The sequence below is a fragment of the Equus asinus genome, chromosome 10 (assembly GCF_041296235.1).
Source record: "Equus asinus isolate D_3611 breed Donkey chromosome 10, EquAss-T2T_v2, whole genome shotgun sequence".
NCBI lineage: Eukaryota > Metazoa > Chordata > Mammalia > Perissodactyla > Equidae > Equus > Equus asinus.
This window is the reverse complement of record NC_091799.1, coordinates 24,591,492-24,698,322: the sequence shown is the minus strand read 5'-3', so window position 1 is coordinate 24,698,322 and position 106,831 is coordinate 24,591,492. Positions and strand designations below refer to the sequence as shown.

The window sequence follows — 106,831 nt, the reverse complement described above, 5'->3', positions numbered from 1 at the left end:
AAACCAGAAAAATTCCTGACCGCCTGGGGCTTACATCCTAGTGGGGAAGGCAGACAGATAAACAAACAAATAACTGAGCAAGGTTGATGCAAGCCTTAGCAAATGCTAAAGAGAAAAATACAGCAAAGTGAGAGTTTTGGTGAGCGAAAGAAGGGAGTCAGGTGATCTAGATTTGAATCCAAGCTCTTGCCCTCTGGCTGCGCCAACGGTTACTTAACCTCTCTGGCTTTATTTTCCTCATCTGCATAGCACTTTCAGTACGCTCCTCATCTCATCTTTCTGAGTACTGAAGGAGATGAAACAGAAACCTGTTAGCGTCAGGGACTAAAACTGTGCTTCCTATGTGCCAGGCACTCTTGTAATCACTTTGTGTTGTGGCACTCAGTTCCCACAGTAACTCTACACAGGTGTTACTATTATTAGCTCCATTTTTAGAGATGAGGAAACCGAAGTCAAAAGAGGTTTAAGCCTCTTGACGAAGGTCGTAGTAACTGGCTATCACAGGATTTCAACTCAGGCTCCCATTAGAGCATGTTACCGTTGTGTTTCTGTAAGGGCTTGTAAACTACATGCACATATACTCACAGGCATCTTGTACCACCACTGTCCAATAGGACTTTCAGCAATGATGTTCTCTATCTATGCAGTCCAATACGGCAGCCATTAGCCTCTTGTGGTTATTGAACACTTGAAAAGTGTTCAATATGTGACCTAATGTGACTGAGGAAGTAAAACATTCATTTTATTTAATTTTAACTAATTTAAATTTAAATAGCCACATATGGCTAATGGCTACCGTATTGGACAGCCCTGCCCAATGATATAGACAGAACACATAATATAGACAATAAGACAGTCGCATATCCATTTAGTTGTAGAACACAGCCAAGCCTCCAAGCGTCCTGAGTACATCTAGGATACTTGAAACACGTGAAATAATAAGTTTCCTCTTTATGATGGAAGCCAAGTATGGTGAACTGAAAGGTCTCAAGAGAGCGAATTTGATTTGGTAGGCAATAGGAAGCCTCTGTAGACTTCTAAGCCAGAGAGTGACTGATGACAACATTATGAGAAAATTCGGGAAGATATGGATACACAGATCAGAAAACCTCTATGAAAGAGAAGACAGTACTAAGGTAATCAAGAAAACCAAGCCCCGCTATTTGTTGCAAACAGTCTCAACCCTAGAATGGTAGAAGTTTGATGAATCAAACTGAAAATTCCAGATGGAATTGCCCCAGAGAAAATATTATCTGAACCTCTGATGGGCAACGAAAGTAAATTGTCTAAGTTTAAGCTCAGAGGAGATCTAGGAGCAAAATTTATAGCTATAAAAAATGAAAAGAAAATTGCAAAATAGAATTTGTGTTTAATTAAATACAAGACCTGTTAAATAATTGTTAAATTTAATATATGTAAAAATTCCTTTTCATTTGAATTTTTTTTAGGTTAGATTTGCCACTTTGTAAAAATCTCCAAGATTGCGTGATGATTGTTGAGAAACAGCCAACTTTAAACGTAATGAGTTATTCCTAGCCAAATAATTACAAAAATTGCTTTGAGTAGCAGGTAGAAAGATCAACATACGAAAAGAAAAATATAAAATATAGCCTGGCATGAGATCAGAGTGTTCAGTACAACTGCTTACGTGACAGGAACGTGAAAATATCCTGGATGTTCTTTCTTTTCTTAAAATAAACTTGCTGGTATAAACGATGTTTGGGACAATTCCTATACATACATGCACTAGGAAAATGGCAAACATCAAATGCTTAGATTCTTCAATTCAGGCTAAAATGGACTACATGTTATTTTCTATTTTGAGATAAAGTTGCCTGGGAGAGGTAGTTTAGACAACATATAATTGATTTAGTAAAGTTCTTGGAATAGCTTATATGAGGAATTCAAAATCCTTCCCAATGGCACATACACCAAATCTCACCATATGATGTTTCCTTGGGTAGAAAAAATGCCCCCACTAGGATGACAAGTATTCCTTGATATTTAGTACCTTTCTTGCATGTGCAGGTACCCGGGAGCAGGAAATACTCCAATGATTTGGTTCTTGAGATGCACTCCTTATGTGATGATGCTGTGGAGAGGTCATGTGGGTGAACTGTTCTTTCAACTCCCAAGCATGCTTCACCAGGAACTCAACATAAAGTCAAGGGGTCAGTTTCAAGAAGCACACAAGGTAAGAAGCATTTAAAGAGGTTTGCTTTTTCTATTCTTCGTTCTGGATTCACTCTAGCTGTAACATGATCAGCCCTTGCTCTCCTATGGAGCCAGCAGGTATTCTGGGACAAAAGCTCAGGTTGACTGGCAAGAAACCTTATGCTTAAAGTCTCAGGCACAAAGTACTTTACTTCAAGCGCCGTTAGACTGAGTGATACTGAAATACATTTGGACATCATTTGGCATCTGGACTCAATAATTTCCAAAGCCCTGAAATTGTTCACAGACAACATGCCGGTAAGTTTCTTATAATCTTTGAAGCATTTGCTATCTATTAAAATAGGCTTTGAGGAGGCTGAAGTTTCTTCTGTGTGCAAATCATTGGCACTGAGAAAATAGAAAGAAGTTCAGATTATAATTGTAGGCGTTTGTTTTGCTCTTTGTTTTTTTCCTATTCAATAGATGTGGAAAAGTAAAAGATGGGAGTCAGGATTCTATACTGATTAAGAGTGAGCTTTGGAATCTAACAGACTTGAGTTCAAATCATGGCCTTACCCCACTCCCTTACCCACTGAATGATCTTCGGCAAATTACTCAACCTTTTGAATGCTCAGCTTAATTTTGAAGATTACCTGTCTGAAAGGGATAGTACCAGGGCTAAATGGGTTAAGGCATGAAAAGTGCTTAGCACAGCACCTGGCCCGTGGCAAATGCTCAACAAGAGGTAACTATTATTATGGAAGGCTTTGTTGATTGAAGCTCCAGTGAATAAAGATTTAATTCCTTTAATGTCCCCTGGCTCTGTTACATTACAATACTGCATATGCTCTTCCAGATGGAAAGTTTCCATATCCTTTGATGAGATGGAGTAAGCTTGGCACAGGTCCCTCCTAGATCTCTGAAGGGGTGCTATGCAGATAGCAGGAATCTGCCCATATTGACAGATGTGTCAGATGGATTAGGGGACATTGTTGAAACAGACAATGTTAGAATTCAGTATTAGATTAAATTGAAAAGTCATACTAGAAGAATGTAAATGTTTGATAGTGGCCATTGTGCAGTGTCCAACGAAAACAACCACGTCATTGAAAAATAGCCTTTGACCTTTGTAATCAGAGAAGAAACTGATCCAAGTGCTTCAGTTCCAGAAAGAACATCATATATTTTCCTGTAGGCTTTTAGCACGATGCTACTGCTTGTTACTTTATATCCATGTGTCTGTGTCTGGTTCTTCTTTGCTTCCTCAGTGTCTAACACCGGCCTTGTTTATAGTAAATAGGCTTTTATCCAAACAAGACAGAAAACAACCAACTAACATTTTATTTAGTTTCTACTTTGTGCGGAGTGCTGGACAGCAGCACTGGAGAAGAGAAAGGCAGGAGGCCATGATCTAGTGGGAGAGACAGGTAACAAAAGTAATAATGAGGGGCTGGCCCTGTGGCCAAGTGGTTAAGTTCGTGTGCTCTGCTTCAGTGGCCTGGGCTTGGCCGGTTGGGATCCTGGGCGTGGACTTACACACTGCTCATCAAGCCATGCTGTGGCAGCATCCCACATAGAAGAACTAGAAGGACCTACAACTAGGATATGTGCTGAGGCTCTGGGGAGAAAATAATAATAGTAATAATAATAAACACTTAAAATGATGTACCACTAAGTGCTATAAGAGGTACATGTAGTGTTTGGTAGGGGCAAAAACAGAAATGGAGATGAAGCTTGAATGAACATGTATTCTTTTCCCATTTAGGTGATGTTCTGCAGACTTCGGACTCACCAGTGGTGTTTCATTCTGTTTAATGTCATCCTATTTCATGCCTTGCTTTTTGGGGCTGATTTTGTGGAAGAATATTTTCTGCATGCTTTGCCTTATGTAGATATGAAGGTTCTTGAAATTAAGGATAAGGCAAGGAAATTGAACATGGATCCTGTAAGAAGTAATCTTTCCAAATATTATATCCTGAGCCCATCGGAGGTGTGTAAAGGGAAGAACATATTTTTGCTCTCTCTTATCTTCAGTAGCTCAGGAAATGGAACAAGGCGGGACCTCATCAGGAGAACCTGGGGTAACGTGACCAGCGTTGGAGGGCACCCCATTCTCACTCTTTTTGCTTTGGGAATGCCTGTTTTGGTAACTACTCAGCAAGAGATAGACAAAGAGTCCCATAAGAATAATGATATCATTGAAGGACTCTTCTTGGACAGTGCTGAGAATGAAACCCTGAAGATCATCACAATGACGCAGTGGGCTGTGACTTTCTGTCCTAATGCCCTGTTCATTCTGAAGGTTGATGAGGAGATGTTTGTTAATTTACCAAGCTTGGTAGACTATCTTCTCAACCTGAAAGAACACCTTGAAGATGTCTATGTAGGAAGAGTTATCCATCAGGATTCACCCAACAGAGACCCTAACAGTCAAGAATTTGTCCCTCTTAGTGAGTACCCAGAAAAGTATTACCCAGATTACTGCAGTGGTGAGGCCTTTATTATGTCCCAAGATGTGGCTCGGATGATATATGTGGTTTTCAAAGAAGTAACCATGATGGTGCCTGCTGATGTGTTTGTAGGAATTTGTGCCAAGTCCATTGGCCTTATACCTATCCACAGTTCAAGGTTTTCTGGGAAAAGGCACATCAGATACAACAGATGTTGCTATAAATTCATTTTCACATCCTCAGAAACTACAGATGCTGAAATGCCCTTGGCATGGAAGGAAATTAACAATGGGAAAGAATGTACACTGTTTGAGACTTACTATGGGCTCATTTCCTGCAAACTTCTAACATATCTTGACAGCTTTAAACGTTTTCACATGGGTACCATAAAAAACAATGCCATGTATTTTGGTGATTAGGATTTGTTTTTCTTATAAGTGTGTTTTTAAATTACCTCCTACGTCGTTATAGAAAGCATCCCTCCTTCCTTTACGTAGTTTCTCTGAATCTTTAATTGTATTCAGCAGGTTGCAAAGTGTTCTTAGTGCTCTGATGTATTACACCGTGTTGAGATCTCATTTTAAGAAATTTAACTTGGGGGCTGGCCCCGTGGCCGAGTGGTTAAGTTCGCGCGCTCCGCTGCAGGCGGCCCAGTGTTTCGTTGGTTCGAATCCTGGGCGCGGACATGGCACTGCTCATCAAACCACGCTGAGGCAGCGTCCCACATACCACAACTAGAAGAATCCACAACGAAGAATATACAACTATGTACCGGGGGTGTTGGGGAGAAAAAGGAAATAATAAAATCTTTAAAAAAAAAAAAAGAAATTTAACTTGGTGTAGCATGATTTTTGTCAAAATAAAGCCTCTCATTCAGAAAAGAGAGAATATTGAATTTAATTCTAACCAAAAGGTTTGTTTGTCCTTACAATGAGTGAATTTTAAAAGTCACATTCTATGGAACTGTCATGACTCAGTGATAGCAGCAGTGACTGATTTGATAATGCCCGGAATTAAAGGAAAATGATAAATAAGGAATTTAACAAAATGTTCATCTTGTCTGCAGCAGGAAACATTTTGGTCATCTGGGTGGTGGAATTACATTTAATTTAAAAGTATTAGCTACCTAGTACATATTAACTTAAACCTCACTCGTATTGGGCTTGGATCTCTCACTTTTGTGAAACATTTTTCATCAGGTCCTAACTGGGTAGTGCTTTACAGATGGGATGGCACAAATTCACGTTTCATGTGACGTATACACTCTGTATTAGTATCCCAGGGATGCCATAACAAAGTACCACAGACTGGGCGACTTGAAAACAACAGAAACTTATTTGCTGGAAGTTCTAGAGACTAAAAGTCTGAAAGCAAGGTGTTGGCAGGGCCCTGCTCTTTCTGAAGCCCCTAGGGGAGAATCCTTCTTTGTCTCTTCTTGCTCCTGGTGGTTGCCAGCAATCCTTGGCATGCTTTGACTTACACACGCATCACTTTGTCTCTGCCTCCATCTTCACACGGCCTTCTCCTGTGTTTGTGACTTCACATCATCTTTCCCCTGTGCTGTGTCTGGGTGTCCAAATGTCCCTCTTCTTCTAAGAACACCAGGCATTGAATTAGGGCCCACCCTAATGACCTCATCTTCACTTGATTACATCAGCAATCAAACAAATCAATGGCCTATTTCAAAATAAGGTCACATTCACAGGTACAGGGTTAGGATTTCAATATATCTTTTTAGGGGATGTAATTCAACCCACACCACCTACTTTCTGATTTCTCTTGTACGACGACTAGGCAATAGATTGTAGTTCCCATCCTGGGCTTCTTGGGATTTTAGGTTTCCCCAAAGTAATACACTTTGAAAATCTCTGCCATGACACCTATTATGATCATATTTTTAGATATGTTACTGAACTGTATTGAACCTCAGTTTAGGTACAAAATCAACCTTGTAGGGATTATGGACTAAATAAGTCAAGTATTTAGCATTGGATTTGGTCCATAGTAAGTGTGCATCAAGAAGAAAAGGCAGCATTGAAGGACGTATGTTCTGAGTTAAACAGCTTAGGTTCAAATCTTGGCTCCACTTACTTGCTGTCTGACCTTGCGCAAGTTCCTTAACTTTGCTGTCTCTCGTCTCATGTGTAAACGGTGTAATCACAGTACCTAACTCCTGGGAATGAGAGGATAGCAACATATGTTAATATATGAAAAGCTTTTAGAACAATGCCTGACACACAGTAACTGTTTGCTATTATCTCCAAAATATAACCAAGTAACAAAAGAGGAACACATCTGACTAACCATCAGAAAGCTAGGTTAATATTTTGGCTCTGGGCTGTGCCACCTGTACAGGGTACTTCATTTCTCAGGCTTAGTATCTTTGTCTGCAAAATGATACTTAACTCGTACAGCTGTTATGAGGATAAAATGAGAATATGCATACCAAGGGCCTAACATAAAGTAAATGCTAAGAAATGGCAGCTATTATTAATAATAAAGAACTTTGCGATTTTCCCCTTTAAATTCTAGGCTTTGGTCACTGAATTACTTGTAGTTCCCTACATGTGTTCTTGTTTTCCTAGCTGTACTCCTGCTTGCTCTGCTACTTCCCACTATCCTTCACTCGACTATCTCCCATGAGTTCTTCAAGATGCGAGGGAAAAATCTTCCCTCAGGTCTAGGGTAGGTGTTTTCTGTTTTCCTCTATTTTTGTATTTACTATATACTAATTTTCTATTGATCTGTTTTCCTCCACTATTAGCCACTTGCTACCTGTGTGATTTTGGAATAAGCTACTTAACTTCTCTGAGCCTCAGTTTCTTCATCTATGAAATAGAGATCTAAAAATTAAATGAGGTAAACTTAGGACTTAGGACAATGTCTAATTCTTTTCCCAAAGCCAGGCACATGAGCAGTCAAGAAGAGTTTATTAAATGCAAAATAAAATAATAGTTTGCAAATTGTATTTAATCTTAAAAAAAGTCACAGGTGCAAAATCAGAATCAGCATGTAGGCCATACCTAGGAGAGAGGGCAATCCTTTGAACTCTGTTGTTAAATGACTAACATCAGCATCACGAATGAGATTAAACAAAAGTCACCTTAAAGAGAGAGAATGTTCCTCAGTCCAGGGAAGTCCTGGCTGTAGACTAATTAGTGGTATTAGCAGTAGGGAAATGGTTGATATGGAAAAAGGAGACTCAGGGATACCAGAGATGGCAGAAGAGAGATGATCAATCTGGAGACAAGCGAATTCTAGTCACTTGAGAACCATTTTGTTACAAAGCAGGGATGGTTTATCAACGTCACCATGGACTAAAAGAGACCTATCTCTAGATTCTGAAGTGTCACACTCTGATAACACACTCACGCACAAACCTCTGGATTGGCGATGGGTATGCAGAGTGCTTTGGTGTTTAGAGAGCAGGGCACTGGAAAACAGGTGGGAACATTTTTTGGTCAATGAAAAAGTGCATCCCTTGCTAATCAATGAGATGGCATCCTAGTTTATACATAGCGTCCCTTTCGTTCTAACTCAGGTTATTAGGAGTCAGTTTCCTTCTCTCTGATCAACTCAATATTGACTTGACAACTCTGAAAAATTAAAAGCAAAACCCTCAACAATGACGACCCACCAGTAAATAAAAAGACAGTTTGGGGACGTTTCCAGTTTAGTATATTATTACTCCTCCTCCTCCAAAACCACTATAGAGTAAAATTCATAGATAAACAGCAAAAAAGCATCAAAGAACACCAGAAACATTTTTAAAAGGTTTATTTACTATTTTTCAAAGGAATAATAGTAACAAAAAAATCAGAAGAGACCTTATTAAAAGTATTTATTCTTAGTATGAAGAACATAATTTTAAGATTCCATATTACTTGTTTTTCAAATAATATTTATATCCAAGACTTTGAAAGTGGCATCAGAAGGGGGAAAAGGACCAAAAAAGAACAAAAAAAGGGTGGTGAAGAGAATTCAGAAACAACCTGGTTCTATTTCAGTTGAAGTAGATTTTAAAATAAGACAGTAAGTTCATGGAAATGTTCTGGGAGGAGAACAAAACTTCCATCTTCTTGCAAAGATTAAGGCAGTCAAAGGAATCTGAAAAGCATTTGGTTCAATTCTGACCAAGTTTGCCTCCTTTCCTGGTTTCAGATTGTACTTCAACGTAGAAACACAACAAATGTTGGTGATAAAATTACATTAGATGCTCCATGATAATTCTTGGGGGAGGGAAGTCTCTGTTTTGTAAATTACAGATGGAGTCAAATGGCTTAGGAGAAGGTTTGGTAAAAAAAAATGGTCTAGACTCCAGAAGCAATCATTCAGCTCCTTCCACTGCTGTTGTGGAAATAGGTTTCACATAGTATGGACCTTCGCTCAGGTAAGTTCTGAGCCTCAAATAATTTGGGTTCCCAAAGATTTCCGCAATTGTCTTGGAATTGGCAAGTGCTTTCACCAGTTCATATTTGGCATCCTTTGAAGCTTTGTCACGCTCCACGGACCGGTCCATCACATATTCTACAAAACCTGGACTATTAAACATAAGTTTCTGAGCCCAGGGTTGGTCTGCAATGGCCTAAAACGAAGATAGAAAGAACTCAATTTCTCTGAGCCTTAAAAAGTTAAGTTTGCTAGTGGGATGGCACAGTCCCTAGAAAGAAATTTAGCAACATGAACCTTAAAAATGTTAGTTTCCTGGGAATCTAACTTAATAATCTAAATATTAAAAAAATCTTTGTATACAAAGATGTTCAATATAGTATGAAAGTCACAATACAAATGTCTAACAGTGAGGGGATGGGTAAGTAAATTATGGTATATAGCCATAAAAAATTAAATAAAAATTAAGAATAACATTTATAAAGGATAAGTAAATCTGTATATGAAAAAAGTAGATCCAAATTATATTACAACAGTGGAAAAATAAAACAAAAACTAGAAAATAAAAGACTACCCTAAAGAAATTCTCATACATGTGCACAAGATGATATTTTTGAGAATGTTCGTTATAGCATCCTTTGTAATAGAAATTATCTAAATCTTCATTTATAGAAGAATGATATACTGTGGCTATACAATGAGATACTAGTGACTTTCTAATTGCTTCTCTCAGTATAAATCTTAAAAACATAATGTTGAAGAGAAAAAGAAAGTTGTAGAATGACGTGAATGGCATAATACCATTTACAAAGTTTAAGAATACGTAAAAGACTGTAATTTGTTTTAAGGATATATACATATGTAGTAAAAGTATTAAATCATTTGTGGGGTTGTAAACCCTGAATTCCTAACAGTGATTATATCCAGAGAGGGAAGGAGGGGAATGGGATTGGGCAGAGGAAGCAAGGTATGACTATATGTTTGAGATAGTTCACCAATAAATAAATAAATTAATAAATACTAACACTAATATTAAAAGGAAATACACCAAACAGGTATGACTTTATGTGATTTTAAAACTTCTACTTCTCAATCTTTCTCCAATTTTAAAATGGTGAATAAACCACTTTTATAATATTTTTAAAAACCTCACCACTACATTTTATGAACAAGGAACAATCATGTTTAGAGCCTAGGCTCTTCCTCTCCACATGTGTTCGGCAGACCAGCAGTATCAGCGTCACCTGGGAGCTTGTGAGAAATTCAGGATCTCAGCTCCACTGCAGAACCACTGACTCAGAATCTACATTTTAACAAGATCTTAAAGTTCCAGAAACACCAGCTTAGTTACCAAGCTGAGGATGAAGGGTGGGCTGAAATAAAAATAGCCATCCCAACCAGTAAATCAAAAATTATCTCTACAGCTGTGGCCAACTAAGTGGAGCAGAAGGTAGAAGAGTGGAAAAAAAATAAAGTAACAACGGGAATAGCAATGCAGGAGCCAAAAGGACTACCACAGTGACTACTGACAAGGGTAAAGCAGTGTAGAAACATTTTTGAAGTTGATGGGAATCCTGTATCCTTCAAGACCCAGTTCAGGTATCACATCCTGCAGGATGCCTCCCGTCTCTTGTCGCCTCCATTCTCCTTGTTCCCTCCCTCTCTAGGCCAAGCATGCTGCCTGAAATCCCATTATTACGATTACTAAAGTCATTACTATATTTCCATGAGCCCAGGCACCAGGTAAGTGTGGGAGCTACCAAGATAAATCAGATATGGTTCCTATTCTTAAGAAACTGTTTAACAGGTCAAGAAATAAACATTTTCAACATAATGTAATAAATAGAACACAGAGGTATTATTCTCACCACAACTGTAATTATATAATTAACTCTACAATTATATTTATTGCCTGAAGGTAGAGGGCACACAGGGGTCCAGAGATATAAAGCAAGCGGGTTGGTATCACTAGAACATTAAGTGCCAGAAGGGGAATGGCAGGAAAAGGAAATAAGGCTCAGGAAGATGACCAGGGCTGGTCAATAAGGGCTTGCCCGATGGCAGAGAAGGAATCTGGAATTAATTCTGTGATCCCATAGCATCCTGTTCAACCTGCTGCCACAGCAGCTAATACCTTTTACTAATACAGTTTATAATACCTAATACCATGTACACATCTGTCTCCCTCATTAGTCTATACTAATAGCAGCACTTGTGTATCCCCGGGGCATGGCAGAGGTACTGGCTCATTGTAAGTACTCACATGTTGAACTGGCAGAGTCCCAGAAGGACCTGTGGAAAAGAAGAGGATGCCTACCGTGAACACTTTTAAGGCAGCACAGCGTAGATCAGGGAAGGGTTGATTACTGATGCCACGGAAGAGCTCCAGCGGGTCCCGAGACAAAGAAGAAAACCAGGATTCTGTCATCCTCAGGAGGTCATCAGTCTGCTGCTCAGGCTACAGGACAGAAAAGGAAACCTCAAGACATCTAGAAGTCAGGAAACCTGGGTTCTGCTGGCACTCTGTCATTAACTCACTGTGTGATCTCTGCCAAGTCAGGAGCAATCGTCCCCAAACCCAGCCTATACTTTCCCAATTTTTTTTTCACGGAGTTAATTAAGCAATCTCTAGGATCCTCTCCAGTTCTAATACTCTATGATTCCACTTTAACTTTGAAAAATGTCACTAGTCATATAGAATGATGGTTATCTTCTTTTACTAAGAGTGAGAAAGATGGCATTTGGTCAACATGTATGTTAACTAGTGATATACTGATTCACACAGATTTATTCTCCCAAACGTATCCCTCTGTCCTTCATTAATTTCCCAATCTACTTACTGGTAAATAAAGAAGTGATGAAAGTGCATCCAAACACCTAATTTTGAGTTCTGTTGAGGCATTTTTCGCTTGATATCCTATTTTCACGAGCAAGCGTTCAAAGCGAGTTCCTTTGAAGGATAATGAGAGATTTTTTATTGTGGTAAAATACACATAACATAAAATCGACCATTTTAACCATTTTTAAGCATGCAGTTGAGTGGTACTAAGTACATTCATATTGTGCAACCATCCCCACCATCTATCTCCAGAACTCTCCATTCCCCCATCTCCACCTGCTGGTGACTACTCTTCTACTTTCTGTCTCTGTGTATTTGACTATTCTAGGTATCTCAGATAGTTGGAATCATACAATATTTGTCCTTTTCCATCTGGATTATTTCACTTAACATAATGTCTTTAAGATTACTCCATGTTGCAGCATGTACGAGAATTTCATTTGTTTTTAATGCTGAATAATATTCCATTGTATGTATACGCCACGTTTTGCTCATCCATTCATCCATTCAATGAACACTTGGGTTGTTTCTACCCTTTTTGGCTATTGTGAATGAACACAGGTGTACAAATATCTGTTTGAGTCCCTGCTTTCAATTATTTTGGGGATATACCTAGAAGTGGTCTTGCTGGATCATATGGCAATTCTACGTTTAATTTTTTGAGAAACCATCATAACTGTTTTCCACAGTGGCTACACCATTTTACATTCCTATCAGATATGCACAAGGGTTCCAATTTCTCACATGCTTGTCAATACTTGCTATTTTCTGTTTTATAAAAAAATGATACCCGTCCTAAGTGAACAATGAGATTTTTTTTTTAAAAGATTTTATTTTTTTCCTTTTTCTCCCCAAAGCCCCCCAGTACATAGTTGTATATTCTTCGTTGTGGGTCCTTCTAATTGTGGCATGTGGGACGCTGCCTCAGCGTGGTTTGATGAGCAGTGCCATGTCCGCGCCCAGGATTCGAACCAACTAAACACTGGGCCGCCTGCTGCGGAGCGCGCGAACTTAACCACTCGGCCACGGGGCCAGCCCCAACAACGAGATTTTTTAAAGTATGCTTTTGTATACTATGACCCCTATCAACCTAAACCAACATAAAAATAAATATGTAGTTAGAGACCAAGTGACAGTCCTAAAACACAGAGTCACACGCAACACAGCATATATAAGTCAAAGTGCAGAGGATTTGGAATCAAAGGACCTGGGTTTGAGTGGCAGCTGCCCAAAGTCTGCATGATCTTAGAAAATTTTCTTAACTTCTCTGAGTTGCAGCTACCTTATCTGTAAAATGAGAACGACAATAGTGTGTTCTTGGCAGGATCATAGGAGGAAATGTCATAGGCAAAAGCAGTTAGAAAAGAACGTGTGATGAGGATACAAGTTGTGATACACAACAGCATGTTCACTTTCAGCATATACCTCACAGGGTTTCAACAGTGCTGCATTTATTATTTTTCGTGTAGAATTCACAGTGCTTTCAAGATACTCATGGATGTGCCACAAAAGTATCACTCTTAACATAAAATCTTATAACAAATTTTCATTTCTTTTCCTTTCTTGATATTACAAATATGAAACAAATGTGTCTTTTCATTAAATATTTACAGCAACCCTGAGTAGTCATTAGACTCTTTTTATAAATGAGGAAAATGAGGCCTAGAGTAGTGAAGTGAGTAAATGAAGTTCAAAAAGCTAGGTGAGTGTTAGAACTGGGACATGAATCCAGGTCTTTCTGACTCCAGCCCTTGGTCTTTGTACCATGAATACTACATAAGGCAGATGGAGAAGAGAAAGAGTGTGTGGGCCAGTCAAGTCAAAAAACAAAATTTCAGTAATAATCATGAGACTTTTAGGGAGGAGTCTAAGATTATGGTAAAAAGACTGCCACTTGTAAAAACCAGTTTTTATGATACAGTTAATGTACTAGCTAATGATCTTAAATCCTTGTCAAAAATGAAGATATCCCTAAAGAAAGCCAAAACAAATCACACCAACCTGTCTTCTGTAACACCTGTTTTCCTTCAACATTGGATCCCAGGATTCCAATTGTGTCCACTGCTACACCAACCATGGTGGGGTCCTGACTTTCTGTCATTTCAAAGACTTTTTCCACAAAGACAGGATAACGCTCACAGACCTGTTGAGGACTATCCATGATAGCCAGGTTTCCAAAAAACTTCACAAATCCTAAAAATATTAAAATACATTAAAAATAGATTATTTTAAATTTTAATATATTAAAAATATAGAGGAGGAAGACAGCATAAATTGTGGGCCCTATGTTTTCATAGGGACAATAGTAAACTACAGGCTAGAAAGAGGAAAAAGGTTATGGCACTGTATTCCCTGGAAATCAGACAGACTTAATAAGAAGGACCTGTGATGTTTGGTCCTGAGAGAACAGAAAACCCAAGGTGTTAATGAAGCTGGGTCCAAATGCTGAAGCACTGTCATATGCAAGAGGGAGAACAAAGAAATCACAGGAAGGCAAGTTTGGAGTTATTATTAGGAAGAAATTTTTAGACAGAGATGTTCATCAATGAAATAAGCTAAGCTACCTAAGGAAGGAATAAATCTCCAAATTCTGGAAGTGCTCAAGAAAAACGAATCAACCATGTCCTAGAAGAGAACGGCTGGAGTAGATCTTATATTAATAAAGATTCCAACTCAGAAGTTTGATGAATCTGTGAAATGTACTGTAAATGTTGTGACTAGTACTTTTATTTTTCTTTTGGCCGAGGTTGAAAGGAAACCATCCTAATGCTCTAAGTAGCAATACTTCCAGAAAATGACAATCAACAGTTCATAGCTTCCAGGGCAATAGAGTCTACCTCATTAAGGGGCTATGGGTATTATCTCAAGGGAAGCAGCTCTCAAGAAAACAATCCCTGGCCACCCCTGTCAGAGATAACTCAGAAACAAAACATGCACCATCATTTCCACAGGCATCAATATTTCTTACCTGGCAAATAGAAGCTAGAGAAAGGGTCTGAATCTGCCCCAACAATTATATTAGAAATCTGATCAATTACTCCTTCCTGAGCAAGGTACTGTCGTCCATGATGAGTACTTGCCAGCGATGTCACCGTCTCTATACAGGTTGCTCTGAGATGCCAAGATTTTGCATAGGATTAGCATACTTTATAAACTGCTTTCACATAGGTTATCCTATTTAATTCTTTCCATCAAATCTGAACGGTCAGTGATCCTGGCTCTACTTTTCAGATGAGGACAGAAGGATGAGAAAATTGCAGTGTCTTGTCCAGAATCACGTTGTTATTAAAAGGCAGAGTTTAGACCTAAATCTTGCCCTTCTGACTTGAGGCTCATTATTATTTCCATTATAACATAGTTACTTCCTAGGAAATCTTTTTAAGCTTTTGTTTTATTTTGAAATGTCAAACATATACAAGAGTAAAAAGGACAGTACAGTAAACCCCAATGTACCCATAATCCTGATTGTATAGCTATCAAGATTTTGCTTTAATCTTTTTTCTCCATTTTTTTCTGAATTGTTTTAAAGCAAATTCTAGTCATCTTGTAATTTACCCCTGCATACGTCAGCATGCATCTCTAAAAAACACGAAGTTTTTCTCACATAATTATAATGCCTTTTCTACATATTAAAAAATTAATAATAATTCTTTGGTATCATCTAATACCTAACCATGATCAAATTTCCCCAATTAACTAAAAAAAGTATTTTTATAGTTGGTCCTAAGGTATTTTAACTGACTATTTGCAAGCTTTTTTTTCTATGTCACAAAATCTGATACAAAGCTAAAAAAAATTAACAAAATTAATTCCCTTATTAGGACTGCTTTGAAACAGTGTAACTGGTGACTGATTTGTGCATCTGAGATTAACAAATTCAGTCACATTCAATGAACATAGGACGATCAGAAAATCATTTAAGACAGGGATAACAAAACCTATGTACACAAAGATGGTAACTATGGTGCTATTATAAGAGCAAAATACTTGAAGCAAACTAAGTGTTCAACAGTGAGGATGTATTAGTAAATTGTAGAATATCAATAAAGAAACTTTTGGCAGATAGTAAAGGGGACTTAGTGAGTAGGGGGCTGGGAGGGAGGAGACTGGAATTAACATTTCTTTGAGGACCTATGTCAACCATTGTCTTGGTCTCTACGGGGTCAATCATGTAATCCTCATATTATCTTCTTTACAGCTGTCATTGTCCCATTTAGGAGAGAGGAAACTTAAGTGCAGAAAGGTTACAATAATTTGTCCAAGGTCAAATAGCTAATAAGTAGCAGAGAGGAACTCAAGTCCAAGTCTTGCTCATTTTCAAAAGTCACGTTTCAGAGGAAGATGGGCATGGATGTTAGCTCAGGGCCAGTCTTCCTCAGCAAAAAGAGGAGGATTGGCAGTAGTTAGCTCAGGGCTAATCTTCCTCAAAAAAAAAAAAAAAGTCACTTTTTTTCCATCATGCCATAGTGCTATTATTTAACAACAAACCAACACCAAACAATGTGTACATTAACACAGTAAGTAACACAAAATGGCATCACCATGTGATTGTAACTTTTTAAGACCACACATGCCTAAGGACAGGGAACCAGTTATTCAAAAGCAGCTGGATTGTCATGCGGGGTTTTGCTAAGTTCTAGTATGCTGTCACAATATAAGCTTCTTCAGGACATACATGAGTCATGAGATTGCAACCTGGGCATAGGCTCTAGCAGGGAAGATCACACTGAGTCCCAAGGTTGTTTCCTGGCCCTTCAAAAGAGGACTTTTTGCTTTAAGAACTCTCTCAGAAAACATACCTGACTAGCACATCCTCACCAGTCAGCTCTCTGAGGAGCTGGGTTACCAGTCCACTGGTGGTACAGTAGTTTAAAGATTCTGGTGACACAGAAGAAATTTCCACAATTAGCTGAAAGAAAAGAACAGAAAAAGCAGAAAGGTCAAAACAGCCCCAAACTTGTCAGATCTCATTTTAAGTTAAATGTTGGAGTTTACATAATTGCATTTTAAAAAATCCATTGTTTGTCTCCACAAGTAGGAAAACTTTATCGAACACATAAGAAATTACTTTGACACAGAAACACTCCATTATATCTAGGTGTATCTGCACTTAAAAAAAAAAATCATCAATTAGAGTGCAAAAGCCTGAATCAGCAATAACAGACAGATTGTAAAAATCATTCATTCATTCATTCATGCATACATTCTATCAGTCAATCATTCACAGGCACGTCCTGAGGGCTTACTGAAAGATATAGGACACTGAAGGATTTTAAGCACAGGTATGACGGAATCAGATTTAGATTTTTAAAAGATCATTCGGACTGCATGTGAAGACAGACTAGTGGTGACAAAATAAGGACACCAGTTTGGATGCAAATACAGCAGTCCACGTGAGAGATACTGGTAGCTTAGACTAGGATGTTGGTGGCTATACCAAGGAAGAGAAATGCATGGGTTTAAGTAAAACCAACATGACATGATGACTGAATAGATAAGTGGTAGGGAGAACAAAGCCCCACAGAGAATGAGCTTAAGTCTAATATCCAACCATGAGGACTGTGGGACAGGGCCACTTTGTTGCTGCTGTTTTTTATTAGGGGCAGGAAGCAGGTAGAAAAGATCAGGAGTTTGGTTTTAATGAGTGTGAGGGGCCCAGAATATGTCCAAGGGGGAGAGAGTGAATAAGCAGTTGGACCCGAGGCTCTGAGCTCAGAAGAGAGATCTGGGACGGAGTTTATGTTTGAGAGTCATCACCATTACAGGTGGGAAGTGAAATCAGAGGATGAACGATACTGCCTAGGAACGAATACAGAGTACAGTGAGAACAGGGCTCAGGACTTCACCTTCACAAACTCCAACCATTACAAGTTCCATAGAGGATAATGAGCCAGGAGACTGGGAAGAAACAGCTAGAGGCAGAAGGAGAACCAGAACAGTGTGGTATCAAGACATGAAAAGTACGAGTGTTTTGAAGCGAGAATTAGACTGTAGAGGGTTCCATTTTGAATACGTAGCCTATCAACTGTGTGGCCTTGGGTCAACTACTCCATCAATAGTGAGGTTAATGATAATGATGTATAGGGTTTACTGTGAAAACTGAAGATGACATCTGTGAGGATTTAGCACAGCGCTCAGTACAAAGCTCGTGCGAATGAGAGCCATTTCTTCTTACAACTAATTTTTTCAAAGTCCAGTTCCAATGGTATCTCCTCTGTTATAGCACTTACAGTGCAGTGTAAACATTTCTTATCTGTCTCACACTAGGCTGGGAGTTCATCACTATATCTCCAGCATGTGGTATAGGGCCTAACACAGACTATGTACTCAATAAATGCATGTTAAACAAGCCATCTTCCTTCCAATGCAAGCTTGACTGCATCCTGAATTGTAGGCATCAGAAACGGTGCTTTTAGTCTTACCTCATACACCCTGTATCGAACAATGTCATTTGTTTTCATTACATTTTTCAAATCATCCAGCAGATTGCTTTCAAATAAAGCCTCCAGTCCAGCTTGGGTCAGTGATATTCTTGACAGGGATTTAATGGCCTTATGAGGAAAGAAAAGATCTCTAAGTCATAAAAATATAGAGTATTAATATCTACTTCATAAGACTGATGTGAAAATTAGTGCATGGAATGCCCCTTGCCCAATGAGCATTCATTACATTTTAGCTATTATTATTTATAATTGGAAAAGATACATATTATTCTCAACAGAAAGCAGATTATGTAAGTTTTGTTTCCTATCAAGCAACCCATTGTAAGCCCTATGATGGATAATTCAGATATGTGTCTTCTAGAAAACAGAAGGGTTTTATTAGTATTTATGTGACATCATTTATTTATCTGATACCATATATCTGTAGTAGGAAATTCAATTACACAGATCATCCATTTAAACGTTTACCTCTCAATCCAGAAGGCCCTTCCTTGCCTTTTAGGACACTAATATCTCTGCGCGTTTAAGCTGATGGCTCTAGCTGACTTACCGCTTTAGCTACAGATAGATTCTCGCCACCAATACAATAAACGACTTGTTTTAGTAATTCAGCATTATTTAGAATCTCAGTAACAGCATCAGAATTTTCAACAATTCTTCCAACCTGAAAGAAAGAAAAAATCAGAAATACTCTTCCAAGGTAGGGCAACACATGAACACACAATGGTCAAATTTCCTTAGCATGCAGTTATTTTAGGAGTTACTGATTACAGCTTTAAGACAAGTCATTAGAAATTCCAAATGACCCAAATTCATTAAAGCTAAACACACATATCGTCTAGTAACATCTTTGAAAGGAAAGAAAAAAAAAAAGGTGGGTAAAGAGTTGAGACACTTCAGTGAGTGAAAACAATATAAATCCTAGTTCTGTCAATTTTTAGCTACATTGACCTTGGGCAAATTAAATAACTTCTTTGAGCCTAATATTTGTCAATAAAATGGGATTATAATACTTAACTGCAAGATAGTAATGAAGATTAAATGAGACTAAACAGGTAAAGCACCTACTACACCATCTGGCACATAAATGATCAATGAATAAATTGATAGTTTCGCCTTTTTGTTGAATAAACAATTTAGAGGAGAAAAGGAAAAACAGTAGTTGAATATGTACTGGATAACTAACTGCTCAGCTCCTAACATTTCAAAAAGATTAATCCTCAGCAGCAGCTCTTCACCCAAATCTTAGTAGGATATTCTGGTTACCAGGGTGATAAGAGTTACTGTCTTAATTGGTTGGTTTAGTGACCTTCACAATAGTACTTTGTTCATGCCGCTATAAGACTTAACATGGCAATCTTTTTCTCTAGACTTGGGGTTCCTTGAAGGAAAGACATACACTTTATTTATCTTGGTGGCACTAACAGTATATGATACAATGCCTGGCATGTAAAAGGAACTCAGTCAGTATTTGATGAATGAATGACTCAGACGGTACTTAGTGGAATTCTTACTTTAGCTTGTATCCCCTCAGGTAGAGTTAGCTATGAACATTAGAATAGCCTTGACACTCCCTAGAGACAGAGAGATCATATTTTCCTTATCGCTCTTTCTTTGGCATGCAGCATAGAGCCTGGTCCAGAGCAAGCAGTCACTAAATGTCAGTTCCTTTATTACGTGCTGGTAAAATGTCATACCTGGGACAGAGTGAGGATTTTTACAGAATCACTGGGGTGGGTGAGCCCCCTCTGCAGGTCACCCTTGAGGTTCCGGGCCACGTGAACTGGCTCCACAGCTTGGAGCAATCTCTCCAGAATGGATACACACAAAGCAGTCTGTTCCCTAAAGGAGGCACCATAGCTCTCATTAGTTCATGTCTTGCCAGGTAGAAAGTAACAAGCTAAGAATATCTGCCACTTAGCTCAGTGAGGATCTCTTCCACACAGACTTCCCTTTGAAACACTAGCTTCTACTAATTTATTAAATAATTTACTAAGTACCTATTAGTGCCGTGACTGTGCTGAGGCTACAAAGAAGGATAAGATATATTCTCTAGCCTCAAAGAGCTCAGTCTAATGGAAGATATGGAAAAACAGAAAGGCAACTATAATCCAGGTAGATAAATGCTATAGGTTCGGGCTGGAAGCTGTGGCAGCTCAAATAAGAAGACGGTACAGAGAAGGTCTCTCAGAGGGGTAACACCTGAGATAAACTTTAAGAAAAGGTGAGAGTTATCTCAGAGAAGACAGTACCTGTTCTAGGAAGAGGGGGTAGCAGCACACGAAACGGCAGAGAGGAATGAGATAGTGTTATGCATTCAAGGAACCACAAGTAGCTTGGTATGACTAGGTCAGAAGGGGAGAGAGGTGGGGAGGAGGTAAAAGGCGGGAGATGAACAGCAAGACATAAAACAGGAAAGACGCCCAGAAGCCAGATTTTGATAGGTCTTTTATGTCCCGCAATGGAACTTAGCCTTTTTCCAGAAGGCAATGACAAGCCATGAAGCAGTTTTAGAGCACAGAAGTAACATGATGAGATCTGACTTATAGAAATCACTCTGCATCAGTGTTAGAGAAAGAATTTTCAGTTAGAAGGCATCATTGAGGGGCCGGACCCGTGGCCAAGTGGTTAAGTTTGCACGCTCCGCTTAGGTGGCCCAGGGTTTTGTCAGTTCGGATCCTGGGTGTGGACACAGCACCGCTTATCAAGCCATGCTGAGGCAGCGTCCCACATAGCACAACCAGAAGGACCTACAACTAGAATATATAGCTATGTACTAGGGGGCTTTGGGGAGAAGAAGGAAAAAAACAAAGATTGGCAACAGATGTTAGCTCAGGGGGTCAACCTTTAAACAAAAAAAAAGAAGACATTGTTGACAATGAGAAGTGATGAAGGAATAAAACAGGCGAGTAGCAGTGGGGATGGAGAAGAGGGAAAAGATTCAACAGCTATTAAAGAACTACATTAATCAGAACTTGATGACTACCAGATGTAGATACAGAAGGTGTTTCAAGAGTAACTTCCTCGTCTCTTAATAGGCAGTACAAGTAAATGGGCACTCACATACCGCTAATAAGAGTATGCAATTAAATTGGTACACATTTCTAAAAGGTGATTAAGCAATACACAGCAAAAGCCTTAAAAAGGAACATATCCTTTTAACTTAAGGATTGTACTTTGCATAACTGAGCCTAAAGGAGTAATTAAGAATGTTCTTATACCCAAGACAATTGAAAACATATGTCCACACAAAAATTTGTACACAAATGTTCATAGCAGTGGAAACGACCCAAATGTCCATCAATTAATAAATGCAAAATGTGGCATATCCATACAATGGAATATTATTCAATCATAAAAAGGAATGAAGTACTGATACATGCTACAACATGGATGAACCTTGAAAATATGTGAAGTGAAAGAACCCAGAGACAAAAGTGTTCCTTTTGATGATGATTCCATTTATATGAAATGTCCAGAATAGACAAATCCATAAAGACAGAAAGCAGATTCCTGGTTGCGAGGGGCTGGAGGAGGGGATAAGAGGGGGAATGGAGAGTTACTGTTAATGGGTACACGTTTCCTTTCCTCTTTTAAAAAACTGCAATTGTACATATCATAAAATTTACCATTTTAACCATTTGTAAGCAAACAGCTCAGTGGCATTAAGTGCATTCACACAGTTGTGCAACCATCACCACCATCCATCTCCAACAACCTTTTTCATTTTCCCAAACTGAAACTCTGTATCCATTAAAAACTAACTCCTCATTCTCCCCTTCCCTCAGCGGGTAGCAACCACCATTCTACTTTCTATCTATAGGAATTTGTCTACTCTATGCACCTCATACAAGTGGAATCATACAGCATTTGTCCTTTTGTGCCTGGCTTATTTCACTTAGTATAATGTCTTCAAAGTTCATCCATGTTGTAGCACACGTCAGAATTCCCTTCCCTTTTAAGGCTGAATAATATTCCGTTATATGTATATAACACATTTTGTTTATCCATTCATCCACTGATGAACGCTTGAGTTGCTTTGGTGATTTTAGTTTGTTTTAGCCATTCTAATAGGTATATAGTAGAATCTCAATGTGATTGTAATTTGCATTTCCCTAATGACTAATGATGTTGAGTATCTTTTCACATGCTTATTTGTCAGCCATATATCTTCTTTTTCAAATATTTTGCCCATTTTTAAGTTGGGTTCCTTTCTTGTTATTGAGTTTTGAGAGTTCTTTATGTATTCTGAATACCAGTCCTTTATCAGAAATATTCTTTGCAAAGATTTTTCTCCATTTGTGACTTGCCTTTTCATTCTCTTAACTGTGACCCTGGAAAAGCAGAATGTTTAATTTTGATGAAGTCCACTTTATCCATTTGTTCTTCTATGCATCATGCATTTGGTGTCACATCAAAGAAATCTTTGTTTAACCCAAGGTCACAAAAACTTTTTCTAAAGTTTTCTTCTAGAAGTTTTATAATTTTAGGTTTTATATTTACGTTTATAATCCACTCTCATACACTGCTGGTGGGAATGTACAATGGTAGAATCACTTTGGAAAACAGTTTGGCAGTTTCTTAAAAGTTAAACATACACCTACCATATGATCCAGCCATTCCACTCCTAGGTATTTACTCAAAGAGAAAAGAAAGAATATGTCTACGTAAAGACTTGTACATAAATGTTCATAGCAGTGTTATCTGTAATATACCCAAACTGGAGACAATGCAAATGTTCATCAACAGGTGAATTGGTAAACAAATTGTGGTACATCCATACAATGGATGACTACTCAGCAATAAAAAGGAATGAAGTATTCATTCACACCACATGGATAATACTTAAAATTATGCTGAGTGAAAGAAACCAAAAAAAAGAGTGTATATTGTATGATTCTACTTATATAAAACTCTAAAAAATAAAGGCAAACTCATCGATAGCGATAGAAAGCAGATCACTGGTTGCCTGGCTGAGGCAGGGAGGGATCACTAAGAGGCATGAGGAAACTTCTGGGGGTGAGAGATATCTTTGCTATGTTGATTGTGGTGATGGTTTCATGGGTATATATGTGTCAAAACTCGTTAAATTGTACATTTTATTATGCACAATTTATTTTATGTAAATTATATCTCAATAAAGCTGTTTTAAGAAAAAGCAACGGTAGGTTAAACTGTGTAGTGCACAAATTTCAAGTCACATGTGGCCCTTTGGTACCAAGAAGCCAAAGAGTTAATAACTTACAATCAGTCTTGTTTGACTTCCGTGTTGTAAAGCAGTAATCTTAGGACATACTTTCCCTCACAGAAACTCCTGTCGAGACTGTAGATTCACATCTATTAGACCAGACCTTGAACTAATATATAGCAACCTGAGTGCTTTAACCAGGATAACAGCAATGTATCTGGAGACTGCCAATCTACTATCCAGAGAAGAATTATTCCCACAAACTGCAGTTTGTATCTACTATGTAGTCAGTTCTGAAGTACCCTGCCTTTAAATTTTCATTATGATTCTTTGCTAGAGCCCTGCTCCTTCATTCAGCAAACGATCTCCCCCACAGAACTTATTCTTAAGACTCCTCTTCGTTTCAGTTCCTACTGCATCCCTGGTGTTAACTTATGATATGAGCCTTGAAAGTCTCTTCATCTATAAGATAAAGTGGTTGGACTAGGCCTCTCCAAAATTTATGAGTCTAATCTTTTATTTAGCTTATATTGTATTATGTGTTGCACCCTAGGAGGGTTGCAGAGATGAACAAAATACGGCCCCTGCCTTCAAAGAATTTACAAACTGGAAATAAATACATTTGAAGCTATAATATATGGCAATAGTGTAAAGCATCATTAACCGAAGTTATGATAATGTCCCTCAGAAGATCTGAGGACCAGTCACTTAAGTGACTAAGAAAGACTATATGCAGTGGATGGCCCCTCACCTGGGCCTTAAAGGATGGTCAGATTTGGAGAGAGGGGAGGGCATTTCAGTTAGAAGGACTGGCATGAATAAAGTTAGGAAAGTGCCAAGTCATGCTCAAGAGAAAGTGAATGGTGCCACCTGGTATCTGGAGGAGATGAAACACATGAATAGGAGTGGAGGGAAAAGTTGAGGCTGGAAAAGTAGGGTGGAAATATGCTGTAAAGGTCCAAATACCAGACTAAGAAGTCATGATTTTACACTGTAGGCAATGGGAAACCATGGAAAAGATGTGAGCCAAGTGACCTGAGAAGTTCACTGTGGTTGTGGCATAGCAAGGACACGCTAGAAAGGAAGCTTTGAGGTAATAAGAAGTCAGACAATGCAATAGACCCAGCAAGAGGGAGAAAATGAAGGACTCAATGAAAGTGAACAAATAAGGGATATTTCATAGACAGACCTCAATAATGTTACCTGATGGATTTAATGACGGGAGAACAAGTATGAAAAAGGGAGGAATCTTAGGCTAGAGCCAAGAGAGCCTTCCGAAATCATCCAGTGTTGATTCAATGACTCATCCTTTTCAAGCAGAAAGGTCACTTTTAAATTTCTGGATCACAAACATTTTAAACCCTTTTACATTATCAGATGATCAAATACAAAGTGTTTCTTAACCAAATATCACAAATGTGCATAAAATGAAAAGTAAAAGTTGCCATCCTACCATTCTAAGTCCCACTTCCATATTAATAGTTCCTGCTGTACCTTTCAGATATTCCCAATGTTATACTAGCCACTGTGAGTTTGAGGGGAAGAGTGTAATCCTTTTTAAAAATTACACGTAATGGGATCATAAACTCACACGATTTTTTTTCATTCAACAACATATATTAGAGATCTTGCCATGGCCACATATATAGATCTATCTCAGTTTTTCTAATCGCTGCACAGAGTTACATACTAATGTGTCATAATTTATTTAAAATCCTCTTTTAATGGATATTTAGGTTGTTTCTAGTTTCTTGCTTTCACCTTCTGCTACGGATATCCCTGCATAGGCGGTGCATTTGTGTGGGAGTACACCTGCACGTTAAGATTCTACAAGAATTACTGGATCAAAAGGCAAGTGAATGAAAAATGTTGACGGATCTTGCCAGACTGCCAGGATAGTACCCCTTCATAAGAGGGGGAGAAAAGCTAAAGGCGTGTACACAGGATTGTGGCGTCCTCCCTGTAGATGGGCAACCCTGCTTCCTCCTCCAATTCCTATTTCAAGGATGAGGTCAGTGAGGCCAGGGGCACACCGCAGAACCTGGACTTGAACCCTGTCTCTAGCCTCTCAGCCCAGGGACCTTCCCTCTCTGAATTTCAGCTATACGCTACCCTCACTGCGACTGGGCAAAAGCCTTCCCCGTCACCCCAGCCACCCGGGTGTCCATGCTCGGGGATGTCACTCTCCCCCATTCAAGCCGCGGGGTCCTCTCACCTGTGGTTCTCGTGGAGCAGCGAGAAAAGCGGGCCAAGGTGCAGTTCCGCCGCTTGCTCGCGGAGCTCGCTCAGCGGCACTGACTGCAGCACCGACTGAAGCGCGCGCAGCTCCTCCAGCGGCGCTTCCAGCCGCGACACCTCCCTCAGCAGCGCCAGCGCCTGGGCCGCCATCATGCCCCTCCCGCAGGGGCTCGCGGGTTGTCGGTTCGGCCCTCTTCCCGGCGAGCTTCCCTGAGTCTCGCGAGATCTGCCCAGCGCAGCCTCCTTTTTCCGAGTTTCGGCTGTGGCTGCGAGCTGCTGGGGCCGCACCAATAGCAATGCGGGGCTGGCGGGCTGCGCGTGCTCGCGGGCTGTCAAGCCTCGCGAGACAGCGGCCGTTAGGGTCGAACCGATGGTCGCTAGAGGGTGAGGGGTCGCGCTCGCGCGTCGTCGCGGGCTCCGCTCAGTTGGTCGCGCCGGCCGACTCTCCGGTTGGGTTGCGTGTTTCGCAGAGAGAGCGAAGGTTCGTCCTCTGCCCGGCTAGCGGAGTGGTGAGAATGAGGACCTCCCCCAGGTTGAACGGCTTCGCGGGTGGCCTCCTGCTCTCCAGCCGGACCCTGGGCTGCGGCGAGAGCGGCGGTGCTGGAGGCCGCTGAGGCTCGGGCAGCCCTGAGGCCACCTCGGGCGGGGCGGAGGCGATGGGCATGCCGCTCCCCGGCCGGTCACGTACCAAGAGGAGGCGAAGTGGCATGCCTCTGGAAGACACGATGAAAATTCTCGAGAAGCTGGAAGACGGCGTGAGTAAACCGACGTGGGGCGCCTTTCTGGCGTCAATGAGTCAACCGGGCGAACCATGAAGCAAAACACCAGGGTCATTAGGGCCAGCCTGGAGAGTATTTCGCCCGTCTGCTCCGGGGTGCTGTGCATTCTCCGTGACGTAGACGTGTCAACAATGGAGACTGAGTTAACCTGAGTCGAGGACCAGACCAGAGCGGGGCGGCCTGTGATGCTGAGGGCCGTCTGCAGCCAGGCCAAACGCATTTACAAGCAACTGGTGGAAGCCACTGGGAAGGGCAACCCAGATCAGTGTCCTGCGAGCAAGGGATGGTTTGAGAAGTTTAGAAATCGCTACAGTCTGCGAAATTCGAGCCTGATGGGGGAGGAAGAACCGTTAAATGCCCAGTCAGCACCCAAGTATTCCAAGCAACTCCACAGACTGATCAGAGCTAGAGGCCAAGTGCCTCAACAGATCTTCCTCGCCGAGGAGATGAGCTTGTTTGGGAAGTGCATGCCTTCTCGTACTTTAGGGAAAGACGAAAATCCGGAAAGCTGAGAGGAAACGACAGGATTTCCCTCATTTTTTAGTGCCAGTGCACAGGTGACAAAATGATGAAACCATTGCTCCTTTATAAAAACCCTAATCCCACTTGTCTTCTGGAAAAAGATAAAAAACGCCTTCCTGTTTTCTGCTGATCACACCCCAAAGTGACATTAGCCGCTGTCCTCTTTTTGGATTGGTTTCATAATTGTTTTATCCAAGCGCAGACTTATTTAGCAGAAAGAAATCTTGAATCAGAGTGTTGCTAGTTTTGGACAAAGGTCCCAATCACCCAGACTCATTATTCTTGGTGCATATAATGATAATACTGTGTTTCTCCCTCTGGAAGGCACTAGCCGTCTTCAGCCCTTGGATCAGGGTATAATTGAAGCATTCAGAAGGTGTTACACCAAGTATGTATTTGACCAGTTTGCTGACTGTATTGCACAAAACGCTTGCCTTGCTTTGAAAGAAGCGTGGGAAGTACAGCAGTGCTTTGGTAGTGATAAAAGAGGTGATGGATGAAAACCAGCCGCTCTTAAAGCCTGGTGGAAACTTTGAGAGGATGTTGTGAGTGATTGTGCATGTTTCCCTAAAGCCAATGAAGAAGTTAAAAAAATCATAAAGTCTGCAAAACAGATGGGCTTTAAATTCATCAAAATCAGTGAAAGTGAAATTAACGAGCTATTCAAGTTTCAAGCTTTAGCAATAACTGAGAGAGAGTCTCCATCCATAGATGAAGAAGAAGGCAAGTCCCTGGAACCAGAGGTAAAGATGAATCTAGGAACATTGGATGCTGTCTTAGACCAGGCCTCAGACCTCACTGATGCTGCAATTGATATGGATCCTTTCCTGGATTGAAGTTTGGCCTTTAAAAAAGATTTCAGTGAAGTGTTCTATACCTATAAAGAGGTGCAAAACAACCTTCAAAATAAAGCCAATGAGTTGAATGAGAAAGAAGACACAAACAATAAAGAGGAATTAATGTGGGTGAAGGAGATGGATACAGAATCTGAGTCTGAAGGGGAGTCTGAATCTGATTCTGAATCTGATAAGGAGGAGGAGAAGGTAGAGAGAAAGAGGATAAGAAACCTCCAGAAGAGCCTGAACCCTCAGGCAGTGGCCCTAAGAATCTTACTATATCTGAAGAATCTGCCAAAGCCATAAATGCAGACCTGGACTTTTGGAATCTAACTTTGGAATTGAATCTGGAGAGAGTAGAGATACCTGAGTTGAAGGAAGAAAAAACTCCAGAGGCAGTTTCTTCCAAATAACAGTTCATCTCTTGCCATCCTTCCCCTCTTGTCCTAACATCATCTTCATCGTGACCATCCTTATAATCATCAGCCACACATCCATCTCATTTAGTCATTCAACAGACATTTATTGAGCATAAACTCTGCGGGGTCCTGTGCTAAACTTGGAGACACCATCTCAGGAACTCATCTCAGGATCTAAGGTAAATAGTTGTTGACAGTGGCCTTTCTTATTGTAATAGGTATAAAAGATCACAGTCTTGACTTCTTTTTGTAGACTTTGAATATAATGGTTTTCTTAGGACCACTCAGCCTCATTTTCTCTAACTTTATTTTTTCTACAGATACTAAAATCTTTAATCACAAGTGGAGCTTTTCTGAGTTAACCTTGGTAGTTGGCATGAGACTAGTAGCTCTTGAAATGCTGACATAGTCTTACATTTTATAAGGCAGTCTGATATTCATCTTCTCTGTTAATCCTCACTTTAGGCCTATGAAGGAGGTGTTAGCCCTTCTTTTACCAAAAAACCCTCCAAAGCTCAGAGTGGTTAAGTAACTTTCCTGAGTCTGCACAGCCAACGGTGTAAATGATAGGACTAGGGCTATAATTGATTTACTAACTTTGTCAGACACTTTGCTAGGAAATGGATCAGGCCTTTAAGAATTTATAGTCCTAAGGAATGAGACAGACAGGTAAACAGGTAACTAAAATAAACACAGAGGCTGTGAACTGGAAGCCTGCGGCTAGATTTGGCTGACGGATGTGTCTTCTTTGGTCTGCCCAGTTAACGGAGTTTTGAATTGGTTTCTAGCTTCCCCCCTCCCTTTGTTTAAGGTACTATTTACATACAATACACTTCACCAGTTTCAGTCTGCAGTTTGTTGGTTTTTTTGACACTTGTGTAACCACTACCACAATCAAGATATAGAACAGTTCATTTAACTTAAAAACGTTTGCTTGTGCCCTTGTGCACTCAATCCCTTCCCCCACCTCAGAAATATCATATTTTAAAAACTAAGATATTTCGCATTAAAGAGCTGGATTAAGAAATTGGAAACCCTGGCAACAGTGGACTCTGCATTCCTGAAGGGCAGCTTGCTGCTTTTCTTGTTTGTTTCAGCTCCCTATGGTGCTCTTAAATGTGGCAACAGAAGTGTGTGCAAAGTGCCTTTGGGGACACTGAGAACTGTGAGCTTAACTCTGGGAAAGGCTGCAGCGAGCAGCTGCCCTGGAAAGGTGAATGCATTCACAGGGAGAGCAGTCAGAGCCGGAGCCTTCTAAGCCGAGGAGGATTAGAAGGGAGATCTGGGAGGAGGGGGTCATGTGGGGTCGGGGAGGCAGCTGAGTGTGCTTCACTCACTTGTTTTTGTTGGCAGGACGGGCCTGTATAAAGTGGGAGAGTTTTGCATATGTGTGTTATTGTTTGTGCGCTGTGGTTTCTGAAGGTTTTATGTATCTAAGAAACTTAGATCTTTTTATCTGTACATCTCTGGGGAGTTCAGAGGTTTTTTTTTTTTAGTTGTTAGAGTGGGGAGGGAAAATTAGGATTTTTATTTTTGTAGGAGTTGTAGATCTGCATGTGGTGCTTGGGTTTTGTGTTTCTAGAGAGTTGCCCAGTGAAAATTACTCCCTCTTGCCCCACCCCGTGCACTGCCTCCTTCCGGCTAGCCTGTCTGGGGCCTGGTGGGGTGAGGGCCCAGCAGCAGGTGGTGAGGGGAGAGGGCAGTTGAGGCCCTCAGTGCCCGCCCACCAGTCGGCAGCTCAGCCTGGGGCTGTAGATCCCCAGGGCTGTGCTGCTCAATTACCAGCGACGCCATGGACAAGCTGGGCTCACGGTGCCCTCTGCCAGGCTACCCGCGGCCCTCTGTCTTTATATGCCTCCTGGTGAGTGCCCCACGCTCCGACGCTACGAACCCCCTCAGCCCAAACCTCTAGTCTGAGGACTGAGGGAAGAAGGCGAGTTTCTCTTTAGTGCTCCTGGGATTTTGAGCTGGGGGCAGGCAGGTAGAGGGTGGATGGTAAAGTCCCTGGCGACACCACCGGTGTCTTGGAGATTGTGGCGTGGTTCTGAAGGTTACCTTGTGAGGAGGAGTGACTGGGCTGTGTTTCGTTGCCAGGGTGGTCGGAGAGGGGAAGGGGTGTCTGCTAGTGAGTTCTCGTCTAGATTCCTTTTCTCTTTGTATTGCAGTTACGGTCTTGTTTTTCTGTATTTTTCTGGGGGCTTTTTTTTTTGCATTTCTGAAATATCTTACAATGTTAAAGTTGGAAATGACTACAGAGTGTCTCCAGTGGTGGTACCCAGGGGTCTAGCCCAGCTCTGCTGCTCACTTTTTGGGTAATTTTGTTCCCTTATTTTCCTCATCTGTAAAAATGGGCACAAATGAGTGGCCCTTAACCTTTTTGGGATTGTAATTTTTCTTGAATTTTTTGGGAGAAAGTTCTGAATTTGCACCCAAGGAAAATGTATAGATAAACACGAAAGTTGCATTCACTTTCAGAGTATTCACGGATTCTTTAAAACTAGGATGGCAAGTATAGAACCACTAGGTGGTTTCTGAGGCCCCTTCTCCCTAACAGACTGTAAAGTCAACCATAACCTCCTAAAGGCTCTGCAAATACTCCAGGACAAAAAAAGGAAAGAGGCAAAACGAAACATGAAATAATCCAAAGATACATAAAATGTTTGAAAAGAACATAAAATTAGAAAAATACAGTAAAAGACATAATTATGAAAATGTTATAAAAACTTAAAAAAATTATAGTAGATCTTTTCCCATTATAATGTCTCTCCTAGGGAATATTGTGATGTGTGTATTTTCCATCAATTTTGCATTCATATAATGTTGCTTTCTCACATATTGTGGTCCACTCTTGGTTCCAAACTGAACTTTCATGCTGATACTTTGTTGATATGGTCCACAAATGTTTCTCAAGTCCATACTCCATGTCAGGGGTTGTAAAGTGCTGGGAATACAGAAGTAAATGAGACTGAAGAGCACATGTCCAATGCGGGAGCCATGTGTAAACAACTGTCTGTATTTCAGTTTGATCAATGGTACAACAGAGGGATGTTTAGCAGCAGTACTGGCCTCTCCCCGCTAAATGCCAATGGCATCTCCTCCCCAGTCATGACAGTGAAAATTCTCTCCAGATATTGCCACATGTCCCCTGGGGGGCAAAATTGCCCTGAGTTGAGAACCACTGGATTAAGTGAAGCTGAAATGACCCTACTAGATCAATTCCTAGTCAATTTTCCTTGCAGTTCAGGGAGCCTAGAATGGGAGGCAGGAGTCTTGGATTCAAGTCTTGGTTCTGACACAGAGTTTCTGTATGTTCTGCTTCAGTTACCTTATCTGTTAAATTAAGGGTTGTCTTAGATACTACCTGAGGGCCCATTTGCCTCTTAGTATTTTGACTATGAGTTCATATAAGAGTTTCAGTACATTTTAGGTGAGTTTATATTTAATCCTGTTAGCTCTGTTTTCCACTGATACCTGCTGTCTGAAATGCCCCAGATCTTCCCTAGGAATGGTCTTTTTGGTTGGGGGACAGGCCATTGCTCCTTTTGTGTAGAGTCTTTGCTGGAAGCCACCTTGCGTGTAGTTGACACCTTACAGTGTTCCAATATGTCCAGTTCTCTACTAAAAGCACTGTTAACAGTGGGTGACCCAAAAAGCCCTACTTACTTCCCTACTTACTGAGACCTACTTAGTCTCAGTAATAAGTGTCTTGCTTGTGGATTAATTCACTAGTCTACAAGTATTTATTGAGAAACTGCTGTGTGCCGTGTTACAGTGGGGATACAGTGATGAGCAAGGGACCGTCCCTTCCCTTATTGAATTAGTGATTACAAATTGTTTTTCCTATCTTGTTTGAACCCATGGCAACTCTGAGGTAGGCAGCACAAGTGTCGTGATCTCCAATTTCTAGATAACATTTACAGAAGGGAGAAGCAACTTGTCGAAGGCCACAGGCAGTTAGCAGTACTGGCACTAGGATTTAAATCCTACTCTCTTGTGCTTTTGTTTTTTTCCTAGAGTCTGATTGAGTTGTCATTAAAAAATATGCACAATAAAAGCTTCATTGGTTTAGTTCAGAGAACTAGTGTGTTGAATTGTAGGTGTTGGTGGAGGTAGTGGGAGGGAATGAGAAACCCAACCCAGACAGGCCTCTAGTCAAACTGAAGCTAAAGACATAAAAACGCTACTCAGGCCCTGCCAAGAAGTAGGAGCCAGGGCCCAGGCGATAATGTCATAGAAGTGGGAGGACAGAGGTTTATTTGAGCAAGACATGAGTCCTGGGCTGGGAGGCAGGAGAAGCACACTCTTGTTCAGTCTTGCCTGAGTCACAGTGGGACTCCTTGCTACTTGCCTCCCTCCCTATTAATGGCTCCATTATATCCTCCAAGCAGAGAACCCTGGAATGGAAGATGTTCTCCAGTTCTTTTCACTTCCTCTTATTTTAAATGTTTATCATTAAAATAGTAAGACAAATTATATGTTGAATGTCTTTTCCTCTCACATTGTCACTGCCATTTTCTTAGCTCAGGATCTTAATGTCTTTTTCCTGGATCATTGTAAGGGCCTTTGAAGTAGACTGTCTTCTGGTCACTCCCCATCCTCCCTCCCATTACTCTGCTCAGCTTGACCATATTATTATTCTCCTACTTAAAAACCTCCAAAAGTACCCTGTTGCTTGAGTGTAAACCTCAGACTCCTTAGCCTGACCCTTTTCTTTACAATTCCAGCCAGCCTCGTTTCCTCCTGATTAACCCACAGATTAAGACCCATGCAGACTAGATATCTCATCTGTCCTTAAGTATCTCTTGAGTTTGTATGCATTGTTTGCTTAGAGTGCCTCCCTCTCCTTTTGTAATCCTGTTTACTATTTCAGATCCAACTGAGGGGGTACCTGCTCTTTGAAGCCTTTTCTTACTCCCTCAAGTAGAGCCTTCCTCTTAGTCCCCCCCAGCTCTCAGTTACAGTAGCACAGGTCACATTGCTTTAGAATTAGGCTACCTTTTCCACTAGGCTATCCACAGCACTTGGCACATCTACAAATGAGTGAAGGTGAAACTAACTCCCTGAAATATCAGTAGATGTCCGAGTTTATCATTCATAATAATCTCCATAGGTTGATGGCAGTTCAGTGGATGCCAGTTGGTGTTACGTCTATCCAGCAATTTTGTACAATAAGAATGAATTTCAAGACATCCAGACTTGAGTCCTTCTCCTGGCTTCACCAATTAAGAGCTATGTGATTTTGAGAAAGTTTCTAGATTTCTGAGCCTCTGTTTTTTTATCATCTGCAAAATGCAGAGGCATGAAATATCTAGGCATGAAAACTTTGTTTAAGCACTAAAGCTCAGTACACATCCCAGGAATTATTTTGTGGATGGGGAATAGGGATGAAAAAATGATGCCCAGCCTTGGTTCCAGTCGGCTTGAACTGGCAGATAGTGAATTGGCCATGTCACTGCTGACCTGTGCTTTTCTTTTCCCATCATGTAGATCCTGATAGCTTCTTTCCTCACATACCCTATGCTCAAGACCCTTAGCCTGCAGCTCCATTCAGCTGTCACCGGCAGCTATGTCTCCGGCACTTACTCCATCGTCTTTGTCAACTGTCCCAACGAACAAATTGCCAGAGATATTGCCAGGTATGGTGAAGGGGCTTATGTGCTGCCTCACGAGGCTTGGGGGGGCTCTCAGGATGCTCCAGAGGGGTCACTTTTGGGCCCTTCTTTTGCTCCTGACAACCCTGTCTGTCCAGTGATGAACTACACAGCTGTCTGCTTGGGGTGATGTAAGGAGCATGGCTGAATGATCCCCCAGAAGATCGTGAAAATGCTGAGTGGCGCATGGGGGCATGTAAGGGATGTGAGGCCCAGGGAGATAGGTAGCTCGCCCTACATGTTAAGGTAAGAGAACAGTGGAACCCTGCAGGCTGAGGGTTTAAGTCTGATTCCTGGCCCAGCTCTCTTTCTCCTTGGAGGTAACCTCTTTGCCCAATCTTGGAGGCACTCACTGTGACAAGTGAGGAGGAGGAGGCCGTTCCAAGTATTTGGCAAATTTCTGAAAGCAGCTGTGGTGTGGCAGAAAGAGCACTGGACTTGTAATCAAGTTTTAATCTTGGCCCTGCCACTTTCTAACCATGTGACCTTGGGCAAATTGCTTCCCTTTTGTAAGCATTGGTTTTAATGCTTAATTAGTTTAAGAATTAAGCTTAATTAATTTAATGCTTAATTAAACTAATTTAGTTTTAAAATTATAAAATGGGATAATGCCACCTACCTCACAGGATTGTTGTGAGATTAAATGATATGAAATACGTACAGTCCTTACCCCAGTAACTTGAATGTAGTAGATGCTCAGTAAATGTGTGTTGTATCTGAATTTCCCCCTTCCCTCCTCTTTAGAGCTGTAGCTTTGAAGAGGGTTAGTGGGGCTGGAGGGTATTGGATATGGCTCCTTGCCCCCTTTCGTCTTGCTCCTCAACTCAGCATTCTTGAAGTTTGATGATAGACAAAGTTAAAGTGTTTTAAAATGTTGAATCTGATCTTTGTGGGCATACAGCCTCCAAATCGTTGGTCACAGGTTAACTTTCATTTAATTCTGTCTTTTCTGCTCCCAAGCAGAGTGTCTATTTTTCCCTCATTAATATATTACCTTTGGAGAATAGCTCTTATCTAAAAGAACCTATGATTACTTCAGAAATATGACTATAGTATTTAGCAGCTAGGAATTGAAATCCCTTCTGATGCTTCTGGTATATCCAGGGTCCCTGCTGAATTGTCTGGACCCCTGGATTAGCCACTCTGGGTCCTGTCAGAGAACAACTTCAACTGACATCTGTGAGGCTGGGTATTGGGAGGAAACGCCTGTATTCTAACCAGTTGAAAGGCCGGTACAGGTAAATGGATCAGCATGAGCTTGGAGAGAGGTCTCTGTTGTCTTCTTGCATCCATGATTGCTGATGAGAAGCCTGGTGTTTATTGGGGTCTCACTCCTTTATAGGTAATGCTTTTTCTCTCTGATAGTTTTTAGGATTTTCTCTGTCTCAATGTTCAACTATTAATTTGTTAAATATTCTCTCTATTCTTTCTGTGTCCTTTTCCTCGAACTCCTTTTAGGTTGATGTTGAATTTGTTCTTATGACTGAACTTTATTTTTCTGTTCCCTTATTCTGCATACTGGGAGAATTTCTGTGCCCAGTCTTCTCTCTTATTTGTTTTTCAGCTGTGTCTATTTTGCTATTCAGCCCTTATATTGAGTTTTTTGTTTAAATGATTGTAGTTTTCCTTTTTAAGATTTCTAATTGTTTTTTTAACAACCAAATGCTTTTGTTTCATAATTATCTGATCTTATTTTGTGGATGCAATTACCTTGCATTATCTTTCTGTGGATATTAATTATTTTAATTTTATTTTTTTCCAGCTTTATTGAAGTATAGTTGACATATAACATTGTGTAAGTTTAAGGTGTGCAACACGATGATTTTATATACATACATATTGTGAAATCATTACCCAAATAGGATTAGTTAACACATCCATCACCTCAGTTACCTTTTTTTGTCATGAGAACTTTTAAGATCTACTCTTCTAGCAACTTTCAAGTATAGGTAATTATACTTATTTTAAAATCTTGGTTTTGAGTGTTTTATTAACTGTTTTTCATCTTATCTAAATTCTTTTGTTTGTTGAGTTTTTGTCTCTCTTGGTATTGACTTTCCTCAAATACTTGGTGATTCTTAATTGTAACCTCTCTCATCTTTTTAGTTATGCTTGTGGGGAGCTACAGGAACAGCTGCAAGGAATTGGTGTCAGGCAGCACTGTTTTCAGTGTGAGGGTGGGTTGTGGGGACAGTCTACTGGCTGGGGTAGCCTAGTAACTGGTCTTCTGGGCGTGAATTCTCCCTTTTGTCCTTGGCTGTCACCAGCCACTAGGACACTGTTTTGCCTTTTCACCCAGAGTTCCCACTCTCACAGCTTCTGCCTAGAGACAAACACCCCATTACTGTTGCCTCGGCCATGACAGATTTAGGGGGTCCTCCTGCTCCAGCTGTGGCATTCCACCTATTTACTTTGATGGTTGCCTCCCATTTCTTGCCTGCTCTGGTGCCCACCCCCTCCGGATACAGACTGTTGCTCACATCTTCTGTGGTGGTCCCCTTGCACGCGCCCATGCCTGTCTCAGGGCTGCCTTTTATTCTTTGGGGCTTCCTCATAGTTGCTGATATATAAAGCTTTCTCCTTACTGTGTTCTGGCATGGTTAATTAATAAATATTTTCTGTCGTTTCTAGGGTTTGGTGTAAAAGGAGAGACTGTAGTGTGTGTTCAGTCCACCAAGCTGAACTGGAAATCTAAAGTGGAGTCTTTAGTGGTGTGGCTGTGGAGCTCTCACCTCAGCCTGTTCTGTCCAGTATTTTTTATTAATGATTCCAATAGAAGAGAGGCAAACAGGTTTAGTTCCCAGGATTTGTAGGAGAGTAACTGGCTACGTGGTGAGGAAGGCCTCACAGATGTTAGCTGGCAGGCACCCCAGCTTTAGCTACAGAACTGGTGCTGGGACCAGGTCTTTCAGCTCCAGTTTAGTGTTCTTTAGAGTTTCGTCTGCTGCTTCTCCATTCTGGTTCAGTTCAGTTCTGGTTCCTGACCATGTTCTTAGCTCTCTTCGTTGACAGACACATTCTAAATTAGAAAAATCTTTTGGGGCCAGGCTGAAAATCCTGAATCTTGAATCATGAGACCTGGATTCTAGTGTTCTCTTGGATGCCAACACCACATATGACCTTAGACAAGTCTTTTTTCTCTGGGCTTCAATCTTATATGTGTAGAGGGGGAATGGGATTAGGCCAGAGTCACAAACACAAATAGCTATAGGCAGGTAACTTAAATGAGTCAAGTGGGCTGGGGTGTAATGGTGAAGGCTGGTGGTAGATAGCAACCCTTATTCTTTCTAGGTGTTGAGAGGAAAGAGCAATGGAAACTGTGTTGACCTGAGAAGCATGTGTCATGCCTATAGCACTGCTCAGCTCTAGCTAAATGTGGCCTTGTAGGACTGCAGGTCCCATGTTATAAGACTTATTTTTTGGTGAGAGACTAGATAATCTGTATTTTTTGAATGATAATTTGTATTTACTGGATAGTAAGTATTGGTAACAAAGTCAAGATTTTTTTAAATGCCTTGCGAGCCAAACCATGTACCTGGTCTGTGAGCCCCTAGTCTGTGAACCTTGCGATTTCTAGAGGCCCTAGCAGCACTACACATCTATCCTCTGCTTTCCTCAGAGGAGCATGAGGGCCTGAGCTGCTGGCCTTGAGTGTGTGTGTCTTTTATCTGTCAGCTTGTGTGTTCTCTCTTGCTCTTGCTCCCTGTCTCCCTGTCTCTCTCTTTTTCTTTGGCCATAGGGGCTTTTTGAATAACACAGTCCACCACAGTTCTACAGTCTTCTGCCCAAGGACAGGTTGCCATGACCAGTTTACACTCGCAAAGAGATTGCAAAGGGCCTGGGAGGCAATGGGTTATTTTTTCTAGAGGTTGAACTCGCTGTCTGTGTTTGCATGCCACCTTCAGAACCAATAAAATGTAATTCCTCAGCGGATGATTGAGTGATCAAGACTTGCAGCAGTTGCTTAACAGATTTGTGCCATGTGCCTCTCCTTATGGCCAGGGATTTATTTAGCTCCTGGAACTTTCCAAGGGAATGAGGGTGGTGGTAATGCCACATTAATGTGGAGCCTTAAATAGAGCATTGTGCAGCCTGGAACTCAAGGGAAGAGAAAGTAGGTCAGTTCTCTTGGCAGCAGCTGAGGAAAGGAGGGATCAGTGAGCAGGGCTCAGATGCGTTTATTTGGCAGGGTGCAAGCACTTCAGAGAACGGAGACCGGGTTCCCTTGGCTGCCTAAGACCTGAGAAAGCTTTGTCAGAGTCTGCCTGATTCTGAGGGCTTGAGGTTTTGATGCTTGGAAACATTTCTTTGCATCAATGACTTGGTGATGCTCCTGGTTCTGTGACACCTGTACTAGTTTAAGCACATTTTATTGTGTTCACCAGGGCTTTGCATAGGGATCAGAGACTATCAGATCAGGAATTCCAACTTGTAGTCTGTCAAAAAAACAACTTAGAGATCTGCAAAGCTGATGATTGTGCTCTTAGGGCTATGCTAGAAAGCTTTACAAAAATAAAAGGTGAAAAGAGCCTATATTTGCCAAAGACCAACACAGGATATAATGCTTTTTTTGCTTTTACTTGTAGTTGTATCAGTTCTGTGTGGTCACACAGGTATCTACAGATCTCGAGCACTGAGTGTCATCCTGACGCATGTCTGAGAGATAAAAGCAGGAGAAGGTGGCATAATAAAACGAGTTCTCGGCGCTGAAAAGACTGACTGAAGCACTCCTCTCATTGTACAGCAGGAGAATCAGGTTGAGTGAGAGGGACATGCCTATCCTGGATAGGTGCTCAAATACTTATTCCTGGAATGAAAGAGAACACTTGCATAGGTCACACAGCCATCCTACTAAAGGGCCAGGAATGGAATCCAGCTCTTCTTGTTTCTGTCCAGTAGTAATTCCTGACTGGGCCTGTCCTTAAAACTGCCTTCTCAAAGCTGCTTCCCTACTTCTCTCCCCACCCAGGGAAGGACTTAGAACAGCTCTGTCTTCAGAGGCTCTGTGTATGGTGGTTATGGAATGTGTTAGTTTGAGGGGAGAGGGCATTCTAAATGATTATCTACTTAAACTCAGGTTTCCTGGATAATTCCTAGGAGCTCCTGTCCCCTGCCCCTTCTTTAAGATCCTGGACACTTGCCCCAGTGACTGTCACTCTCTCTTTGCTTTAGGGCTATACTGGATAAGAAGCTGGCTGCCTCTGTGAACATCTTACCCAAAGCATCCTCACTGTGAGTTTTGCTATGGTGCGTGGAGTGGGGTGGGAGTGCTAGTTCAGGTCCTGGCTGGTGGAAAGAGCACTGAACTAAGGGGGAATTGTCAGAGAACAACTCAAAGTCATATAATTAATCATCAGTTCACTGTTGATTTGTATTCAAAGGAAATCAACCAGTGGGTTTATGTCATCCAACAAAATCAAAAATAGGTGATGTATAGAGAAGACAGAAAAAACCCTACACTTTAGGAAGAGTGAATCTTGTTGGCACATTCTTTGTTTAAATCAGTTAGCTTACTGTTAGCAAGTAAGTCAGACTGGATATTCTATCTCTGAGAAGGCCAACTAGGGATATCAAAGAAAATAATTTCCATTGCTTTTGGATTCTGTGGAAAAATTTGAGAGTTTAGCATATTTTACAGGCTGTTTCTGTGGATTGTCTGCCTTTCATTTCATTGACATCTTCACTTTAGTTAAGGCTGGTCTGCACCACTCCCCTGATCACAATGTTTCAGCATCCCAGTACCTTCTGGGCAGGTTTATCTTATGTCTTAATCTCTCTCATCAGCCTGTTTCTCATCTTCTTCCTCCCCTGGGGAAAAAAACAAGAGAGAGAGAAATAATGTCTACTCCAAAAGTCAAAACATGAAAGTGCTGTATAATGAAAGCGTGCCCCCCGGCCCCTTAACTGGTGTCATTCCTTCAGTGGCTCACATTATCCATGGCTATGGCTCCCAAGTTTGGCTGTGCTTTAGATTCCTAAGCTCCATGTGAGATCTCACTGAGAGTGAGATCTCTGAATTTTCAAAAAGTTGTATAGGTGATTCACATACAGCCAATCTGAGAACCAGTACTTGGGAACTAGAATAGGATTTAAGCCCAGCAGTCCCTTCATGTGTCCACCCTTCCTTGTAATTGGTCCTTTTACCACAGCTCTGTGAGGCTGGGCCAATGGCCTCAGTCGTCTTAGACTTGCCCTGGGTCAATGTGTATATTCTTAAGCCAAATTTCTTTCCATTCCCATGATGCTGTACTGTTCTTATACTCTTTTCTAAACATCATCACTGACTTTGTTTTTAATTTTTGGACCTGTTTCCATATCTCATAAGGCTCACTTCTTCATGAAGTCTCCTGTGCTTTTTTTATTATCCATTTGTGGGCACTCAACTTTGAGAGTCAGTGATAAAAGTAGCACCAGTCCAAAGGATGAGGAGGAACCTCGAGGCCATGAGTATAGGATGTGCATTGAAAGAGCTGGAGATGCCCAGTTTGCAAGAGAGAAAACATAGGCGTTTCTGCAGGGCTGTCCTGAGGTGGTGCTTCATGTGGAAGTTGGGGAAAACAACTGGGAGGTCGATGTTGGCATACTAGAAGAAAAACCATCACATGTGAAAACCTTAAAGGTAGATGGACTTCTTCAAGAGATGGTGAGCCTCTCACCTCCAGGAATGTTCAGGCAGATGCTAGAAGCGTGCATTAGAATGGTTGGACTAGGTGACCTGTGGGGCCTTCACCAACTCTTGACTTTTTTATATGGGCTCGGAAAGATTTTAAAGTTTCCGTCTTAGTAAGTCACCTAGTTGGGGCAGATTTGACGTTTCACTGGGGCCATCTTCTGAGCATGATAATTTGGTTTTGTTCTCTTCTTCAGGTACTTTTGGAATGGAGAAATAGAAGAAGCCACTCAGATCCTGTTGGTGAGTGAGGATGGGGGTATGGGGCCTTGATAGGGGAAGAGTGAGACCAAGTCCTTATTCCTAGGTTTCAGTTACAAATTAGCAAAGATCAACTGATTGAGCTCCTTGCCCCACATAAGATGCCCAAGGTTCATTTGTGAGCCAGTGACAGGGCCTGGTGCCCGGGGAGGAATGCTGTCTCCTGAATGGCCAGATGAATGAGCAGCTGCAAAGCTGAGGCCCTAAGGCAGTGATTTTTTTTTTTCATTTTACAGTTGATAAAGACAAAGACTTCCAAGGTACACATGCTGTCCAGCTACATCAGGTAATGCTGACATCTCTTCTCAGCCAGGGACATGCTGGGGACTAAGTGAATGAGCATGAAAAGCAGGAGACTTAGAGCATAGTCACCACCCTCCCATATGACCGTGTCCCTGTCCCTCAGATTCTCCATCTATAAAATGAGAGGCTAGAATGAGTTAGTTTAAACGAGCAGTTCTCAAAATTTTGGTCTTAGGATCCCTTTATACTTTTCAAAATTATTGAGGACCCAAAAGAGCTTTGTTTATGTGGGTTACGTCAGTGGTTACTAATTAGAAATTAAAACAGAAATTAAAAAAATACTTTTAGTTCATTTAAAATAACAGTAATACAGCTATATAGTAATATAATATGTGAACATAATATATATTAACATAATATATATAACATACTATATATTAACATGTATAACTGTAATATATGCAGTTATATATTAACATAAATAATGCATTTTTATGGAAAGTAACCATATTTTCCAAAAAACAAAAAAGTGAGAAGAATGGCATCATTTTACATTTTTGCAAAATCTGGCTTAGTAAGAAAGCTGGATCTCCTCAGAAGCATCTTTAAGTATTGGGACACTTTTAAGCTCTGGTGATAAATTCAAGCTTTCCCAACTTCTAGTTTTTGCTTGAAAACATGACTTGTTTCATTGACAGGAAATGATGTAAATTTTCCTTTGAATGATGGGCCTACTTTGTTCATAGGTGAGAAATGTCTACCCTAATGCTCAAACCTGAGTAACCATAATTTGCAAAAGTGACAGATAAAGATGGTTGCTCAGGCTTGAAAGTAAAATGGTGCTCAAGTCTCGTTTAGCTTGTGACTCACACAGTCAGACAAGTTTAAGACAACATTGAGCTCACGTATATAGCAGAAGTGCTTTATTTGTGCTTCCCATTTTGTTACATAGAATGTTAAAAAGACGTACTCAAGGGTCAAAATTTAATAAAATTAGTAACTTTTACCACTTGATTATGGATGTTCTTAAGTGAATTTGACTTTAAAAGAATTTTTTTTTTAACTTTATTTTTTTTTGAGGACAATTAGCCCTGAGCTAACATCTGCTGCCGATTGTCCTCTTTTTGCTGAGGAAGACTGGCCCTGAGCTAACATCTGTGCCCATCTTCCTCTATTTTATATGTGGGACACCTGCCAAAGAATGGCGTGCCAAGTGGTGCCATGTCCGCACCCGGGATCCGAACTGGCGAACCCTAGGCCACCGAAGCGGAACGTGTGCATTTAACTGCTGCGCCGCGGGGCCAGCCCCAAATTTGACTTTTTTAAAATGCAAGTGGGTGATGGGGGAGAATACAGTGATCAGTAGTACAGTTTGGTGCCGTTGTCTTGAGCATGCTAAGGTGCCAGCAGTTTCACCCATTGTAGCTTTTGCACCATCAGTGCAAATGTCAACATAGTGAAAAGATAAATTAAAAGTTACTATTATTGTGACAATAGTTTTGGCCTCATGGACCTCCTGAAAGAGTCTTGGAGTTCCCTAGGGGTCAGTGGACCCCACCTTGAGACCCACTGGTCTATATCCTAATCATGCAGAGTGTGCTTTTTGGAATAATTGGCATCACCTAGAAGCTTGCTAGAACTGCAGAATCTCATGCTCACCCCAAACCTACCGAATCAGACTACAGTTTAACAAGATCTCCATATGATTCCTATGCACATTAAAAACTTGAGAAGCACTGGTCTAAACCAGTGGTTCTGGATGCTGGTTACTGTAGTCACTTGGGGACATTTTTCAAATTACCAATTTAGGCCCCATCGCTCAGAGTCCAACTTAATTCATCTGGAATGGGGATCAGTATGGTGTTCTTCAAAAGCACCCAGATTGACTCGCATGTGCAACCAGGGATGCAAGGCACCTATCTGCTGATAAAAACCCTTTTCCTCTTCACTTCTTAGGGACTCAGGGTTCTGTGAATATATGGCTATAGCCAGGTCTCAAGTCTAGCAGTACAGAAGGCCCTCAGAGGTGTGGGAATAAGGCACCCTTAGTAGAACCAGCACTGTTGATAAATGACAGCTTAACTGGTGAGGGACAGCTTCAGGGTTAAAAGGGTGAACCCCAAATCTTGATTGCCAGAGTCACATTCTGGCTTCTCCATTTGCCAGTTGTAGCATAATTGCATGCAAATTACTTAGACTTTCTGTGCCTCAGTTCCCCCGTCTATAAAATGGGATCATACTAGTACCTTGGGTTGTTATGCATTTTGGAATGAATCTATGTGAAGTGTAAACTTGAAGTGCTGTATCAGTGTCAGCTCTTACTACTAAAGTGTTAAAAATGTCTTATTCTATATGTCTGAATACAGTATTCAGACATGCACTGAACTCATCTGTCTGCTTATAAAAATATATATACTGGTCTAAGTGTCCATGGAATAAGTTAAGAAAATTCATTATCCTTGGGCACTGGATGAAATTACCCACCTGACTCCAAATCTTTAAGCACCTATACATATGTTGTGATTTATTAAGCATGCTGTCTCATGAGCATTTTACAGTGCCTCACTCAGCAAAAAAGAAGAGGATGATTATTACCCCCACTTGACAGATGGGAAACTGAGGCCCAAGGCCCCATGTTACTTCAGTCTGGAAAGTGAAGAGAACTTGCATTGTGTGCTCAGGGCCGGGTGAAAGAGTGGGGAGAAGGGAGAGATTCCTTTTGGTTTGGCTGGTCAAGGAAGATCCCTTGGAAAAGGTCAGTGGTTGAGTTGGGCCTTGAGGGATAGAGAGGCTTTTGATTGATCAACAGGAGCAGAGAGAACTTTGTAGGAGGGGAAGAAAATGCAGAGGTATTGAGGCAGGGCGTTGTTTGGGGAAGGCACAGTGACGAGTGTGGGATGGTAATAAAGACAGTAGCTAACGCTTAATGCATGCATACAGTACCAGTCAGTGTACCAGATAAGCACTCTCTAGACCTCGTCTCATTTAATTCTCAGCAGTCCAGCCATGTAGGTGCTATTTTTAACTCTTCTTTTGTAGGGCCTTTAGAGAAATTAAGTGATTTGTCCATGGTTACGTAGCTAGTAAGGGGCAGACTTAGAATTTGAACCCATGTCTGTGAGACTCTAAAGCCGTGTGGTCCAACTCACTGCTTGCTGACAGGTGGGAAGCGTAGGCTCGGGAGTGGTGGGCCACGGTCCTGGATAGGGGGCTGCAGCACGTTGCAGAGGGCCTTGAGTGAGGCTGGCCAGTCAGGTTTTATTGCATGGGCTGATTCTAATCATAGTCACTCACAGGGCTCTGCTTTCTTTCTAAAGGTTGGTGCATCCTTTTGAAATCCCAGAGATCTTCAGTCTTCTCATGGACCAAGGAGATGTGCAGTATTTGAAGTGGCTGGAGGAGGGCATGGAGGAGGACTGAGTGGGGGAGGCTTTTTGTGCGTCCTGCTGGTTGCCTCTAGCCTTCATCAGCTGCACTCTGGGAAAGGGGAGGCCTCTTTCTGCCTCCTGGCATCTCTGGATTCCATGTTTTTGTCAGCACAGAGGAGCTAAGTAACTTGTGAAGGCTGAAGGTCCGAGGCTCCTAAGGCTGGAAGAGGAGGCTGGGCCAGTTGGGCCAAGCAAGAACGCAGTGGAACTTTTCTCTGAGTGCTTCATGCTTAAAGGTGGCCAGGGGGTGGGGGGTGATGATGGCTGTGTGTAGGGATCCAGGGGAGGTGGCAGTGAGGGTGAGGTTTGTCACCTTCTCCTGCAGTCACTGTGCCTACCTCGAGTGCCCAAGATGTAATTCCTCTCCTTCTCAGGAGGAGGAATGGACCTCATGACCTCTTCAGCCAGAACTGTGTGGGATGAATGCACCTTTTGGGAAAGTGGCAAGCACTTCATCCAAAAGGATGAATTCCTAATGGTGGAATTTCAGGGACAAGCAGGATTATTTCTCCAGGCGAAAGATGGTGTTTGTTGTTCCAGAGTCTTGAGGAGGTGGGACTGGGAATGGGCCTCAAGAGTTTGTAGGACAAGGGAAACATTAGGGCTTAGACACAGCCTCATGGGTTGGGAGTAGGTCTTGACTCTTCCTGGCCTGAATGTGACAGACAGCAGAAGCTTCTGGGGCCTTTCTCAGTGGAGACAGGTTCTGAGCCCGCCATACTATTTCACTTGAGCATTGAAACTGAACATCCTAAAGTAGGAAAGAACCCTGGGGAATTGCTGGACCAGTGTTTTTCAGACTTACTCCACAGAGCCCCAGGGGTTGACAGAAGGTACTCTGGGGGCTGCCTGGGTGTGCAGGTAAGGATATGAGGCCCCCCCACCCATAATTCAACCAGTACAACTGTGCTTTTATTTATGTATTGAGCTCCCTTGTAAGCTTTGGTTTTTTTTTAAAAAGTTTTCTCTGTTAAAAGTTTGTGAACCAGTGGTCTAAGCCAATCTCCATTTTATAGATTCCTAAAGGAAACTGAACTGCACTGAGGTCCAGAAAGGGGGTGACGTGTTGCATTATGAAGGGTACAGCCAGGCCTGCTCGCCCTGTGTCTGGTGCTCTCCTATACCTGCTCCACGGGTCTTAGGGGGAAGAGAGCAGAGAAGGCAGAGCCCTGTGGGGTGAGAAGAGAGACTTGACCAAAGGCCCCTCCGTGCCTCTGTCACAAGGTAACCCCCCTTGGGGGAGACCATGGGCAGTTTGGGTAGGGGTCCACAGATATCTGTGGTATCCTGGGCCTTTCTTCCCCGAGGGAAGGGTGTGTGGGAGGGGTATTGCCTGGCTCTAGTTCTGACACCTCCTGTGCTTCTTGGACCTTAGTTCCTCCAAATATAAAATGGGGTGGGGGGGGGGATCTCCAGGGGCTCTTCTGTGAAGACCTTGTAGGGACTTTAGGCTGAGGCCCTTCCAAAGGTTCAGAGGATCCTATGTTGAGAGCCAGTGGGGATTTTGGAGGACTGCCTCAGGAGAAGAATAAAGAGAATGATAATGGTGGTGTCCCTTTTTACAACAGATGTTTGTGATACATATGAAAATCTTGTGTAAGTGTGAAAATCTTGTGAAAACGTTCTGGGGACCCCAAATGGACTGCCCGTTATTGCTTTCAGGATAAAGTCCAATTTCTTGCTTTGGCTTTCTTTTTTCTTTTTTTGGTTTATAACATTGTGTGATTTCAGGTGTACATTATCATATATCAGTTTCTGTATAGACTACATCGTGCTCACCACCAATAGTCTATAGTTTTTATCTGTCTTCGGTCTGGCTTTGAAGGCCCTTCATAATCTTGTCTCCAACTCTGGCAAGTGGATGGCTCCAATATGCTGTGTGATATTACCCCTGATTTCAGGCCATCCCTTCTGCCTGGAGTGCCCTTATGCATGAATGCTCGTGAAACCTGGCTGCTCCTTTGCAAGGCCTGGCTCCCCTGGTTGGAAGGAATCTCTCCTGCTGTGGTGTCCCTCTTATCCTCATGCACCACAACCAGCCTCCTATTTCTAGAATGTGGGCTGCTTGAGGTCAGGGGCGTGTCTGAATCTATTTGATCTCTTCCACAGGGTTTGGCAAATATTTCCCAAATTGATGTTTCAAGGATATGAATAACTAAAGCTTTCTCTGTAGTCCATAGTTATTTTCTAATTGTTGGAATTGGCAAAATCCAACATTTTTTCCTTGAACTTTCTTAAAGTAGGACTAATTCCAAAGCAGATTTTTCTTTCCCTCTGTGGCCTTCATTGGGTCATTTTCTATGCTGACTGTGCATTGAAAACTGTTGGTGGCCTTCCTTTGCCTCAGTGTCACCGTTGACTATAGGAATGGGAGGGGAGAGGGACAAAACACCAGCTCTCTCTGCCAGGTAGTGTTAGGTTCTTAATTATTTTACGTTATAACTCAGTGTTCTCATTTTGCAGATGTAACCTGAGATCAGAGAGTGTAAGACACCTAAAATAAGTGTCAGAGCTATGCTCTGAACCCAATTTTGATTCTAAACCTGCTGCTCTTATTGCCTCTTTCAAAGAGGTTCGATATCTTTCTTTATAGGCCAAAGACCCAGAGAGCCTGCTGTAGCCAACTCTAAAGGAAGTTATTAGTTCTTAAAACATCTATATGGTAAGTTGGTCTGGCACTTAAACATTTATTGCATTGTTTACTTCTCCCCACAGCTGTGGAGGTTGGTGATGGTATCTTCACTCTATAGATGAGGGGACAGATTGAGCGTTGTTCAAGGATTTTTAGGGTCTGCATAACTCCAGCTTACATGGTTTGGCCACTAGACCTCACTGTCGTCCCAGAATGATGCTGTGGGAGCTGGGGCCAGGACCTAGACCGCTGTTTCCATGTGGGAATTCCTTTCCAGCATTTCTCAGGAAATAAATTTTTTTTTTTTAAGATTGGCATCTGAGCTAACATCCGTTACCAATCTTTTTTTTTTTTTCCTCCTTCTTCTCCCCAGAGACCCCAAGTACACAGTTGTAGATTCTAGTTGTAGGTCCTTCTGGTTCTGCTATGTGGGATGCTACCTCAGCGTGGCTTGATGAGCGGTGCTAGGTCTGTGCCCAGGATCCGAACTGGTGAAACCCTGGGCCACTGAAGCAGAGCGCGTGAATTTAACCACTTGGCCACGGGGCCGGCCCCAGGAAATAAATGTTTTTTGTATACAGAATCCCCAGAAAAATCGGTTGAAGAAATGAGAAGAGGCATTATAATTATCCATGAATACCAAAGCCTAAAAGCATAGAGAAGTTACTGGCTTGAAGGGACTCACCTTCATCAAATAAAAAATAAGAGCAAGAAACACTAACATGTGGAGTTGAAGGTTCAGACAACCAGGACAGGAGCATGCAGGAGAGAAATGGGTACCATCTCCTCAGTCTGGCATGTGATCGCTGCCCTGTCATACGTGTGTGTGTCGGTAGCCCTGTCTGCTGCAAACCGTGAGTTATTCTTGCCAATGCAGTAAGTTTATACACTGCTTTAGTATACTTCACACAAATCCTATCAGCGGTATTCCAAGAAATAAGCTTTGGAAGCAAAATAAATTCTCAGTTTGGCAATTTTTACACATGACCCTGTGTACTGTTAACCCTGCTAGGATATGTGAATGTTAGTGTTATTTGAATACTATCCAATAAGGTTCCCTGGCATTTTCTAGTGTTTAAATATTCCCTATAGGCCACCGTTCTCTGTAACTACTACTGAGCTTAATATGCCTGTTTGTTAGACACACAGTTTTCAAATATCTACAATGGGGAAAGCGCCGGAAGAATGAAGTATTTTAAGAGTAACTTATGATTGAGGGAATTTTTGAGAATGCTAATTTCTTGCTCCTACATTCCAAAGGTAAATATTTGTTGTAAGTTTGTAAACACTAACCTAGGCCACAGAGAACCAGGCACTCCAGCCTGGGGAGGACCACAGAACTTGCACTAGAACCCAGGCCTGACACCTTGTGCCATTCACTTTTCATTCCATTCCATTGTTTCAGCTCCAAGAGTACCGCCGCTCCCCCCCCCCCCCATTTGTGGTTTTGTTCCCAGGGCATTTAAAAGGTTGAAGTAGAAAAAAGTAGGAGTCATAATCAAGATTTTTTTTTTTTAAAGATTGGCACCTGAGTTAACAGCTGTTGCCAGTCTTTTTTTTTTTCCTTCTTCTCCCAAATCCCCCTCCAGCACATAGTTGTATGTTCCACTTGTAGGTCCTTCTGGTTGTGCTACATGGGACGCTGCCTCAGCATGGCCTGACATGTAGCGCCATGTCTGTGCCCAGGATCCGAACCGGCAAGACCTTGGGCTACCGAGGTGGAGTGCACGAACTTAACCACTCAGTTAATCAAGATTTTTAAGGGCAGACGTTAACATTCGGGGGGATTACATCTTACTTCTGAAATGGCTTAATTCAGTTGTATCTATGGCCTTCACCTCACTATAGCTTTCTCCTATGCTTTCACATCTCATATTTTCCTCTCTCCGGACTGCCCCAAATTTAGAGTTTATTTACAGTAATAATCCATCACATTTATACGTGAAGGGTTCCCTCTCAACACCTGGCATCTGAAGGGTGAGGAAACTGAAGCAAAGGAAGCTGACTGGGTGGCACAGGTTTTAACTAGCAGAGCCAGGCCTAGAACTCATTTCAAATCTCTAGAAATGTATGCCTGTGTGCACTGAGTAAAGTTTTATAGTGTCCATATTTAAATATGTTAATAGGGTCAATTTCTAAGTTCATTTCCCATCTTGTAATTCTCTGTGATGCTCAACTAATGTTTTTTGCCCTCGTGGGTCACGTACTCACAATAGAAAAAAGGTTCCACATCCTCTGGGCGGTAGGGGTGAGAATACTGCTGAGAGAATGTGGTAGGCAGTGGTAGGAGTAGCATGGTGGCCCGAGAGAGGGTGGGGTCCTGCCGTTCCTCCTCAGTTTCCAGGGAAGCAAGACCAGAAGCCAGAGCCAGTTCCTCTTGCTACCCAACAGCTGACAGTTCACTCAGAGGAAGACAGGCAGTTTTTCAAAGGGTGCTTTTAAATTGTAAGTCAGACACATTAATTATAACTTTAATATAACAAATGTTATTAAAAGCAGCAATTCAAAACCATAAATCTTTTTGAAGGTGCACAGGGTTATAAGGTCAGTTGGCAGTAATGCAGCTATTATCTTGTATGAATGAAATGCTGGGGTGTGGAGTCAGGGTGACCTGGCCAGGTCTTATGCCGACTTCCCAAGTGGGGAAGACACCCTTTCCCTCCTTCCCCCTCTTCAAGTCCAGAGCCTTTCTGGAGCCAGAGTTGAGAAGGTACAGATGCACTGTGACAGGCCTTGTTCATCCTGTGCTTTCTAGAAGCCTGGAAAGCAGGCCTGGGAGGTTGCTCTGCTCTCTGAAGCCAGGCAGGAAGCCACAGATTGGATCCCAGGGCCTACACCCATGCTAAGCTGGAGGCTGGCTTCTCAGCTCCTCTTCCACCTGGCCCCAGGAGGAGGCTTTAGTGGCAGCAGCTGTGGGGCTGAGAAGGGGGAGGACTGGGCCCAGCTCCAGCTGGTCCTTGCCTGGGCCATGCCAGGGAAGCAGAGGGAAGTGGGTGGGCTGCACACAGGAGATGAGGTCCCATTTGAAAGGCACTGTAGGAGCTGAGGCTTGAGGCAAGGGACATCTGAACTATCTCAGGGCCCCCTGGAGGCTCACAGTGGGGAGGGGTCAGCCTGATAATGGAAAAACCAGCTCCTCAGGCCCGCTGCCACCCCATCACTGTTCATCCACCTTCGCCTTGCAGCTGGCAGCCTACAAAACTCAGCCAAGCTAGAGGCCACAGCGGCAGTTGGCAAGGCTGGTCCCCATCTGGTGCACCCCCTCACCCCAATTCAAGGCACTTCTTTCCATTTTCCAATCAAGTATGTCAGTTTCTAATATCTCTGGAAGCAGCAAAAATGAGGGGTCCCCTCCCATTTTTGGTTTCCCTCCAGATGGGTATGGGTTTAAATGTTGGTTCTAAGAATTATATTTATACTCCCACTGACAAAGGCTTCCCTTTGAGGGGACTGAATGACACAGGCCCCTTAAAAATCCCAACCTGGCCCAAAAAAGTGATTGTCAATATCAGGGTGGGGCAGGGGATAAGGAAGAGGGTATGTCCCCTGTGCTTCCCTATGGGGTCAAAGCTGGTTCACGGGCTGAAAGAAGGGGCAGGAGCTGGACTTTCACATTTAGTTGCAGGACATGGCCCCTGGAAGAGGGCCAAGGGAAAGCCAAGGGCAGGAGCCAGGCTGGCACTGGAAGGAATGTGTGGCTGTGTGTGTGTGTGTGTACACCTGGAGGCTGGGGGCCACATGTGTGTGCCTGGAAAGTGAAGGCACACATGTGGATGGAAGCTTATATGTGAGTGAGTGTGTATTGTTCAGCTGTGGGTGTGGTGGGTCGGGGGTGGGAGGCCTAGGAAACAGTTTGAGGTTAAGCATGACATGGCTCCCTTCCCTCCCACTTCCTCTCCCGTCCCTCAGGTTTTCAAGGCCCCCTCTAGTCCAGCAAGGCCAGGCTCAGCTCCATGGCAACTAAGAGGGAGTGTGGCCAGGAAAAGGAAAACTTCTGGGACCTCAGAGGCTGACAGCAGCCATCACTCTTAGCCTTAATAATTGGGCTCTGGTGCTGGTACCTTCTGAGGCAGAGACTCAGCCTCTTCACTTCTCAGATCCTGAGAGTCCCAGGGTCTCTGCCACACAGGCTTTCACAGGGGCGTTGGTGTTCTCCCACCCTCACCACCTCTTTTTGAGGGCAGGGGGAGTGGCAGGAAGTGGGAGAGAAAAGCACCGCGGGCATCTTCGTATCCACCTTCACCCATTCTCTCTCAGAGGTTCCTGTTCTCAGAGTGTGGTCCCTAGGAGGACAGGCTGCCCATGGGTCTGGTGTGAAGGACATCCAGTGGAGGGACAGCCATGCGCACATAGGGTGTGTAAACACAAACCCAAAAGGGGTGAGGGAGGTAAAGGGACACAGAATTGGGGACAAAGAGATTCAGGCCTCGGGAGAAAGGGTCATAGAGCCGGGGGAACACAAATTCAGAGGAACAGATGAACAGTTGGAGGGAGTGTGGAGTGTGTGGAGACACCTAGAAATAGCCAGCGGACCTTAGAGACACAGGCAAAGGGGTGATGAGCCTGAGACGGCCCGAGAGCAGAGTGGGCACAGCAGAGAGGCGCAGACCCTGGCCTGGTGGGCAGGCAGGCAGGGCTTTTTGCCAGGCACTGTCCTGCTTCCCTCTCCCACCCCTGCCTGGAGAGAACTGGGGAGCCTGTGGCTTCCACTGTCTCTCCTTTGGTTTCCAGGGCTCCTGGCATCCCCTGAGGGCTCGTCAGTAAGGGGTGGTCCCTTCCCACTCCACCAGGTACTGAACCTTGCCCTCGGGCGTGACCCTCCGAGCCAACACCTGGTACTTCTCCCCACAGGCCAGCCGCCCAGCTGCGCCAAAGTAGTTGGTGATGGATGACTTGAGGTGGGACAAGGAAGAGTCGTCTTCACTGATGCTCTCAAATGTGTGGCTGTCGATGCCTTCGTCTGGCCGCTCAGGGCCTGAAGCCCCTTCTGCACTGCTGTCCGAGGGGCAGCGTCCACCCAGCTCAGCTGCCCGCCGCTTTGCCCGCAGTGGCATGTATGCTTTGGCTGCCAGTTTCCTCTTGCGGCTGCCCACTGTCCGTCTATATCAGGAGGGGAAGAGAAAGATGATGGGCATGAGATGGAATAATCCTAAGATGTCCCTCTCCCTGAGCACTCTACTGGGCAACAGGCCCTGGGCCCTGGGCATGGACTATCTCTCTGGATCCTCACAACAGCCATGGGGAGGCTCCAGAGAAGCCTTCAGCTGCAGAGTGGCAGAGACAGGACTCAAACCTAGGTGTGTCCAGCTCTAGGCACATGTTCCTTATATTGAGACTCTCAGCACTGCACAAGTCCAGGGGCAGCAGTCTCTGTGCCTCCTGAAGTCGCGCAGTGCAGAGGCCCTGCTTATCCCAGCTTGTCCCTCACCTGGGACTCATTTGTATCTAGGTGAGTCAAACGGGGGTAGGATGGAGGTTACAGACTGAAGTACCTTTACCCCATAGCCTGGATTGGGGACAAACATGCGTGTGTGCATGTGCACCACACACGAACAGAAAGAGGCAGAGGTGGTAGAGAAAAACACACACACAAGAAGAGGTACACGTTCACAGATGCTTAGAAACAGAAACCAAGACCTGAAGAGCTGGTGAGAACAAAGAAACAGGAAGAAATAAATGAAAATATAGAGGCAACAGCAGAGAAAGACACTGAGACTGAGATGTTTGGAGGCAGAGAAAGATTCCCAAGACACACTTCTATGGGCATTATACTTGTATTCTATTTTTGCAAGGGCCTCAGATATCCTAAAATACACAGTGAAAGGAGCCTCAGAGTTCAGAAGAATTCATGGATGTGCTTTGCAGTTTCACCCTCCCTCTGCTGCTGAAGACGAACTTGCCAATCAGGCTGTACCCTGAGCTAGGCCCCAGGGTTTTCTGTTCCCTCTCCCAGACCCTATGCCCTGCAGGATGCCATTTTCCCTCCATCAGGCTTCCAAATCAATGGTTCGTTTTTTTAGAGACCTGGAAGATTGACACTAGATTCAGACAGGCAAGAACCAGGGCCAGGGGGCCCTGCAGTCAGAGGCACAGACATGCAAAATCATGGTGTGCAGAGGCCAGGACCCCAGAACGAGAGAACTTCTGGTCAAACCTCCCCAAAACTGGAATTACCCAGTGAGAAGTGTCCCACCACCTGTGCAGCAGGTGAAGAGGAGTGACCTGAATGTTCATACTCAGCCCCTCTCTGAACCCCCATGACTCAGAACCAGAGCGTCCCGGACCCAGACTTAGAACTACAGAAGACCAGGTCCCTCAGCCTGAGACTCACATGCACAGAATGAACGCCATGTCACAGAAGTGGAAGGTGGAGGGGCTGGGGGGATGAGGGAACTTGAGTCACACTGCCAGGAAGCTTACCTGGAGTCATAGGAGAGGCTGGTGGAAGCGGAGCCAGAGGTGCTGGCGGCATCAGTGGAGTCCACATCTGAGAAGAATGTCTGGCCTGAGCTGGCACTGAGAGGGAGGAGTGGGTGAGCCTGCTGTTGGCCTCGGCACCCCTTGAGACCTTCCCGGTTGTATCTCAGCCCCTTGGTCATGCATCCTTCGTCCCAGCAGAGGCCCGCGTTCCCACTGCGGAGCTTCCTGCCACCACCCCTCAGCTGCTGCCTCCTCTCTGCCTGTCCGTTTTCTACTCATCCAGCCTTCAAAGTCCAAGGAGTCAAGAAAGCCTGCCCTGACCACCCTCCCCCGTGGCGATATAAGCACTGGTGACAGTAATTAAAGATAATTAATGAGCAAGATCCCAGACACTTGTGCAATGCGTACAGGCCCAAAATGCTTTCATTTACAGTATCCTGTTTGAGTCTCCTAGCAACCATGCAGAAACAGGTGAGGAGGGTCAGAGAGATTGAAGAATTGAGCTGAAGTTATACAGCTGGTAACCAGGAAGTAGGGGCTGGACCCCAGGTCTGTCTGAAGCCCTTGCTGCCTCCATGGCTCCAGGAAAGCAAGCATTAAAGGACCTTTCATAATTGTGGAAATAAAACGATGGAATACACAGTCCTTCCCTTGGGCGTATCAAGCGTGACAGGCGGTGGGACTACACAGGAAGCATCCAGCACAGCCTGGGGAGGGTGAGTGAAGGCTTCCTGGAGGGATGTGAATGTGGGATGATCACAGGCATTTTGGTACCAGGAGTGAGGCAGGGAGAAGCTGGAGAGGTAGGGAGGGCCCCGGCAAGGCGGGCCTTGAATGCTGCTCTGGGGAGCTGTCCTTGGGAGCCCTGGAGACTACAGCAGGGGGATGTTTTGCTGAGAGTTCTGCAAAGACCTTTTAGGCAGCTTACGCAATATGGGCTCTTTTAACTGGGATAACCCCCAGGGAGCTCCCACTCCCTCAAAAGGCTTTCTGCTTCCCCCCTCCAGAGCCTGCCTTCACTGCTGGGGAATGAGGTGATCTTCCCCGCCTGATTCCATCCTAGTCTTCAGAGAGACCTCTCTGCTGGGACCCTCACTGTTACCTTTTTAAACTCTGAATTTCATCCAGCGTGAAATCAAATATGCTGGCCAGGTGGTGGTTGGTGCTCCAGGCCGAGGTAAAGTCGCTCTGTGGACACAGAGGAAGGAGGGTGGAGGGTTGGTCAGTGAGCATCAAATCCTCCTCCCACAAACGCCCTTCTCCCCGCTGAGGGCCACCCAGGCTGCCCGCTGGTCGAGCCAGGGCTTCTGAGGGCTGGACCCTCCCAAGGGTAAGACTTGCCACTTCCTCTTTATTCCCAGTCCTGACCGAGAGGCCAGGTCACACTGGTTCTAGTCCTGGCTCCGTTTCTACCTGACTGTATGACCTTCCCATCTCTGGGCCTGTCAGCTCAACTGCAAAATGTGAACAAACCCCTGGCTGTGCTTCACTCTTAGAGGTGTCAGGAAGCACAACAGGATGAAGTGGTGGTGGTAAAAGGGCCTCGTAAACTGTGAAGTGCTGCGGAGATGTGAGGCGCTGCTAATACTGCTGCCCACAGGGAGGGCTTCAGTGAGGATGCACGGCTACTGAAGAAGGGGAGAGATCGGGAGCCCTGGTCCTAGGCTGGGCTCTGCCACTGCCCCTCCCTGGCCCTCAGTTTCCCCACCTGGACACTGGGGGCAAGCATACTGCATACCCTTGCCCCCTGCTTTGGGTTCTTGGGAGAACGTGGGGGATAAGGGAGTGGTCTTGCAGTGCCTGGCTTTTCCTTGTTTAGCTGTAATAGGAACTGGCTTCTCCTTTAAGGGACATGGGAGAGTCCCCTGGGCCTTGGGGGACTTAGTTTTCTGCACAGGAATCCCTATTATGTGCTGACCCTGCATGTGAAAGTGGAGAGTAAGAAAACAAGAAACTAACACTGGGAATAGCATCTTCCAGCAAAAACTTTGATCTTTTTCTTCTATAAACTCGCCTTTTCTGCTGCTGGAATTCGTGAGGCAACAAACTGTGGAGACAGAAAAGGGAGAGGATGGCCCAGTCAGAGCCTGAAGGCCCAGAGGTGGCCCAGAGGGACGAGAGGCAGGGCTGGGGTCACAGCAGTAGGAGACCTGGGGAGGAGGTGGGGGTCCTCTGGGGCAGTAGGTGCAGAGGGTGTGGAGGAGGGTATCGGGGCAGAAAAGCGAGAAGGTGCCTCTCCAGACACATGCATCCAGATGCTCTGCCTCCCAATGCCCAGGATGAGGGCTCAGCTCAGCCAGGAGAGCTAGAGACCCCTTACACTCTGACTTCCCCTTCACCTCTCTGCCTAAGCCCTCATCTGGCAAGACTGGGTCCCATGATTTGGCTTTCCCTCCAAGCAAGGTGATAAGGGGCTATGGTGGAAGGAGTCAGGGATGTGGGATAAAGTCCTGGCTCAGCCACTGACTGGCCCTTTCAGGGTGCCTCCAGCTGTGACTAGCTGGGTATCAGTCCTGCTTGCTCACTTGGATGCCACCGTAGTCTCTAGACCCACTGCACAGCCTGTCGGCTGGAGCTGGGAGCAGAGAACCCGAGGTCGGCTGCAGCCCTAGCCCCTGGGTCCCCAGGCACTGACCCAGGCTTGCTCTTTCCTTTCTTACGCAGCTCAGAGGAGGCGCCGTTCTCAGTGGGCACCAGGCCCTTGTCAGGCAGCAGCTTCCCTGGAGGGTTGGGCGGGACGCGGATGCGTAGGCGGAAGATACACTTCTTCTTCTTGATCTCCTTGCCACAGAGGAACCTGGGGGATACCAGGGGGAGGAGAAAGCTCTGGAGTCTGTTGGTCCATCCTCCTGGGGAGGAGAGTCAAGTGTTATAACTACCCTCTCAGCCTCCCTGGACCCAGAGTGGCCCATGGAGATGCTGATTCCTCAAAGCCTGTGGGATCAGGGGTCCCAGGTGGTGGCTGAGAATGTGGCTGGTGGCTCCTCCCTGTCCTTCCTCATGCATGTGTAGTTCTTGCTGCTCCTCTTCCTTTTCTTCTCTGCCTCAACCAGCCCCAAAACCCACCTCCTATAGGAAGGCCTTCTCCAGCTCCCAGTGAACCCCTGTGGTGAGACACTGGATTCTACACCATTCTGTTCTCTGGTCTACCCAAGAAGCTAGAAGCACCTCCAGGCACTTCCCTCATCCTTCCAACATTAGCTGAGCTGCCATGAGGCTGCAGAAGTGACTCAGTCACAGCCCTACCCTCAGGATACTGTCCAGGGGATGGCAAGAGGCCCCATGTACTCAAGAGTAGGGCTGTTTCTGGGTCCCAGACCATGAAACATGGACAAGAGAGTGGATACTCCTGTCTAGAGACGTCTGGAGAGATTTCACAGAAGCAGGGACCATGTCTTAGTCCTCACTGTGTCCTCAACACCTACACAGGGCTGACACAGAGCAGCAATTCAGTACATAGTCGTTTATGGAACCAATGCCTGAAAGGGATTGAACAGCATCCTAGGCAAAGCGAAGAGCATGAGCAGAAGTGCTGAGTGGGAGGGCAAAGGGTTCAGTACTGCTGACAGCCAGGGTGCATCAGGCAAAGGGCAGTGGCAGAAGGCATGGGCTGAGTCTGATCATAAGAGGCCTTGAATGCTGTGCTAGGGAGCCTGGGCATTCCCTGTGGTACTAGCAAGGGATATGTCAGCTGTGTGTGCTGAGAGAACCTCAGAAGTCTTGGTGGGAAGACATGGGTTGGGGACAAGTTAGAAGGCTGCGGTCCCTCAGTGCCTGTCCCAGAACCAGCATGAGGAGCCCTCAGAGATCAAGGGTGCAGCCTCCTGTGGAGCTGAGTCCATACCAAAATGTGTCAGGCCACTGGAGTGATCAGGGGAGGCATCGCAAAGGAGGTGGAGAGCTCCCTGGATGTTGAAGGATGGGTGGGATTTATCTAGTCAAAGAGAAGGGCAGGGAGACCCAGGCGGGAGCACAGCTTGAGCAAAGGCTATGAGGTAGGAGGATGCTTTAAACTGAAATCCCACCTGTCAGGGGCCCCAGGGCACTCCCCCACTTCCCTGCACGCACCGGCTTTTGTAACTGTTCAGAGCGTTGAGGAGATGTGGTCCTCGGTCCGTCACGGGGGTGCTGGTGAGCTAAAGGGGAGCAGGCCAGCAAGACAGTCACACCCGGGCATGTGGCGTCTGAGGAGGCCTCAGGCCCTGTCCCCTCCCTCCCTAGTCTCCTGATGCTTCCGAGTCCTCCAGGTGAGGACCCCTGACTGATTCCATGATCTCAGACCAGTCTTTTCACCTCTCTGAGCTCACTTCCCCATCTGTAAATAGGGAGAATAACTCCTGTCCTAAATGTCATAAGAGCTTTAAAGACGTCCGTGCCTTTCACCCAGGAATGCTAGCCTGTGGAATCTATCCTACAGACATCATATGAAACATGAACAAAGCTTCATGTACAAAAATGTCCGCTGCAACACTGTTCCTAATGATGGGCAAAGACAAAAAATGGGAAAGAAGCTACACGCCCAACAGGGAGGAAATGAGTGAGTGAGCTCTGGGGGAAACCAACGCAGCCATTAGCAATGTGGATGAAAACTTTCCTAACATGGAAGAGTATTTATGATATGATGTAAACTGGAAAATGGATGATTTAAAGTTGTATATACTGTATAATCTAGGCCACGTAAAAAGAAAAAGTGGACGTAGAAAAGAGGATGGCAGGATACGCACCTAGGCATTAATAGCAGTTGTTTCTGGGTGGTGTCACGTGGGAGTATGGATGACTTTTTTTAAGTATACTTCCTTATACTTTTTGGTACTTTAAAAATTTTCTACCAAGAACATGTATCATTTTTTTATAAATCAGAAAGATTATTTTAAAAAAAATACCACCTCTGCCTATCTTTTAGGGCTTTATAATATGTATGTCTTTTATAAATTATTAAACACTGTAAATGAAGATATTATTATATCAGAAACTTTTGCCAAGCATAAGGGTTACCTTTTTTTTTTCTTTTTTAAATTCCTGTCTCGTCATAGAGGGATTTGGGGCAGTCAGTGGAGAAGACGCCTCCCTCTGGGTGTGGTGGAGAGGATTCTAAGGGTGTCATTAGGGAAAAGGGGTCATAGCCATACTGTGGAAGTGGTGGGGAAGGCCCTGGCTCCAGTCCCAGCTCAGCTCCAAAGCTGTGCTGACCACTGGCAAGTCAGCCTTCTCCTCTGACATCCTGAATGTCTCTGGTTTGTTACTTCACTCCGTGGATCCCAGGCTCCCAGGCCCCCAGGTGACCACTTCTGCTGTTCAGAGTAGGACCAGCAGGGGGCAGGCCCAGTTCACTTTCCATTCTAGCCAGGTAATCTGGAGTGGGTCAAACCTCTGTAGAGAGCCCAGCTCCTACCAGATTCGACCTCAGCAACCAGCAGCTGAGTTGGTGAGGCCCTAACCCACCCACTGCCAAAACCTGGGTCAGGAAGCCCTTTGGAGGGCACAGGCTCAGAGACCTGGACTCAGGCTCTGGGTCTTTGTTCCAGCCAGCAGCCCTCCGAGACAGGCAGGATTTCTCAAGAGTAAGCACTCAAGACCTAGTTCCTACTCTTGGCTGTGTGACACTGGGCAAACTCCCCCCCTCTCTGGACCTCGGTAACCCCACTGTGGAATGGACTCCTGCCATTCGGATGTCCCAGTGGTACTGCATACCTTGCCAAGCTGCAGGAGCTCCCAGTGGTGGTTGACAAAGGCCAGAATCTCCTCAAAGTCAAAGTACTTCTTCTTGCTCTGCACTCCCAGGTTGTAGAGGGCCAGGTGAACCACGTCCACCCTGGGCAAGGGGGCGGGGAGGTGGGGCTGAGGTGAGGCGGCAGCCTGCTCAGCCAGGGCTGGAGCCTCCTGGGTCAGGGCTGAAGGGCAGGGGCAAGGCTGGGACCTAGTGGCTGGAAATGGAATTGGTCCCAAAGGAAGGGGTAAGGGGAGGGTTGGAGAGAGGACAGGGGTGGGCCTGGGCAGAGCCCCACCCTCTCACCATCGCAGGGGCAGCCTCTCGATGTACTCTGGGCCCTGGTTACACACGGAGCAGAAGAACAGGTAGAACCTGTGGGTGGGTGGAGAGGGGGCCTGTGGTGGAAAGGGCTCCGACACCTCACCCTAGTCCAGCCCCTCTCTCCCCACTCAGTCAGCGTTGTTCTCATTCCTAGGACTCGTGGTCTCTGGGGGGGTAAGGACATGACAGGACAGGGACCAAGAAATACTCCCCTACTCCTCTAACCCCTACCTCAGCCTCCTTCCCAAATGTCATTGTCCTGGAGCGTGGCTGAGATCAGAGAGAGTGAGCTGAGCTAGGCTGAGCTGCAGTGGTCACCCTCTTCCCTCTGAGACACACACACACACTCACAAATGACATGAGGCACAACTCAGAGACACATAATATCAGGTGTGACACACAGAAGCCTTCCATTAGCTCAGCCCCATTGGTTAGAAGCCAGCTCAAGTCATCCATTTCCCCAGTGGCTCCCACAACAACCCTAGGCAGGGATGGGGCAGGGCCCATGTCACTTCCCCCTTCCCCAGACATTTAAAGAGACCGGGGCTTAGGGAAGGTAGGGCTTTGTTTAAGGTCCCCCACAAGTCAGTGGCAACTGGGGATGTGGTCCAGAATGTTCTGCTACTGGGAAGGCCTCCCCTACCCTGAGCTGCCTACCGTAGACAGGTACACACCATCATAGACCCCCACTTGTCTAGGGCCTGGCAGGCAATCTGAAGGAGTTGCTGCTGCTGTCCCCTCTTCCCCCCACCTCGTCCTCCAGGCTGAGCACCTACCGGTCTCCAAACATCATGGGCTCATTGAGGCACTGGGTGCAGGCCTCGTGGAACCACTGCCTGCACCGGTAACATTGCAGCATCCGAAGGTACCATCTGGAGAGCCAGAGGAGCCAGGGTCAACCAGGCATGAGCCTCAGCAACCTTTCCCAGCACAAACTCGCCCTCCCCCAGGGCGAAGGGAAGAGAACTCACAGTTACTGAGCACTTAGGCTGTGCCAGGGGAGGTCCTGGGAGCAGGGCATATGTTCTCTCATTTGATCTCACCATCTGGTATAAGGCAGGCCACTGCCCCCGTTTTACAGCTGAGTCAGAGGTTAAAATGCCTTGCTCAAGGTCACTCAGGAAGCAAGTGGATGGTGATTCAAACCCTGCCTTCCTCACTTCAAAGCCTGTGCTCTTGAGCCATGCCCCACTGGAGCCCCCATCTCTGGACTGCACCCCACATACTGCTCCCAAACACCACTGACAGAGAAAGGTTTGCCCGGAGACCTCCTGGGAGGATAACGGCTCCTGCAGGCTCCATGGGCAGCACTACATCTGGTTTTCGTCACTTGGGACCCTGTCTACTCTATCAGGGGCATTCAACAACTATCCACTGAGTATGAATGAAGAGCAAAAACTATTATTTCCTTAATAACAGTCAGGTGTGGTCCATGGACCACATGCATCAGAATCACCTGGGGGGAGTCTAGGTTAAAATCCAGATTCCCTGGCCCACTCTAGACCAACTCAATCTTTGGGGGAGCCCCTGGGAGATGCATTTTTAACAATCACCTGGGGCACCTCCGCTCAGGAAGCATTGAGAACTACTGCCTTAATGCTGTAAGATCTTTATAAGCACCTCTTCATCTGTTATCCCATAGGCTTCCCAACACCCAGGGGAAGTTGATGGGGCTGAGGTTATTAATCCCACGAGAGATGAAGTAATGCAAGCAATTTGTCTGAATTACCCAGCTAGGCTATAAGCACAGCTTCCTGACCCCTCGTGCTTGTCAAGAGAGCTTGGAGCTGAGCTTCAGGACTCCGGGGGTGCCTCAAGGCTGAGTTTCCTGAGGACAGACATCCCCATCTCTAACTTCTGTGGTTCCTCCCACAATGTGTGGCGCAGTCAGCCCAAAGGAGCAGGCTCAATCGCCATGGCTCGAGGCCAGCAGGGAAGGAAAAAATCAAAGACTCCTGCCCTAGAGCCAGGGCAAGAATCCTGGTCACAGTATCCCCGCATCTGACCTGCAGCCCCTGCCTGCACACCTCCAGGGAAAAGATCTCACCAGTAGCCTGTTTCATTGGCTCTGACAACAGGGAGGTTTATCTTAACTTTGTGCGCCACCAGTAACAGCTCACATTTATTAACAAGTACCAGGCACTGTGTGAACCTGTATGTGAATTATCTTAATCGGGCTCTGCTCACAACCACCCTATAACGGGAGAACTATTATGAGACGTGAGACTCAGGGGCGGCACAGCTGTTAAGGGGTTCGGAAGAGCTGGACACCGGGGCCAAGCTCTCTAACCGCTCAACACTTCCTTCTTTTCCACGGGGCCCCCTGCCGGAGAGCGCTAGACTCGCCATCTCGAGCCCCGCCCTCGGGCTCATCGCCGCGGCCCAAATATTCGGGCTCTCCACTTGAGGTTCCTCTCCCTCAGGCCCCACGCCACAGCCTTACCTTCAGGTCCGCCCCCGTTGGGCCCACCCGCCTGCCCCGGCGCCCAGACCTGCCCCGCCCCCTTGGGGCCCCGCCCCGCGGCCTTACTCTCCAGGGCCGCCGCAGTAGCAGTAGCATTGCTGCTGGTTGGTGCGGTGGGGCGAGTCCCACTCGAGCTCCTCGGGCTGGTAGGACAGCACCATCTTCACAGCCTGCAGCGTCCTGGCGATGGCGCCCTTCTTCAACGCGCCGCCTTTCTGCGGGGAGATGAGGGCACGAGTCACGGGGGGGGGCGGGGGGGTGCGGGGCGGCTGGGCCACAGGTGTCAGCACAGGACCATTGAGGAAAATGCCGACCAGGGGAACCCGCAGATATTCCAGTGTAGTCAGAAACAAGGAGCTTTTTGTCATCAATCCCAGATCCATCCTCTCTATCCCAGAAGGATCTCTATTAGTAATAGTATTAATAGTAATAAGCGCAACAATAATAACCAATATGTATCGAGTGTGGGCACTTACATGCATTCTCTTATAATAGCAAAGCACCATTTATTGGGGGCCTCCTATTTCTGATGCCAAACTCGTTTCTGTTTGACAGCTGAAGAAACAGGCTCAGGGAGGCTAAGGAACCTGGCCAAGGACACACAGCTGGTAAGTGGCAGTGGCCCTGTCTGCCTCCAAAGCCCAGGCTCTGTGACAGGGAGTCAGGCCTGAGTCCAGGGAGTCTCTGGCCTTCTGGATTGGAGGAGCGGGGAGAGACAGGGACTGGAAGGATGGAGGGCTCACCCGCACAGCCAGCGCGAAGATGCATCGTCGGCAGAACCAAGGTGTGAGCAGGGGCCGGTCGGCACTGCCTGCTATGGGGATGTGGCACTGCTGATGGTAACCTATGGCAGGGGAGGGGTGGTGAGTGCCCATGAGGAAGCAGTGGCCGAAGGCCAGTCAGCCCAAAGGCGGCAGGGAGTTGTGTGCCTGCCAGCTGCCAAGGACTGGCTGGCGATGTTCACCAAGGCAGCCAAGTTGATATCCAAGCAGGCGACTCAAAGACAGCCTGGGCTCCAGTCGGGGAGGCACAGGTCTGTCTTCAGCCTTTGTGCCCCCTCTCTCCCAGCCATCCTCTCCACCCAGGGGGGCTCCAAAGTGCAGAACTTGTCTCACTTTCCAGAAGCCCCAGCTCTCCCCAAGGGTCACCTCCGTGGGCCCTCATTCCCAGAGACTGGCCCACTGTTACTCTGGAGCTCCAAGAGAAACAGGAAGCCAGCTGAGGCCCCAAGAGTCTGAGGCAGTGCCCGGCGGGGGCCAGCGTGGGGATGGGGACCCACAGGTCGGGGCCTTCTCAGGGCTGCTCATCTCACTCACCCAGGCCACATTTCCCACAGATGAGGATCTCATTCAGTGGCCCCGATGTCTTCCCCAGGCAGATGTTGCACTTGGGCTCCTCCCCTGGAACACCAGCTGAAAGAGGGAGAGAGGCCCTCTAGGGTCAGGTCAGGTCCCAGGAATCAGAAGAGTTTGAAATCACATTCCAGGTGCTGGGCCTAGCACTCGGCCCCATATGCCAACTCATTAACCCTCCCCCACCATGCCGGGGCGCCTATGGTCAAACCCCATTCTGAAGACGGGGAGATCGAGGCTCAGAGAGGGTAAGTCCCTTGCACAGCTAGTAAGTAGGAGAGGCGGGATTCAAACCCATAGCTGTTTGACATCAAATCCTTTGTTCTTTTGGCTGTGTCATGCTGCCTCTCCTGCCTGATTTAACTTGATTTGTTAAACAGTTTTTTATGTTAAATAATTTTTTTTTTTTAAAGATTTTATTTTTTTCCTTTTTCTCCCCAAAGCCCCCCGGTACATAGTTGTATATTCTTTGTTGTGGGTCCTTCTAGCTGTGGCATGTGGGACGCCGCCTCAGCGTGGTCTGATGAGCAGTGCCATGTCCGCGCCCAGGATTCGAACCAACGAAACACTGGGCCGCCTGCAGCGGAGCGCACAAACTTAACCACTCGGCCACGGGGCCAGTCCCTATGTTAAATAATTTTTTAAAACTTTATTTGGGGATAATAATAGCCAGAATGTTATAATGAAACTCCATGTTCTCACCTACAGTTACAAAGTCTTGGCCAATCTTGTTTTGAATATATTCCCCCCATTTCCCCTCCTGTATTATTTTGAATCAAGTCCTAGATACTCATTTTCCATAAATATTTCAGTATGTATCTCTGAAAGATTAGGACTCTCTCTTTTTTTAAAACATAAGACAGAGCCTTTACTGCACCTAAAAATTAAGAATAATTTCTTAATTTCAACAAATTCAGTTAGTGTTCACATTTCTAATTGTCTCAAATAAAAATGTCATGACAATGTTAAGTCTGTTCAATAGCTTTTAAACTACAGCTTCCCTATCCATCTCCTTCTTTCTTTGCATTTTTTGGGGGTTGAAAAATAAATATGGATTTATATGTGAAAGGTTTCAGAGAATAAATTAAATACATTTTAATGTGTGTTTCTGTCTAATGTCCCCCAGCAGACTGAAAGTTCTGTAAAAGGCAGAAATGGTATAGGGGCTGGCCCCGTGGCCGAGTGGTTAAGTTCGCGCGCTCCGCTGCAGGTGGCCCAGTGTTTCGTTGGTTCGAATCCTGGGCGCGGACATGGCACTGCTCATCGAACCACGCTGAGGCAGCGTCCCACATGCCACAACTAGAAGGACCCACAACGAAGAATATACAACTATGTACTGGGGGGCTTTGGGGAGAAAAAGGAAAAAACAAATCTTTAAAAAAAAAAAAAAAAAGGCAGAAATGGTATCTGTTCATCCATGTGTCCCCGGGACCTCAAACAGAGTGTGGTACATAACACGTGTTCAAGATGTGTTTGTTGAGTAAATGGTCTCCTGCCTCTTATTCTTGAATATGCCCCAGAAGGGGGTGCCCACCATGGGTCTCAGTAAGTCCTCATTGGCTTAACGGAGCAATGGATCAATGACTACAGCGGGCTCAGCCTTGAACTCTCATCCTGGGAGACACCGGAAGGGCTGCTGTCCTGCCCATGGGCAGCAGTTATCCGGCTGGGGAGACACACCGTTCCCCACATGAGCACAGCAGCACCTCAATGTGCCTGGTGCACAACAGCCTTCCACTGAAGGTCTTCTCACCAGCTGGCTCCCTCTGCTTTCAATACGAGGGTAACCCAGGAGAGGAGACCCTCACTGCTTTGGATCTTTACATAATACATTTAGGGTGAGAAGGGCTTGGAGAAAAGTCAGTCTGCATCAGCCACAGCATCTTGCAGAAAGGGGCAGTTCAGAAGCTCCACTAACTGGTGGCCTTCTGTGCCGCTATTTGGCAGGCCCCTTGAAATCCTCTCTTATGGTAACAAATTCTTTAGAAACTGCCCCTCTGTAACTCAGTAGCACTAAGCTGGGCACTTTACATGGATTATCTCATTTAACCACACGGTGAGGCCAGTACTTTCATTATCTCCCTTTTTCAGATGAAGAGACTGAAGTTCAGAGAGGTTACATCACTTGCCCAAGGATCTAGAATATGATCCAAGGGCTATCTGACCCTACAAGCTGCCTCTTCTTCCCGTACCACCATGTCTGTTCTCCTGTTAGAGCATAAAGGGCAAACAGCTTTCTTCTCTCATGGCAACTCTGACTGACCGGCGGTGGCTGCTTGGAGCTCCACGTTCAAGTACAGCAGTGTTGAGAATGACATACATCATTATATATACCAGATACATGACTGATTAGTGATGTCTGCCATGTCCATGGGAAAGGAGAATGGTGGCAAGAATGCCCCCGATTTGCCATCTCTGTAAGACAGTGTCAGCTCTCTGAGGGCAGGGAGGGGACCCAACCCAGCTCCCTTTCAACTTGGGAAGCTGGTCCAGCTCCATCCAGGCATGTCCATCTTCACCCTGCCTGATCCATCTCTGCTTTCTTGGTCTTTCCCCAAAGGATAGAGCTGCGTCTACTAGTTTTCTTCACGTGTTGATAGGGGACACCGTGCTCACATCTAGAGGTGACAAATCTGATTACCTGGTCCCCTCCCTGTTTCTACCTCAGACTGACTCACAACTTTGTGCAGCAGGAGAAGTCCAGAAGGAAGCAAACACAGGCCTGAGACCTATCCCAGCCATCCCGGCCCCTCCCTGAGCCACTCTCTCCATCTACCTGCCTCATGAGGTATGAGTACTCAAGGGGATGGCAGATGTCGTAAGTGCCTTTCCATGTAAATGCACCACTGGTAGTTTGATCATCTCAGGTGGCCATGGACAAGGCCAGATGCCAGGGGTACGAGACAGAAGGAGAGAAGGACAAAATGGAGGTGGAGGAGGAGAGAGAAGTGGGGTGGGCCAGGGGCGCATGAAATCTTCAGAATACTCACCATGCTGTATGTCCTTCCACAGGACCCAGTATTTGGAATTATCTTCAAAAGTCACAAGGCAGCTCTGCTTAGAACTGCTGACCTGGGGCAAGGAGAGGGAGGAGCAACGTGAGAAAGTAGCAGGGGAAAAGCCACTGGAACACGGTCTTCCTCTCCCACTTTTGTTCCTGCAGGACAGAGGGACTAGACCCACTCCTTGTGCTCCAGAAAGGAGCTAGGCTAGAAGGGCAAGGAGGATGTCAGTTCCTGGAAGGAGTGTGTGCCCAGTCACTGGAGTTGGACAGTCTGGGACTGGGGGACAGAACAGGCCAGATGATCATCCGTGAGCCTCTCCAACCTGATTTTGTTTTTTTTGTAGACTGGCAGAACACTTTTCTAAAGAACTGGTTGGGTGATGTTGGTCCTAAAGATGGTGCCTGCAAAAGCAGACTCCAGGTCCTTCCACTGTCAGCTTTTGAGCATGAGGGACAAGAAGGGAATTTCCCAGCAATCCCACATCCTCCATCACCAGTCTGAGCCCTAGGCCAGAGGATGAGCAGAGAGATGCTGAGCCTGGGAACTGGGGCCAGGGAGGAAAGGCTTACCCTCTTGATCTTCCCGAGGTAATACAGTCCATCTGTCCACCGGCACAGCACATACTGGCCCTCCGTCAGCTTGGACATCAGGTCTTTGAAGTTGTTCTTGGCTTTTGCCAGGACCCCCTTGTTGGGGAGGTGGCTGGTGGCACCATAGGAGTCCCGAGTCCCTGGGTCCAGAGCTCGATTCTCCATCAGCTTCCACTGACACTGGAAGAGAAAGAACAGGGTTTTTACTCCTTGCTTCCGGCTTCAGAAGTCCATCAGGAGAAGGAAGGAGACTACCATTCATGTAACCCATGCTATCTGCTGGACACTTACACCTTCTCATCGGATCCTTGTGACAGCCCTGCAAGGAAGACGTTATTTTTTCCATTCTACAGGTAGGGAAACAGGTTTGGCAAGGGGAAGTGGCTAGTGGGTCAGAGGCAGAGCCATGGTTCATAATCAGGTGAGCTGATTCTAAATCCTGCCTCTCTTCCCACCCATACTATGCTGTCTCCTAAGGAAAACGCATCTCTCAACCAACCGCAAAGCAAAGTCTCCCTGCCCAGGGGGCCTGAACCACACTCTCTGGCTGGGGAGCCTGAGGCTTTATCCCATAAGCAAACATACTCCATGTTGTCTGAGTGGAGGGCCTTCTCCAGGGGAGCAGCGTGAAGTCTTTATCCCCTACCCCTGCCCTGAGAGCTGGCCGGGGAAAATTCACCCAGAAAGGTAAACTCCTGGGTGGCTTGTTAACTGGTATAGCCTTGGCCATCCGTGTCTTCAGTAATCCCCTTTTCTGTTCTCAATAATGGGGTGATTTAATGGAAACCAATTCTGGGACATTTAAACTCACTTAGGCTTTTGCTCAGATGCAAATTTGCTCCAAGCAGTTAACTCATCCCCATGCCACCCTCTCCACGCCTGTCTCTCCATCCCAGAAAACGTGCTGCTCCCCCATGGCTTTCTCTTCCTGCTAATGGTACTACTCTGGTCCCCAGAACCCCCAAGCATCTTAGATTTCTCCAACCAATGAGTTGCTACAGTCGGCCAACTTCAAGCACACTGCCTTTTGGCATTGGCCCCTCTCTTCCGCTCTCTGTCCTGGTCTGAGTTCAGGCCTCTCTTTGCCTAGGCCATCCATTCATTCATTCAATAACTGTTTCCTGGGCCTTGTGCTCACCCATGCTGGGCACCTGGGATGTGGAATAGCACCACCAGCGCTCAGTGCTAAACAGGCCGCTCCCTGCTCTCCCTGCTAGACTCTTTCACCAATTCCCACCATCTTATTCTCCCTTCCAGAAACCTGAGGCTCCCCAGTGCCTTCACAGGCATTCCAAGCCTTCCCCAAGGCCTCCACTTCTCCTCTCTGGGCTCACCTGGCTCCATGCCCCTCCACACACTCTCCACTAAGCCAAACACAGCCCTTTCTGTTCCCTGTACCCGCTACTCTGGTCCCCCCTGCTGTCTGCCATGGTGCTGGGCACCTGGTGTTATGATGATCCGCAGACAGGGAGAGAATCCTGTGTGTTTCTCCCTGTGAGTGGTGTGCACTCCTGTGAGATTGTTTGACGATGTCTACAGCAGCATGTCAGCGAGTATAGAAAACTAAATACATGTGTGTGCATGTCAGGGGCCCTGGGGCGGGCAGGGCACTGCTGGGGTCTTGGTTCCCCAGGAGGTGGCGCGGCCACGTCCCCCTCCACCCCCACGCCCCTCTTCCTCTCTTTTCTCCAGGGCAAAGCGCACAGGCGTTGGGGAGGTAGGCAGTCCGAATCCCTGCCTTCTCCCTGCCACCTGGCTCCCGGGCGCTGCGAGGTCCCCGCCCGCCGGGCCTGGGGCCCAGGCCGCGGCAGGTTCACAAACTGACACTTCCTCCCCCGCCGCGCCGTTGGGAGCGGGCCCGGTCGCCGCGCCCCCCTGGCCGGGCGGGGGCCCCGGGTGGCGGCCCCCCAACCCGCGCCTCCATCCTCCCGGAGCGGGCCCCGGCGGGCTGTGATTGGCTGATTCAAACCCATCTGCAAAGAAATGCCTGTTTGCGGGTTCCCGTCGGCGTCCAGTTCAAATCCGCGGCACCCGGAGCGCGGGGCCGGGCGGGGGCAGGAAGCAAGGATGATTCATGCGCCGGGGCCTCTCCCAGGGCGGCCGTTGGCTTTTTAAAAAGGGTGTTCAGGAGGGAAAAAAAAGCTTGCAGAAGAACCCCCTTCGGGTTCAAGCGCTCCTCTCTTCAGTCGCTCCGACGCCAAGCCTCCCCCATCCCACTCCTGCCGCAGCCTGACTTCGGACGTGAGCAAAATCCCAAACGCCCCCGTCGGTCTCCACCCCCCCCCCCCCCCGCCGCCCCCCAGCCCTCGAACAGAAAGAGTAAAGATTTGGGACAAGGGAATAGCGACCTGTCACCCACGCCCCCCAAAGGCTCGGGGACCCGGGCGGGGCTCCCGCCGCCCCGCGGACCCCGTTCACCCCCGTACATCCCCCACGCGAGCGACTCCCCAAGACTCCAACCCCCCCGCCCCCCGGAGGCGTTCGACCCGCCAAAGTTCAGGGAGATTCCGAAAAGACCGATGCGTACAGGGAGAGAAGAGTGTGGCGGGGAGTCCCCCAGCCAGGACGGGCAGCCTGCAGCGCTGAACTTACCGCGCGGCTGCGTGTCCGCCGGTCCCACTTGGAGTCTGGCCACCAGGCGCATCGGCGGCGGAGGCGGCTGCGCTCGGCCCGCGGCTGCCCGGCCGAGTGTCCGCCCGTGGGGCCGGGGTCGGGGTCTCGGCGGGGGCGGGGCGGGGCGGGGGCGCCGCGGGGAGGAGGGGGGGAGGAGGAGGAGGGAGGGGCCGGGGCGCTCAGGAAGGGGCCCCCCGGGCGCGGGGCGCCATCTTTTTCGCGTTTTCCCGCGAATTATTGACGTCCCGCTTATGTAATTAGCGGGGGCCGCGCCGGCCTCGCCATTGGAGCCCGCGGCCGCGGGGCCCCGCAGCGCCGCCCGCCCCCGCCCGCCCCCGCGCCGCGCCCCGGCCCCCGCCCGCCGCGGGCGCGCATCCTCCGCCGCCACCGCGCGCCGGGCGCAGACACGCGGCCCCGCGCCGCGACACGGCCACCCCGCGGAGGCGCAGCGCAGCGCGGCCGCACACAGAAGCCGCCGCCCGCGCACGGCGCTCAGCGCAGGCACACACTTGTCCGGGAAACATACAACTTTGCGCGCAGACCTACAGCTGGCACAGACACACGGCAGGGAGGTGCAGACACACACAGACTCACAGCGTAGACACAGACCCAGGACGACCCAAACGGGGTTCACGCAACATAAACACACGATACCCTGAACTTCAGCGCAGTAAGCACAGAGTCACACCACAAGCGTAATACTAAAACAGATACACAGCGCAGACACAAGTTCACAACACCACATACACCACAGGAACACACAGTGAAGAGACAGTTACAGAGCATAGACGTAGATAGACATAAGGAGAGAGACAGTGTACACAGGGTAGGGCCACAACAGAACATAAACATAAGGTAGACAAACAACAGGCGTAGACCCATAATGCACTAGACACACAAGAGAAACAGTACATACACCAACAACAAATTGCACAGAAACACAATACAAAGATTGTGTACAATACAATTGCAAATACCACATACACAAACACAGCATATAAATAAATGGAACACAGTGAGAGACAACATACAGAGGCATAGGAATAGCAGATTGAGGCAATGGTTATGGCTCTAGTCCTATAGGGTCCTTGCCCTGGGGACCAAGGACAGACGTGTCCCCATCCAGACTCACTTTTTGCTGGGGTGGGATGGAGAACACTTGCAAACAACCCCCCATCTTCTACTTCTCCCCCTATCCCTCGGCCCTTCTCTCACCTGCTCACCATCACACTCTGTAGACACCCTCAGGAGGCTGGGGAGTGTGTACATCATGGGTGTGGCCAGTGGACAGCACCCCCTCACCCCCAGCCTTCCCTGTTCGCTGTCAAGTTGCCCATCCTTGGCCCTCTGCCTCTGGGCCTTGGGGTGTGATCCCTCTAGCCCTCTGGGTCTGCCTTTTGGCTGCTTGAGGCTGAGATTATGGAAGGAAGCACTTATCTCTGGGTCTCAAAGGCCAGCTCCTCTGATTATTGACCATGGGACCTTGAGTTATCACATCAACTCTTAAGCCTGTTTCCTCATCTACACAGAGCTGTTGGGAAAGTTAAGAGTTAATGTATGCAAAGCCCCTGGCACCCAGTGGATGTGCGGTAAGTGATTATTGTATTTTGTCAAGAAATTATATATTCATTGACTGCTCCCCTGGGTGGCACTGGAACTGGGAGCTGTGGGGCCCACAGTCTCAAGGGGGAGTCAGGTCTTGGCACAGCGTGACAGCACACGTATATGGATATGAGGGGCATAGTGCAGTGAACTGTATGGGGAGCTCCAGGAGTCCTGGCTTTGGGTCCAGCTCTGCCTCAGGGCCGGCATGGGCTCTTGGGTGACCTCATCCCTCTTTAGGCTATGTTTCCTCATCTGTTCAAGTGGGTAATAATACGACCCCATCTCACAGGGCCGTGGCATAGATGCGGTTAAACTCAGATTATGAATGAGAGTTAAAATAGCATAATGAAGGAGCAGGTGCTTTTGTAAATGAAAAAGTCGTATGCAAAATGAGGAGCTGTTAAAACACTACAAAATGAGAAATTATAAATGCCACTAGAAAGGTTTAGTGTCACCAGTGATTGCTTAGAGGCCACTCTAACTTCGAATTGAGAAGAGAGGATAACTATCACGGAAAAGGTGGCATTTACATAGAATGTGGAAAAAGGGAGGTGAGCCTTCCTGGTGGAGGGGAGGGTATGTGCAGGAGGCCTGGGACCGAGCACCTTGTGTTTATCGGGCTGGAGTTCAGGTGTGTGGAAGAAGCAGTGGAAGGTAAGGCTGGAAGAGAAGGTGGAGCTGAGTGTAATGGGCTGAGCTTGATTGTCAGCCCACGGGCAAAGCAGGGCCATGAGCAAGGTTACAAGTTGTGCATGTGCTAGAGAGAGCCATGGGGAGTCTAGAGCAGAGAAGTGCTGTGATCTGAACTTGCTTCAGGATCTGGCAGTAGGTTGAAAGGGTGGACAAACAAGAGAAGGATAAACAACCCAATTTTTTACAAAATGGGTTAAGGACATCAACAGGCAATTCACAAAAGAGGAAAACTAAATAGCGCAAAATATGAAAAGAGGTTCAACCTCACTGGTCATGTGAGAGATGCAAATGGGAAGAGCAGTGGGACACCATTTCACAGCCACCAGACTGGCGAAGAGCATGAAGTCTGTCAATATGGGGGGGGGGGTGGTGGTGAGGATGTGGGACCGTTGGAACCTCATACGCCATTGATAGAGACATAAATTGGTACAATACTTTGGAGAAGAGTTTGGCAACATCTAATAAAGTTGAAGATGCTCATATCTACGATTCAATGATTCCACTCTACTCACTCTGCACAGAATTGAGAAATTAGAAATTGATTAATTGTCCATCAACACAGTCCAGGTAGGTAAATTGTGATCTATTCATACACTTTAATAACATACTAGGAGTGAAAATAAACCAAGACTGTCAGCCCCGACATAGATAGAGTTGAGAGAAAACCCCACCAGGTTGTAGAACAGGTACAGTGTGATACAAAAAGGTTTTTTTTTAACACTCGAAACTATGCTACTGTATATTTTTAGGGATACAGTCAGATAGTGAAAGTGTTAAAACATGCATAGGAAATCAAACACACCAAATTTAGAATAGTGGTTACCTCTGGCAAGGGAGGGACGGGAATGAGATCAGAAAGAGGGGCAGAGGGATTTAATTATATCTGTGATGTTTTATTTCTTAGAAAAAAATATCTGAAGCAAATAGGGCAAGGTGTCAAGATTTGACAAAGCTGGGTGGGTCCCTGTAGTTCTCTCTGATCCTTGTCCTTCTCAAGTCTAAAACTTTTTCTCTATTTTCTGTATGTTTGAAATATTTGGTAATTTTAAAGAGGGAAGGGGCAGGGAGACTATGATGAGACTGCAGCAGAGGAGGTGGGTCATAGTGTGTGCAGGGCCATCATCGCGCCCGGTGTCCTAACACGTCTGTGCTGGGACGTGCCACAGCTCGGTGAACCCGGCATGGCAGGCGTCAGGTCCGTTTACAGGGAGAGAACGAGGCCTGGAGAGCCGGGGTGATTGCCCCGAGATCACACCCAGTGGGGAGTTAGGACGAGTCCCCAACCTCAGCTGTGTCAGAGCACAAAGCCAAAGAACCCCGAGAAGGTCTCCCACCTTGCGGTAAGCCGTCCTCCATCTGCGGCACCGTCCTCTTTTTTCTTTCAGTTAAGGACAACTTGGAAAGTATAGAAAAGCACGAGGAAGAAAATAAAAATCACGTGATTTTCACTGTTTTGTTTTTTATGTCAGCTTTATTGAGGTCTGTTTACAGATGGTCCACGACTTACAATATTTCAACAACGCTTTTTTGGCTTTATGATGATGAGAAAGCCATAGGCATTCTGTATAAACTGTATTTGGAATTTTGAATTATTGACCCTTTCCCGGGCTAGCGGTATGTGGTAGGATGCTCATGACGCTGGATAGCAGCCATGAGCCACGCTCCCAGTCAGCCACACCATCCCGAGTCAACAAGCGATACACTTACAACCCTTCTTTCCCCATCCAGCCATTCTGTTTACACTTTCACACAGTATTCAATAAATCACATGACCTGTTCAACACTTTATTATAAAATAGGCTTTGTGTCAGATGATTTTGCCCAACTGTAGGCGACTGTAAATGTGCTGAGCACGTTTAAGGTGGGTTAGGCGAGGCTGTGAGTTTTGGTGGCTTTGGTGTATGAAATGCATTTCAACTTATGATATCTTCAAATTATGATGGGCGTATTGGGAGGCAACCCCATCGTAAGTCGAGGAAGACCTGTAATTCAAATGCAATAAATTCACCTATTTTAAGTGTACAGCACTAACTTGTTTTCAGAGAACATCATTTCGTTTGGAAATATTTGTTCAAGTACTAGACACGTTCGCATGCCAGAAAGCGCTCTACAAAGAAGAAAATGCTTTTCACAAATATGAGTAATTGTTATTGTAATAAAAGTTTTGGAAATAGTTAAGATAAAGGTACTTTATCCTTGAAAGCAGGTGACCAGCTGGGTGGGCCTGTGTTTCATTGCCTGAATTTGGGGATCAGTTCATAATGGCTTCAGCGTGGAGGTGCGAGAGTTTTCAAATTATAGCAGAAAGCATGATCGTTTACACCATTAAAAAAAAACCCAACCCAAAACTAGTTGATAGGGTCAGACTGTGACCTATTAAAGTGCTTGTGGCCTTGGTTAGCTGCCAAGCCATAAACACCTTTACCTATGGCTTTTGTGGGGAAATGAGAGAAGTCAAGTGTCTGCCCTCTCTGTGAGCCCGCGAGAGCCTTCGAAAGATGCTGCGGGAGGTCGTATTGGTCCTCCTTGATCCCCAAGCTTGCTGTGTATCCAGGGGTGGGTCCCTTCTCTTCTCTGAAATGGAGTCTCCTCATCTGTTAAAAATAAAGTGGTGCTTTATTCACACTTGCAACATTCAGCAGCCATTTAGGGAAATGTGCTGTGGGCAGGCTCTGTGCTAGGAATGGGGGTGGGGGCAGAACGAGATGTGCGGTGATGTCGAATAAGACACAGTCTCTGGCCTCAAGAAGCTCCCACTCCAGAGCTGGCAGGTGAGGTTGAGAGGACAGACCTATCCACAGGTAATTGTGACAGTGTGTCAAGAGCTGAGATCAAGACAAGGAGTGGTGGCTCTGAGCAAATACTGATGATCAATAAAGTGCCTCTGACTACCAAATTATTTGATCCTATGAACTTAATGTAAGCTTTGTGTCTCCCTCACTGAGTAACCTTGAATAAGTCACTTCTCTAATCTGGGCTTCAGATTTTTTTTTAATTGTGTTAAAATACACATAACATAACATTTACCATCTTAGCCATTTGTAAGTGTACAGTTCAGTGGTATTAAGTGCGTTCATAGGGGCCGGCCCGGTGGCACAGCGGGTAAGTGCGCAAGTTCCACTTCGGTGGCCTGGGGTTTGCCACTTCAGATCCTGGGTGCAGACATGGCACCGCTTGGCACGCCATGCTGTGGTAGGCATCCCACATATAAAGTAGAGGAAGATGGGCACGGATGTTAGCTCAGGGCCAGTCTTCCTCAGCAAAAAAAGAGGAGGATTGGCAGCAGATGTTAGCTCAGGGCTAATCTTCCTCAAAAAAAAAAAAAGCATTCATATTGTTGTGCAGCCATCACCACCATCCGTCCCCATAACCCTTTTCCTCTTGTAATACTGAAAATCTCTACTTGTTAAGCAATAACTCCCTAGTCTCCCCACCGCCAGCCCCTGGCAACCACCATTCTGCTTTCTGTCTCTATGAATTTGACTACATACACTAAGGACCTCATGTAAGTGGAATCGTACAATATTTGTCCTTTTCTGACTGGCTTATTTCACTTCAGGCTTTAGATTTACTCACTGGTCAGAGCATAACATTTAGAACAAACAAGTGGGTCCCGATCTTTCTCCACAAAGGATCTTATATAAATATTTCACCCACCAAATGCCACAGTTGTTATTTGATAGTTACTTTGTCTTCTCTTTTTTATGAATTAGGTCCACATATTATATTCAATCAGAGCTTTTGATTGGTATGATACAAATAGTGTGATTACAAAAGATAGAATTACAAAAACAAAAAAGCCAAGCTCCTAGAAGCAGAGAACAGATTGGTGGCTGCCAGAGGCGGGGGGTGGGGGTGGGAGAAATGGGTGAAGGGGTCCAAAGGTACAAACTTCCAGTTATAAAATAAATAAGTCATGGGGGTGTCACGTACAGCACGGGAACTGCAGTTAACAATACTCTATTGCACATTTGAAAGTTGCTAAGAGGGTAGATCTTAAAAGTTTGCATCACGAGAAAAAAAAATTTTTTTATAACTATGTAAGGTGACGGATGTTAACTAGATGTACTGCGGTGATCATTTTGCAATGTATACAAATACTGAATCATTATATTGAAACTTGAAACTTACATAATGTTATATGCCAATTATACCTCAATTTTAAAAAAAAGATAGATAGATGAGATAGATAGATAGATAGATGGATAGATAGATGGATAGATGGATGGATAGATAGATGGACAGATGGATAGATGGATAGATAGATGGATGGATGGATAGATAGATAGATAGATAGATGGATAGAAGATGGATGGATGGATGGATGGATGGATGGATGGATAGATGGATAGATAGATAGATAGATAGATGGATAGATAGATGGATAGATAGATGGATGGATGGATGGATGGATGGATGGATGGATAGATGGATGGATAGATAGATAGATAGATAGATAGATAGATAGATAGATAGATAGATAGATGGATAGATAGATGGATGGATGGATGGATGGATGGATGGATAGATAGATAGATGGATAGATAGATAGATAGATAGATAGATGGATATATAGACAAACAAATAGAATTTTAGCCAGAACAAGCGCACTGGGTATTTTGTTAATCTATGCCATTTTATAGCAGACACTTCCACAGAGGATTAAAGATATCTCTCAAGTTAACCTCACATTAAAATACAGAGGAGCCACTTTATTAGTAAGTTCCAATATTTACAAGGCATCTTTTCCAGGATCGTGCAATCCATAAATCTACCTCCTTCGGGTGGCAGAGCACCCAGCTCCAAGCTGGGCATCCAGGAGAGAGAAGAAGTGGACCAGAACTAGTCCCTGGGAGCCAGGCCTCTAGCTGGGCATTTCATGAAGGAGACGAAATATAACTGCTCAAGAAATAATCAGAGGAGAGCAGAAAAGAAGATAGTGGACACAGCATGACCATTTGTATGATTCAGCTAGTAATAGGAGAACTGAGGTTTGGATCGCGTTAGGTCTGGTGTATTCAAAAGCCAGTGTCGTCCCACTGCCCGGCTCTGCCTCCCTTGGGTCATGATAGGAGGATAATCTTGATAATCGTCAACGTGGATGGAAAACACACCGCATGCCAGGCACTGCCCTGGGTTTCACACGTGCTATTATTACAGCATTTTACCCATAAGGAAATAGTAAACACAGCAGAGTTGAGCCACAAACCCAGGCAATCTGGCCCCATACTGCAAGAGCCTTTAACCACCATGCTCTTCTGCCCCTACGAATACTGCCGTTTGGTTCTGTAGGGCCACATACAGCCTAAGACACCCTAGATACATCATACCATCATTTTTCATCTTACAGTAGTACTTCGTTTATGAAGAACTCTTTGGAGTTTATACAGGGTACTTTCACATCTCTTGTTCCATCCCCACAGCGACTCTGCAAAATGAGCAAGGCAGGGATTATAATTCCCCCATTTTGTAGATGATGAAACAGGTTAAGGAGGTTAAGTGATGTGCCCAAGGTCATGCAGCTAGAAAGCGTTAGACTCAAGATTCAGGATCAGGTAGTCACAACAACTGGAGAAGACCTTCCAAGTCAAGTTGCCCAACTCCTTATATTTAGGTGGGGAAATTGGTACCTGGAGAGCAGGTGAGACTTGCTCAAGGTCGTCCAGGAAAGACTTGTTCATGGTCAAGTGGTAAATCAACAGATGAGCCAAAATTTGATCAAAGTTTCTGCCTCCCTGCCCAGAGATTTACGTCATGTTGCTTTTGTCAGATCTCCAGCAGCCCTCTTGAGATTTTCTACTGCCAAAATGTATTTAAAAACTCTTCTGGTTGAGTGTTTTGTGATATGTGACGTTCTCATGAATTTCAGAAGGAGTCCCTGCCTGGGTGGGGGGACGTCTAAGTGAACCTTTGGGGCCTCTTGCAGTTTGGAGAGGCTGTGATCCTGCCGCCAGAATTCTATGGGTATTTAAAGATAATCTTTGCTTCTTTGCCGCTCTCAGCAGAAACTCTCAAGCCTGGTCTCTTTCTGTGGTCTGCTCTGCTTTCCGCTCTTTGGACCTAAATTGGGGCAATAGGTCCAAGAAGTTTAGCTGGGACAACTCAGACCTGCATTTAACAGCTGCTCCTTCCAGGATTACAATTCAAGGTCCCGTATGTCTCCTGCCACAGAGGAGAAGAAACATCTGGGCCAGAGCTGCGTGGAGGGAGCCCAGCTTGTGTGGGAGATGCCCTGGGGAGGAGACTGGGAGCAGAGAGCTCTTCATTCAGATGTGGTTTGGACCATTGGGGTCTGGATCCCACCTTCAAGGCTTCGGCAGGCCCAGGGTGTGTGTGTGGGGGGGGGGGGGCGGGGGCGGGCTGTGGTGGGCAGTGCAAAGAGAAGCAGGGAGGGAATCTGGAGCAGTCAGCATTCAGGAAGGAGGCCCTGCGACATATGTAGGGAGGGTGGGGCTGGCGGGCATAGCTTATAGGGACATCCAGCCAAAATAGAGAGACGCTAAGGCAACTGGGCAGAAAAAGCCAACCCCCGCATTTGGTAATACACCCCTGGTGTGAGTGAAGGGCCATGTCCTCTTCCGCACCCAGGAGATGACCCAATGTCAGCTTGAGTGTTTCCCACTCCAAGTGCTGGTCTATCCTGCCTGCAGTCACCCCCTCGGACAATCCCAGGAGGCACCACTCTGGGTTGACCCTCTTTGATGGCTAATTTTCTGCATCAACCTGGCTGGGCTCTAGCACCCCATTCTTTAGTCAAACCCTAACCTAGGTGTGGCTGTGAAGGCATTTTGTGGATGTGGTTAAGATCTACAGTTGATTTAAGTAAAGATTATCCTTGATAGTGTGGGTGGGCCTCATCCAATCAGTTGAAGGCCTTAAGAGCAAAAACTGAGGTTTCCCAGAGAAGAAGAAATGCTGCCTCAAGACTGAAGCATTAAGTCCTGCCCAAGTTTCCCATCTGTCAGACTGCCCTACAGATTTCAGACTTGGCAGTCCCACAATCACTTGAGCCAATTCCTTAAAATAAAGGTATCTATAAATAAATAAACACACATGTATATATATATCCGATTTGTTCTGTTTTTCTGGAGGTCCCTGACTAATGAACCCTCTTTCACAGTCTCTGAGAACAGATCACAGATCAGGCCCTTCCTAGCCCGTCTCCTGAGCCCGTGTTGACACATATGCAGGTCCCCTTCCTCCTTGCCCGCCTGCCCCTCTGTCCATATTCCCCAGCATATCCCTCTGTCAGCAGACCACACTCATAGGTTTCATTTCCACCTGAATCTCCACACTCATGATCCTTAAGAGGCCAGAAAGGCTCAGATGGGAATGGAATTGTAGGAAAGCAAGCTCGGTGGCAGCTGGAAGAGCCAAGAGGGCTGGAACCCAGAGGTGAGACATGGAACAGGAGATTATGTCTGGCTTTTCAGGATGCAGGCAGCGGCCTGGACAATTGGGTCTGTGTGTATGATATTTCTCAGGCTTTGGAAAGAGTGCCAGCATTTTCACAGCATTCAAAATGGTTCTCCTGGTAAGAATCTCCTTGGTCAGTGCCCATAGCACCATGGGAGGTGGCTATTTCCTGGTAGCTCTGTAAACAGGATGGAGACCTATGACCTTGTGACAGTCGGGATTATTGGTTACAAGTAACCGGGACCATCTCTTGCTATCTTCAACAAGGAGGGACTTACTGAAAGATAGTGAAGGCTCAAGAGGCCAAAGAACAAGGTTGGACAAAGGACAGAGGAAAGAAAGCCACAGGAACCCCAGCAAAGGGAATGTTGCAGGCATAGTCTGATCCAGGGTCCTCTACTGAGTGTGCCTTTGACCTCCAAGGGGCCCCTCACCACTCCCTCAAAGTCAGCCCCTGGAATGAGTATCGGATCGGCTGAGGTTGTATCTCACACGTGCCTGCCCAGTGTCCAGGCAGGAGGAGATTCTGGGGAAGGACTTGACGTCACTACACTTTGGCAGCATGGCGGCCATGGGAGGTGGGGGCTGGTTTTTCCCTTCCTCGCAATGGAGAATTCCCCGCAAAGGGAAACCAGGGTTCTAGGGTGGGAGTGGATACTGGACAGATTATAAGTGATGGCTAAACCTCTTGGGGCTATTGTCCAACCTAAGCCACTAGCAGTTAGATGATATAGGTTGAAAGGGAGCAAGGCAGAACGGACAGAACTTAGGATCTGAAGTTGGGTGACCCAGGGTCAAGTTCTACCACTGCCTAGCATTGTGACTCTGGGGAGCCTCTAAGAGCCTCGATTTCCTCCTCTGAAAAATGGGGATAAAACTGTCCGTACAGCTCACAAAATTGCATGTGACAACACTTTGTAAACCGTACAGTATTTGGAGCCTGGAGGGCGGGGAGGGGGGTGGGGGGGCGGAGCAATCATGCGTGAGGCAGCATCTCATCTTGCTGCCATCCCGTAAATGCCCGTAAGTGTTTGTTGAGTGAACGGATAAACAAGTGATCAGGGATTATCATCATCGTTCTACCCTGACCATCAGCTTTGCAGAGAAAACCGGGCAGATGCTGTTGGGACTCTGATATGAGTTTTGTGAGCTGAGGCCTCACCAATGAGCCTGCGTATTTTTTTTTTTTTTTTAAAAAAACAACCTTTTTAACATTTTCATTTTAATATGTGAAACCTGGCTACTTGTCTCAGGGAGTTTATGGAAAAAAAGCTTCCAGCTGGCTTTGGGGCAGCCCATAAAAATGTACCGAAAACTTTGACCAGTTAGAAATGAGGAGCTGTTGGAGGAGAGATCAGTGACGCCATAAACCCTGGTGAGGCCCACAGTATTTCAATAATTAGCTCTCTGGGCAAGAGGATGCGTTCTTCATTCCTTCCTGGTTCCTAGTCAAAGGATGGGGCCCAGAATCTGTTAAAGAGAAACCACAGCTTTCAAATAACAGACAAACACATCTTTCACACAGGCAGTCTGTGATTCAAACCGTTTCAAAGGGCGTGGGGGAGAGAGGAGTTTTCAAGAGCTTGAAAGGCGGCATCAAATCAGAATGCCCACACGTCTCCCTCCCTGCCAGCTTTCCAAATCCTCCCCGACACTTGGCTAAGTCTGACCTCCTCCAGGAAGCCCTCCTTGGTAACCCCAGCTCATCATGAGTTTGTTCATCCGTGTGACTCCTTGACTTAAAACCCTCCAGAGGTTCCTCCTAGCTTCAGGGTCAAGTTCAGTCTTCTTAGCTTGGCACGCAAGGCCTCTTGTGATTTGGTCCCTTCCCGTCTCTGTGGCCTCTTCCCATACTCCCCAGCTCCACCGTTGATCCAGCTGGGCCAGACAACCTTTAGCTCCACCTCCTCCCCCCTCCATTCGGGCCTCAGAGCCTTGGACGGGACCCTTGCTTTGGCTGGGATTTTCCTTCCCCTTCTTTATGTGGCTGGTTGGTATTTATTCCCCAAACTCAGCCCAGGCCTCTCTTCTGGGGGAGGGCGGTGGGGAGTTTGAGTCCCCCAGGCCGGGTTAGGTGGCCCCGCTGGGTTCCTCAGAGTCCTCATCACACTTATTCTAACGGTCCACGTACTCGCCTGTCTCCACCCACTCCGCTCTCCTGGGAGCCTTGCTCATCTCTGTTTCTCTACAGTCAGCACACATCTGGCCCAGAGAAGGTGCCCCATTCGAAGCCCTGCTCCTGGACCCTGGCAGTACCCTGGGATCCCCCGGGGAGCTTTAGGATGCTCACGCCTGTGTTCTCATCCTCAGGGGCTCTGACTGAATTGCTCTGGGAGGTGGCCTGGGTCGAAATGTCTCCAGGTGGTTCTAATGTGCAGCCAAGGTTGAGCACCGCTGTAATTTATAGCACTTGACTCATGACTTCCCCTTTAACTCAGAGGAGCTGGAGCATGACTTTGAACTCACGACCCCACTGTACTTGCCGCAAGTCGAGTCAAAAGAAACCTTATTCACCCGTTTATCTAGATCAGCAGAGCTGAGCAGCTGTACACTCACCCACAGCCCCATCCAGCCCTCCGGGCTATTTGGAGAGCCCACCTGCATCACAGTCACCTCTTAGCAAGATGCCTGCCTGAGCCCCACCCCCAATCCAAGGAGCCAGACCTGGGACCCTGCCTTGTAAACAAGTTACTGGGGGCTTCTGATGCTCACTAATGGGCCACAACTCAGAACATCCCAAAACGGGGCTGCCAGCTCCCGAGGACTTGCAAAGCCAGGTAACGGAAGTTAAAAACAGAAAGGGCCATCTGGGAATCACAGAGGGGTTGGAAACCGCTCAGCTCCGGCCAATTCTTGTCCTTTGCGGATGTGGGCCCCACGTCGTCAAATCCCGTTGTGTTTTTTTTTTTTTTAATAGACCGCCAAAGTCTGCATTTTTATGTGAAATCCCCTGTTTAAAGTTGACAACTAATTCAAACAGTTTAAATACACTTCTAAGGCCAGATAAAGCTCACCTGAGGACGGCATGGAGCTAGCGGACTGCCAGTTTGCTGTAAACGTTTCCCATAAACTCTGCATGTGGATTAAGCTAGAGAGCGGCGTGCGTGCCCTGCCTTGTCGCTCTCTCTCCTCTGAGCTGCTTTTCCACTTTGGGACATGGGCCAGCACAGAGGGGGGTACAGGGAACAGCCCCTGAGACTTGTGCGCTACGTGCAGGAAGTATGCTGTTTGGGGACATTGCTCCTGAGCTCTGACAGCACTCCTCATGCCACCTCACAAGGAAAAGGCCTCTCTGGTCTCGGGGTCTGTAAGAGTCATGTGTGCATCTCAGCAACTGATATGTTGGTATCTTGTGGATAATGAACCTCATGGGATGGGGTTTCAGCTACTAGAAAGTTCAGAGGACAATTTGGGGCCTGTCTCCATAACGTGTAGGAGCCTAAGGTCTGCGTTTGTATGCCTGTCTCATTCCTAGGTTCTGCTGACTTTTCCAGTTTCTATTTTCCATTTGTCACCCATCACAGGGCCACACCTTTGAATTTTGTTCTCTTGTACACCAAGTCAAGAAGTTACGTTAAGTGCTTTCTGGAATAAGGCATGCTATAAATAAATAAGGCCATACAAAATAGTAAGTGCTCAAAAAGAAAAGTTTGTTGAATAAATGACTACTTGAATGATTCATCTTGCGGTCCCACCCAGGGCCTTGTACCGAGCAGGTGTTCAGGAAATGAGGGGCAGGATGGTAGAGTGGAAAGCGACAGTTTAGAGATGGGGAGACAACAGCCCTGTCATTTCCTCACGACTAGGACCTTAGCCAAGTTATTTAACCTCTCTTAGCCTCAGTTTCCTCATCTGTAAAATGGGGAGGGTCTCAGCACCCACCTTATCAGAGTTATTGGGAAGACCGAATGAGATTATGTATGTAAAGTGCCTGGTACATAATAGGCACCTAATAAATGGCAGCTGTGGTTATTAATAATAAAAACACCATCAATGTTGACATCAGTATTTAACAGCCTAATTGATAAGGTGTGCAGCATGAATAATGACACTCTCACTCTGCTCAGGCTGGCTAGAGTCTGACAAAGAAGCCACATGTACCCAGTGGGGGGATAAATCGGAAGTGTGCTCCAGGAAGTCCTCTGTTTCCTCAGCTCCCTGTCCCAGGTCTGCTCACCAGCCCAGGGCAGCCCTGGTTACAGTGGTGATGGCAGGAAGCTTCCTGTGCGAGTCCACAGTGGCCCCATCACTCTCTTCCCAGCATGCTCAGGTGCTGAAGACCCTGTCCTGCCTCCCCATCACTCAACTCTCCAGCCTAGTCCTGTCCATCCCTTTTTGGGAAGGCCCTGGCAGTTTTCTCCAAGCCTTCCAGCTCCTTCCTGAGCCCTGACCAGCCCCTCTCCTGGTGACCCCATAAAGGAGCAAATCTGTCATGAACGGTCACTTGCCCTCATTGATGGATGGGTGTTTGTGTCCCATGGTGTTCAGGAGGAGCAGTCACAGAGGACCGAAGGCAGCGTCTGGGAGGCATTCCTCTGAGGGTGGGACGTCAGGCAGGAATGTAACCCTCTAATGTTGTTCAGGGGAAGGCAATTTGTCATCGATCCTTGACATGGAAAGCATCCCATGGTGAATTGATGGTCTGCCTAAGTGCTGAAAATTTCTTCAGAGGGGGCACCGTTGTGTAGGGTAGAGGTTCCCAAAGTGTGGTCCTCGACCAAGAGCATCACATGCGAATTCTCCAGCCCCACCCCAGAACTACCGAATCAAAAAATCCAGGTGTGGGCCCCGCCCTCAGTTTTAACAAGCTCTCAGGGTGATTTGGATGCACAGCCAGTTTGCAGACCGCAGGAGCAGAGGGGAGCGAGAAGCCTGGATTCCAGCTCTGAGCCTCAGCTACTTCATCTGTCACCAGGAACGATGCTTATGGTGGTGGGAGGGCTTCTGTAAGGGCAATTAGATTAATATGGGAATTGTGCCCGGCATGTGGTTGGTGCTCAGCAATCCCCTCACCCTGTCATTCATCAAACCAACTTTTGAGGGTCGGCTGCAGCTAAGACTGTTCTGTGATAGGCACAGAACCAGTCATGGACCCCAAGACAAGGGCTCCATCCAGGAGGAGAAATAAGACAAAGCAAAGGGAACCTTGACTGGAAAGGTTGGTTGGGGCCCAGAATGCCAACCTGAGGATTTTTATTTTAATTGTTCTGTTCCTTTTCTACAAAAAAGCAACATAATCCTTGTGATTCCAGCAGCCCCTAGGGTCACCTGGCTCCCTCGCCGCAAACAGCCTCCTGGTCCCCAGTGGGGCTGTTGGAGGAGAAGCCCTGAGCGCCAGGTCCCCCCTAGGCAGGGGGGGCGCGATGGTCCACCGCAGTCACTCCCCGCGCTGGCTGTGGCCCTGCTCCGGAGGAAGGCAGCGGCGGGAGGCCCCCTTATCGGGCGCTGAGGCCCTGGCTGCCTGGAGAGGGCCTGGCGCGTTCCAGGAAAAGGCGCCTGGGAGAGCAGAAATGCGCGTTTGGAATGCGAGCTCCACTCAATGCATTCCATATGGCTGTGGGTGCTGGGCGGCGCTGGGCGCGACCCGGGGGACCCAGGGGTGGGGGATGGACTCTGGCAACCAGCAGCTCCTCTGCTAGGCCCTTGGGCGCCCCTCCCTGCTAGAAGGCACATTCATTGGTGCTCATTTCTTGTCTGTCTCCCCCACCACCCTGTGCGCTGGGATGACGACCACTGATTATCAAGACTAGGGCCGTGCCAGGAACATAGGAGACGTCAGGAGGATGTGATGAGTGAACACCTAATAAACGATTTATTGGTAGAAGGCATTAGGGATTCTCCCCCTTAAATAAACCCAGCACACAAGCCCCCAGAGCAGTCAGCCTCAGTTAACATTCCTGGGAAGCTTGTGTGTGTCAGGACACTCCATGTGTAATGGCAGCCAACCCTCATAACCCGACTGGTCAGGGACTATGTTACCTGACTTTGCCCAGGATGACAATTAGGCTCAGAGCTGGTGATGACCTGCCCAAGGTCACACAGCTAGCAAGGAGCCAGTCAGGATCTGAAAGCAGGTTAAAGGACTCCAGGTCCAGTGCTCTTTCTATCCACGCTCCAGACGGAGGGAGCCCTGCTGAAGCTGCAATCTGCCTCGGCCTCCCTCGGGGGCTTTCTCACTGGGATCCCAGCGTTACTAAGGCTCATAAAGTAAGGAACTGACCCCTTAAGAATACAAAGCATAGAAACCTCAAGCAAGCTTTTCTTTTCTTTTTAAAAATTTTTCCAGCTTCACTGATGTATAATTGACAAATAAAATTGTCAGAGTTTTTGAGCTTTCAAATTTAAAGGAGAGTGATCACCTTAAAGAGGGATCTGTGTTTTTCATGTTGTGTTTATGAAATCGCTATAATGGCACGATTGCTTGATTAACAGGTTCTTTGGGTAAAACCCTAGAAGCCCTCCGGTTAAAATAAGGAACCCAATATCTATCTAAAGAACACGAAATCAATAATTCAAAAAGATATATGCACCCCTATGTTTATCGCAGCATTATTCACAATAGCCAAGATGTGGAAGCAACCCAAGTGCCCATCAGTGGATGAATGGATAAAGAAGATGTGGTATATATACATAATGGAATACTACTCAGCCATAAAAAAATGAAATCATGCCATTTGCAACAACATGGATGGACTTTGAGGGTATTATGCTAAGCAAAATAAAGCAGACAGAGAAAGACAAATACCAGATGATTTCACCCATATGTGGAAGATAAACAAACACACACACACATAGATAAGGAAAACAGATTGGTGGGTACCAGAGGGGAAAAGGATTGGGGGAGGGCGAAAGGGATAAAGGGGCACATAGGTATGGTGATGGATGAAAACTAGACCATTGGTGGAACGCGATGAAGTCGATACAGAAACTGAAATACAGCAATGTACATCTGAAATTTACACAATGGTATAAGCCCGTATGACCTTAATAAAATAATTTTTAAAATATTAGGAACTAATTCTAACAGTTATTACAACTGTTATTCAGTAGTGACATTATTTACATATAATTTGCACACTAATGCTTACTAATGTGCACTCAGAATATCCCAAAACGGGGCTGCCAGCTCCCGAGGACTTGCAAAGCCAGGTAGGGGAAGTTAAAAACAGAAAGGGCCCTCCGGGAATCACGGATGGACTGGAAACCTCTCAGCTCCGGCCAATCCTTGTCCTTTGCGGATGTGGGCCCCATGTTGTCAAATCCCATCTTTTTGCTTTTTGTTTATATTGAATAAGGATGTCTGTTGCTACTATTATTTAACACTGATCTAAAAGTTTGAGCCATGACAGTAAGGTGTGAAGCAAGGAGGTGGTGGGAGAAAGATGCTGCCACTTCTTAAGGACTCTGAAATTATTATTATTATTATTATTTTATTGAATACTTCTGGCACCTTAACAAGGTAGATTATTATTTTATATATTAGTATTATGTCCGTCTTTTACTTACAAGGGAATTGAAGTTCATAGACATGAGTAACTTGCGTATGTTTATCCACCAAATGGTCCTTGTGGCTCCAGAGTGTTAACGGAAATTGGAAAGGCGACAAAATTATTCTGATTTAAAGAGAATCTGTTTGTCCACCTTGAAAATCAAGAGAACTAACTGAAAAAGCTACTGGAATGAATAAGAGAATTCAGGAAGGTGATTGGATATAAAAGGCAGTCACAGTCCTGCATTTCTGTACCACCTTCATGCAAACATAACCAATCACAAAAGATAATCAGAAAAATCTCAATCATAATGACTAACCTTAACAAGAAATGGGAAAGACCTATAAGAAAACTACAAATCTTTATTGAGGAAACATAAAAAGATGGAGATTCATTCATACTGCGTTCTTGGATGGGAAAACTGGATATCACAAAGATGTCAACTTTTCTCAAGTTAATTTGCAAGTTTAATGAGATTCCAATAAAAAAACTTTGAAATCTTTGATCACGTTTATTCTATCTGGAAGAATGAAAAGCCAAAAAGAGGGCTGAAAAAGAAGAATAATTTTTTAAAAAGTAATCTGACGTGTGAAGCATCATAACACCAGTCATGTCATTTTAAAACATACTATAAGGCTGTAATATCGAAACAGGGTGATGAGGATGTAAGAAATGGCAATGGATCAGAAGAACGAAGATAGCTCCGAGAGTCCTTGGCACGCCCAGGCTTCGGTGTGTGATAAAGACGGCAGCACAACTCATCCAGTGAAGGGAGACTGGCTCAACTGCTAGGCTAAGACAATTGGCCAACCATTTGGAAAAAAAGTAAGTCAGAGCCTAGCTTCTCACTTTCTGTGAATTAATTTTCTGGTGGAGGAAAGAGTCAAAAGAAAAAATGAATCCATAAAAATCAACAGAAAATCTAAATGAATATTTTACACTTAAAAAATATCATTTTAACCTTTTATCCTGAAGTTGCAGAAACAGCACAGAGTTCTTGTGTAACCTGTCACCCAGCTGTTCCCAGTGATAACCTCTTACATAATCATTGGACATGTTCAAAACCAAGAAATTGAAATTGGCCCAACACTATTAATAAACTACAGACCTTATTTGGAAGAGGATTTTTTTTTAAGTAGCTTTATTGGGATTATAATAGTTTATAACATTGTGTAATTTCGGGTGTACATTATTGTTTATCAGTTCCTGAATACACTTCATCGTGCTCACCCCCAGTAGTCTGATTATCATCCATAACTATACATATGTGCCCCTTTGTCCCTTTTGCCTATCCCTCAACCCCCTTCCCCTCTGGGAACCACTAATCTGTTCTCTTTGTGTGTTAGTTTGTCTTCCACATATGAGTGAAGTTATGCAGTATTTGTCTTTCTCTGTCTGGCTTATTTGGCTTAACATCATACCCTCAAGGTCCATCCACGTTGTTGTAAATGGGACAATTTTGTCTTTTTTATGGCTGAGTAGTATTCCATTGTATATATATACCACATCTTCTTTTTCCATTCATCTGTAGAAGGGCACTTGGGTTGCTCCCACATCTTGGCTATTGTGAGTAATGCTGCATTGAACATAATCATATGGGGTGCATAAATCTCTTTGGATCATTGATTTCATGTTCTCTGGATAAATACCCAGTAGTGGGATAGCTGGGTCATATGGTAGTTCTATTTTTAATTTTTTGAGAAATCTTCATACTGTTCTCCATAGTGGCTGCACCAGTTTGCACTCCCACCAGCAGTGTATGAGAGTTCCCTTTTCTCCACATCCTCTCCAACATTTGCTGTTTTTGTCTTGATGATTATAGCCATTCCGACCGAGATAAGGTAACATCTCATTGTAGTTTTGATTTGCATTTCCCTAATAATTAGTGATGTTGGGCATCATTTCAAGTGTCTGTTGGCCATCTGTATGTCTTCCTTGGAAAAATGTCTGTTCATGTTGAAGGAGGACATTTTAAATAATAAGAAATACAACTCCATTTTAAAAATCAAAATCTTTTGTATGTTAAATGATCATAAATAATAGAAAGGGAAATAATAACGTGAGAAAAAGAGTTGCACCAAGTATGACACACAAATGGTTATTACCATACTTTCTGATGATTGCCCACAAATTAAAAAGAAAAATGCTAACATTTACATAGAAATTTGGACAAAGGGCATGTGTAGACAATTCACCTAAAATGAAATGTAGGTGGTTCATAACCAGGTGAAACAGCTTCCTCCTCCCCAGATACCAAAGGAATCTGTGTTAGAATTTTAAAATGCCATTTCTTATCTAGCAAGTTAGTACAGATTTTAAAAATATAATATAACATAGTGAGGTGAGACAGTACTCTGATACACTACTTGAGAACTTTAAATTGCTATATCATTTCTGGAAAATAACTTTCTATATGTATCAAGAGCCTTAAAAGTGTTCGCATACTTTGGGCCACTCACAGCACTTCTAAGCATCTCTCCTTGGGCAGCGATCAGAGGTACCACCAAAGACTTAAGTACCGGAGTGTTCATCCCAGCAGGATAGAATGGAATTATCTGACAGTAAGGGATGGTTAAATTACTTCCATCCCCTCCATATACTGGAATACATTACCATAAATAATAATTTTTCATAGATTTGTAATGGTATAGAAAATTTAATAATAATATGAAATGGAAAAGGCAAGATAAAGAATGATCCTAATTTTGAACTTGATCCAAATTTTGAAGATTATGTGTGTGTGTCTAGAAGGAAATACACCACCAGGTTAATAGTAGTTATCTCTGTGTAGTGGGATGCTTTTCCTTATTTTCCTCTGCTTTTTAAAAATAATGATCAGCTCTTACTTTTATATTGTTATTTTTAGTGGCTTTATTGAAGTATAATTTACTTACCATAAAATGCACCCTACCTTTATAGTCCTTTAAAGTATTATATACTTTGTGCATTTCAAAACAAATTTACATTTAGAAAATAGAAATGTATTTAAAACTAAAAACAAGTCTTCTAGACTGTATCAGGGTTCCACCAAAGAAACAGAACCATATATATATTGTTTACAATATATATTGTAATATATATATATACACACGCCACTGAATTGTACACTTTAAATGGGTGAATTGTATGGTATGTGAATTATATTTTGATAAAGCTGTTACCAAAAAATTCCTAGCTCTGCCCTCACTAGCCGTGTGACCCTGAAGAGAGACCTGGCCTTTCTCAGCCTCAGTTTCCTTCTCGATAAAGAGGTGACAGTAACAGCAGCGACCTCATGAGGTCGTCGTGACGTTTCAGTGAGAGGGATCCTGTAACTGCTGACTACAGAGCTTGATCGAGTTAAGCCCTTGGTAGAAAACATCAGCAGTGTTTCCTACGGCTCCCTAGGGCCTGGCACTGTGCTGGGCCCATATGTCCTCGACCTCATTTAGTCCCCTAACCGCTGTTATGCCAACTGTGGAGTGGAGGAGAGTGAGGCCAAGCCGCAGCGCTCTAAGAGACCAGCAGCAACTGGAACCGCGTGTTCCTGATGCCGCATCTTGAACGCCAAGGCAATCCTGGTTTTCATGTAATTTTGCCCTTATTTGTATGGATCTTCTTAATATTCTGACCCACCTCATTAGGAGATGTCGGGCTGCACACCTGGAAGCTAAGCTTCATCGACCTACCGTCTTTCTTCCGAATCAACTCTCCTTTTCTCTTGCTTAGAATACTTTCCAAGGTATTAAACGCCCCCAGAGAGAGGCCGCGCAGACTGGTGACCGCCCGGAGCCCAGTGGCAGGGCCAGGCCTCCAGGGAAAAGGCTGGGATTCCCCTTTGCCCCCTCGTAGGTTGCAGGGACCCCTTAGCCTCGGCCTCATCATAGAAAACATGCGGATTATGGTAATATTTACTTGCCAGGGATACTGAGAGGCTGGCTTTCATGCCCTGGAAGGCCCCAAAGCCATGGAGCCGGGTTCTCCAGAGACCCCCATGGGCAGGGAGATGGCAGCCCTGGGGCTGGCCCGCGCCCAGCGAGCTTCAGAGCCAGCTGTGCTGAGGCAGCAAGTACAGCTGCTAAAAATAGAAGTCACGTCTCACAGAGACAGGGGCAGCCCTGAGGCAGGGCTCGTCCCAGGCAGATGGGGGTGGGGCAGGAGAGGGCGAGGACACTCACCCTGACCAGGGCTCCACTACACTTGTAGTGTGTGTGGGCGGCTGATCCCTTTACCCAGCGCAAGCCCCCAGACCCAACTAACCACAGAGTGGGTGGGGCCAAGGCAATTGTGTTTCTAGCCAAGGCAACGGAAAAAGTTGTCCAGGGCTGTCCAGTGGCAATATATAATGTGAGCTGGATATGTAATTCTAAATTTTCTATCAACCTTAGAAAAGAAACAGATGAAATTAATTTTAATAATATATTTTATTTAATCTAATCTATCGAAATGGTCATTTCAATGTCATCAATATAAAAATATTAACAAAATAAATTCTCTTTTTTGTACTCTTTGAAATATGGTGTGTATTTTAGACTGACGGCTCATCTCTATTTGGGGTAGTCATGATTCAAGTGCTGTATTAATTTTCAGCTGCTGCTCTGACACATTCTCACAAATTTCACGGCTCGAAACAGCACGAACTTAATTATCTTATGATTCTGGAGGTTAGAAGTCTGAACTGAGTCTTATGGGGCTAAATCAAGGTGTCAGCAGGGCTGTGCTCCTTCTGGAGGTTCCAGGGGAGAATTCCATCCATGACTTTTTCAGCTTCTAGAGGCCGCCCGCATTCCATCTGTCCGTCCATCTTCAAAGCACGTCCTTCTATGATCTGCATCCCTCGTCCCATCCTCTCTTGCTCTGCTTGGTCACTGATTTGCCTTCTCTGACTCTCACCCTCCTGACTCCCCTTTTTACGACCCTCGTGATTATATTGGGCCCCCCAAATAATCCAGGATAACCTCCCCATCTCAAGATCCTTAATCTCATCTGCAAAGTCCCTTTTGCCGGGTAAGGTGGCATAGTCACAGGTTTGGGGATGAGGATGTGGATGTCTCGGAGGGCGGCGATTCAGCCTGCCACACATGCTTCATGCCACATGTGTGAGCGGCTGCTGTCCTGGATGGGACAGTGTTAGGGAATTTAGGCGGAAGGTCTAGCGAGATTTCCTAGCTCCACGCTCCAGCTCAGCCACTCACTCACTGTGGGATCTGGGACAGGTCACTCTATATGCCTGGTTGACTGTACCTTCCTTGTACATAAAGTGGGGTTGGCAACAACCCATGCTTGGGAAAATGCAACAAGCTACCAGAGAGATAAGTGCTTATTTCACTGTAAAAGGAGAGGGGGTCCAACTGGCAGGTGGGAGGGGGCGCTGCCCTGTCGGGGGAGACTTGAATGCTGGGTGGGTCCTCAGAGGCCTTGGGATTTAGCTGCCTCATTTTACAGATGGGAAAACTGAGGCCCAGCAGGGAGAAGAGGCTTGCCAGAGGGTCCCCAGAGAGTTGGTAGCTGAGCCAGAAAGGGGATCCTGTGGGTGCACTGCTCCCCACCATGTCACACTGCCTGTCCCCTCTGTGACCTCAGCTTCCTCATCTATAAAACGCAAATAAGAGCGGCATATTTTCAGGCCCGTTGTGAAGATGCAGGGATGTCTCAGGTAGGAAGGTGCTCTGGGAACTGAGAGGCTGGGGCACAGGAAGGTCATGATGACCCCGGGCACAGGGCTATGGTCTCCATCCAGGGAGGAGGCTGGCAGCACCCTCCGTCTCTCTGGCCTGTGGTTTCTGGAGCCCCCGGAGGGCCTAAGGGGGCCTGCTGAGCGTCCTCACCAGCTTTTCCTGTTGGTGACAAGGGGACCGTGACCCTTTCCTGGAAAGTGACTTCCCCGAGGCCTGGCCCTCACCTAGCGCTGCTCCTCCTGCAGGGGCTTGGCTGGGGCAGGGGGCCAGGCAAGGGCTCTTTGAGGCCTGGGTGCATAAGCCTGAGCCTGGGGGTCTTGGTTGGCTCCCCCGTTGGCTGGACGTGCTAGCCTGGGCCTGTGCCCTGGCCTCCCTGGGCCCGCTGCCCAGTGGGTGGGAGGGGTTAGACCAGAGACGCCTGCAGCCCCCTGAGGTCTAAGATTCTGGGGCTCTCTTCACTGTTCTTACAGGTGCCAATGGTCAAACCATGCCCGAGTCGAACTCTCACCTGCCCTAGGGGGCAAGGCTGCAGGCTGGCGGTAGCCAGGCCAGAGGCAGGAACAGAACAGGAAACCCAGGGTGGCTTCCGTCTGTCAGCTTCTCCCCTCCCTGCCAGCATCCCAGCTCCATCCTGAACCTCGGGCCGGGCAGGGCTGTCCTGTGGAGCTGCAAGGGGACCTCTGCACCAGAAGGAGTGGGTGCTGGCATCCATGGTGAGCCTCTGAAAACACCTGACAGCCATTCAAAAAGGACCGCTCTGGATATTAACACCCGAGCTGACTATTTAGGCGGGCTCCAAGCCCATGGGAGGAAGCAGGTACGTCCTGCCTCGAGGTGCAGGAGACACAGGGCTTTTCAGATTCAGCCTCCGAGGGGCACGGTGGCCAGCCTGCTGCACATCCATTCGTTGCTGTCTCCCAAGTGCTACGTCTTGTGGCCCAGGGTGAAGAGAATGTGGGTCCCTCCCTCTTAAAGTCTAAGTGTCATTTTCTAGGCAAGGTCACCAAGGCCCACTGATGAGAAGGGGCTGGCCTCGGGTCAGCCAGTGATTTGGTGGCAGAGTCAGGACTAGCAGGAAGAGGGGCGTTGTGGCCTTGCCTTATGGCTCTTCAGTGGGCTGGAGGCTGTGGGTTAAGACCATAATAATGGTTGTAGTAGTCATACTAGGTGCTGTTTATAAAGCTCCCACTATGTGCTCTCTGTGCTAAGTTCTTGCCATGTGTTGGCTCACTTCATCCCACAACACCCCTATGAGGAACAGATTTATTATCACCATTTTATACATGGGGAAACTGAGGCACAGAGAAGTTTTAACTTGCCCAAGGACACAGCTACTAAATGACAGAGTGGGGACTTGAGCTGGACTCTTGCGTTCTAACACATGCGCTCCTGACCAAATGCAAGTGTGACACTAGGGGAGACAGTCTTAAGTGACCTGCACTCCGTGACCCACCACCTAGGGAACGCAGCTCCTGTGCTGTGGGGACGACCTGACTGGTGGCCCTGTGATGGCGGAGAGGGCAGGATCCTAGCCAGGGCTGAGCAAAGATTCCCATGGAAGAGGGCCTCCCTCAGTCAGACTCTTAGCACTCAGAATCCACGCAGTCAGCACTGGAGGCTGGTATCCATCCCCACCTACCTGTTCACTGTGCAGATGGGAAAATGAGCTCAGAGATGGCAGGCATGGCCCAAAGTCCCACAGCAAGAGAATAGAGTCTCTGGAAGGCTGAACACTAGACGCTCTGATGGTCTTGGGGGTTGGGAGTGCTCTCACTGTGCCCACCACACCCCCAAGAGCTGTACACGGGGGCAGGCAACTCCCTGGGGAAGACAGGAGTGGCAGAGAGGACCTCTTCTCCCCCCAGGTCCAGATGCTCGTGTCCCAGGTAGATTGCATTCCACAGCTGGCCCTGGGATTCCTCCACAGATGGAGCTGCGCTTGGGGGTGGGCGTGGGGCTAGAAATCACTTAAAGAGGATCCATAAAGAGGATCTTCAGTATTGATACCAACGAGTTACTGGGCGCAGCGGGAAGGGCTGTGGGCTGTGGCAGACGACCCAGGGCTCCGCGGGCTCCGCCTCTTGGCAGCTGGGCGCCCCCGAGTGAGCACACTCCTCCTCTGAGCATCTCCTCTTGTCTGCGCAGAGAACAGAGGCCCAAGTGCTGGCAGGACGGATCCCACTGCCCAGAGGGTGGTGGGAGGGTGAGGGCAACAGGCAGGAGGGCTGATGGCTCAGCTGACGTCCTGCCACCAGAGAGGAATCACAGGCCACTACAGCCGAGCCACCAACCCACTGGGTGACCTTGACTCCCCTGCCTGTCCAGGGGTCAGCTGTTTCGGCTATGATGACATGAGCACCACTCACCCCAGATTTTCTGAGGAGGAAAATGCCTTGAGACAGGTGAGGGTTGAGGAAAGGACTTGAAAAAGAAGGCTGCCGTTGGCCCAGATGACCATGATATCCTGGCCCCCTCTGGAATGGTCCCCCGAACTCTGTGCCACATGAACTACTTTGCTTTGACAACACGCACACGTCCCAGAGGCTGAGGCAACAAATGAGACCCAGCTCCCGGCAAGGGGTGCATGGCACACCAGCAGCTCCCCTGACTTCATCCTTCTCCTTCCCTGTGGCCTGTGCCAAACCCACCCAAGTGGTCCCCTGGGGCGGGGTGCTCCAGGCCTGGGCAACTCCCCTGGAGAGGGATCCTGGAGAAGAAGGGCTGGCGGCTGGTCCAGAAGCCATGTCACATCTCATTGTCCCTCTCCTGCTACCCAAAAGCACCGGGGAGGATGCCATGGTGGGTAAAACCTCTGACTACGGAGGCAGAGACCTACCTGCTGGCTGTGTGTCCTTGGGGAAGTTGCCTGGCCTCTCTGAGCTTGTTTCTTCATCTATAAAGTGAGGAAAATGGTAGCTTCCTTCCAGATCAGTTATCAATGTTAAATGATACTGGCAAGTAAAGCAGGTGCTCAGTAAATGATAGCTATCATCATCTTGTTAAGGTTATCAAAAAATTAATTTGCCGTCCGTGCAGAACTAAAACTGGATCTCCCCTTTCTGTGCCTTTTCCACAACATCAGGCTGATCAAGTCACTGGACTTAAGGGTTTGAACCAAGTATAGACTGATCTGGGTCCAAGTCCTGGCTCTGGCCCTAGTGTGACCTTGAGTGACGGATTTTTGCCTCTCAGAGCCTGGGTTTCCTCCTCCATAAGACAGAGACCATCACCCTCACACCTCCTTGGAGGGTTTTTCATGAAATGGTGGACGCAAGCCCTCAGCACAGTGCTGCTGTTCGGCTGGACACCCCAGGACTGGTTGGGCTTCTTGTTTCTGTTCTTATTAGACCGGGATGCCACAGTGTACAAAGCTAGTGGCTTCTGAGACCTTGGCATCCTCACAACACCATGAAGTTAGAATTTTCACCCACACGGCAAAAGTGGAAACTGAGGCTTCGCAAGTAGCGCGGGTAAGTAAGGGAGAGGGGGTCCTGTCTGCTCCGCTGGGGTCAGCTGCGTGAAGGCAGAGGAGCCACCCCTCTGCCCCGGCCCAGGCTGTGGGCACGGTGTCCCCCTCGCCAGCTTCTGGACCCACTGTCTCTTCCAGACCCACAAGGCAAACCCTCTGCTGGGACTCCTCAAGCCCACCTGGACAGAGGAGTCCAGGAGACCCGCGTCGGCCCCACCCCTCTCAGACACTGGTCGTGCCATCTCAGGCCATCACTTCCCTCCTCTGTGCCTCAGTTTCTCCATCTGAGAACAGTCTTAATAATTTCAGCCCTGGGTTTGGCACCAAAAGACCTGAGTGTGAACCCTGATTCCAGCACTTATTTGGAGTGGCTCTGAGCCAGTTACTTCCCTTGTCTTAGTTTCCGTGTCTTTGCTGATACCAAGGGGCTAATGGTAGAATGTGATAACGGGACGTTATGTGAAAAAGGAACATAATGCTGTAATGAGTATGATTTTAATTGCATTTTAAAAGTCTATGTGTGTGTTTGTATCCACTGTTTCGAAAAGACAAAATTTACTAAAATGTTTCTCGTAGTACTTTCTGGACACTGAGCTCATGGGTGATTTTTACTTCCTTCTGTATATTACTTTTATAGTTTTCTGGTTTTTCTACAATGAGTATATATCTCTTACAATCCGAAAGCAACAATAAAGGCATACATAATAGTTGTCCCTACTGCTCAGGGTTGTCCGAGGGTCACCTGTGGACACCAGTGAGGTGGCCCGTGAGCTGCCGGTGACAGCCAAGGTGTGGGTGCTGACTGTGCCCACCCTCTCCTCCCGGGCACCGCTGGGTTAACATGGGTGGTCCCGCAGGGCTGGCCCTCTGGCTGGGAGCAGAGGGACCCATTGCCTCCCAAGGCCTCCCAGGAAGGTGTGACCTCACTGAAGCTGAAGACACAGACTTCAGCCAAAGGAAGCCTGAAGAGGAAGGAAAGTAACTAGAAGCGAAAGACCTGGCCCCTGATTCCAGCTGCCTCCCCCGCTCCCACGTGGACAAGGCCCCTGGCCTCTCCGGTCTCAGCTTCCCAATCTCTAAGAGGGGATGAAACGGTGGGGGGTGGGGAGGAGCCAGTGAAACATGGCTTTGCCTGCCTCTTGCCTCCCTCCCCTGAATCACCTGTAAGAGGCGAGATGTCAGATGTTTTGTGCACTTAACACAGGGCTTCTTTGGAAGATAAACTACTGTTTGAAATCATCCCTGCTGTTGACAGCCCAGAGGGTCACGCAGGTGATTTGGGACCTCCCCCACCCAGTGCTCCTACTTTCTGGCAGTTGGGACTGCCTTCGATGCCCATCCTACCTTTCTGCCTCTCCCCCAGGGTTCTGCCTCACAGACCCTACCTGCTTCTCATCTCCGTCTTTACTCTCCCCTACACCCCTATCCTCAGCATCTCACAATATTTTAAGGCTGAGTGTAAATGCCACCTCTTCCGCGAAGCCTTCCCTGCTTCACCCAGTGGATCTGGGATCCTGTGCTTTCTCTGAGCTTCTCTTATCAGTTTCAATGACCTACTTCTGTATCTACTTCCTCTGCTGAACTAAGAGTTTCTCAAGGGTGGGGGGCTCATGTTACCTTTCCCTCCCTAGGGTCCAGCACAGCAGGTTTCAATAGAACTTTGCTGAAAGAATGGCTGTGACTCACACTGTTCAAAGAGAGGTCTCTTCCCATGAGAAATAAGCAATCAAAGGTACAGAGGAATAGCTGTCCCCAGCAGTAGCTTGTCCTACAAATGCCTTGTCAGCTCAGCACTCACTGAGTAGGGATGAAGATGCTATTTGTCAGGACACCAGCCCTGAGGCAAGGTCCCCATCACTCGCTAGGCCAGACCTTCCCTTGTTATTTACACGGGTCAAGGGGAAGCAAGTCAGTCTCCAATACTGACAGGCTGTCGACGGTGGGGACAAGAAAAAGCAGCCCTGACGTGCTTGTAGCCTGTCGCCAACGGCACGATGCCGTCGCGCAGACACAGCACTAATGCGCCATTCTCATATTCCGGCCTCGTGAAAACCCTGCGAGCTGGGCAGGGCTGGGAGGATGACCCCCCCCCACCCCCCGTTTTCAAATGAAGCTGAGGCACGATGGGATGCCGGGTTTGGACCCAGGCTGGGTCTGGTTTTCTGATGTGTTGAGCCCACTGTGCTGAGCTGCTCGCTCACCTCCTTCGTGAGGACAATCCTCTCAAATGCTGGGCCAGGAGGACAGGCAGGGCTGCTGACCCATTTCACAGATGAAAACCCTGAGGGTGTGAGGAGTGAAGTTGATGGTGGCCTCAGCATGTAGAGGAGGAATGAGCTGTGAGAAGGCTGGTGGGCAGAGGAGCGAGGTCCTGACCTGGAGCCCCAAGCGGCAAGAGGAATCTCAGGGTCTCTGGAGAGTTGGGTGAGGGTCTCTGCAGGAGGTGGTTGTGTGAGGTCTCCAAGGAGAGAAGACGACCGTGGGCCACGGCCAGGCCATGACGGGTGAGGTGGGTGGCCACGGTGCCCGGGGCCTTTCTCTCTCCAGCCTCTCCTGTGTGGCATCTCCTTTGAGGTTCACGAGCCCAGTAAGGGAGGCAGGCTGGGGTGGGCGTCCCCATGATGGAAAGGGGAAGGCTGAGGCCGAGGGGATGCTCCTGCCAGCACACCGGCTTGGGATGGTAACTGTGAAACTGACAGTGCCACCTGGAAGTCAGCAATGGTCTTCTCCAACTGGCTCAGTGACCGACTCCCACAACCATACACTGCATGAAAACTTCACGAGATGAAAAACATTCCTTCTTTGGTTTTATCCATATTTAAAAGGACAACCTGTGCTCAGGGGCTCAGAGGCCCTGATCAGTCAACTAGAGAAGTGAGTACCTTGCGGAACCAGGTGAAATGAGATTCTGGAAAGTGCTGACCGTGGGGCCCCCAGGCAGGGAGAGAGGAGAGCTTATGCCCCTCTCCTCCGCGGTCCTTCTGGATGCTCTTGGGAGCTCAGTGACCTGGTTTCACCTGGAGGAGGTGAAGGGGTGTTTGCTGGTGGTAGTACAGGACGCAGGGCCTGTGTGTGCCCCTGCATGTTAGGGAAGCTGAGCTGCCAGGCCCAGGGTGGCAGGTGCCATGTGGGCCAGCCAGGCCCACCTGGAAGCTGGAGGGCATGAGGCTCCTGAATGTTTCTAGAACCTCTGCAGACCTAGGCCTCACCTGGGCCAGGAGGCTTAGACCTAGAGACTTTCTGGGGTGGAAGGAAGCTTCAAGGTCTTCAAATCCAACCCCCAATTTGATGCCTTCCCCCAAGTGCAGCCCTCTGGCTTTGCTTGCTTGCCTCCAGTGATGGGGAACTCAGTCCAGGCACGGACAGACTGAATTCACATTGTACACTCCCTTCCACCTCCTGGTCCCAGTTCTGACTTCGGGCAGGAAGAGAGCAAGCATGTTTCCAGTGCTCCGTGGTAGCCCTGCAGAGAGTGTCCCATCCTGAGAGCTTCTTGGTTCAGGTCCTGCCTCTCCAGCTCACCATCCGTGCCCCGGGCCTGGTCCCTATTCCCTCCCCATCTTGGTCAAAGCCTGCCTCAACATTCAGGGCCGGAGTGGCTCCCCGGCCTCCAGGGCAGTGTGGTCAGTGCAGAGGAGGACAGTCCTGCCACCGCCTCCTCCTGGACCCTTTGCCTTTGTGGGCCCAGCCCAAGGTCATGCCACCCTACGGTGATGGCCAGCCACAGTCCATCTGTTAGTCCTGCTCAGATCAAGCCAGCCCCTGCCCATCACTGCACCCTGGGATTTTGGGCGTCAAGGGCAGGACCTAAGTCATCTTGCTAAAGCCGCAGTCGGAGCTGAGGCTCCCGCAGGAGTCAGGTGTGGCTCACCCAGCCCAGCCCACCCTAAGCACTTGTCTCCACGATGCACTTGAGGAACATGGTGTCGTCCTTCACGTAGGCGTGCTTGGGCGACTGCAGCCTGCTGAGGGGGAAGAAGAGCGGGCAGCCGCTGGCCACGTTGGTTTCACTCTGGGGCCGCTGGAAGGATGCTGAGTTCAGGTCGGGCCGGAAGGCATCGATGGCGTGCTCCCGGTTATTCTGGTCAATGAGCATGAAGGTGACCTGCAGGGCGAGGGGCAGTGGGAGGTCAGGCCCTGGGCAGCAGCACCGAGGCTCAGAGCCGGGTCTTGGTCTATCACCTGTGTAGCTCTCTGACCTTGAGCTCTGACTGATTAGGACTCAAAGAAACAACGTAAGGACCACACCTGGCACATAGCGAGACCCCAGGAATGGAAGCACCTGGTATTCTGAGCAGGCTTCAGGGGTTGTCCTATGATTAGGGATCAGATGTTCTATCCAGCAGGAAGGGGAGAATTCGGATGCCATAGTCAATTTTGGTTGGCTGCTGGGGGCTAAGGATGAGACTGAAACCCTGACAAAGGAGGCCAGACTGGATAACCTATAACGCCCCTTCCACTCTGAAAGGTTTGATCCGTCAGCTATAGCTGGAAGCTCCTGGGGCAAGAAAAGATAGGCCTTCAACTGAGGGGCTGTGAGTCAATGCCCTGAAACATGAATGGAGCTTCTGGTATGCACAAGGCGGATATGTGTACCCCGGGGAAGCTGGTGATCTACAGGTGACTCAAACCCTCCTTCCTGGCACATCACTGAAATGCCCATCAGGACGTGAAGCGGCTTCCCACCGCCCACCGCCGCGCTCTCAAACTTGGCTGCACTTAAGTCCTCTGGGAAGGTTTTGAAGACCCTAAAGCTCAGGTCGCACCATGTACCCTGGTTGAGACCCAGTCGTTGGTATTTTTAAAATCTCCACCAAATGTATGGGAACCACTGAGCCACTGACTCATATCCAGACCTCGGTGGCACTACCTGTCTTCCCTTCTCTCCCTCCACCCCAGCTGAGGTCCGTATTCTCGACCCCTCCCCCCCTTTCCTCCCTCAGCCCCTGGCTGCTGCTGTCCACCTGCAGAGAATGCCTCGCTTCTCCCACCCTCTTAAATATTCTCAGTAGATTTTATTTCTAGAGCAGTTCTAGGTGCACAGCAAAACTATGGAAAATATAGAGATTTCCCACTTACCCCTGCCCCACACAACCTCCCCCACTATCAACATCCTGTGCCAGAGCGGTACACGGGTTACAATCAATAAACCCACACTGACGCATCAGAATCCCCCGGAGTCCACAGTTTACATCAAGGTGCACTCTTGGTGGTGTACATTCTATGGGTTTGGACAAATGTATAGTGACACGTAGCTATCATTATGTATGGTCTTATACAGAGTATTTTCACTGCCCTAAATATCCTCTGCGCTCTGCCTACGCATGCTTCCCTCCTCTCAACCCCTGACAACCACTGATCTCTTTACTGTCTCCATATTTTTGCCTTTTCCAGAATGTCACATAGTTGGAATCATACAGTATGTAGCCTTTTCAGATTGGCCTCTTTCACTTAATAATATGCATTTAAGGCTCCTCCATGTCTTTTCATGGCTTGATGGCTCATTTCTTTTTAGTGCTGAATGATATTCTGTTGTCTGGATGTACCTCAGTTTATTTATCCATTCCCCTATTGAAGGACACCTAGGTTACTTCCACGTTTGGGCAGTTATGAATAAAGCTGCTGTAAACATGTGTGTGCAGGTTTTTGTGTGGACATTAGTTTTCAACTCCTTTGGGTAAATATCAAGGAGTGTGACTGCTGGATCATATGGCAAGAGTCTGCTAGTTTTGTAAGAAACCACCAAATGGTCTTCCAAAGTGGCTGTACCATTTTACACTCCCATCAGCAATGAAGAAGAGTTCCTGTTGCTCCACATCCTGGCCAGCATTTGGTGTTGTCAGTGTTCTAGATTTTAGCCATTCTAAGAGGTGTGTAGTGGTGTCTGCCTCCTTCCCTTTTTCTGAAAATGCTGCCAGTTCAGGCTGGCCCCACAGCGCCTCCTCCAGGAAGTTTTCCTTATTCACCCCACCAAGTGGATTTCATTTCTACCTGTCTTCCAGGGGCGCTGGTCCAGGCACATTAGCCCCTGGACTCATGATGCTGGAGGGAGCCTTGGCTACCGGATGTGAACTCGGCTCTTGTTTGATAAAAGAGGAAACTGATAACGCAGAGAGGGCAAAGGACTTGCCCAGGTGACACAGCCAGTTCATGGCTAAACGAGGACCAGGACCCAGGTTCCCCAGCCCCACCCCATCACTCCCCGGGCCCATACCTTGTTCCGGAAAGGCCACGGCAGCAGCGCATCATACTCCCCTCTCATGATCACGATGAAGAGCGAGAGGTGGGTCCTCTTCCCTGTCCCGTCCCCATTCAGATAGAGCCGCAGGCACAATTTGTAGCCGTACTTGGCAGTGTAGAAAGCTGAAATGCGGAAGCCACAGTCAGCTGGAGAGCGCTGGACTTTGCAGACGAGGAAACTGGGACTGGCGGTTAGGCATGCCCAAGGTCAGTGGCTCAAAGCTAAGAAATGTGGGGTGGGAGCCCAGCAATCTTCTCGATTATAGAGCATCAGAGAGGGGACCCAGCTCTAGGAGATCGTTCAGCCCAGTTGTCCACTGGCCGTCAGAACCACAGATTGCAGAGCCCCCCCGGAGCTCGGGACTGGGTCGTGCTGGGGTGAGGACGGAGAATTTGCATTTCTGACAAGATGGCAGGGTATGGTGATGCTGCCGGTCCTGGGACCACACTTGGATTTAACCAACCTGCATTTCGTATTCAGGAAACAGAGCCCAGCGAGGGGAAGTGGCTGGCCACGCTCTCACAGTGTGTTGGGGCCAGAGCCAGGATTATGGCCAGGGCCTCCTATCTCCCAACACTGATTTCTTTCTGCTGCCCTAGGTCAAGTGGTTGGGGTCTCCTGGAAGCCAGGGGAGAGCGGGCCAGCTCACAGTTCCACCCTTGGCAAGGGCCCCTGAGGGCTGAGTCATCCCCTGGTGACTAAGCACAGCGGCCTGTGGACTCTCTCCCTGGACAGCTGAAAGGGCCCTCTGAGTGTGGGCTGTTACCACACGGCCCCTCTAGGAGGGGCCGAGTGGGCACAGGATGTGTGTGTGTTGAGGGTAGGGGCAGGCAGGAAGGGGCAGGGAAGCAACGGGCTGACAGTCTGACTCATGTCTGCCCCTTACATATTCTAGAACAAGAAGCCAGAGCCACTGCTTGCTTTTCCGTCTTTGGAAGGAAGCCTGGAGAAGCAGCCCACGGGGCCTGGCTTTGGGACCCAGACCTGCTCTGTGGCGTGGGGCAAACTCCGCTGCCTCTGTCTCCCCCTCCATAACGTCAGGAGGCTGGAGAGGAGTGACCCCAGCGCTGGGGGTCTTGGGTGCGTCAGAGGAGCTCAGGAACAGGAAAGGCACGAAGCTGGGGCAGTTGTGAGGGGTCCTCAAAATCGGCACTGACAGAAATGCTCCTTAACGACCCACCGTTCACTCAGACGCGCATGAATGAGGCGAGAGGAAGAGCACCCACGTCTGAGCAGTTTCTGCACAAACACACGCACTGCTGTATAAACGGTTATCAGCTAAGGAAACCTCTAATGAGTAAGCACTTCATGCAGGATGCTGTGCCAGGTCCAGAGATGAGTAAGAACTGCCCAATTTACTCCATGCTCACTCATGTGCTCCCCAATCATACACAAATGCACACTCTTTGACTTAGACCCGCTGGCTCCCCGAGGGCCGGGGTCCCATGGTGTTCACTGTGAGAACCGTGCTCTCATTTGCACAAGCTTTGGTTCAGAGCACACTCTCACACCCGCTATCCACCTGGAATAGAGGACAACTTTTATTCCCATCTGCAGAACGTGACGGATGCTCAGGGAGGTGCAGGGCGTGCTGGCTTCACACAGCCCATGCTCTGTGTGGCTCAGCGGGGAGTCTACCAGCTCTGTGGGCCCAGCACAGCAGGTGGCCTGGATGGACACCGGTCTAACTGGACACGGCACGGCTGTCCCAGAGTTGACTGCTCTCCCTGTTTCCTGGGCCCAGGGGGCCAACCTCCCCCAGATGGTCTCTGTGCCCCTGGAGAGGTGGTACCTGGGGAGAAGAGGCTGACAGTCCTGCCGCAGGCTGACTCATGGCACCGCCTGGTGACGTTGGTGATCTTCCACAGGAAGGTGCCGTCAAAGGAGGCCTCCTCCATGAGGCGGAGGCTCTGCTCCAGCTTGCCCAGGGCCTGGTCTTTCTGGGCCAGGGTCTGCTGCAACTCCAGCACCTGTGGGGACACCCATTCAGCCAGGGACACCAGAACCCCGCTTGGGGAGGGGGTGGGGATGGAGGGACACAGAGATAGATCTGCCCACAATATGTCTTCCTGACCAGCCTCCTGCAGGCATGTGCACCTGCCTTTGCACGTGCTGTTCCCTCTCCTGGAATTCCTTTTCCTGCCTTCTCCACTCCACCAAACTCCTATTCATCCATCAGGAATCTGGGTCACAGAGCCCTTCCTCTGGGAAGCCTTCAACACTGCCCTAGCTCAGCTGGTCTCTCTCATCTACATTCTTAGTCAGCCCTTACCACAGTTTTATGAGATATATTTTCCTGCCTTTCCTACCAGACAGAGGTCTCCCCTACAAAGGGCTGGGCCCATGCTCATTTTATCTCTGTCTTGCACAGTGTCTGGCAAGTAAGAGCAGAGCCAGGAAGTTTGCTGATGAACTGAAGACATGGTCTGCCCTCAGGGAGCCCACCTTCTAGCTGGGGCAAGAGGTACATAAATAAAGGTTTTACTGGCTCACTTGAACCCAGCACCTGGCTCCTCTCGTAGGTTTCCCCATTGACATTTGAAAGAATACAGATTTATTCTTGGGTGTGCTCATGTAGGGAAGTGAGTATCCTTAGAGAAAACTGAATCCCTAACTTTACTGGTGAGAAAGTGGAAGTCCACAGGGGGAAGGTGACTTGTTCAGACCTACACAACAAGTTAATGGGGGAGCTGGAACTAAAATCCAGGCCTAACGCAACATCAGACAGTGATGTAATGTTGCTGCAAAAAAAAAAAGCAACCTTAGCATGATGACTGGTTATATTAAGAAAAGTATAAGCTCTGGAACAAAGGAGGGGACAGCCCTGCTCAACCAAGAACTGTCAGATATGTGGATTATCTGGAGTAGGTCTGGGACCTCCACTCTGAGCATGTGGAATCCCTTAGAGACTGAGCTGGAGCGTATGAGGACAGCATAAAACAGTGTGCTCTGATGAAGGCACTGGGGGCATTTAGTTTAAAGAATGAAATATTCAGGTAGGATATAATCACTGACTGCTCATCTCTGAGGGGCTTCCATGGGGACAAGAAGTCAGATTTGCTTTCTGGGCCCTGAGGGGCACAGCCAGGAACAATGCAGGGAAGACACAGAGAGGTTGGTTTTAGTCTAGTATAAGGAAGAACTCTCTAATAGTGAAAAATGTCCAGCAATGGAATGAGAAGCTTAGGGACGGAGTATCCCATAAGAGAAGAAGTTCAAGCGAAGGAAATGAAGCACTGCATGGGGGAGTTTTGCCCTGACTATAACTTCTGACTCCGTGCTCTTCCTCGAAGGTCTCAGGACACAGAAGAGAGACTTCCTGATGGGGAAGTGACTGCTCTGAGCAGGGAGAATGCTTCGAAGGAAGGCAGGTCCACTGCTCTGGAGATATGATAGGGCAAAGGGCACCCCCCTGAGCCGGCCTTGAAGGTCAACTTGCCTCCCACGCTCACCCGCTGTTCCAGGCTCAGGATGTGCTCGCGGTCCAGCTGGCTCTGGTGGATGGAGGCGGCCAGGGCCAGGTGGGAGGCCTCCACCTCCTTGTTGAGGACAGCGACGATGTTCTCAAACACACGCAGCTTCCCCTCCAGCTCGGCCAGGAGCTTCTCCTTCATGAAGTGCTGCAGGGCCAGCTCCTCCTGGCTCTCGGAACAGGGTGCCCGGTAACAGTCGACCTCCAGGTCTCCAGCCACCTCCACGGCCGCCTGCAGCTGCAGGTCTGACAGATTCTGCTCCAGGGCCATGGGCCCGGACCCCAGGCCAGAGCCCAGCTGGGCCTTCCACTGTTTCATGAAGCCCAACACCAGGTTTAGGTGGGTGGCCTGGGAGGCGACCTCATGCTCCTGCATGAACTTTGGGCTCCCCTGCCAAGAGAACAGGGCTGATCAGTGAAAACAGAGAAGGTGGAGGGAGGACCAGGGAGCTGCGGAGAGTGCTGCCGACAAAGGTTGCCAAGGAGTCAGATCCATTCACCTAGCAAGGGGGAAGTCGCTTTGTGTGCAGCAGGGGGATTTGGAGGAGGACCCTGGCATCATGAGTCACGTGCATCCCGGCCTCCAGAGCAACAAGTCTGCCCTGCCCTTGAGTGTCATGCTGATTCAGGACCATGGAGAGAGGCACCAGGGCGGGGTGGGGGTGGGGTCATTTTAGTGATGCTACAATGCTCAGGTGAGACATTAAGAAGAACTTCCCTGAGTATGGAGATGATTTACCAGTGGGATTTGTTGCTTGAGAGAGTCATTCATGTAAGGGACATCCAGAGGAGTAGCTTGACCTTGTGGGAAAATCCTGGAGGGGCTGGAGTGGGGTGATCCAGAGGTCTGGGCCTGTAGTGGACAGATCTCTGTCTCACACTCAGATGCTTACCTTGAAGGAGCAGCCGACACCTGCAAAGGGGCACCCAACTCCAGCCTCAGCCACCTCCGGGAGGTCCTGCAAATAATAACCGTGTCATTGGATGGTATGGGGGTCCCAGTGGCCACCACTGGGGCTCTCTGCAAAGCACCAGGATCCACCAGAGCATGAGATGGGCTGGGCCACATGACTGCACATGCTGTTCCTTCCGCCTGGCTGACTCCTTTCCACCCTTTGAACTTCAGCCCTTCTGTGAGCTTCCTTCAAAACAGGATCAGGGCCCTGGCTGC

The 106,831-nt window shown here is 46.8% G+C and overlaps 5 protein-coding genes across 26 annotated transcripts in view; 2 read left to right on the top strand and 3 right to left on the bottom strand.

The window, feature by feature from the left end:
• The first annotated feature begins 2,466 nt into the window (after window positions 1-2,466).
• Window positions 2,467-5,204, top strand: B3GALT9 (beta-1,3-galactosyltransferase 9). The gene is made up of 2 exons (XM_070519946.1): window positions 2,467-2,472; window positions 3,920-5,204. The coding sequence occupies exons 1-2, from the start codon at window positions 2,467-2,469 to the stop codon at window positions 5,021-5,023; spliced, it is 1,110 nt and encodes a 369-aa protein (XP_070376047.1). The 3' UTR covers window positions 5,024-5,204.
• A 3,162-nt stretch (window positions 5,205-8,366) lies between these two features.
• Window positions 8,367-26,786, bottom strand: PSMD5 (proteasome 26S subunit, non-ATPase 5). Its single transcript, XM_014830399.3, has 10 exons — window positions 25,679-26,786; window positions 19,973-20,117; window positions 18,826-18,939; window positions 18,255-18,383; window positions 16,632-16,741; window positions 14,801-14,943; window positions 13,834-14,025; window positions 11,834-11,943; window positions 11,311-11,451; window positions 8,367-9,189 (listed from the first exon to the last, which is right to left on the bottom strand). Exons 1-10 carry the CDS (start codon window positions 25,852-25,854, stop codon window positions 8,932-8,934), a joined length of 1,518 nt encoding a protein of 505 aa, XP_014685885.1. The 5' UTR covers window positions 25,855-26,786; the 3' UTR covers window positions 8,367-8,931.
• Window positions 26,787-29,758: 2,972 nt separating this feature from the next.
• Window positions 29,759-67,032, top strand: LOC106824211 (protein CutA homolog). 15 transcript variants are annotated; one of them, XR_011506253.1, is made up of 9 exons: window positions 29,870-30,118; window positions 33,745-33,893; window positions 39,081-39,140; window positions 40,776-40,821; window positions 41,076-41,125; window positions 47,104-47,172; window positions 62,613-62,665; window positions 66,103-66,197; window positions 66,758-66,897. XR_011506253.1 is itself a non-coding variant. In XM_044778934.2 (7 exons), exons 1-6 carry the CDS (start codon window positions 30,050-30,052, stop codon window positions 47,138-47,140), a joined length of 411 nt encoding a protein of 136 aa, XP_044634869.1. In that variant the 5' UTR covers window positions 29,870-30,049; the 3' UTR covers window positions 47,141-47,172; window positions 51,994-52,129. The 15 variants fall into 15 exon arrangements, 5 of the variants coding, with proteins under 5 accessions (XP_014685886.1, XP_044634869.1, XP_070374963.1 ...); XR_011506251.1 differs by having other exon boundaries at window positions 66,100-66,197; XR_011506252.1 differs by having other exon boundaries at window positions 66,078-66,197.
• PHF19 (PHD finger protein 19) lies at window positions 49,569-69,730 on the bottom strand. Its single transcript, XM_044778931.2, has 15 exons — window positions 69,597-69,730; window positions 66,984-67,184; window positions 66,400-66,481; window positions 63,374-63,469; window positions 62,801-62,901; window positions 62,124-62,272; window positions 60,370-60,465; window positions 59,576-59,644; window positions 59,254-59,374; window positions 57,631-57,698; window positions 56,198-56,359; window positions 55,522-55,609; window positions 54,665-54,750; window positions 53,563-53,658; window positions 49,569-52,242 (listed from the first exon to the last, which is right to left on the bottom strand). The coding sequence occupies exons 2-15, from the start codon at window positions 67,167-67,169 to the stop codon at window positions 51,900-51,902; spliced, it is 1,743 nt and encodes a 580-aa protein (XP_044634866.1). The 5' UTR covers window positions 67,170-67,184; window positions 69,597-69,730; the 3' UTR covers window positions 49,569-51,899.
• A 26,695-nt stretch (window positions 69,731-96,425) lies between these two features.
• Window positions 96,426-106,831, bottom strand: part of TRAF1 (TNF receptor associated factor 1) — a 23,964-nt gene continuing 13,558 nt past the window's right edge. For all 8 annotated transcript variants that reach the window (XM_044778930.2, XM_044778927.2, XM_044778928.2 and 5 more), the window contains 5 exons: window positions 106,554-106,619; window positions 105,641-106,051; window positions 103,981-104,158; window positions 102,162-102,310; window positions 96,426-100,052 (listed from right to left, as the gene is read on the bottom strand). In XM_044778930.2, coding sequence (XP_044634865.1) covers window positions 99,834-100,052; window positions 102,162-102,310; window positions 103,981-104,158; window positions 105,641-106,051; window positions 106,554-106,619 — 1,023 coding nt within the window. In that variant the 3' untranslated portion in view covers window positions 96,426-99,833. The remainder of the gene's footprint in view (window positions 100,053-102,161; window positions 102,311-103,980; window positions 104,159-105,640; window positions 106,052-106,553; window positions 106,620-106,831) is intronic.

Excerpts from the sequence above, each read along its gene's own strand:
- PSMD5 (XM_014830399.3), bottom strand. The coding sequence starts at position 25,854 with ATGATGGCGGCCCAGGCGCTGGCGCTGCTGAGGGAGGTGTCGCGGCTG. Across the intron at positions 20,118-25,678 it reads CTGCTCCACGAGAACCACAG|GGAACAGACTGCTTTGTGTG; the intron begins GTGAGAGGACCC and ends TGCCTCCTTTAG. Across the intron at positions 18,940-19,972 it reads AAATCCTCACTCTGTCCCAG|GTTGGAAGAATTGTTGAAAA; the intron begins GTATGACATTTT and ends TCTTTCTTTCAG.
- LOC106824211 (XM_014830400.3), top strand. The coding sequence starts at position 30,050 with ATGGACAAGCTGGGCTCACGGTGCCCTCTGCCAGGCTACCCGCGGCCC. Across the intron at positions 30,119-33,744 it reads CTGTCTTTATATGCCTCCTG|ATCCTGATAGCTTCTTTCCT; the intron begins GTGAGTGCCCCA and ends CCCATCATGTAG. Across the intron at positions 41,126-44,399 it reads ATGCTGTCCAGCTACATCAG|GTTGGTGCATCCTTTTGAAA; the intron begins GTAATGCTGACA and ends TTCTTTCTAAAG.
- PHF19 (XM_044778931.2), bottom strand. The coding sequence starts at position 67,169 with ATGGAGAATCGAGCTCTGGACCCAGGGACTCGGGACTCCTATGGTGCC. Across the intron at positions 62,902-63,373 it reads CTGTGGGAAATGTGGCCTGG|GTTACCATCAGCAGTGCCAC; the intron begins GTGAGTGAGATG and ends CCCCTGCCATAG. Across the intron at positions 60,466-62,123 it reads TACTGCGGCGGCCCTGGAGA|ATGGTACCTTCGGATGCTGC; the intron begins GTAAGGCCGCGG and ends CTGGCTCTCCAG.